Source organism: Crocodylus siamensis, chromosome 12, assembly GCF_052110815.1.
Source record: "Crocodylus siamensis isolate JL-2025a chromosome 12, ASM5211081v1, whole genome shotgun sequence".
Classification (NCBI taxonomy): Eukaryota; Metazoa; Chordata; order Crocodylia; family Crocodylidae; genus Crocodylus; species Crocodylus siamensis.
In genome coordinates, this window is record NC_143406.1 from 22,178,856 (window position 1) to 22,285,336 (window position 106,481).

The 106,481-nt window shown below is 47.8% G+C and overlaps 3 protein-coding genes across 6 annotated transcripts; all 3 read right to left on the bottom strand.

Annotated features, from left to right (window-relative positions):
• Positions 1-12,535: 12,535 nt before the first annotated feature.
• LOC149854772 (uncharacterized) lies at positions 12,536-55,171 on the bottom strand. Of its 4 annotated transcripts, none has more exons than XM_090024568.1 (3): positions 53,080-55,171; positions 27,504-27,617; positions 12,536-17,452 (listed from the first exon to the last, which is right to left on the bottom strand). In XM_090024568.1, exons 2-3 carry the CDS (start codon positions 27,592-27,594, stop codon positions 16,257-16,259), a joined length of 1,287 nt encoding a protein of 428 aa, XP_089880694.1. In that variant the 5' UTR covers positions 27,595-27,617; positions 53,080-55,171; the 3' UTR covers positions 12,536-16,256. The 4 variants fall into 4 exon arrangements, with proteins under 4 accessions (XP_089880694.1, XP_089880693.1, XP_089880692.1 ...); XM_090024567.1 differs by lacking the exon at positions 53,080-55,171 and adding an exon at positions 29,240-29,461; XM_090024566.1 differs by lacking the exon at positions 53,080-55,171 and adding an exon at positions 29,240-29,461 and having other exon boundaries at positions 27,504-27,620.
• LOC149854773 (uncharacterized) lies at positions 29,876-55,181 on the bottom strand. Its single transcript, XM_090024691.1, is given in 3 exon segments — positions 29,876-35,195; positions 52,751-52,993; positions 55,142-55,181. Coding segments are annotated over 3 exon segments (1,509 nt in total). The 3' UTR covers positions 29,876-33,969.
• Positions 55,182-55,296: 115 nt separating this feature from the next.
• Positions 55,297-97,847, bottom strand: SLX4 (SLX4 structure-specific endonuclease subunit). Its single transcript, XM_090024564.1, has 15 exons — positions 97,056-97,847; positions 83,111-83,855; positions 81,142-81,405; positions 80,177-80,354; positions 78,282-78,497; positions 77,465-77,679; positions 76,370-76,683; positions 75,005-75,272; positions 71,245-71,333; positions 69,061-69,207; positions 65,802-65,971; positions 61,845-64,339; positions 58,865-58,967; positions 58,077-58,574; positions 55,297-57,526 (listed from the first exon to the last, which is right to left on the bottom strand). The coding sequence occupies exons 2-15, from the start codon at positions 83,466-83,468 to the stop codon at positions 57,190-57,192; spliced, it is 5,652 nt and encodes a 1,883-aa protein (XP_089880690.1). The 5' UTR covers positions 83,469-83,855; positions 97,056-97,847; the 3' UTR covers positions 55,297-57,189.
• Positions 97,848-106,481: the final 8,634 nt, after the last annotated feature.

A 106,481-nucleotide genomic window follows, 5' to 3' on the forward strand; every position in this document is an offset into this window, starting at 1 on the left:
GGGCAGGAGCAGTGCCCCAGAAGAGCCTGAAAGAGCAGGATCTGCAGGCAGCACTGGGACACTCAGCAGTGTGGGGTGAAGCTGGCAGGAGAGGCTCCCCGCTGGGCTCCAGGATCCCCTGTGAGAGGCTGCAGCCAGCAGGAGAGGCTCTCCTGCTCCAGCAAGGATCTGAGCAGCCACCTGAGGGGTTCCCAGCTCTGCTTCCAGCTCCTCCAGTCAGAGGCCAAGCAGCTCGAAGTGAGGTTGGGCTACAGGAAGGTCAAGACCTCTAGCAGGCTGGAGCAGTGCCACCAGTGGCGGCTGTGGGGCAGCGTTCCTAGCTACTGCATAGGAGATCTAGGTTTAAGTTCTAGCTGAGGGGACTTGGGGTGAGTGAGATGACAAGAAGCAAATTTTCTTGCAGTGGAAAGGTGCCATTGTGTTTTCCCGCCTTCCTCTCCCTCCAGGTACCAAGGCCCTATATTTCCTTGTCATTTGACATTTTTGCATTTTGTGCCTTTTTATATTTCACCAACCAGTATTGTTTGTTCTGCTGTTTGTGTTTTATATTTTCTTAAACCTGTTTTTGTCAATTATTGTAAGTGTCTAAGCTTTGTTGAATCCTGCCCCCTTGAGGCATTGGAGTGTCCACTATACCCTCTGATTTATGCCTGTTATGTTCCCAGTATTAAAAGGTATATGGTTAAGTCCCCATTGGTTGTCTGGCTCTGCTCTGTAGGGGGAGGAGAGTCCCTACACCTCCCACAGCACTTGTGCACCTGCTTTGATCCCTTCAACTGAAGAGGAGCTACCTCCTGGAGTACTGCCCAGGTTACACTTTAAAATCTCAAAGTCTTTCAGGGGCATAGGTGAAGCTTAATGATCACCTTACCAAAGCGAAATGAGACGTGTTTGTTCTGATCCGTCTTTATTTCAACGCTGATTGTGTCAATGTGGTACTGACTAATGGAGACATAATGCGGGTTGTCATATGTGATGGTCACAAATTTGTTGGTGTTCCCACGGACAGGGATGCAGCGTAGCAAAGGAACCAAAACCTTTCTGACAAGCTGATGTTCCACAATGTCCGTGTAGATATGCAGCGAATTGAACCCACGAGTAATATCAGCTGGGAAGAGTGTTTTTTTTTAAGCGGACCCAGGTAGCATTCCCAAAATATAGGCTAGCTCACCATGTGTATACAAAGCATAAGAGTTATCTTTGCCTTTAAGCCTCACTTTTCTGATCACTTGGTCATAGTGCATAACTATTTTGGGTGGAGTGGGGTGGATGGTAATTGTATCATTCATAAGATCCAGTAACTCTGTGATGGTTGTATAATACCCCCATGGCAAGAGGTACTCCCATTTTTTAGCCCAGAAATGATTTTGAAAGGGGCGTCCTCACTGATGTTGTTCCAGCTGTGTGGGTATTCTGTTTCTGCTAACCCTATCTCCCAGTTCTCCAGCAGATCCAGAGGTTTAACCAGCTGTATGGCAAAGTTTGAGCTGGAGATCTGCGGAAAAATCCTGGTGCAAGCATTGCCGTGCAAAATGACGTAAAAGCTGCCATCACATGTCTTGGCTTTCTGACTGAGGTACCCCTATATGTAACAAACTTGGGAGGCTTCCACCTAGCTGTTAAATTTAGCCTGCCACCCCAACCATTTCACCAACAACTGCTTCTTTCTGCCCTTTCCTTTCATTGCTAGAACTTTTTCAACCCTGTAAACTCTGTCCTGTTTGGGGTTCACTTTTTGTAGTTCTTCAGGGTAAAAAGAATCCTCAATAGGTTCATCTTCTTAATCTTTTAGGCAGTATTCATGCACCTGCACATGTCTAAGGACTTCATCCACTATGAAAATCTCATCGGTGAATGTTTGTTCATAAACGTTTTCAAACCTTCCTTTGGTCCTAGACACCCTCATGTAGTCTCCTTTTCTAAACACAGGTGCTAATGGTTTTATTTTGAAATAGTCCCTGTACACGGTTTTCCACGCCTGTGGAGAGTTTGAGAAGTTCACATCGACAGGCCCGGTGTGGATAGTTCTGTGAAAACTGTGGTTGTAGCTCTTTATAAACTCTGGTAATACATCAATGTAGCGAAAGGTGTTGCAGGCTCAAAGCTGGGGTTAACGGTCGTTGTCTTTGGACAAAAACGTTGCACTAGTCTTTGGTCTAGAGTGGAGTTGCTGATGTCACACACCACGTGACTGGGGCGGGGGCGGGGTTGGTGATGTCACGCACCATGTGACTGGGGGCAGGGCTGGTGATGTCATGCATGATGTGTCTGAGGTCGGGGTGGAGCAAGTGATGTTGCACACCATATAAGGGAAAGGGGTGGGGCTAGGGGTGGGTCTTCTGGTCCTGCCCACCAGTAACATTTCCACTGTGGATACATCAGAGACATCCTTAAAGGCCATCCTGACTCAAGAAGACACTGGAACTGAAAGACCTGTTGTGTATGCATGTTGTAAGCTGCTCCCCGCAGAGACACAGTATGCTACAATTGTTTAGTGATCTGGTGGGCCATGGAGCATTTCCACTACTATCTGATGGGGAAGGAGTTCAAGCTTACAACAGATCACACCCCCCCCAATGGTTAAGCAGGGCCAAAACTGGTGTTCTGTCTTTGGTATCACACCTAAATAAGAAACCCCCATGGTGTTATTTTTCCCTGGGCGATGTATTGTTTGAAATTTGAAAGGCTGCAGGCCCTGGAACACCCTCGTGTGGCAGGATCCAAGACAGGGCCGAACTGTCCAGAAAGGAATGAGAAAAAGCCCTGAAGGCAGGCATAAATACCTTTTTTAGGAAAAACAGAGCTGGACGAGCCATGCCAAGATGAACCACCTGCACGATTCTTCAGCCACTTTTCTTGCCAGCTGGAAATGGTGCCAGCTGATGATGTCAGCAAAAATTGCCGCCTGGTTGATTTAAAAGCTGGTGGTAGGGAAATGGAAGGGGCAGCACCACCAGGACCAAGAGCAGAGGCTGCTATCTGGGCTGCACACAGGCCATGTTGGCAGCCCAGGAAGGAGACAAGGAGGGACCCGATGGAGGAGTCCCAGATCACTGAAGGAGGCAGCACGCTGGTCCGGCAGAGCAGCCGGGCAAGGAGGACGGTGTTGAGGGACTTTGGGAGCCACAGATGCCAGACCTGTGAGTAGGGGTGGGCCAAGACACCACACCCCAACTGTTCCTTTTTTCTCTTTCAAATTGTTTTAAGTTTTGCAGAGCCCCACAGCAGAAAGAGGGGTCAAGGGCAGCTTCTTCAGGCCAGGAGGAGCCTGAGAAGCACAACAGGCAGCAGTGTAGGGATGGAAGACATGGTGCTTCGACTAGGGTTGGTCCGATGTCCCAGGGGCATCTTGCTTGGGAAGAGCCCAGGTGATGAGCAAGGAGGAGAAGAGGCAGACAGAAACAGCTGAAGAGTGAGTTGACAATCCAAGGCCGGGTCGTCCTGAAGGTTGGCGCGTAGCCAGGGCATAGGGGAGAACATTAAGGGCAGTGCCTGACCTGCGAGGAGCGATGAGAAGGAACCCTGGCACTGAAGGAAAAGATCAAGTCATGGCAGGTGAGTACTGGAGCTTCCTTCAGGGTGAACGGGACCCAGCACCAAGGCCGCAAGAACACACCCTGTGGCCGGCACCAGATGCATGCTCCAGTGGCAAGACAGTACCTCTATGAGGCCAGATGGGTGCAGTAAAATAATATGAAAAAGTACAACACCTCTGCTCCTGAACAAGATTAAACTAGTGCCAGCAAAGAGAAAGACTTTAATGTATGAAAAAGGGAAGCCACTCTTCTTGGGCTCATTAAATACAGCAGTGACAAAGTGATGCAGTAACAACTACAGGCCAAAAAAATCTGACAATAATGAAAAATAAGGTTCATCCTGTGCTGGCAAAAGACAATGTTGTATTTGTAGGTATTTTTAGGCTTGTAAACAAATATATTTTCAGGTCCATTTACAATGAGCTGAGACCATAACTTCTGTAAATAACGAACATCTAAGCTTTTTCTTTCATGTCAGAAAAACAATTGAGGAATAATACTTTGAGACAGTAACAAAGAATTTCCCTATAGATCAGTGTTTCCCAGCTGGTGTGCTGTGGCACACTGGTGTATCATGAGGCATTTCCAGGTGTGCCATGCAATTTTGGTCTGGAGCCACACCCCCTGCATGCTGCCACCGTGGACACATGGGCAGATGGGAGGCATGGCTCTAGCTAGTGATTTGCATCTGTGTTCAGCCGTGCAACCCCCATCCTGCTCCGTGCTGGCCACTCAACCCCCCACCTCATTCGGGCAGTGTGCTGCAGGATGGGAGAGGCCCAGTAAGTGTGCTGCTGGAGCCAAGAGGGTGGGAAACGCTGCTATAGATATCTTTAATTGTAGTAAACCACACATTGCAAGACAAAGATAATACTGTAAAGTGTATGTGTAGCTATTCACTAAACAAATGCATAATTAAGTGGAAATGCTGGAGCAGGCCATCTCTGGGTAGCATAATCATACATCTCAGTGGAGATGCATAGTTTTCAAAACTGGACAATAACAAGACCTGTCACCTCTCGGAATTACAGCAAAACTGTAGCTACGTCACCAGGTGTTCTATTTGAATTGACCAGTGGAACTATTGAGAATCACTATTTGGACTATTTTTTGTGTAGAAGCATTGCAAAACATCAGGAAACAATGTGAACAGTGTGCTGAAATATAGTGCTGGCATCCTTGTCCTAGCAAAAAGATTTTCATAGATTTTTCATAGACATCAGGGCTGGAAGGGACCTCGGGAGATCATCGAGTCCAGCCCCCTGCCCAAAGGGCAGGAAGTCAGCTGCGGTCATAGGATCCCAGCAAGATAAGCATCCAATTTACTCTTGAAGGTGTTCAATGTAGGTGCTTGAACCACCTCCGATGGCAGGCTGTTCCAGACCTTGGGGGCTCGGACAGTAAAGAAATTCTTCCTTATGTCCAGCCTGAAACGGTCTTGCAGGAGTTTGTGACCGTTCAACTTAGTCATCCCTTGGGGCGCTCTGGTGAACAGACGTTCCCCCAGATCCTGGTGGTCACCCCGATAAACTTATAGGTGGCCATCAGATCACCCCTGAGCCTGCGCTTTTCCAGGCTAAAGAGTCCCATGTCTCTCAGCCTATCATCGTAAGATCTGTTTTCCTGACCTCTGATCATGCATGTGGCTCTCCTCTGGACTCTCTCAAGCTTCTCCACATCCTTTTGGAATTGTGGAGCCCAAAACTGGACACAGTACTCCAGCTGCGGCCTCACCAAGGCCGAGTACAAGGGGAGAATGACGTCCCGGGATTTGCTCGAGAAGCATCTATGGATGCACGCCAGCATTTTGGTCGCTTTACTAGCCGCAGCATCGCACTGCAGGCTCATGTTCATCTTGTGGTCAGGGATGACCCCCAAGTCTCTTTCTTCTGTAGTGCTATCCAACATAGCACTGCTGAGCTTATAAGGATGCTGCAAGTTTTTCCTCCCAAGGTGGAGAACCTTGCATTTTTCGGTGTTAAACACCATCAGGTTCTCGTCTGCCCATTTGCTGAGCTTGTCCAGGTCAGCCTGGATCACCCGCCTATCTTCTGGCGTGGATGCTTTGCCCCAAAGTTTGGTGTCATCGGCGAACTTGGCCAGTCCACTCCTGACTCCAATGTCCACATTGTTAATGAAGATGTTGAACAGTATGGGTCCCAGGACAGAGCCTTGAGGGACCCCACTGGTCACAGGGCACCATGATGAGTGACTGCCATCAATCACAACCCTCTGGGTCCGACCACGAAGCCAATTTCCCACCCAGCGGATCGTGGTGGAGCCAAGGCCACAACCGGCCAGTTTGGCCAAGAGGTGATCATGGGATACCAGATCAAAAGCTTTTTTGAAGTCAAGATATATGACATCAATCTCTTCTCCCTCGTCCAGGTGATAGGTCACCTGGTCGTAGAAGGAAACGAGATTGGTCAAACAAGGCCTACCGGCAACAAACCCGTGCTGGCTGTCCCTTAGGATGTTAGCCTGGGCCAGTCCCTCAAGGATGGCCTCCTTAATAAACTTTTCTAATATCTTCCCCAGGATAGAAGTCAGGCTAATGGGCCTGTAGTTAGCCGGATCCACTCTCCTCCCTTTCTTGAAGATCAGCACCACATTGGCCTTCTTCCAGTCTTCGGGCACTACACCAGAGCGCCAGGAGTTTTCAAAGATCCGTGCCAGGGGCTGGCCTATGACGCTCGCTAGCTCCTCGAGTACCCTGGGGTGCAGATTGTCAGGGCCAGCTGACTTGAAGGTATCCAGCTTCTCAAGATGTTCCTTCATGAGGTCAGCATTGATGGAGGGTAGGGGATCCCCATCACCCGGATCTCCCTGTCCCATAGCAGGCATGGGCGTCCCATGGGACTGATGAAAGACTGACGCAAAGTACCTGTTTAACAGGTTGGCTTTTTCCTGGGCGTCAGTTGTCAGTTGCCCCATCTGGTTTAGCAGGGGTCCAACGTTGCCCTTGCTTTTCCTCCAGCTTCCCACATATCTGAAAAAGGACTTTTTGTTGTCCTTGATGCTTGAAGCTATTTGGAGTTCAGTTGCAGTCTTGGCTTTCCTGGTTTGCTCCCTGCAGGACCGGACCAGTGAATAATAATCCTCCTTGGAGGTGAATCCTGTCCTCCATCCTTTGTAGGCTTTCCTTTTTGGCCGCAGGAGGTCCGCTAGGTCCCTGGAGAGCCAGGAGGGCTGCTGTGCCTTCTTGCTGCCTTTCCTCCGTGTTGGAATAGATTTAGCTTGTGCATTGAGGATCGCTTTCTTGAGAAGCAACCACTCTTCTTGAACTCCCCCCTCCCTGGGGTCATGGTCCCTGAGGGCCTGACCGACAAGCCTCTTGAGCTTGTCAAAGTCGGCTTTTCTGAAGTCAAGGACTTCTGTGTTGCTGACTGACTTGCCAGCTTTACGGTGGATGGTGAAGGTGATCAGCTCGTGGTTGCTGTCACCCAGCTTCCCATCGATCACTAGGTCGCCGATTAGGTCGTCCCCCGTAGCCAGTACCAGATCGAGCAGCCCTTTGCCTCTCGTTGGCTCATAGACTTCTTGAGTCAGGTAGAAGTCATCCACGCATGAGAGAAAGCTTTGCGACCGCTCGGATTTTGCTGAGTGATCTTCCCACGAGATGTCCGGGTAATTGAAGTCACCCATGACAACGAAGGTCCTGGAGCAAGCGGCCTCAGTCAGTTCCCGGGTGAACTCCTGGTCAAGCTCAGGACTTTGAGTGGGAGGTCTGTAGTAGACTCCCACCGTTGTGTCTCCTGTGCCGTATTCCCCACGAATTTTTACCCAGAGGTCCACGCTGGTGGCCAACATCAGCTTGCAGGGACATGTAGCTTTCCTTCACATAGAGAGCTACACCCCCTCCCCTTTTGTCAACACGATCCCTCCTGTACAGGGTATAGCCCTCTATACCCGTGGTCCAGTCATGGGTGGAGTCCCACCAGGTCTCCGTTATCCCAATGACATCATAATTCTTTGCACTGAGCAGGAGGCCAAGCTCCTCCTGCTTGTTGCCCAGGCTCCTGGCATTAGTGTACAGGCAGGCAAGTGTCTCCTTGGGTGCTCTTGCCTTGCCCACAGATTGTGCCAGGGCTGGGGCAGGGATGGGCTCCCTTAAGTGCCTTGGTCTGCTGGCTTTGCAAGGGTCGCTCAGTGGGCCAGCAGTGGCAGTAGTTCCCCCATCCCCCAGCGGGCTTAGTTTAAAGCCCAGTGGAGCAGGTCAGCCAGCCTGGCTGAGAAGAGCCTCCTCCCCAGCAGGGAGGCCATCCCAATAGCTCGCTGCCTCTCTCGCCAAAGAGCAGGCTGTGGTCATGGAAGCCAAAGCCTTCCCGATGACACCAGCTCCGCAGTCTTTGGTTCACTGCGTGGATCCTCCTCTCCCTCCTCAGCCCATAGCCCGAAACTGGGAGGATCGACGAAAACACCACCTGAGCTCCCAGATCCTTGTCAACCGGGGGCCCGATCCTGGCGGGGCCAAGCCGGGCGGGAGTTCCAGGAGCCCGGGCAAAATTCCGGCTTCGTCCTGGAATCACTCAGAAATGGCTCTTTGCATGCTTCTTTTTCTTCTGCTGATGTAAAGATTTGTACATTCTGGACAAATATTTGGGAAATGGAATAATCTAATAATATTGTTTTACAAGTTTGTAGTCTCCCTAGAAATTATATGCACAGTTGTGAAGGTCTGCACATAAAATGTGTATATTTATATAGGAAGACAAAGAATTATAATAAAATCATCTGATATATGTAATATGTATTGCATACAAAACCCCCTCTATGTTAAAACCTAGGTGTAAATTCAAGCACTCTACAGTTAGAAAATGGTTGATTCTTAATTTCTTAATTGTGTCTATTTGTGATTCAGTTTCATGCATTTAATGAACAGAAGTTTTGAGGAAAAAATAAGTAACCCTGTCATTAAAGTTTGTATTATAAAGCATAAACAGAGTAAGGTCAAATTAAGATTGCCCATGCTACTTTTATAGATGGCATTTTCTATTATTTGACTTTTGTGTGCCAATGAAAAATGTCTTTCCTCGTAGCCCTAGGAATAGGAACTCTTTCTCCTGATCTATGCAGCTGATCAGGCGAGTTTTGGGAACGGGAAATCTTGTTTAGGGGAGGAGAAATGGGCAAGATGAAGGCTTGTTACATGTTCACTGTTTATTTCTTACAAAGAGCTTTCCGTGTTTTAACACACCATCCTTTCCTTTGCTGAGGGAATATTTCACAGGAAGGAAATACCTCCAGAAGAGTCAGACACATACAAGGAAGTTTTGGAAAAAAACACGTTGGAGCTTTTGGGATCTCCACATACTGGAAGATTTTTGTGTAAGGACAATAATAAGCCAACTGGCCTCTTTCTAACATCACAGATGGATCATGGATTGTTAAATAATAGAATCAGCATGAGCTAGATAGGGTTCTAGTGATAGCAGAGCTGTATTAGCATGGCATGTCACTTGAGCTAATTTTAAGCTAGCACAGGTATTTCTACACAGCAGGACACTGATGCATGTAGCCATTCTCACAGTGATAGGATAAAATGCTTTTGTGAATAATTCCTAAAATAATTGAAAGAGAGGCTGTTCTTTGGGATTTCCATACATGATATAGTCAGTCTTTCTCAACCTTTTCAGACTAAAGGGACCCCTCATCAGACTCAAGTCAGAAAATGCCACCTCTTAGCTTTCCCTTGTTTTTTGACCACAGCAAAATAATTGAGCAATCTTTCTGCTGCAAAGAACTCCGAAAAACCACAGTGAGTCAGAATGTTTTTGACATCATGGATTCCTACTGTATTTACTTGAATTCAAGATGAGCCCCTCCCCACCCATTTAACATGCAGGGAAAAAAGTCCTTCACATTGGATTTGAGTACAAGGTGGATGGGGGACAGGTGACTGCTGCAGGTATGACTCTGGCCCCAATCAGGGGTTGGAGTTAAAGCCACAGCCACTCCCACCCCCCTGCTGCCTCTTCCCCTTTGCCTGCCACCTCCTGCAGCCTCTGACCCCCCCTCTTCTCACCACTGCTGCTTACCCTCTGGCTCCAGCTCCAGCAGGTCTCTGACATCACTCAGTCCATTTTTTTTTCCTGGCACAAAATCTGAAATTCTCCACAGGACTCACAAGACGGAAGAACATGAAAGTGGTTGGAGAGCTCAGCTGGGGAAAAAAAAAACAGGTAAAATTTGGCTCCAGACATCTTTGCTTTCCATAACGGGGTTTTCCTGCCCCATTCTACCCTCAGAGGTCAGATGGTTCAACCTGCTGGCTGTTTACTGTACAGGATTTGCTTCCTTTCCACCATAACCCCAACTTCCCTGGAGCAGGTCAGCCACTGTTCAAACTCTGGAGCTTGCAGGTGTTAGTCTGTATGTGAATACATCCAGCTCCCTGTGTTGTTGTAGAGTGTAATTGAGGGAACACCCCAAAAAAACACCCACAAGCAGCTCTCTCTGCTCAAGGCCAACTAAACAAGTATCTGATGGTCTGAAATTAGGAGCCAAAGAAAATCACAGAATCATAGAAAATTTGGGTTGGAAGGTACCTCAGGACGTCATCTAGTTCAATTCCTTGCTCAAAACAAGACCAGCCCCAACTAGATCATCCCAAACTTTGTTAAGCTGAGTCTTAAAAACCTCCAACAATGGAGATTCCACCACCTCTCTACGTAACCACCCTCATAGTGAGAAAGTTTTTCCTAATATCCAGCCTAAACCTCTGTCGCTGCAGCTTGAGCCCATTGCTCCTTGTTGTCATCTATCACTGCTGAGTACAATCTAGCTCCATCCTCTTTGGAACCGCCCTTCAGGTCGTTAAAGGCTGCTATCAAAGACCAGCTCAGTCACCTCTTCTGCAGACTAAATAAACCCAGTTCCCTCAGCTTCTCATAAGCCATGTGCCCCAGCCCCTGAGCCATATTCATTGCCCTGTGCTGGACTCCAACTTGTCCACATCCTTTCTGTAGTGGCGGGGTCCCAAAACTAAACACAGTACTCCAGATGTGGCCTTACCAGTGCAGAACAGAGCAGAATATCTTCATTGGCTGCCAACTAGATCCGTGGATCTCAATCTTTTTTGTACCAGGACCCATTTGTAAACATTATTGGCCAGTCCTGACCCAGTGCCCCATATTCCCGACCTGCTGCCCCCCAGGTCCCCAGTGTGTGGGGCAGGGGGTGGGTGTGCAGGACAGAGAAGGGTGTGTGGAACATGGAGGGCCCCAGGCAGCTCCTTGGAGGCTGGAACTCTGATAGTCTGCAAGGGTCATGTTTTCCCACAATTTTCTCCTTTAATGGAGAATCCATTTTTAAAGTATATTGATCCATTTTTAAAGTTTGTTTGCGACCCTTTTATATAGCCTTGTGACCCACTTTTGGGTCCTGACCCATGGGTTGAGAAACATTGAACTAGACATTAAGGCACTGATTACTACCCATTGAGCCTGATAATCCAGAGAGCTTTCTATCCACCTTACAGTCCATTCATCCAACCCATACCTCCTTAGCTAGCTTGCAAGAATTCTGTAGGAGATGGCATCAAAAACTTTGCTAAAGTTAAGGTACATCTCGTCCACTGCTTTCCTCACATCCACATCTGTGCCTCATCACAGAAGGCAATCAGGTTGCTCAGGCATGACTTGCCCTTGGTGAATCCATGCCAACTGTTCTTAACCACACTCTTCTCATCCACATGCTTTGAAGTGAATTCTTTGAGGACCTGCTGCATGATTTTTCCAGGGACTGAGGTGAGGCTGGCTGGTCTGTAGTTCTCTGGATCCTCCTTCTTCCCTTATGGGAAGGGATCAGGGAGAGAGAAGTGGAGAAGCTCCTCTTGTGAGTGTCCCTAACTTCTCAGGAAATTCTGTCCAGGCAATGAGGTACAGCATGGTAATCTGGTGGGAGATCAGGGTCATTTTGGTAAAGTTAGGGTGAAGCAGGTTTTAAAATCAGGCTTCAGCATCAATTATAGAATGACAATGCTGCCAGACTGTTGTTGCTTAGGAACACATACATACTTTATTAGCAGGGATCTGGGTTTTCTGTTCCCCATGGAAAACTGGAGTAAACCATGGATTTTTCCTTTTACCAGAAGCAAATGCGGATTCCTCATTTTACAAGAGAAGACTGTGGATTTTTCCATTTTGCAATGAACTCCCTGCAGGTTGCCAGAGTTCCAGCCTGCAGGGAGCTGTGGGGGAGCAGGAGGAAGGCGGAGATACAGGGGGTGCCACGTGCCTGGGCATGCATGTGGCCCCAGGCAGCCTGCAGAGCAGCTCCAGCAGGTAAGTGGGAGAGAGGGAGTTGGGCATGGCTGAGGCTGAGGCTGCTGCCCAGCTGGGTGGGGCATGGGGCCTGGGCCCATAATGCATGGCTGCAGGGCTCCAGTAGGAAGCAAGATTGAGCTGTGGGTGAGTCATCCGGGGGAGAGGGAGAGCTGGCTCCCTGCTGCTGCACACACTCCCAAGGGCAGGGGGGACCTGCACCCCCCAGATCTGTACCTGGGGCAGGTGCAGGCTGTGGGCTGTCACCCTGCTTCACTGCCCACTGCCCTCAGCCATGCCAGGTCATGTCCTCTGGCCTCTGGAGCCCAGAGTACATTGTAGCGGGCCAGTAGGGGGTGCTCCTGCATTGAGCCACCCACCTCACTGCACCCAACCACCGTCCAGGCTCCCAGTGCCTCCCTAGGGGCGCCTCGCATCTGGCTGAACCCCTTCCTGGAGCACACTCGCTAGCCTGAGAGTAACATAAGCTGCCACCACCCCGAGAAGGGACTCTCTCGGCCCCATGTCCTCATGGAAACACAGGCCTAATAATCCTATGGGTACTCAACCTAGTACAGGCGCTTGGGCCACTTCCCCAAATTGGGGCCAAAAAGGAAAGTCTCCCTTAGTCTGCAGACCTAAGGGGCCTCTTAGGCATAATTTAGACCCACCCCTCAATAAGTCTCCGACACCGGTCACAAAGGAGAACTTTATTGATTACAGGGGGTAGGGTAAACTAGGGTACAAGATAGAGCAAGATCATAGAAATCCCACAGAGCAAAACAGTCTGGCTGAGGTAGCCTTTTGATCACGCATCTGAGTTACTGCCAGCTAGATATCTAACCAGATCTCAAGCAGCTTACTCATAAGCATCATCCAGAGGCTGGTGGAGATTCCCTCTGAAGGCAGGCCATTCCTAGCTCATGAGTTATGGGGGAGAGAGCCAGTTTCAGGTGGTAAAACTCCTCTCTAAGTCCGAGTCCCCCCGCATGGCTGCTGCCCCCTCCTCCTGGGCAGTCTTAACTTATACAGCCCGTGACCTCGTTCACCTGGCCCAGTGGAGGCCAGCTCCGGTTGGCTGTCGGCAAACAATTTGAAATACATCACTAGTTGCTGGGCAGACCATAGCCCACCAGGTAGATGCCCCTCATCCAGGTAGCTGATACCAGTCACGTAGGCAGAGGGAGCAGGTTTCCCCCCTCCCTCAGGAATGCATTCAGCTCAGGTTACCTAAAGAGACAGGGTAAAGGTGTGTCTCCTCTGCTGGGCCCATCCTAATCAAATTGTCACAGCACAGAGATTTTGGGGAGAAACAAAGGTGGCTTCCTGCCACATACGTGACCTGGCGTGGCTGGGAACAGTGGGTCTGCATGGGGATCTCCTCACCACCACTCCTGCCTCCCCTCCTGCTGCCCTGGTGATGTACCTGCAGTGGTTTGAGGGGTGCAGCCCCATGCTGCTGCCCTCACTGCAGCCCTGCATGCAGGAGGTGTGTCACTGGAGTGGGGTGGGGGGCAGGGGGAGAACAGTGGTGAGGAGTTCCCTGCACGGCTCTGCTGCTGCCTGCCATACCAGGTTGTTCCCGCCAGGCTCCAGAGGCCCCAGGGGAGGGAAGCAGGGTGGCAGATAACAGCAGAGTTGTGCAGAGAAGCTGCTAGCCACTGTTCCCTGCTACCCTGCTGAAGCACTATAGTGGATTTGCTATACATACAGAAGCTGGTGCCTTCCACTTATCCTACAGATATAAACGTCCCTGGCCATAGTCCTAACAGTTTGGACTAGACCGAGTTCCTGGGAGTCCACAATATTGGCAGTACAGGCCCCAGAGGCCCCAGGAATCTGTAACGGTGCCTGATCCCTGAGCCCAGCTTTTGTCCCCCTCCTGGCTCCATCCCCACTCCAGGCCCTGAGATCTTAATATTAATCTTGCTCTAATGTACCTTAGGTATAATGTGCTGTTTTCTGGTTTGGGGATGGTATGTTAAATCTGAGTTCTACTGTATATTCATTCATGCATCCAGGACCTGAGATATCATAGAATCATAGAAAATTAGGGTTGGAAGGGACCTTGGGAGGTCACCTAGTCCAACCCCCTGCGTAAAATAGAACCGTCCCCAAGTAGATCATCCCAGCCAAGGCTTTGTCTAGCTGGGTCTTAAAAACGTCCAACCTCTCTGAGTAACCAGAGACAGGCTCCAGGACCAGTGAGAGACGTGCTGGTGAGAGCCCACTCTGCCCCTGCTCGCCCCACTGACCCCCAGCACAGCCAGAGGTAAGTGGGGTCTGTGGTGGGAGGGAGTTAACCCCAGGTAGCGGGAGGAGGCAGCTGAGTGGGCCGAGGATGGTCTCGCCCCGCCTTGGCCCTACTCAGCCCAGCCCCCAGGGAAAATGTAGTGAAGGGGAGAAGGTACTTACCAGTCCCTCGCTGGTGGGGCAGGGTCCCCTAAATCCTGGGTAGGGTCCTAACCTGGGAATAGCATAACCCCAATGGCAGGCCCACTTCGGATGTGTGCAGTTTAAAAGGGCACACCAAAGTAAAAAAAAACCAGACAGGCTCTGGGAGTGGCAAGAGATGCACGGGTGAAAGTTTCTTTTATTCCCTAAGCTTGTTATCCTTGCAGAAGGAAAAATTAGGTTAGCTTATCTGTAGTTGGCAAACCCACAGCATTTATCACCTTATTTCAACCTAGTCCTAGGCACTTACAATGCATTTATTAAATGCACCAGCTTTTTGTCAGGTCCAGCCACAGAAACATCTATGTTTATTTATTTGGCTTCTTCCTCCCTCTTTCCCCAAAATAAACAGCATTTTTGTACTTTCCAAATGGGATACCTCGCCGTTACTCAAAATGCTCAACGTAATGGCAAAAGGTTCTTGTGCTGCATCAACAGATTCTTCAATCCTTTGTCAAATGCAGAACGAGTGTATGTAGCCCTTAGAATCCAAAATCCTTCAAGCGAGAGGATTCCTGAGTTCTGTCCCAGCACTTATATTGACGTGTATGGCCATTTTGTTTTACTGGCTCAATTTTGTCATATGTTAATAGGGAATAACTCTTTCCTACCTCAGAGAGTGCTGGGAAGAGTAACTGTTAAGTATCTGGAGACTACTGGGGATGGGAGTCACTAGAGGAGGTATACAACTTCAGGTCCCATTATCACAAATATATGCAGTTCAGCTCAGTACACAAGAAAGGTCTGGAGCAACTGGCCCACTGTAATCAGCTTCCAGGCCAGTAATGGTTGAAGGAAGTGATACAGTGGGTGCGTCTTCTTGAGATGTTTACTGCAGAGCTGCCTAATTAGCTCCACAATAAAGTCTCAAGAGCTACAGACGCGGCCCTATGAGGCTACAGGAAACTAACTCCATCACAGATTAGTACTTGTAAATACAAGTGTTGTCATGCAGTAGTGTCTTTTGTATGCAGTAGCACATGTTGATACAGCTGGCAGGGGCATGAGGATGCTTCAGTGCATGACTGCTTGCCCTCTGCAGCTCTTGAGCTCACATGTACTCCTCATTTCTGATGTTCATAAGCTTTGGTGAATGGGGTGGATATGGAGAAGCAAGGTGATTTTTACTGTGTATTGCTAATCACTAGGGGAATCTAACAACATACTATTTGGCAATAAGGCATCTCTCAGATACATGGAGGAGACTGGATGTCTTAAGCATGCTTTGATCAAGAACTTTGAAAAATAATAAAGGTAGTGTTTTATGGAAGGGAATAAAACTCTGATTGAAAAATAAAAAAGAAACACAAGTGCACCCTGTGGAAAAAAGAGAAAAACCCACAAAACCTATAACATCAAGAAAAATCCTAGTTAATAACAACAAGAAGAAAAGCTAAATTCTGAGCAAGGGCTGCATAAACAGATTTGTGTAGAACACAATGTACAAAATTCTTGTGGTTTCTGTGCACTACCTTGACATATGAATTGAATACTCCCATCCTTCTGTAAACATGGTTCCCATTATTACTATTGCTGAACTTTACAGATAAGGGTACCAAGCCACTGAGTTGAAGGGAGCAGTCTGAGAATGAAATCTACTTTACTTAAGAGATGTTCCCATTAACTCCTATTACATACTGTCTGAAATCCAGAGTGTGGACAGAGGAATAGAACAATTTCAAATTTCCTCTTAAGTGTTTTTATTAATGCTGTCTTAAAATGTCTCCCCCCTTTTCACAGTATCTGTTCTTCCTCAATCTCCAATTTATCCATTCCCCCAGGAACTCCTGATTCTTGTCAGGCTTCCATCACATTTCTTTGCACACCCCAGATAGCTCAAATGACCATTTCTCTGCATCTGACTCAACCCTCTATGCTCTGTTCTCAACAAGACACTTTTCATTCTCCATGAATAGAGCAGATCTAGTGGGAGAAACACCCCTGTCTTGTAGCCCTGGGCAAATTCTATGGGAGGATATCAGACTGGCAGGGTTCCCTGTGCTCAGGATTTCCCTCCCTGATGGATTCTCTGGTGCCGAATGAGAGCAGAGCTCACAGTGAACCCTTTCCCACAGTCAGCACATGCGTAGGGTCTCTCCCCCGTGTGGACTCTGCGGTGCTGTATGAGGTGTGCACTTTGCCGGAAGCTCTCCCCACATTCGGTGCATGCATAGGGTCTCTCCCCCGTGTGGACCCTCTGGTGCCGGAGAAGAGCTGAGCGCCAGAGGAAGTTCTTCCCGCAGGCCATGCACCCATAGGGCCTCTCACCAGTGTGGAAGCGCCGATGCTGGATGAGGTGGGAACTCACAGTAAAGCTCTTCCCACATTCAGCACATCCATAGGGTCTCTCCCCTCTGTGGAAGCGTCGATGCTGGATGAGGGCGGAGCTCACGGTGAAGCTCTTCCCACACTGGGTGCACTCATAGGGCTTCTCACCCGTGTGCACTCTCTGGTGCTTCATGAGCTCTGAGCTCTGACTGAAGCTCTTCCCACAGTCTGAGCACTCATATGGTTTCTCTCCTGTGTGGATCCGCTGATGTCGAATGAGGGCTGAGCTCACACTGAAGCTCTTCCCACAGTTGTGACATTTGTAGGGTTTCTCTCCGGTGTGGATCCTCTGGTGCTGGATTAGCTGCGAGTTCCCTGTGAAGCTCTTCCCACAGTCACTGCATTTATAGGGCTTCTCACCTGTGTGGATGATCTGGTGCTGAATGAGCTTGGAGCTCATGCTGAACTTCTTCCCACAGTCAGTGCATGCAAATGGTCTCTCCCCCGTGTGGATTCTCTCGTGCTGGATGAGGTGCGAGCGCTGCCGGAAGCTCCCTCCGCACACAGCACACCCAAAAGGCTTTTCCCCTGTGTGGATTCTCTGGTGCTGTACAAGGTTGGAGCTCACCCTGAAGCTTTTCCCGCAGTCATTGCATATTGTCGGCCCTCCTGCTGTAAAACTTCTCTGTTGCACCATGTCTGGAAGTTTCCTAAACTGTCTTTCACATGCAATTCCTTTGCCTTGACTCTGTCCTGGAGGAGATCTCTGAAGCCTTTCTGACCGGCGCCTATGACCACAGCTTTGGCTCTTCTCAGGGCTCTGGTAACTACCATCTTGGGATGTGTCTGATACTGTGTCATACACTTCCATTGACTTGGGGTCATCCTGGTGGGGATTCTCCTCATTCTCACTAAGAATCCCACCACCTGCTGCAATAAAATGAGAATTCTGACATCAGTCACTGGAGGGAACTCAAAAAGGCATCATCTGACCATCATATTTCTGTATTACTATATACTACATTCTCTTTTGACAGGTAACCCCCAAGTGCTTGAGACTGAGGTTGCTCTTGAGTTTTTGCTCTCCAGAGTATTTTATAGTTGCCTCTAAAGGATGAGCCTAGAGTGGCCTCACCAGTACACTTTTAGCACTGGAGTGTGCCTGCAGGCTTGGGGGGTGGGATAGACTGCGGGATATGGCTGCTCTGGTGGAGATAACCCCTAAGGTGCCAGAAATGATAGCGTAACTCAGGCCCACCCTATAGAAGATTTTCAATAAACAAGGGACCAGAAATATTCAGGCAACAATATTTTTTATGAATTAAAAAAATCAGGGTATTCTGTTCAAGGGTGCTCTGCCAGAGGATTGTTTTATTTAAAGATATTCAATAAAAAACCAAAGGTGACCATATTTCTTCTGATCATAATTATTTAATTTGATTCGTCTTACAGCAACCACTAGAAGCTACAATGAAGAATCAGAGTCTATTCCTTGACACTTTTGGCTAAGGCAATAGCCATCAGGAAGGCAGACTCCTTCAGAGGGGGCTTCCTGACTGTGGGTTGTATGAGTAAATTTCTTGTTTTAGGAATCCATAAAAAAGTATGGTAGAAAAATACTGAATGAGACTAAGCAAGAAGGTGGGCATGCCAAGAAAATGGAGAATCCAGAAAGTCTTTACTGTAGGATATAGCAGGATTTGGAGGACAGGACCTTCCAAAGTGTTGAAGCTGGATTCCAAAGGGGGTTCTCTCTCCCACAGAGAATATTTTCCATTTTGGGTTGCAAGCTTCCTTTGCAGAACACTTACTTCTCTACCTGTGTGGAATAATCTCTACCACTAGATTATAGCTAGCCAACGTCCATATCATCAGATAGCACTTTCAGGTCTGGATGGAGTATTTGCATACTTTTCTAAGATATTCTCTCTCTTATATCTAGAAGTAATGTTGGTGGCTGAGCCAAAAGTTCGAGATAATCTCTGAACAGGAGCAGTTTATCATAGTTGCATCCTCTCTAATCTTATATACCACTCTGGTTAGCAGAGAAATCAAAGCAAATACATGAAAACTTAGATTCCAAGAGAAAAGGAATGTGACCTGCATAAACTCATGCCTATCCTATCACAGAAGAAAGGCCACTTTGGGCAGAACCCTATTTCACCTTGCATACCCAAATGGCACTTACCCAGCCACATAACTGCTGGCTCGGCACTTAGGTAGCTTGTAATCCTATTCCATGTGCAATGTGGATGCACAAGCATCCACACAACTGTTATGCATGCTCATTAGCAGGGATCCGGGTTTCCTCTGATAAAAAAAATCACAAATTCTCTGATAAAAACCTGCAAAATCTCTGATAAAACCCCCAAAAACTGCGACTAAAATGAAACGCCACTATATATACAGGTATCAATTGAACACAATGTTTAATTGATATATTTACAGTTTTAAAGCAATTTGAAGCCTACCATGCGCCCTAATCGCTATAATAAAATAAATTCTAAATACATATAAATTTTGACATTTGATTTTGGGTTTTTTATCATGGAAAATCAGAGCTATCCCTGCCCTTACCTCACCAGAATGCAGGTCCAGGCCCCCCACTTCCCACCCACAGGCCCCCAGCAGGGGTACCAGTGCCCCCATGATGTATGTGCAGGGGTGGGTGTGGGCTGCCAACTGAGAGCTTAGGCTCTCCGCCCTCCCCTGGGGCCTCCATGGCCCAGCGGCTGGGACCCAGCACAGCAGGACAGGGTGAGGCCAGGCAAGGAAGCTCCTTGTCACTGTGAGTCCTACACCACCCTGGCGATGTGCCCTCCATCTGCGCTGCTGCCCCTGCTGCTGCCAGGTGGTGCTTTGGCAGGGCAGCATGGGGCTCACAGCAGCGGCACCAAGCTTGGAACTGCCCTGGTCTGCTCTGCCATGCCAGGTCCCAGCCGCTGGGCCGCACAAGCCCCAGCGGAGGGCAGCAGGGTGGGGAGCCCAACGCTGCAGTGAGCAGTCCACACCCACCTCCACTCCCGCCCCGTGCAAAGATCCGGGGGGCACATGTCCCCCCTGGGAGTATGCATAGCGGCAGGGAGCCAGCCCCAACACCCCTGACCCCCAGATGAGTTGACCACGGCTCCATCTTACTCCCCACTGGGCCACTGTGGCACATATTCCAGGCCTGGGCCTCAAGCCCCATGTACAGTCCCAGCTGGTCAGCAGCCCCTGCCCCAGCCCTGCCCAACTCCCTCCCTTCCTTTGTATGGGGGCCTCAGTTCCCCCAGCCTACCTCACATCAGACTTAGCTGTGGGAGCTGCTCTCCAGGCTGCCTCGTGGCCATGTGCATATCCGTGCACATGGTGCCTCCTGCCTGACTACCCTCCTCCCGCTCCTCACAGGCTAAACTCTGCCAGCCTGCAGAGAGCTCTTTGCAGAAGCTCAAAATCCACATTTCTCTGTTAAAATAAAATATCCATGTTTTTCTTGGGTAAAAGGGGGAATCCCTATTTTGCTCTGTTTCCCCATGGGAAATGGAAAACCCAGATTCCTGTTCATTAGACTGTGACCTGGCCAGGCAGGTATGCAGCACTGTACATGCATCCCTGAAATCACAGGGGTAAAAAAACATGAATAGAAGATAGCAGAGAGAGAAGAACAACAAATGTCCCATGTTTTAGCCCATTAAGGAAATAAAGTTGATCAGGTATTCAGATAAGGCTGACCAATCTGCAATTCTCTGAGGCCTCCTTGTTCTTCTTTTTGAATATGAATGTGATATTCACTCATTTTTTTCAATATTCTGGGGTGTAACAGGTTCATGCTCCAGAGGTGGCTGCGACACCCTCGGTAGCCATGAAGTTCCTGTCCTGGCTCTAACTCTTCAGGTACCCTATTATCGCCTGGTCTCTCCTGCCGCACCTTTGATGTTAAACTTTATTAGGAGGGAAGCTGCCTGAGGGTCTTAGAGCACATTTGGTGTTGTTCCTGTTTTGGGCTTTGGCCTTCTCAGCTTTTGCCCTTTTCCTTTCACTGAGTGAACTGAACTTTAGGGTTCCCAGCTTTGTCTTCTCCCTTCTTAGGTGCTGGCAGCCTTCAGCCTCAGTCCCTGCCCTTTTAGGGCTTTGGGCCTTCCAGTTTGACTTCAGTCCTATCCATCCCAGGCTCTGGGCGCCCTGGTCCTTTGTTGAGTTCATAAAAACAAGGGGCCATTCTGCTTCTCTGTAACAGGGTAAGGCAGGGGTGGGCAATTATTCTGGCTGAAAGGCTGCTTAATGAGTTTTGTTGAGCTGTTGAGGCCTGCAGAGGTAGGTCGTCCCTTTCACAGGTGCCTGCACTCCGTTGATCATCATCTTGGGGCCAGAGGTCCTGCCCCTGACCTTTGCCACTGGAAATCCCTCCCCTTGTCCCCAGAAGTATTCCTTTTGGGAAGGGGGTTTGCCATCTTGGAACGAGAAAAAAAGAACCCCAATTATATACTAAAAATCAAATATCTACAATAACATATTTTAATTTTCTTTAAAAAATATTTTTGTCCTGATTTCTGTGTGTTTGCATCATGTATATAGAGGTGATTGCACAATAGCTCAAACTGAAGTCTTACTCTTGTACACTGTGGGGGAGGGGTGTGGGGGCTGAGGATGGGTTTGTGAAGGCTGTGGGTGTGTGAGCATGTGGGGTGTGGGGGTATATGTGGGGGTGGGTATGGGGGGTATCAGTGTTGTAGGCCCCCTCCTACAAGTATGCCCCTCACACTGTACACAGCCCCTGCAGCCAGCAGCAGGCAGAACCCCGCCAGTAGCACATGGTCCTGGCATGCCCCAGGACTGCGCATGGCCTGGCCACCAGCTCCATCATGCAGGGCTCACAAGCCCAAGCACTATTCTGCTGGTCGCAATGAAGCCAGCAGTGCAGATCATGGGCTCAACTGAGGTGGCGGGGACAGGGGCAGAGCCAGCCTGGCTCCATAGCACAGAGCTCAATGACCTGCACACCGGCTCTACCATGCAGGGCTCCCTCCAGAGGCACGCAGCTTGGGTGGAGAACCTTGGAACTACATGTGAGCCCTGTGCAATGGAGTCAGGTGGACCCTACTCCCGCTGACCTGCCCCGGCTCCCTGCTGGCCCCTTAGGGAAGCACCATGGGCCCCGTGCCCCACCCAGGTGCTGCTTTGCTTTCAACTGCCACCACTATCCCCTCACTGCCGCTGTCACTCCCCACCCACCACTTTCTCCACCCTCATCCGCCACCACCCTCCCTGTACTAACACTCCCCCCGGTCCTCCACCGCCACTTTCCCCTGTGCCGCCCATCGCTGCCACTGCCATCATTTCCCCTGCCAACCACTGATTCCCTACCTGTGGGGCCAGAGTCAGGGCTTTCTGGCCGGTAAGAGTGGGGGTGCAGTGTATTCTGCCTGCACGGGAGTGAGTAGGGCTCAGCCCCATGTGAGTACAGCAGGGGCAACCTGGGGCCAGGCCGCATACAGTGAATTGGTAGGCACCCACCTGCTGGCTGGATGAAATCTCCTGGTGGGCTGGATCTGGCCCATGGGCTGTATTTTGCCCATCCCTAGGGTAAGGGCTCCCTGTTACATGGGGCCTCACCTGATCTCCATGATCTCAGAGCTCACTCTGCAGTTATGTTAACCAATGTCTTCAGTACTCTAGAATGACTCTCCTGATGATTTGAAAATATCCACCTGGTAAAGGTAAAATTCAAATCTGTTTTTTTCCCTACCCTAAGCCAGTGATTCTTAAACTTGGGATTCCATGAGATCCTTTTAAATGTGCTGTAAGATTCTATGCAATATTAGCACTGTTAGGTGTACAAATACCTACTGTTGGCAAAGGCCTGGCACAATCATCACATGTGTGTGTTGGAAGCCAAAGCACAATAAGAGTTGCAGCTAACAAGGGATGTGAAAGGTAACAAGAATGGTGTCTTACAAGTATGTTGGTAGCAAGAGGAGGATCAGAGAAAGTGTGGGTCCCTTACTGAATGGAGGAGGCAACTTTGTGAGAGAGGATGCAAAAAGGGCTGAAGTGTTCAATGCCTTTTTTGCCTCAGTCCTCACAAGCAATATCAGCTCCTGGGCAGCATAATTTAGGGAGGAGGTGAGCAGCCAACAGTGGTGAAAGAACAAGTTAGGGACTATTTAGAAAAGCTGGACATACACAAGTCCATAGGGTGGTATGGGGTGCAACCAAGGGTGCTGAGGGTGTTGGCTGATGAGACTGCAGAGCTGTTGGCCATCATCTTTGAAAACTCATGGCGATCAGAAGAGGTCCGAGATAACTGGAAAAGGGTAAATATAGTGCCCATATTTAAGAAAAGGAAAAAGAAGGATCCAGGGAACTACAGACCAGTCAGCCTCATCTCAGTGCCTGGAAAAATCATGGAGGAGATCCTTATGGAATCCATTTCTAGGCACTTGGAGGAAAAGAAGGTGATGATTAGGAACAGTCAGCATGGATTCACCAAAGACAAGTCATGCCTGACCAACTAGATTGCCATCTATGATGAGGTGACTGGCTCTGTGGATGCAGGGAGACCAGTGGATGTGGTGTACCTTGATTTTAGCAAGGCTTCTGATATAGTCTCCCACAACATTCTTGCAGGCAAACTAAGGCAGTATGGGTTGGCTGGATGAATGGACTGTAAGGTAGACAGAAAATTAGCTGTATCATCAGGCTCAGAGGGTAGTAGTCAACGGTTTAATGTCTAGTTGGCAGCTGGTATCAAGTGGATTGCCCCAGGGGTTGGTCCTGTGGCCAGTTTTGTTCAACATTTTCATCAATGACCTGGAGGATTGATGAGAACCACTTCAACGTAGTGATCCCTGGTAACGTCTCGGATGTACAAGAGCTTCCAAACTGACAAAAACACCAAAGTGCACAAAGATAAACAGGCACTGTTTTTGTCATATGAAAGAAGGATCAATGACCTGGAAGATGGAATGAGTGCATCCTCAGCAAGTTTACAGATGACACCAAGCTGGGGGGAGCCGTAGATACACTGGAAGGTAGGGCTAAGATTCAGAGTGACCTTGAGAAACTGGAGGTTTGGAGCAAAAGAAATCTCATGAGGTCCAATAAGGATGAAGTGCAAAGTCCTGCACTTAGGACGGAACAATCCCATGTACCAGTACAGGCTGGGGGCTGGCTGGTTGGGCAGCAGCTCTGCGAAAAGGACCTGGGGGTTACAGTGGACAATAAGCTGAATATGAGCCAGCAGTATGCCCTTGCTGCCAAGAAGGCTAACAGCATACAGCACTAACAGTGGGCTGCTTTGGTAGAAGTGCTGCCAGCAGATCAAGGGAAGCGATTATTCCCCTCTGTTCAGCACTGATGGGGCCACATCTGGAGTACTGTGCCCAGTTTTGGGATGCCCACTACAGAAAGGATACGGACAAACTGGGTGTCTACACATCACCATATGGCAACACTGCTACGGTGCTGTACTTTAGTACTTCCTTTTGGAAGTACTAAAGCATGGTGCATGATTAGATTTTGCTGTTATATGGCTGTAGTGGTGTGTTATACCAGGGAATGTGCCACTATAGTACTATAGCTGCCAATCATATGTAGACCCACATGATTGCTGTTGCTGTAGTGTGCCATATGGCAACATATTGCATCACTACATCACTGTAGGGTGATATGTAGATGCACGCACTGGAGAGTCCAGCAGAGGGCAACACAAATGGTTAGGGGACTGGGGCACATGACTTATGAGGAGAGGTTGAGGGAAATGGGCTTATTTAGTCTAGAGAAGAGAAGACTGAGGGGGGATTTGATAGCACAGCAGCCTTCAACTACCTGAAGGGGGGTTCCAAAGAGCATGGAGCTGGACTGTTCTCAGTGGTAGCAGATGACAGAACAAGGAGCAATGGTCTCAAGTTGCAGCAAGAGAAGTTTAGGTAGGAAAAACTTTCTCACTAGCAGGGTAGTAAAACACTGGAACAGGTTACCCAGAGGGGTTGTGGAATCTCCATCCTTAGAGGTTTTTAAGACCCGGCTCGACAAACCCTTGGCTGGGATGATCTAGTTGGGGTTGGGCCTACTTTCATCAGGTGGCTGGACTAGATGACCTCCTGAGATCCCTTCCAACCCTAATTTTCTATGACTCTATGATAAGGTTTATTCATTTTTCTTTCCTTTTATGCCCTCGCTAGCAGTATCTCAGTTTGTGACTTGACCTCCTGATTTTTCCCCTACATGCTTGTACTATAGTCTTATTCTCATCCTTAGTAATGCATCTCAAACCATTGAAGAGATTATTGTTTAGCCAAGCCAGTGTCTTGCTGTGCTTCTTATGATTTTGGTATAAGATGTAGGTGAAATCTGGCTACAAACAACACATAGCTTCAGGATGATGTGATCTAGTAGTATGAAGCAGGCTAGTTTAGTTGATGGAATTTCTCTGAGATTGGAGATCACTGCCTTGATGAACTAGTTTCCAGAAGATAAGCTTTTGCTGATTTTCAGTCATGAGGGCTCCTGTGGACTACTATGCTGACTATGAGGGGTGATTAAGGACAGAAGCTGTATGATGTGGCAACTTCCTTTGATGAGTCAGTTGTTTAGATACAGGTACATGTGCATACTCTGAATCCTTAAGTGTGCAACTTTCACCACAGGCATATTGTGAAAACTCAAGAAAGCAGAGACCCACTCACAGAACCTTGTACTTACAATGACTGTGCCACGCTGAGTCATGGGTTTTCCTCTAGGATGGAGGAACAGCATTACAACCCAATGTTAAACTTATAAAGAACTTGTTCAAAAAGGGGGGTGATGGAGCCTAGTGATACCACGTGATGTTGTACATGTATATGTGCAATCTTCCCTTTTTGATTTGAGATCACTAAGACTAGAAACCTCTTTTCCTGAAAATATGAGACAAATCCTTTTTGGCTGCTCTGTGTAATAGGGATGACACTGCCTTTATTCACTTTATATTAAAAGGATCCTTGAAGGAGGAAAAAGGAAAGGGGAGGGACACAGACTAGAACGATATGCGGCACTCATAGGAGATGGCTTTAATTATGTATTTGTATGTAATTCTTCCATTCCAAGGCTGGCAGAACAGGGAAAGGTGACATCCAAACAGCATGGAAATTAGTTGCACCTTTCTATGTAGTAGCAAGAGGATTTTTAGTTCAGAGGGGAGGGTGATATCTTTTACTGGGACAACTTTATGGTTAAGAGAGATTCTGGACAAGCTTTTGGGCACAAAGAACTAACCTGAAGATATGCCCAGCAACTTGTCTGAAATCTCTCCAAACCATGCAGTTGTTCCAAAAAAAAAAAAAAAAAAAGATATCACTGCCGCTTGAATATTTTCCTGAACTATCCTAGCTAAAACATAACTCCTTCCTTTCCCTATGGCCTTCGAACAAGGTATTTAGCAGTATTCATGGGTTGCTTTGGAATCTGAACACTGCAAGTGGTTCTGCTACAGCCTTGAACTTGTGACTTCTAGACTATCAGCCAGGCGCCTGCATTACCCCATTCCCCAATATCACTCCAATGCTACCAGAAGAGGATCTTAATTAGACTTGAATTTTGGAGCAAAATGACTGAGTGCAAAAGTGCTTTATTTTTAGGAATCAAGGTTTCTTGCTGGGGATGTTGCTGAAGGGTTGTTGCTAGCTGCAATAAGAACTTCTCCATCAACCCTAGCTTTCATACTTAAAGAGATTCTGTCCTGATAATGTGGTATTAATATTTGGAATCCTTCAAGGAATGCAAGAAACACAGAAAGATGAATTGAAGGAACAGTCATTCCTGGAAGTGTTGGAAAAAGAGCCCTAATGTGCTCAAGGGTTACTATTAAAAATATGGCTGATTGGGCAAAGTAGAGAAAACGAAGTGCTTATTTTTAGAGGATTTGCACTAGTATTGGTACTGTTTAAATATCAGTGGTGATGCTATTCACTAGTGACCTTGGAGATGAGAACAGGTACCAGGCAGACAGCACTGCTTTGTTAGCTTCTGCTGCCTGAGAATGCCTATTAGCATTTGGCTACTAGGAGAATTCAGGTGTTTGGCTCTTCTGAGGCCTCTTAGATGTTTCCCTTTAGGGGTGTAGGTCTGTGCCAAGAGTCTTTACTGGTACTTGAAACTCACTAGCTATGCTATGGTGTGGAGGAAGCAGTATCAGTCTTTGACTAAGAAGCCCCCAGTGGTGCTGGGCTTGGTTTAACAAGCTTTGGATTGTCAATCAAGAAAGGCCAAGTCAGATATCTTGTCAATACTGGTGGTTAGGGTTGAGTCGGATTCATAAACACCACACCTCCCCACCACCTGATGTGATTTCAAGGGTACAAGCCTGTTTTTAGAGCCAGATGTATACTCTTCTGGGTCGAATGTGGCCTTCCTGGCTTTTTCAAGAGAAACAGCTTCAGACAAGTATTCCTCAACAGATTAGTTCCTGGTGAAGTCTGGCAGAATGAACATTCATCAGGTATTGTGCAAGCAACAACTCTGGCCACTGGTGAGTTTACAACACGATCAACATGGCTTAAAGCCTATGGATTTTGATCCACCTTTCAAGATGGATCAATGCTCTAGAAAAAATATGAAAAAAAGTCTTTTCTAATATTAAGAACATAATGGATAAGTCTTGGGTAAAAAAATTTTTTGACAAACTATACAGAGTTAAGAGATACAAAATAGTGCAGGGGAGAAGCCCAATATGTATATTTTTTTTTACAAGAAGGATAGTTGTGACCATTCTACCTCTTACACCATTAGGTGCAGGGGAAAAGAACATGCAGGATGCACATATGATCCCACAGGTCAATGCTAGTTAAAGATTCTGAACCCAGCTCCATGAGCTATGAACACACACACCTTGAGTGGGATACACATTTGCAAAAACTTGAAGAGGACATGCTAATTATAATAGTGTTTACATCCAAACAAGACAAAATGGTGACGGCTCACAATGAGGCTGCAGGAATTCTACATTTCATTCATTCCTCACCTGTTCTCATGCCATTCAGAATCTCTTTTTCCTCATAGCCCTGGACACGGAGAACCCATGGCTCTTTCTTTTGTTCCATGCGAGAGATCATGTCTGGTTTAGTAACGGGAAATCCTGCTTAGGACAGAAATGGACAAGATCAGGGTTGTCACATCTTGACTGACTGCTCACTACAAAGAGCTCTCCAAATTTTTAACATCCAGCCAGTGTCTCTACAGGAGAGGTCATGAAAGGGAAATAGCTCTTGATAAAGTCAGTTGAAAACTGGGACTTAAGAAGAACACAATAAGCAGCTCCTTGTACTATTTCTACTCAGCAAAGAGATTATGGCTCATTACAGAGCAAAAACAGGGAAGAAAACCATGATCCCATGTGTGCAAGTGAGCACAATTTTACGTTACACTTCTCTCCACACCAGAAACTCTGGATGGGGGAAGATTAACACCTGTGAGCAGGTTCTGAATTTCTTTCCCAAAGAAGGAGACAGTCTTTCCTATACAATTTCTTTAGAGCTATGGAAACCCCTGACTAGAGCACAGACCTGTTGGAGCAGAGCTGTAGCTGAAACAGGACTGTTCAGGGCTAATAGTCTGCTCCCACTCAACTGTCTTGCACAGTTGCCTATGCTTCATTAAAGAATTGCTAACCAAAGTGCTTGAATATCATTTGATGAAAAATCATAATTTAAAACTTAAATTTCTAATCTCTTTGTTTTCAGCTTTTAGAAGTTGTTTTTAATCTTTTTGCCACAAACTGTAAGAGCTAGAACACTGCTATTGTTCATACAAGCTAAGATTCTTCTATAATCACAGGGCCTCAGAAGCTGAAACTATAAGGAAATTACCAAATATTGCAAGAGGGATGGCCACACTGTTCTATTTTCTCTCTTTCCTCCCTGAATTTACTGCTTCCTTATCCTTTTCAGTAGTTCTCTCCATCAGGCCTTCTGCATTCATTTAATTTGCCTGACCTAGGGAGATCGGTGAGCTGCGGTGATATATGGATGTTGTTCTGAAGCTTGTCAGGATGCTAAGCTTAACTGGGTTTTTGGTGTATACGTGAAGGGTGACTGTGCCCGAAAGCTTGCTAAGAACTTTTTTCTAGCTATGCAGTTGGTCTAATGAAAGATATCACATCTACTCAAAGAAGCTTAACTGGGGAGATTCACGAGGAGTTGCAGCTCATTATAAAACCAATGGCTCTTTCTTTTGGTACAGAAATCCTAATGAAGTTGGAAACTACACTTTACTTAGACATAACACCTTCCGTGACAACTAAATGCATCAGGATGTCTCTAGAATCCTCACTCCACTCCAGGATCTGAGCAAATCTCTATGAAAGAAAAGAATTAACAGAAGCTAGTTTGGAGTAGGACAGGTTCCTGCCAACCTCCTTGAGAGCATCACTTCCCCACACAGTAACTAGGAAGATACAGGGCACTTTCTTCATCTCCCTTAGACTAATCTTCCCAGCAGCGATGCTGCTGCAGGTCTGTATAGCACTTATCTGGGAGCTTGTCTCTTTTAGCCTGTCTTTCCGTCACTGTCCCTCCCCCATCTCCTCTAGCTGGTAACTTGGTTATTGTTCCACTTCCGGGGGCATCAGCTCTCCCACAGTTGCATCAGCTCGTGTGTGTCAGAACAGCCAGCAGATCAGGGACTTGCAGACAACAAGGAGTAGAAACATGGGGGATTGGGGTCTTTTCATAGTTATGTTTCCCGAGTTCTCTCAATTACCTGGAGTCTCCGGCTCAGGAGTTAGCATGTGCAGAGTCCAGGGCTTCCCTAAGTTGCTAGTTACAGTCTGAGACAATCCCCAGCTTGGCTGGTAACAAAAGGATCTTTAAATAAGGTCCCTCCCTGGCAGATCCCTAGCAGAAGGGAGACAGAGGAGAGGAGGGGAACGAGCAGCTGTCCAGCCCTGGCTTCTGGGGAAAGCAGAGAGCAGCAGTAGCCCTGGTCATGTGACAGTGCTAACCAATCACAGAGACATTTTCTTGCAACAAGAACTGTCATGTGACTGGGGTAACAAATCACAGAGAGGGAGGCTTTCTCCTAGCCCTGAACAAGGACCTGTCACGTGATCTGGTGACCAGTCACAGGTGTCTTTTCTTCAGTGGAAACATATTTTTCAGGAAGGTCAGGATGTTCCTGTGGATTCTTGTTTGAAATCTCTGGGTTTATCTTGGGAAGGTGGAGGTGTATGTATATATAATTTCTCTTATATAAATATAAGAAAATGAGGTTTTTGTCCTAGGTTAGTAAAAGCAGACTTTGAAGATCGGGAAAAGGCAAGAATTACTATAGTCATTGACACAATTAAAACTTGACAGTAAATGAGGAAAATACAATGTCCATGTCTTGCAGTGTTAACATTTATAAATCAAAGAATAAGTTTTCCACTCAAAAAATGTAAGATGTTTTACAGTAGGGTTGTCCAACTCATTTGGTTTGGTAGGCGGGATTAGAAGCTTCTTGTGGGTCGCACAACTCAACTCTCGCAGCTGGGCAAGATGGAGCAGCATTAACCCCAATATACTGGCTGCACCTCCATCGCTTGCTCTGCCCCCAAAAGGCACCCCCAACCCTCGGCCCAGCCATTCTTTGACAGGGTGAACAGTGGTGGTGCTAAAAACCCTGCCCCCCTCCAGTGCTGTCCCTGCCAACACAGAGGCTCTGACAGCTGCATGATTTAACACTGCTACCACTTGCTCACTGCAGAATTTCCAGGCTCTGCAGGCTATCATTTAATCCAGTGGTTCTGAACCTTGGGTCTAAAAGAGGCACCCCACTTTAAACTCAACGCACCCCTCAGAAACTGACAGCTCTTAGTTTTCACTCATTTCTTGACTACAGAAAAATACTAGAACAATTCTTTTGTTGCAAATAACTCAGAAAGATCACAACCAGTCAGAATGTATTTAACACCAGGAATTCTTTGGGTTTATCTTGTGAATCAAACTTGCACACGCAGCAGTGCTAACACTGCACGGCACCCCTGAAAGGATCTACAGGCACCCCAGGGTACTGCAGCACCCTGGCTGAGTGTCACTGATTTAATTAATGGGCTGCATGTAGCCCACAAGCTGCCTGTTTTAGAGAGATCTTTCAGTTAACAGCAACTTAATCTTTTCCCCATTTCTCTCTATAAACTTCTATCAGCTCAGCCTAGAAAAGCCCAGCACTTGTGGGGGTCACTCCATACAGACATGTATCGAGATTCCTGTACTGTTGTAGACTGTAACCTAGAGCAAGTGTGTGCGTGCACATGCTGTATCATTGCCTTGGATACATTTTTTGAGAAGTTTCAAGTGGAAGAGGTTCTCATAATATTGGCTTCAGGGAGAGTGCTGCTTGTGTGCATCTCTGGGACAAGTTCATGGAGTACTGAAGAGACAGAAATTGTGAGGTTAGGGGCTCTCCAGATGTTTAACACAGGATTGGGTGCTGTTCCTGTTAGCACAGACTCAGAACTGTTCAGTCCTAGAGAGACAAGAGGAACATGCATAACAGGATGCACAGTTTTGAGATCAGGCATCAGATCCCAAACATGGCCTTTCAACTTCCCAGCATATGTGGAGCCCAGGATTGCAATGCTGGGTTCCACCTGTACCAGCAAGTTGAAAGCACATGGTTTGCAAGTGCCAGCAATGGGGATTTGATGTGGACAGCCCTGTATGCCCATTGATTCTTCTTATCAGCACCTGTAGAGCTCTGCACCAACTTTGAATATGCCTACGGTACTTATATATAAAGGTGTATTCCTCCTCCTTCCTGAGTCTCTCCACCAGTATAAGCAAGACTTTGCATTGTGTTGTTGCAGGTAGACAGACAGACATTGAGGTCCCTGGCAGATATTTGCATTTATGGCACAACTGATGTGTGAATTGTGCCATAAACTGCCACATGCTCAGCTAATTTATGGCACTATAAAACGACAAACCAGCCACAAAGATGTTTCACATATAAAGCAGAATATCCTTGTGGCTGGCTTGTAAAGCACCTTAAACTGAATATGTGGTGTGCCTCCATTTACATGCCAACAATCAGCTGACTGTCAGCAGGGAGGGGGCTGCCACCAGGTTTCAGGCTTGGAACTGGCCCTGTAGGCACATTCAAATCTGGTGCAGGGCTCTACAAGCGCACCTCTATAAGGTGAGGGGAGTCAAAGGATATGCAGGGCTTCCCCCACTGACCACCTCCCACCCCACCCAGCACTTGAAAACTGTGTGGGGCTTTCAGTTTGCCGGTGAAGGAAGAGCTCAGGACTGTGCTAGCAATTTGAAAGGGCACAACTAGGATCTGATACTTGATCCCAAAATTCACACATCCTGCTATGCAGGTGTGTCTCGTATTTCTAGGGCCAAACAGTTCTGAGTTTGTGGTAACAGGAAGCAGCACTAGTTTCTGTTTCATATCAGGAAAGCCTCTAACTTCACAATCTCTCTGCCTAATTACCCCATGAATCCTGCCTGACTGGCACTAATTCTTAGGCAGAACAGAAGCTGATCCTCCTGTGCATATGAGGGGTGATCAAAAAGTTCTAAGACTTAGCCTTTATTTTAAAGAATAGTATACAAGCAACATTTTTATGAGCTGTCCCCTTCAAAGTAATCTCCCCCAAATGATATGCACTTGTCCCAACGTTCCTTCCACTATCGGAAGCAATGCTGGAAGTCTTCAACTGTGAATTTTTTGAGTTCCGCTTTCACATTCTTATGGATGGTTGGCATGTCATCAAATCTCCTTCCTTTCAACTTCATTTTGATTTTCGGGAACAGAAAAAAAATCACATGGGGCAAGGCAGGTGAATACGGAGGGTGTGGTATCACAGGAATGTTTTTTTCAGCCAAAAATTCTTGCATGGATACAGCAGTGTGTGAAGGAGCGTTGTCATAGTGCAGAAACCATCGACCATTTTCACACAGCTCGCAGTAGTTTCTTCTAACTTTATCCCTCAATTGAATCAAAACATCTTTATAAAAGGCCTGACTGATTGTTTGACCACTCGGTACAAATTCCTGATGAACAGTACCCCAAACATTAAGTCTTAGAACTTTTTGATCAAACCATGTACACAAAGTTATGCTTCTTGGCAGCACTTGTGTGAATGCTGTGGAAGCAGTATAGATATATACTCTATGTCCAGAGTCACAAGGAGGAGCAACCCCAACTCTAAGGCCTTATCTGATGCATTCATGTTCTGGATTGAGCTGCTCCTATCAAAACCTCATTTTATGCTGTGGAACACGTGGACATTGGCAGGAGACACTAGTGTAACTACATTCTTCACACCAATGCAAAATTTCTTACAGTAGCCAGGGCCTGAGTAACATTTTGAGAGCATACATACTCCTGATCCTTGGATATGAAACCATGAATAAATATGGGAGAAATTCCCCATTCTGGGGATCTGTCTCTGATAGCTCAGGTGCTAAGAATATTTCCAGGAAACCAAACGAGGCCCAGTTTAAAAAAAAAATATTGAGGATTTAAAAAATAATAAAGACAATGATTTTTAAACTAAACGCCAATGCTCCTTGATATCTAAATATCCAGAGAGGGTCCATGGGTCTACAGAAAAAGGAAAATAAACTCTACGGATCCTGGGCAGAGGCCTCCTCATGCAACACCTAACTTAATGTGGCCCCAATTTTCACTGATGTTTCTAGGCTTCAGTTACAGTGAAATGAAATAAGTCTAATTTTTTTATAAAGTGGATATTTATGACCATCTTTGCTTTACAAACAGGAAAACTGAGGGTGTCTACACGTGTTCTGGGGGTGGTGGTGGTGGTGGTGGGCGCTTTAGAGTGGCTCTCAGCAGCTGCTCTATTTAAAGTGCCTGTAGTGTCTCGTGTATTCAGCGACCTGAACGTCAAGGGGCACTTTAAGTAAAGCTCATTTGACAAGCTTTAGCTAAAGAGCCCCTGCTGCAATTCTGAAGCATGGGGACACTGAAAACATGAGATACCAAGGCTGCTGGTGCATATTAATCAGCACACTCCAGCAAACTCGATTAATAGAGTCTACTTTGATACGCTGCAATTAGTGTGTCAGAGCAGGCATCTTGCACGTCTACAGTCACTCTGAGGCTCTGTCAGGTGAAGCAAGTCACCTGAGATCACAGAGACAAGACTAAGGAAGCTGACACTAGGCTCTCCACCCCCACCTCTGATCATTAACAGATCTTCTCATTCTACCCCATGCAATCCCAATAAAAACCCCATTAGACTGCAGAAGTTTCTTTGCAAATTATCTGAATCTACTCCAAAGGATTCACCACACTGCTTACATAAAATTCTCTCTCCTTCCCCTCCCCAAATGACCCAGGCCTCAAGCACCTCCTGGTACTGCTGCTGGATCCAGCCACAGGCTCCTCATATACCTAGCCTTTATATGGCTCCTTTTTCTACACTACCATTTTTATTCATGCTATGCAATGTGTTCTGTTTTTCCTAGAGCTTTTTATTCTTTACAATCAAGGCAGTCCCTACAGCTACCTGGGGAGAAACATGGCCAGCTTCTAGCTACAAGGATCCTCTGCAAGGAAAACTTTTCCCTGTGCTCAGCCCATTCTTAGTGTTTCCCTCCAATATGGATCCTCTGATGCTGAACAAGGTGTGAACTCTGACTGAAGCTCTTCCCACAGGCACCACAGGCATAGGGGCGCTCTCCTGTGTGGATCCTTCGATGCTTAATCAGGGCTGAGCTCCAGCTGAAGCTCCTCCCACACTGGGTGCACTCATAGGGTTTCTCGCCTGTGTGGACTCTTTGGTGCTTCATGAGGTCTGAGCTCTGACTGAAACTCTTCCCACAGTCTGAGCACTCATATGGCTTCTCCCCTGTGTGGATCCTCTGGTGCTGGATGAGATGAGAGCTCACACAGAATCTCTTCCCACACTGGGCACACTCATATGGCTTCTCGCCTGTGTGGACTCTCTGATGCTTCATGAGGTCCGAACTCTGACTAAAGCTCTTCCCACAGTCTAAACATTCATAAGGCTTCTCCCCTGTGTGGATCCTCTGGTGTCGTGTCAAAGCAGAGCTCACACTGAAGCTCTTCCCACAGTCGCAGCATTCATAGGGCTTCTCTCCGGTATGGATCCTCTGGTGTTGAATGAGCTGTGAATTCCCTATGAAGCTCTTCCCACAGTCACTGCATTTATAGGGCTTCTCCCCAGTGTGGATGATCTGGTGCCGAATGAGGTTCGAGCTCACAGTGAAGCTTTTCCCACAGTCGGCACATGCATAAGGCCTTTCCCCTGTGTGCTTGGTCTGATGCTGGATGAGGTGCGAGCGCTGCCGGAAGCTCCCCCCGCACTCATCACAGCCGAAGGGCTTCTCCCCTGTGTGGATTCGCTGGTGCTGTATGAGGTTGGAGCTCACCCTGAAGCTCTTCCCACAGTCACTGCATATTGTTGGTCTTTCCACTGTGGAGTTTCTGTGCTGGACAATATCTGGCAGCTGCCTAAAATCTCCCTTGCATGCACTTTCTTTACCTTGACTCTTCCCTGGAAGAGCTCTTGGAAGTCTTTCTGACCTGCAATGATGAACACCAGCTTTGCCCTGCTCAGGAATCTGAGATATATTCCCTTGGGATATGCTTGATAATGTGTCACTTGGTTCCACTGACTCAGGACTGTCCTGGTGCAGGATCGCATTCTCATGCTCATACAGAATCTCATCACCTGCTGCAATAAAATGAGAAAGCAGAGATGAGTCATTGGAAAGAAAGGAAACTTTAGGAAATGGGACTGGAAGAGAAAACCTGAAAATCATATTTTCTGTATGAATGTATTGTACCTACTACTGTTACAGGTTCACCTCCATTGTTACATATGCCCCTGAGTGCTGTTGCACTAAGGGCCACCCAAAACTATTGAGCCATCTGTAAAAGACTAAGGAATTGGGAGCTTCACTAAAGATCCCTTATCAGAGGCAAGTGGTTAAAAACAGACAGAGCAGAACAACACCGCTTGGTGTCTGAACAGGAGTGTAGCATCCTGCAAGGGGCATTTTCTCAGAGCTCTATAGCCCCTCTTCCCCAGCCATGTGCTACTGCTGCTCTGGTATCCCATATGTCTGTAACACTGCTGGGGGGGGTCTGTGCTGGCATGGGAGGGTAGGGCTGGCAGGAGTAAGGCTGGAAATGGGCTGGGGGGAGCAGCATGGCACAGGCTGCAGTTGCGGGCATCAGTGTGTGATGGTGAGTAGAGGACCCTTGGGGTAGGGACAGCATGGTATAAAAAACACTGCCTGCAGTAAAGCAGGATTGCCAACCCAATACTTTTTTATTTTTAATTTATACTCTGAAAAGTTTTTATTGACAACTAAATTTTTTTTTTTTTTACTATGGTTAGTGTTAAACCCTAAATTTGAACCTGGACCTTGCCCAGGGCCTGGCAGAAGGGTTACATTTATATTTTGTAAAATATATTTCAGTAAAAACATGTACCAGTGAAAAAGTTTGGTCATCAGTAAAAAGTTTTCAGATTGTCAGAAAAGAAAATTAAAATAAAAAAGTTCTTGGGTTGGCAATCCTGCCGCTGCTGTTGGAGCCAGAGCTGCAGCTTAGAAAGTGCAGAGTATGGCAGTATAGGTGGCACAGAGCAGTGCAGGGTAGAATACTGAACAGTTACACCTCTGCTGAACGCTAAAAACAATGGCCTGAACACAGCTTTATGACTCATGATAATCTACTTACTATTGCTGCTAGCCTTTCTGCATTGCACAGGTAATCATCATCCTTCTAGCTTTTGAATAGTATTCTTTTTTTACATCGGGGGTGGGGGTCAAACATATGGCCCATGCTGGATCCAATCTGTGGAGCTTCTCTATCTAGCCCACTGGGCCACCTGTGGACATTGGATATTGGGGGGATGTGGCCTGCCACAGAACCCAGGGCCTGTGGCCCCACTGGACATGTCTATTAGCAGTGAGCCCACCCCACTGCTGCTACCCCTGGACTCACTCCCTCAGGGCTACCACTGCCACTGGACCTCTTGCTGCCACCAAACTCCTCACCACCACTGGACACCTCACTGCCACCACCATCATGATGATAACTGTGGTAGCCCTTGTGCCCTGGGCTAGTTCTACCCTTATTCTATATAATTTACCCATTCAACTTCATTTCATTTCCTTTGTCTTTGGAGCTAATTTGATCACCATTCTTTGCTCCCCCTTCCTGGGTGTCCTCCATGCCTCAAGTGATTGTAATGAAGGAATTTCAGTGAGCTAAATTCTAGTCTGCAGTTCTTGCTGGGAATACTTTTGGTGGGGATTCAGTGTGAGCGTACGTTAGTTCCCAATGCAGGTCATCTATATTCACCTCAGGGCCAGATGGCAGTCTAGGCCTGACAGCAGGCCATGGAGAGTGCTCTCTGATAGGTTCCCCATGACAAAATGATCCATTGCACTGGGTGAGGTTGTCCCCAGGTTAAGACTATATTTCTGTATAGGTGTTTTGTTGAAGTGTAGCTGACAGATCTTGAGAAAAGGGAGACTGTGAGAGAGCTAGAGAGAGAAGTTCCCAGGATGGACACCAAGAAAAGGAACAGTTCCAGGGAGGAGAGAGTAAAGTCCACACGAGGACAGAGGAAATGAATGGAGCAGAGTTTGCTGTGCTGTTGCAGACAATCGGCACTCTGATACCCCTCTTTAAAAGAAAAAAAACCACTCCTTCTTGTCAGGAGCTGACCATAAAGAAGGAGCTCCCAGAACAGGAGATGCAAGGGATCACTGGGGAAGCCAGAGACTCAGAAGAGCTAGGGTCTCAAAGTCAGAGTCTTGCCCTTTGTGAAGCCATGCTAATGTGACTGCACAGTGTCCTCTCAGAAGGAGACTGAATAAGGTCACTTCTTGGGAAAGTCCCAAAGAACAGCTTTCCCCTTCCCCTCAAAAAGGAGAAGTTTGATCCTTTTCATGGCAGTGACCAAAAGCAAACTATTGCTTTTTTCCATTGTTCAACTCAGTCTGTGTCTGTTTCTTTTGCTGATCCAACACCTTTTCCATCTAAAAGATGGTCCAATAAAATATATCACAAAAAACCTCTTGTACGTTTCCTGGGCCATCATGGCTACAATAACATTCCAACTGTACTCAAATAAATAAGTCACTTGGGTTTCTTGAAATTATTACTGTACTTTGCATCTCGTCTAATGGCATTGCCTAGAAGGCATAATCAAGAATTACCCTACTGGGCAAGTGTGGTTCAAAAAAATTAATAAGATGACCATCCATGCTACTGAGCTCTCACAATCTTGGCTAATGCCGAGTTTGTCACCAGCAGAACTAAAATCATGAGCTAAATGCTGAATATTCTGCAAAACAAGGGACAAGGGGGCAATTTTCCCCGTGTCATATCTGAAATAACAGGCAAAGAATGAAGAAGGGCAAAGTTTTCTGCTTGAATTCAGTCAAGATGGTTGAGCAGTCCTGGCAGGTATCTACCATAAAATACAGATTAGATGATAACAAGTTAAGAAATACAGTCTAGACCTTTTGGCTCCATCAGCCAGATGATGATGTAGGGCAGTTGACTAGTTACCTCAGGTGCCTGTACACAAATGCATGGAGCCTGGGAAATGAGCAGGAAGAACTGGAAGTCCTCGCACAGTTACGGAACTATGACGTGACTGGAACAACAGAGACTTGGTGGGAACCCGCATGACTGGAGCACTGTCATGGATGAGTACAACTGTTCAGGAAGGACAGGCAGGGACGAAGAGGAGGAGGAGTTGCACTTTTTGTAAAAGAGCCATACGATGGCTCAGAGCGAGCTCCAATGTGAAACTGGAGATAGGCCTGTTGAGTGTCTGTGGGTTTGAGTCGGGGGGAGCGCAATAAGGGTGATGTCATGGTGGGGGGTCTGCTGTAGACCACCAGACCATGAGGAAGTGGTGGATGAGGCTTTCTTCAAACAGCTAGCAGAAGTTTCCCAGTCCTGGACCCTAGTTCTTATCAGGGACTTCAACACCCTGACATCGGCTGGGAGAGCAATACAACAGTGCGCAGGTAATCCAGGAAGTTTTTGGACAGTACAGGCAGTCCTTGGACTTACGATACAATTGGCTCCTGAAAAACACATCTTAAGTCGAAACGTTGTAACTTGGAACCAATTTTCTCATACGAAACAAGGTTATAAATAGGGGATTGGTTCCTGAACCAAGGCCCGATACTCTATTTTCATGAAAAATACCCCCAAATTTTGTACTCGATCAATTATAGATGAGTAATGTAGCTACATTAATGTATTTGTATTATAAATAGCAATCATATTGATTTGGAAGGACTTCTTTGAGGTAACTATGCTGGACTTCTTGAAAGGCTCTCGGTTGGACTTTTTAAAGGGTTCTTGGCTGAGTCTTCTCAGGAGTCTTGGCTGCAGGTTTCTCTGGAGTCTTGGCTGCTTTCTTAAAGAAAGCGTCCAAGGAAGTTTGGACAGATGTTCTTCAGGGAGATGAGTGATGCAGTGAATTTGTTTGCTGGCATGGCATCGCATTGGATCAAGCGCTGTAAAGTTGAAACTGATGTCATAAAGTTGAAACAGTGTCAATTTATAAAGGTTGTAAGTGTGAAACATTGTAAGTCAAAACTTTGTAAGTCAAGGACTGCCTGTACTGGGGACAATTTCCTGGTGCAAGTGCTGGAGCAGCCAACTAGGGGCCATGCTCTTCACAACAGGGAAGAATTGGTGGAGAATGTAGTAGTGAATGGCAACTTGGCCAGCAGTGACCACAAGAAGATTGAGTTCAGGATCCTGAGGAAAGGAAGAGAGTTCAGCAGAGTAAGGACCCTGGACTTCAGAAAAGCAGACTTCAACTCGCTCAGGGAACTCATGGACAGGATTCCTAGGATCCCTTGGGAAGCCAGTCTGATGGGGAGAGGAGTCCAGGAGAGCTGGCTGTACTTTATGTTTACATGCATTTTAGTATTATATTAAAGTCTAAAATCAATTTTTAAGGACATTAAAAATTGCAATAATTTTGTTGAGAATAAGTTTTATTGCTATAATTGTAAAAAAAAAAAAATCTTAGCAGAAATGTGATGATAATTTTGTCATTAGTGAGAAGCCTGTAGTTGCGTTTCATTGGCAAGCATGTCAGTTCTTGGGGTAACAGCTGAAATAGCGACTTGAAGAGCTGCTTCAAGTTGAAGATGGTTTCTTTCTTTCGTTTTTATAGTTGCAATGACAGAGAAGGCTTGCTCACAATGATATGTGGAAGAAAAGGGTAGTAGTTTCTTAATAGCTTTTCCCTAAATTGTTCATATTCTGTCTTCACTTTAAGCCAGAAAGTATCCAAAGGCAGATTCTTGAGTAATTCTTTCAAAGTTGGATTGTTTGCTAACTCAATGAGATTATTCTCCTCCGAGACTGAAAGTGACAGCTTGTTTCATTGCCAAAATGAATGAATGGATCCATTACCCAAAAAAAAAAAAAAGTAAGATTTTATACTTTTATAAGGAGAAGAAACTCCGTGCTAATGGGCTCTGACATCATCAAAACTTCACACTTTCCCCTGCAGAATCTCAAGCCTGCAGGCCCCCTACCTTTCTCAGGAATGCCATTTTTTTGGATAAGTCCCACCTACATGACCTTTGCATCCTACCAGTGGGGGGTTCAGAAACACTGCTTTAAAGAAGGCTTACTGAGACTGAAGGAACAAACCATCCTGATGCACAGGAAGACTAGTAAGTATGGCAGAAGTTCAGCTTGGTTTAGCAGGCAACTCTTCAGTAAATTAAATTACAAAAAGGAAGCTTTTAAGAAGTGGAAACTTGGCCAAATAACTAGGGAAGAATATAAGAGCATTGCTTGGGCCTGAAGGGATGAAATCAGGAAGGCCACAGCGCAACTGGAGTTGCAGCTAGCAAGGGATTTGAAGGGTAACAAGAAGGGTTTCTCCAAGTATGCTGCTAGCAAGAGGAGGGTCAGGGAAAGTGTGATCCCCTTACTGAATGGGAGAAGAAACCTAGTGACAGAGGCTGCAGAAAAAGCTGAAGTGCTCAATGACTTTTTTGCCTCAGTCTTCACAGGGAAGGTCATCTCCCAGACTACTGCACCTGGAAGCACTGTTTGTGGAGGAGGTGAGCAGTCCTCAGTAGTGAAAGAACAGCTTAGGGACTACTCAGAAAAGCTGCACTTGAGGGTGCTGAGGGAGTTGACTGATGTGCTTGTGGAGCCATTGTCCATCATCTTTGAAAACTAATGACGATCAGGAGAGGTCCTAGATGATTGGAAAAGAGCAAACATAGTGCCCATATTTAAGAAAAGGGAAAAAAGAGGATCCACGGAACTACAGAGCAGTTGGACTCACCTCAGTCCCTGGAAAAATCATGGAGGAGATCCTCAGGGAATCCATTTCTAAGCACTTGGAGGAGGTGATTAGGAACAGTCAGCTTGGATTCACGAATGGCAATGGCAAATCATGCCTGACCAACTTGATTGCCTTCTATGATGAGGTGACTGGCTCTGTGGATATGCAGAGACCGGTGAATGTGGTGTATCTTGATTTTAGCAAGGCTTTTTATATGGTCTCCTACAAGAGTCTCCCATGTAAGCAAAGGAAGTATGGGCTAAATGAATGAACTGTAAGGTGGATAGAAAACTGGCTGGTACATCAGGCTCAGACAGTAGTAATCAATGGTTTGACGTCTAGTTGTCAGCTGTTTATCAAGTGGAGTGTCCCAGGGGTTGGTCCTGGGGCAGGTTTTGTTCAGTATCTGCATCAATGACCTGGAAGAAGGCATACAGCGCGCCCACAGGCAAGTTTGCAGATGACACCAAACGGTGGAGAGTAGTAGATATGCTGGAAGGTCAGGCTAGGATTCAGTGACCTAGCTAAACTGGAGGATTGAGCCAAAAGAAATCTCATGAGGTACAACAAGGACAAGTGCAAAGTCCTGCACTTAGGACAGAAGAATCCCATGCACCAGTACAGGCTGGGGGCTGGCTCGCTGGGCAGCAGCTCTGCAGAAAAGGACCTGGGGGTTATAGTGGACAATAAGCTGAATATGAGCCAGCAGTGTGCCCTTGTTGCCAAGAAGGCTAGCAGCATACTGGGCTGCACTGGTAGATGTGTTGCCAGCAGATCAAGGGAAGTGATTATTCCCCTCTATTCAGAGCTGGTGAGGCCACATGTGGAGTACTGTGTTCAGTTTGGGGCCCCCCACTACAGAAAGGATGTGGACAAATTGGAGTGGGTCCAGCGGAGGACTACAAAAGTGGTTGGGGGGCTGGGGGACATGACTTATGAGGAAAGCTTGAGGGAACTGGGCTTATTTAGTCTAGAGAAGAGGAGGCTGAGAGGGGACTTAATAGCAGCCTTCAACTACCTGAAGGGGGGCTCAAAAGAGGATGGATCTGGACTATTTTCAGTGGTGGCAGATGACAGAACAAGGAGCAATAGTCTCAAGTTGCAGTGAAAGTTTAGATTAAATATTAGGAAGAATTTTCTCACTAGGAGGGTAGTAAAACACTCAAACAGGTTATCCAGAAAAGTGGTGAAAGCTCCATCCTTGGAGGTTTTCAAAACATGGCTAGACAAAGCTTTGACTGGGATGATCTAGATGGGGATGGTCCTACCTTGACTAGGTGATGTCCTAAGCAATCTTCCAACCCTAACTTTCTACAATTCTAAGACATGTCTGAAAGCCAGATCTGGCTCTGGGGCCTCGTACCACCCCTTTCCACCTCCCACGCACAATGATTGGGTCCCATGGGTCTGACACCACCCCTTCCTGCCCCCTGCTGCAGGGATGAAGTCCTGGAGGTCCATCACCGCCGAGTTCCACTGGGGCTAAGTCCCGATGATCTGACACTATCCCTCCCATCTACTCCTGCCAAAATGGGTCTTGGTGATGGTGGAACCACACCTCTCTCACCAGGATTGGGTGCCAGGGATCCATCACCGCCCCCCCCCGCCCGTCAGGATTGGGTCCCAGGGGTTCAGTACTGCCCCCTTCTGCCCCCACATACCAAAATTGGGTCCTGGGGCAACTGCACCGCCCACTTCCGCCTCCTTGTGTAGAGACTGGGACCTGGGAGCCCAGCACCACCCCCTCTTTGCCTCCTGCCCTGGGATTGGTCCTGGGGCCCAGTATACCCCCACTTGGCCCTTCCTGTTAGGATCAGGTGCTTGATCCAGCAGATGGGGTTTGGGGCTCCTCATGGGTCTGAGGAATTAGCAACATGGGGGTGGTGCCACTGCTCCCCCACTGTCAAATTTCTAGACTCATGGAGAGCCCCACAGAGGCTGGATCTGGCCCATGTGCTAGAGGTTGAGCACCCCTGGGCTAGATAATAAATAAAGGAAATTCAGACTAGATGAAACAACTCTAGGGTAAATACATACTTGGTTGGAGCATCATGTTCAATTAGTAGTCATCAATGGCTCAATGTCTAGTTGGGAGGAGGTATCAAGTAGAGCTCCCCAGTCCTGGGTCTGGTATTGTTCAACATCTTCATAAATTATTTGTAAAATGGGATCCAGTATATGCTTAATGAATTTGTGTCCAGTTTTGGGCCCCACACTTCAAGAAGGATGTGGACAGACTGTATAGAGTCCAGTGGAGAGCAACAAAATATTAAGAGGCCTGGGAAGCATAGTTTCTGAGGAAACACTCAAAGAGCTAGCGTTATTTAGTTTGAAGAAGAGAAGACTAAGGAGGGAACTGATAAGTCTTCAAATACCTGAAGGACAACAGAAAGGATAGAAATGGACTTTTCTCTGTAGCCACAGGGGAAAGGACTAGGACCAATGGCCTCAAGCTGCAGAACAGTAAATTTAGGTTGGAGATTAGGAGAAACTTTTTTACTATGAAGTTGGTTAAGCACTGCAACAAGCTACCTGAAGAGGTTGTGGAATCTCCATTCCTGAGAATACCGTACAGAAATCTTAGTACCGTAGGGTGCTGAACAACTGCACTCATTATGACCGATTCCTATGAAGTTATTAAAACGTGCTTCTGATCTAATAACTTATGTCTGTACTAAGCAATTGCCTGTCAAGAATGACGAAGGGGAGGGGGGCGGAGGGGGCTGGGATGGAGTGCCGCCACCTAATACCCCATGCTGCTGCTCTTCTGCCTCTTGCAGGGTGTGGGCTGGAGGAGCCAAGGCCAGAGCTGCTGGCTTCTGCTCCCCCACGCTCTGTCCAGTCCTTGGCACATCTTCAGAATCATGGCGGTGCTCCCCCACACTTGGAGCACTCTGGCTGTTTCCATCAGCCAATCAGAGTGTGAATAAAGCATGACAGCCAGCCAGCCAGACTTAGGCTTTTATAATATTAGAATTCCCCTCTAGCAGAACTAGTGCAACTATTAAGGCTCTTTCATTCTGGGTTAAATTTACTATTTAGTTAATTTGTTTCACTACAAGAGCATGCAAAGGTGAAAGTTGCAGATCAACAGCTGGTACATGCTTTGGAGTAGCAACTCCCCATCCCCTTTTGAAACAGATAAGTGACATCTGTTCATACCCTGGCATTACCCAGTGAATTCTGCATCTCTCCTTTGGAAGCTGGCCCCCTGAGCAGCCAGGGAACAAAGATATGTAGGACCAGGAGTAAAAGAACAAGTGAAAGGGTGTGTGGCTCACTGAGATGGCTGCTGCTTTGGAAGGGTGGGGGCCCAGGGACTTAGCATGCACCCTTGCTCCCAGTGGGCCAGAAACTTCCTGACAGCTCTCCATTCATTGAATACTGAACAAATGTGCAGTAGCTCAGTTTTAATAGGAGGGCTGAAGAGAAGCAATGCCTGACCCATAGCCCAGGGGTTAGAGCACTTTGCTGGGAAGTAGGAGATACAGCTTCAAATCCTAAAATTTGAGTCCCCCATTCCCTAGGCGGGTGACCTAACCACTAGACCAGGGTCAGCAATGTTTTCAGGCTGAGGGCCAGACTGACCCAAATTGGGTCAGAACTGGGCTGGCCCCTAGAAGGCAGGCACTAGGATCCAGCCACTGCTGCCACTTTTCCCAGTTGCTAAACAGGGAAAGTGTCCAAAACTGCTGCTTTTCCTGCGTGGCCTGGGGACAGTGTTTGCAGCCAGCACTTGTCCCCACAGTGGCTGGAGAAAGTAACTGCTGCTGAAACCCCCTGTTGCTTCAAAATCAAGCCTGCAAGTCATAGGTTGGTGACCCCTGCATTGCACTAAGGGCTAAAACTTGGGAGGGCCTTTTTTACCACTTTTTGCTGGGTTACATTTCTAGGCCTTACACTTGCTAGATCGAGGCAGGCAATTATTTTGGGCAGAGGGCCCCTTACCAAGTTTTGGCAAGCTGTCAAGGGCTGCATGTGTATCCCTGCCCCTTGACAGGTGTCCCGCCCCCTGGTCACCATCTTGGGCCCGGAAGTCCTTCCCCTTGCCCCTGGAAGTACTTCTTTTGGGAAGAGGGTTTGCCATCTTAGACTAGGGAAAAAAACAACAAATTATATACTACAAATCAAACACCCATAATGATATATTTTAATTTTAAAAAAATATTTTTGTCCTGATTTGTGTGTGCTTGTGCTGTATATAAAGAAGTGATTGCATAATAGCTCAAAAATGCAGTTTTACTCTTGTATAGTTTGTGGGGTATGCAGGGGTGTCAGGGGTGTGTGTGTATAGGGTATTTGTGGGGGGGAGGGTGTGGCTGTGGGGTTTGCAGGAAGGGTTTCAGGGTATGTGGGGTGTGCATGGGAGCTCCCCTGTACATGTCCCCCTGAGCCAGTTAGCACCCACCCCCGCCTTGCAACAGCCCAGAGCCTGAGTGCCCTATGTCACCTCTTTCCCACCACCAACAGCACACAGCCCCAGCACGCCCCATGCCTGCTCTGCACCACCTGGCCGTGGCATGTCCTGCTGCCCGGGCATGCGACAGTGGCAGTGGGGAGCAGCATATGCAGCTGCAACTGTGTACAACCTGCGCTGGCTCTGGGCTCACCCTTCCAGGCTGAGCAGCAGCAGCAGCAGCTGGGTAGAAACTGCTGCTTGGCACAGGGGAAAGCGGCTTCTCCCCCTCACTGCTGTTGGGCGGTTTTTGGTACAGCCACCTGGATCCCACACCTTGCTGGGCTGCCCTGTGCCTCCGTCACTGCCACCTGTGACCTGCTCCGTGGCTGCTCCAAACTGTCACCGCTGCCGTGCTGGGCAGCTCAGAGGTGGCAAGGTGATGGAGCCTCAGGGCACTGCTGCCACGGCTGAGCCTGGATGGGCGAGCCCTGAGCTGGCACTTGGTCCCAGGTTCAGCAGTGGTAGTGCAGAACAAAGTGCTGCTCAGGGTGGAGGGAAAGCAGCCCTTCCTTCTTGCCAGCGCTTCCTGGTGCAGCTGCTCGGAGCCCATGCCAGGCTGGCCCTGTGTCTGCTTTGTGCTGCCACTGCTGCCCTGCAGGGCAGCCCCGAGGTAGCAGTGATGTAGGATAGCCCCATGCAGGCTCTGGGCAGCTATACCAGAAAGCACCAGTGAGGGGGAGAGGGAGAGGCCACTTTCCCCCCACACTAAGCAGCACTTTGTTCCATGCTGCTGTTGCTCAGCTCAGACGGGTGAGAGCAGGGTCAGGGCTGTGCATGCTGGTCCCTGCTTGTACTGTGGGGTGGGGGGTGGGGCCTGGGAGTGAGTGGGTGCATGGACCGCAGTGACAGCCGGATGGGAGTGCAGGGCCTGCGCCAGTGTCCTGGGACCAGTGCCAGCAGGACCCAGAGCAGGGTGGCAGGGGTGCAGGGTCCCAGCTGGCAGGGGCTCTATGGAGCTGGGCCAGGTCCCCTCTCTCCCTGCTGGTGCACCCCAGCCCAGCTCCATGGCCCCCTGCCAGTGCACACCCCACACTTCTGCTACCCCAGCCTGTGCTCCACCAGTGCTGACCCCAGGATACCCGAGGGAGCCCCGCATACCTGCTCATTCCCAATCCCAAGCCCCCCGGCTGCTGCTTTCCCCACTTTCTTGCCCTCCCACCAACCACTCCTGCACCATGTGGCTCCTGGCTGTATGGCCACAACCACAGGACTCAGCAGGAGCTGGCCTGGCCCCAAGGACTGAGGCAATCATCCACAGTCCTCCCTGTGTTTTTACCCGAATTTCCCACTCCTGTGCAGGGAGGCACAAACAACTTCATGGTCCCAGGCCAGAAGCCCCTGCTAGGCAGGGGGAACGGGGACGGGGGCAAGGCCGCGTGGACCTTGCTGTTGCTGGGTCCTGCCATGTCTTCCCCTTGGGTCCTACTGCCCCTGTCTCCTGTCATCTTTGACAGCCAGCCAGAGGCAGATAAGTATTGATTTTCTAAATTTTTTTAGTGGCCCTGTGGGCTGGATAGAATGGCCTGGTGGGCCAGATGAGGCCCACAGGCTGTATTTTGCCCACCCCTGTGCTAGATAGATGCATACAGAGGCACATAACTGTCTGGGCAGAGTGCACCCTACTGAACATGTGCAGTAGCCACATGGACATTTGCACATCCAGATGGGAACATCTCTAAAAAGATCACTTAGACTTTTCTCCATCTCCCTTTCCAAGATCCTGGAAGTCTCATAATCTGCACAGTTCCATGTAAAGTTGTGCCCCGAATTCTAATGTGCATCATCACCAATACAGATTTGGGAAATCATTTCATAATACTGTGCCATCTTGTATTTATAACTTGTAGTTTTCACTCTAAAGAACAGCACTGTGCTTTGTTGTCCCTACGTCTCTTACCAAATTCTCTGTCCATTTTACTTTTTGCAATTAACAAATGGCAAGTCTTGATTCTCATATCTATGCTCTCACTAATAGGGAAAGATTAACTACAGAGATGCTTCAAACACTATTACAGATCACTGGCCCAAGAGTCTCAGCCCTGTGGACTTCACTGTCATACAAACATACCTTTCACTTGGGCAGTTTAGAGATCCAAGGCCCAGCCACATAAGCTTCACAGACAACACATAAATACCAAACAATTCAAACACACATTTCATCAACTCCCTTTACACAAAAGCACAGATTCCATAGTTATGTCTTTACATTGTGGTTCACTGGAGATGTGAGGAGCATACAGTTGCATTTGGACAAATACAGATTTTTCACTCCATTCACCATTAGTTTCCCAGACAGTTTAATTTATTCCCTACCTATGCATGTACCATTCACATCCATGCTTTGCTTAGAGTCCTGGAGACCAGGAATCCATAGGTCTTCCTCTTGTTCCATGCAAGAAATCATAACAGGTTTGGGAATAGAAAAGCCTGCTCAGTAAAAGAAAAGTAAGCAAGATCATGGTTTATTTTAATTGCTTCTCAGCCCAGTGAGCTAAGATACGACAGTCTCTATTCAAGTTTTAAGATATTAACTGTTTTCTATGAAGATCTTGCCAACATTTTATACCTAACATTTCTCTGCTGGACGGACATTACAGTCTGCCTGCACATACAAGAAATAGCTACTCATAAAGAGGTGGGCAGTGTGCTGTGTCCCCTGTAGGAGGTCCAGGGATCATTACACACCAGGAGACATAAGTTAATAAGCTATTTGCCATTTCTAACCTGTAAGAGAACAAAACCAGCCCAGTATTGTCTGAGTGATTGTACACAAGTTATGTTCATAGAACCTCTGTCCTCTAGAAACAGTAGGCAGAGGGAGATCCGCACAAGTGCAGTGTTCCTGAAGTTCCTTCCCAAAAGAGATGGACAGTGACCATCTCCCTCAGACAAGCTCCTGGACCTTTCAGACTAAATCATTATTAAAAGTGGCCCCCAGGAATTCATTGGGTGTAGTGACTGACTGGCCTGGATCTAGTTTTGCTGCATAACAGGAGCAGTGATTTACTCTTTGCTAACACTGCCTGCTCCTGCTCATCTTTTTAGCAGGGGAGTGTCAACTCCTACCTCAAAGGACCATGAGAATCACTGTTTCCCTTCCTCTTTAACATGGGGAAAGAGAGGCCAGCTCTTGTCTTCCCACTTTAACTCTTTTCTTCTCTGGGAATCAGAGAAAGCATTTTCAGCCACTCCAGATCTTCTACAATACAAGGACCACTGTGGCTAACCCCAAGTCCCTTTACCCAGGACTCTAAGACAGGGCTACTGAAATGGTGGGTTGTGACAGGAGTGGCTCTTTTGGGGCCTTAAGTGAGAGACCTTGTTAGCAGGTTCTGTTCATGATAGTAAAGGAATGGAGAGCGGGGGTGGAGAAACTGAAAAAAGGGGGAAAAAGAAGAGAGCACAATTCAAAGAAGGAAAGCAGGATGGATAGAAAGCAAAAGAGAGCAGAGACAGGAAAATAAATATTAAACATGATGTGGCAGAGGTTGCAGACATGGTCATCGACAGACAAGCTACACTGATAAGTAGAGACTATGGACCTCACACAAACTTAAGTCATGAATATGTCCTTAAGCTTGTATACAAGCAAATACAAGTAACTAGCAAGTTTAAATTTAAAGCTACATGCAATAGCCGGGGAAAAAAAAGAACAGAATCAATCAATCAGGGACATTAACATTAGGCTTGGCCAAGTCCAAATAACTGCTTTTTAGAAAGTGCTTAAAAATAATAATTGCTCTTTGGTAAGAACTAAATTGTATGTAATCAGTTATTATCCTACTGAAATAACAGTATCTCTCTAAACTGAATATGCAAAGTGGAAATGTAGGTCCTGTATAGAAAATAAATAAAATGGGGACTTAAAGGGGTTCTGGAGGTGTGACTCCAGGAGCACTGGGAAAAAGGAGGAGTCTAGCACCAAAACCACCTGTTGTCTGCCTTGGCCATTTTCATGGGGCTTGTACTAAACTGCAGATGAGTGGCTAAAGCAGAAGGCCCTAAAGACCGTTTCAGAATGAATCTTTGCAGATGTTACTAGTCAGGTCAGCAAAGTCTGGGAAGTAGCACTCCCAGGCAGTGGGGGAAAGAGATAGGAAATTCCCCCTTCCGGAACTGTAATTTTCACAAGGACAAAAATCTCAACTAGTAGGCTTCTTCCAAATCCATAGAAAAAAGAGTTTGGTCCAATTTCCAAAGTCTCCATGACACAAGGCAATTAGAATAAAACCAGTAAAAACATAAGAACTGCTATTTACTGGGTCTGACCATAGGTCCATCTGGCCCTGTCACCTTGACTCTCTGCCCCACATACGAGTCCTGTGTTCCCACTCTCCCACCCCTGTTGGTGTTCAGGCTGAGCAAGCCAGCAGTGAGCCTCCCCTCCCCTCATGTGCCCCCACCCAGGCCCCAGTCCACCCAGCCCCAGTCATGCACTGGGGCACCTGTGCCAGGGGTGCTCCCTAGACCAATTGTGGGGGGTACTGCAGGCCCCCACCAGAGAAGGGTGCCTCACTACTAGTACCCCCTAGCACCCTAGCTGCAGCACCCAGCCCCCCCGCAAGCTCAGGGTACCCCGCACCTCAGTCACTGACAGGTCCCAGGGTGAGGGAGGAGAAGGCAGAAGAGGGGAAGGAACAGAGTGCTCCCCACCCCTGACTCTGCACCTTCTGCTAGTACCCCACATCCCACGCTGCCCCCTCTCCCTGGAGCTGATCCACTTGCAGACTGCCCCGTGGCTGAGTGGGTGCTGCTCCTCTTTGGGCAGTATACCACCACCAAACCGAAATGGAAGCAGCTCAGGCCCTCCAGCATGGAAAAGGTCTCCCTCCAGCCTACTAAAAACTGGAACACATCCCTATTACCACTCCCCTCTTCCCAAGCTGCACCAGACACCCCATCCCCCAGGAAAATAAAAAGAGTTGATTCTGTAGAGGAAGATCCAAGACAGCCAGGCCATCCCACAGAGGAGTCCATGAAAGAGACCCCCCCAACTTGCCGACCAAGACCTGTCCCTCAGCATCGCAAGTGCCAAGGCACAGGCCTCGGCCATCCCTGGGGTAGGTCTGGCAGCAGAACCCTCGCCCTGTGACCATCTGGGGGAGGTGGGAGCCCTCATGCCGGTGAACCCCAAATGAGAAGAACCACTTTGCCAGGGCTCTGGGGAGGGTACCGACACCATCAGGGTGCCTGATGAGTCTCTTCCTGTGCCTCTACGAACCACCTCAGAGACCATTCCAAACCCACCCTGTGGCCCTGACACAGAAGAGGTCATAACAGGGTCCCCCAACAAGGAGAACAACCCTGAGGGGGACCCTGCACAGACTCCCTCTGCATTCTGTCCTGCCACCCTTGAGCCATCCCACTGCCACCCCAAGGGGCTCCACCAGTGTTGGGTTCAGCTGGTGTTCCTCCAGTCCTCTACCCCCGCACTGGCTGGAGGGGTGGGAGGCCATGGTCGAGGGGGCCAGGCCACCCCTCTCCTGGTGCCTGCCAGGCAGGGCTTGTCCTCTAAGGGGCCTGAAGGGAGCAAGAAGCTGCTTTCCACCCCGGGCTGGGCATGTAATCTTGAAAATTTAAATCGATATACATTGATTAAAAAAAACTGATAAAATCTGAAAGAAATGCTTAAAAATAAAAATTAAATTTTAGCCATGGACATCATTAAAATAAATAAATAAATAAATCAAATTCTGCCAAACCTATTTATAACATCAAGAAATTTGATCTTTGCATCCTGGCCTGATGTTAATTGACCCAAGTCTATTTGTGGATAGTTGAAGTCCACCATTATTATTATGTTTGCTGCTGTCACAGCCTCTCTCAACTCCCTTACCACTTCTAGCTCACTGCTGCCATCCTGGTCTGGGGGTCAATATCTCCCTAGATACATTGATACTTTTTTCTTATTGAAACATGGGATTTCTATCCACAAATATTCTACAGTACCTCTCTTTATTAGTTGAATATTTATTGAAATAAGCCATTATCTAAATAGTGGGTGTAGACCAGGGGAGGGACATGGATTTTAACAACCTCAGCAAATTTAAGACCACATGCAGCAAATCTATGTGCCATTTTCCTCTTCCTTCCTGAATCTTCCCAGCCCACAAAAGTGAAAATCTGTATAATGTTGTTGTGGATAGCTAGACAAGTGTTGAGTCTTGTGCTTTGAGGTATAAACAATAAAAGACTAAGCTACTAACCTGTTGCTTGCTTTTTTATTAGTAATCTGACTCAAGTGGTATTAGCACCCTACCTGGTAAGAGGGAATGGAGGATCACTGGGAATTGTGACTGTAGCTTAATTTGGTGTGTAAAAAAGGTTAATGATTAAGGGAACTGTAACTGTCCCTTAATTCTATGGCTAAGCTTGCAAAAGAGGTCCTGATCACAGCTGGACCAGAGTCCTTCCTGTCTCTCCAAAGACTGATCAGTGCCAAGTTTGTGGGATGAGAGAAAGAAGATAAGGAATAAAAAGGAAAAATGGATTTCTCCTCCAAGTAATTGGCCATGTGCAAATTCTGTTATGGATGTACCTACAACTTGTGCTTGATTTCAGAGGCTTTTTTGGCTAGTAACAAAAGCTTGACATGCACTTACCCTACTCATTCTGGATCATCGAAGATAGAACTGGAAAGGACCATAGGGGGGTCATCTAATCTAGTTCCTGCTCCGAGGTAGGATCAACTGTGCTAATTTTATTTTTTTATGATAGACCTAGTCATGAGAGTTCATTTCAAGCATGCCAGTCCACAAGCAGTTGAGGCTTCCCCATGGGCGAGATTCATAACAAGGACACAACTATTTCACCTAAGAGCATGCTAGATGCTTTATTACTGGAGCTACTGAACAAAGTCTATTGGTTCAAAAGCAGCACCAGCCTCATAAACCTCTGAGCCATGCACTGCCTCTGTCCCAAAGGAGCCACATTTAGGCCTTGGCTGGGAAGAGAGGTTCAGCCAAAACACTCCTCTTGAGCACTGGGTTGTTACTGCTGCTACTACTACAGCTGGTCATGCTCCTTCACCAGAAACAATTCCCAATAACTTCTGGCTGTCATAGAGAAATGCTAAATCCTAGTCACTGGACATTATATATAAAGGTTTGTTCCTATTTGGCTGCTCTCGATTTCGGTTCTCAGCCCCCATATTCTGTCTGGATCTAAACATCAGTCCCTATTTTGAACCTACCCTGGGATCATTTCTCTACTCTTCCCCTCCCATCTCCCTGCTCCGTCCCTTGCGGCAGAGGCTCCCTGAGCTGGTCTCCCACCGCTGCTTCTTGGCCCTGCTCCCAGGTCTGTGAAGTGATCTAGAGTGAGCAGGACATTGTTCTGGAGCCTGTCAGGCTGACAAGGGCAAGCGGGGAGATATCACAAGAAGCTTCAGTCTATTTTATTGCTAAACTCTCCCCCAGGCCTATTGCTAGCTTCACGTGTTACTGGCGTTGCTGGAAATCACCGGTACCTTTCTGACCCGGCAGCGCTGGCACCTCCCACCAGGAACAGTGCCCCAGGACACGTGCACGACACTCCCACTGCGTGTCCGAGCCGGGCAGGGCACAAGACACCGGGAGGGCAGCGGCGCGGTCCGCGAGCAGACAGGGCACGAGCTCCTCCCTCCGGGACCGCAGCTGCCGGCGAGGTCTGGGCGGCAGGAACTCGCTGCCGCCCGCTGCTTCCTGTCCCACCGCCCGGCCCGGCCCGGCCCCTGCTCACGCTGCTCCCGAGCGCACCCGCTCTGCCCGGCGGAGCAGCGCGGCGAGGAGACGGCCTTCCGCACGGGCACCCGGTTACCTGCGGGGTCCGGCTCGGGAGCCAGCGCGCGCGCCCCAAGGGCAGCCGGCCGCCAAAGAGCTCGAGCTCTTCCGGCACTGAACGAGCTCTCACGTGACAGGGGCGGCCAATCACAGCAGCGGCTGCTGTCGCCCAGTGCTGAACAAGGAACTTTCTAACTGGCTGTCGCAGAGGAGCCGCCGCGCGCGGGAGCCGGGCCTAGAGCGGAAGCTCTGGGTCCCGTCGGCCCGTCTGAGGCGGTCGGGTAAAGCTGAGCTGCTGTCGAGTTAGAACAAGGGGTCAAGCTACTCGCAGGGACCCGCACAAACGTTATTCCTGGAGATAAGTCAGTCCGGCTCAGAAACATTTCCTGAAGCTAATTCTCACCCACATCGCTGGTGCTTACAAACCAGACTCAAGGCTAGTCTGGGATCCTGGCACAGAGGAGCTTCCTCACTTCACAAGGATGCCAGGAAGCCCCAGGCAGGGCGAGGAGCCCTTGACCAGCACCACGAAGTGTCTTGACAGGTGCTTAGTTCCACAACTTGGACTTCACCCTGTGCTGCCTGTGTTTCAATAGTATGTGCTTAGATGAATCGTTCTGGTCACCTCAGACCTTATTTTCATGTCATTTAGCCAGTACCAAGAACTGTGGTGAGACCACAGTTATTTCTTTGCTTTTGGGTTCATTATAGAGTGTGCAGGTTATATTGTCTGAGAAGACAAGACTCACAGAACAGGATGTGGAGAGTTGTCTTACGGCAGGAAGTCATAAGAGCAGACTGAGGTTACTCTACAAATCTGCTTGGGAGACAATCCCTGTGGGGGTTTGTTTTGGGAATGTTTAGAAATCCTTTCCTTTCATGGAGCTGTTAGTCTGACATCCCCATCAGCAACAATGTAGGCTCAAGCATCTATTTGCCTGATCCTGACAAATCTTAGCAGAAGGGTAGGCAGGCCAGACATGTGGCCTTTCCTCTGTCCTCATGAAAGCAGCAGCTGAGCAGTCAGGGAGGGGCATATGAGACAGAAAACTCCCAGGAATTAAGTAACAGTGACTACAGTGAAGAGATTGGAGGGCAAGGGTAGCAAGTCAGCTGAACTGGGAGTTGTCTTAATGAATTGGAAGGGCATATCTTAATGGCTAACCTAAGTCACCATGGTTTTTGTCCATCCTCTTCCTTTTCCCTCTCATCATCACCCTGTGTGCAGTTTTGAAGGGGTAAATAGGACAGGAATATGGAGGGAGAAATGAGGTGCATGTGAAGGGTGAAAGAGGTGTGTTAACAGCCCCGGAGTATGAAGCTACTCACAACCACCAACACCTAACTTGTTCTATACCAGATGCTCCACAACTGTTCATTCTCACACATGGTGTATGGGACTCAAGAGCACCTGGCAGCTGAAGACGTCATCCTCCAATTTATATGTGCTGGCCACCATTTGTCTACCCACTTTTAAGATCCAGCAGATTGGAATCCCCACCCAATACTTTTTAGCATTTTCCCTTCTCGCAAAGGGGCTCATCCCACAGCCCTGCCCCTGGGGGTCTCTAGTTTTAGGCTGTTTGTATCAGCTGGACTTGCCTTCAGATATCCCGTCCAGCATTCTTCAGAGGTGTAAGACAAAACTGTTCAACTTTTGAATGCCCTGGTGCTGCAGGCCTCTGGCCACACACTTAATGGGCCTCACACACTCCCAGGCCACATGCTATGCCACACACTGTGCCATGTGCTTCTCTCCCCACCATGCTGCACCACACAGGGTCCCCCTGAATCTCCCAGCCAGTCTCCCTCAGCCTATACACTGGCTTAGCTCCATGGGCATGGTCAGGCAATGGAAGCAAAAGGGAGCAGGAGCCTGGAGACTACAGTGGCAGCAGAAGAAGAACAGTGGAGGAGAACACCCAGACCAGGAGGTGGATGTTAAACCTTGGGGGTGGATGTGGAGTCCACCAGTTGAGCAGTCCTGGTCTAAGACATCACCAATGGTCCCCCTCACCATTTGCTGCTGCAACAGCTTTCCCCAGCTTCTCACCTAGCTCAGGGCCCAGAGTGTTCCCAGGGCTCCCTCCCCTCCTTACTACACTCCCTGCCCAGGTCTTTGGCCAGCATGATGGACATGCTGGGATGCTGCTGAGAAGTCCCTGTAACTTCAGGTTGGATCCAAGATTTCAAAATACAACTGAGCATGCACTTTCGACTGGATGTTCCCTGTGAGGAAAGCTTACACTTGAAATTTCTTACAAATAATTTTTATTGCACATTAAGACAGACATCTGATGAAACCCAGATGATATGGTATCAAAAATAAATGACATTTATATATTACAAAAGTCCACATCAAGTTTTTTTGAAGAGTCTGGCTTCTTTTTACCATTGTACCTGTGTTACTAAATGAGGCCCTTGTATTTGCATCATTTCAAAACCTGGAAAGTCAGCAGATCTCAAAAGATTAAATAAAAAAAGATGAACTTCAAGGGTCTATGACTTCCCCAAGAATCACAGATATAGCCAAGACCTGGTTGTGGGCCAATGTGGAAACTCATTTAAGATGAGTAATGAGGTACAGAAGGTTTCTAGTGCTCATTACATCTGTCTCCTTAAAACAAGTAAGATCTTGCTGTCACGGACATAATATTGGCCTGAGTCATGCTGGCAACTTGAGAGAAATCCACATAACATTTGCAGCTCTCTCTCTCTCTCTATCACAGGGTGTGGCCTGGAGATCCCAACATGCATGTTAAAACACACCACTGAATCTTGAGACCTGAAATCTCTGAGGTCCTTACCAATATATTGAATACAAGAAGGCAGTTAGATTCCTGGTAACCATTGCCAAGAGTAAGAAGTCCTTTAGACCATATAGGAGCACAGTCTCTGTTTGTACTTTCCACAACACAGCTCTTTAACATGCCACATTTCTATCTACAACAGCTTTCATCTAAGCAGCTAAAATCCTTTAGAAGAGAGAGCAACTCTTATTTCTCTTTTTCACAGGGGAAGCAGGGAAGTTATGACAAACTTTCAAAGGAGCCCTGCGTTCCCAGGGATTGATTTCAGAGGTACAAAGCACCAAAATACTAGTAGAAGCCAGCATGATTTGCAAGAGCTTAGTACTTGCTGGGGATAAAACCCTAGATACCTAAACAGAGACAGCCAACAATCTGGGAATCCAAAATCTGCAGCCACTTGGGAATCTGTGTCTAATTTACTAAAGACCCCATAATGAACCAGCATAGCACTTAGGTCCCCTAACTAACCTAATAAATAATACTGCCTCTACACTGCCCTTTAACTTCCACTCCTCAATCATTACAGCAAAATCTCATACTGAGAGAAACTAAGCAACAACTGAAAACATCATGGTTTTTTTCTAAAACACATCTGGCTATTCTCAATGCTTTACATGTCAGAGCAACAGAAACTTTCCTTCTAGTATGGTAGGATATCTACCATGGGACAATGGAGCTTAAAGGAATTTGGTCTGCTTTTCCTGAAGACCTAAAGACTTCCTGTCATGTAGACAGGATCTCATTTTAATACTTGTGCACTCAGTGAGACCTTTGGGAAGTAGTATTCAGACCATAGAGGCACAGATTAGAAACATGGCTAAAATACAACCTTTTAGAGAAGAGGGAGGACAAGAGAAGAGTGACAGAACTGAAAGGAAAAGGCTAGTGAGGATGGAAAAAAAGAAGTGGAATGGAAGAGGAAAGAAAGAAGAGCCTAAAGAAAGAAGAGGTAAATCAGGCAGAACACCTATGCTAACTCTGTGCTAAGGAGTGAAATGGATGACACAGCAGGCATGGGGTGGAACGAGCAGCTCTGCAAGTCAATGGGAATGGTTGCTTCTCAAGAGTTCCAGTCCAACCTCCAATCTCCGCTATTTGAGCAACTCATCACAAGGGGGAGTAATGCACTAACTGGTTTGTACAAACAGCTCAAATTCAGTGTGTTCGGAAAATTCTAAGGGGGCAGAGTGAGGTTTCTGGTTTATTCCAAAAGTTCCACCTGTAGACCCGAGTCTTGAAAGAGTTCTCTGGACATTAGGGACAATGAGAAGAGTCTTAGACCCTGCAGAAGGGAAATGCATGTGTGCAGAAATAGCTGGACAGAGAAGAGGCTTAATTTAATATCGTTTGCCTCTCTTTTTCTTACCCCTATGTTGCTGCTTCTCTTTCCGTGCCCCAGCTGTAGTAAAGGTAATGCAGTGAGCATCTAAAAAATCCAGAAGCTTTCCCATCCCAATCTTGATGCCATTCTGCTTCAACTCAGCTTGCAGTTCAGCCAGCTCCAAGGGCTCATAAAAGAGTATCCTCCGATAGAGAGCTGGGTTTGAATGGATGTAGCGTCTCACTCCCTCCTGTTTCTCTGCATCCTGAGTGGCAGTCTGAGATGCTGGGACCCCCTCATTATAATCTTCTTCCAATGCAAGGGCACAGGTCTCAAATTCATTGGCAGACGAACTGAAAGTAAGAGCAAGCAAGTGAGAGAGCAAGGAAGAGTCAGGGAATAAGGCATTAATGGATGTGAACGTAAATGTCAAACAGAACAGGCTTAACAAGGGCCCACATTCTGCAAGCTTCCCCTTCTCAGCTGTGCCAGTGCCTCCTATATTCCAGTCCTGTGGTCCCCAGCTGCTGCTTCTCCCTGCTGACCTGCACCATCTACTGTCATTCTACTTTTGTGCACAGCTTTGTCATGAAAGTCTGTTGTGGCTCTGCTATTGCAGTCTTGGGCCCACATACAACTCTACCAGTGCCCCTGAAGTAAAGAGACCCTTTACCAAGCAACAGAATATCAGCCACAGCAAATGATATCAAACTTACTTTTCTGATCTGACAAAAGTTCATTTGGAATTAGAATGAAGACACTCATGTTGGTCACCAAAGCCTCAAATGATAAAGGACAAATGATAAGGATAAAAGCATTTTTGTAGTTTGCAGGGGTCCACATTCTGTCCCACACCAATGACTACAATTCTGTTGCTATTTCAGTAATTTATTTTAGTCTTACCTCTGTGAACCAAAGGAGTGGTCCGTTCCATCCCCTGAAGACGTTGCAGATTCCTGTGATGCTGAGAGCATTTGCTCATCAGTGCTGATTGCCAGAGAACCTTTAACTGGAGATCCAGCAAGAGACAGAGTTACTTTGTTTTGCCTGCTGGCATCTCCTGCATGGCTTTTGGTTTCAGCAGACATCTTAGCTGCTGCACAACTTGTTGTAGAGGGGCCCATTAAGTTGTCATCACTGCTCCCCAGAACAGGTAAGGAAGGGACCAAAATACTCATCTTCTGCTTGCTTGCTCCACTTGAGGCTTTGGAACTCTTTGTTCTCACTGCTTTCCCATCTGCCTTGGATGGACTGCAGTGCTTCGCAGTTGCTTTCCACAAGGGGGGCTGGGAGGATGAGAATTCATCCTCTGAATCGGACTCCATGACTTGGTGAGTGTACTGGAATATCTCCTTCAGCTTTAACACCATCCGATGTTTTGGGAGAGGACGGACTCCAAATCTAAAATATAAAGGTAGAATTTTAATTAAGCAATACAGTATTCTTAGGCTAACATGGTGATGTCCAGACTACTGGCACTGCAGTATGGCTTAGGGAAGGGAATGGGATTACACTATGGAGGCTGCAGTCCAGGCATTAGCACTATTAACTAGATCTCAAATAACATTTCCTGGAGCCCCATCAAATTGTTGGCTCTTATCTCTTGCTGTACAAGGGTTTCTCTGTCAAGGCACTTCCCTCAGGTACCTGCAAATTAAGAAACTGTTTGCATTTGTAGAAGTAACACTAACCTGTTCAATTCTTTCTTAAGCTCTGGCGTCTCCATAATGGAGTATTCTGGCATTGGTGTTATGGGAACCTTGGGAGGCAGGTTCTTCTTTGGGCAGATAGGGTCTGTAGCAAGATGAAATTATTACAGTTAGAATAAATCTGTACAGTTTTTGGACTAGTTGCTACATTCTGGTCTAAGTGACAAGTATTACAAGGTCACAAAGAAGTAATTTTTATAGCACCATTTTCCTGCAATGGTTTCCAAAGCACTTGACCAGTTACGTCTTGTTTGTAAAAGAGAGGTGCTTCAATTCTAGATTTTATCTATGGACTCACCTTTTTCATGGAGTGTTTTACTTTAAAGCAGTGGTTCCAAAACTTTGACAGATTGCACACCACCAATTTAAAATGATACAAGTACCACCAGCAGATTTTTCAGTTCAACTTTAAGTACCACCAGCAAATTTTTGTCATATAAAGTAATTATAATAAATCAAGTTAACACGTATCACTGGTGGTATCCATATTGAAGATCAGAAACCACTGCTTTAAAGCATGAAACAATCTGACTTAAAATAAATGAAAAGTTTTGGTCATAAAGATCCTCAGTTGTAAGAACTTTTGAAAGCTGACAAAGTCTATGTTAATTGAACTCTATAGCAGCCTCTGCTGCCCTGAGCCATTTCTGTAACATATTAATGTTACAGCAATGGCTCAGGACATACATAAAGGCTGGGGTGGTAGTTATAGAGAATGGGCATGTCTACATGCGATGTTATGCCATTGTAGCAACGTGCTACGGGAGATACAGTGTTCGCAGGCAAAAACCGTAACGCTGCTGCCGTATTGCCACACCAATACGCTCCCTTGGTATAGCGTGTTGCTATGGTGACCTAGTGGCTAAAAATAACCATAAACAACCAGCATGGTGCAGCACAGGCTGTTACTGCATCGTCACTTAGTACCTCCAAAAAGTACTATATGATGGTGCAGTAAAAACACTGTAGGGGCACATGTAGATGCTCTAGTGAGTCTTAAACTTCTGGAGACCAAAGTTACAATGCAGACTGAAGTCAAAGGGAAGTGGTGTGACATCCACCTCCTAATGCCCTATCACGTGTGCTTTACTGCAGAGCTGATGAATTAGCTCCACAGTAAAGCATCACCATCTACACTTGTGCCAGTATTAGGGTGCACTAAACTAATTAACTCTGGTGTAGGATAGTACTGTCCAGGACAAGTAGTTTTTTTTCCAAGATCTTTCCAGGGACCAGTTTGACCTTAATCCCTTGAAAGATCTTGGAAAAAATTATCAAAGAAATCATTCTTGACAGGCTATCAAAAGGAAACATTCTGAGGAATAGCCAGCACAGGTTTGTTGTGGGTAAGTCTTCCCTGACCAATCTCATTTCCTTCTGTGACCAGGTGATCTTTCACCTGGACAAAAGGAAAGAGGTTGATATCATATATCTGGACTTTAAACAAGCCTTTGACCTGGTGTCCCATGATGTCCTCATGGAAAAGTTGGGAAACTGCAGCCTCGACTACACTACAGTCCGATGACTGGGGAACTGGCTCTGAGTTCGGACCCAGAGAGTGGCAGCTGATGGAACTGAATCAACATGGCACTCGGTGACCAGTGGTGTCCTCCAAGGCTCCATTCTTGGACCTGTACTCTTTAATGTCTTTATAAACTATCTGGACTCTGGTGTCAGAAGTGGACTGGCCAAGTTCACTGACAACACCAAACTTTGGGGAAGAATATCCACACTTAAGGATAGTCTGGTGATCCAGGCCAACCTCGACAGGCTTCCAAGGTGGGTGGATGAAAACCTGACGGCATTCAATATGGAGAAATGCAAGGTGCTCCACCTCAGGAAAAAAGCCCACATCACACATATAGGCTCAGGATTGCTACACTCACTAGCACCACAACCGAAACAGACTTGGGGGTCACAATTGACCATAAGTTGAACATAAGCCAGCAAAGTGATAATATTGCAGCCGGCAAAGTGAACAAAACTCTGGCTTGCATCTACTGATGCATCTCAAGCAAGACCCAGGATGTCATCCTTCCACTGTACTGGGCCTTGGTGAGGCCACAGCTGGAGTATGCATCCAATTCTGGGCTTCCCAATTCAGGAAGGATGTGGAGAAACTTGAAAGAGTCCAGAGGAGAAAAGCACGCATGATCAGAGGGCGAGAGAACAGGCCTTATGAAGAGAGGCTGAGAACCCCTGGACTCTTCAGCCTGGAGAAGCATAGGCTCAGGGGTGATTTGGTAGCAGCTTATAAGTACATAAGGGGGGTGCATCAGGATCTGCGAAAACACCTGTTCACCAAAAGCACCCTACGGGATTGACAAGGTCCAATGGTCACAAACTCCTGCAAGACCGTTTTAATCTGGACATAAGGAAAAACTTCTTTACTGTCCGAGCCCCCAAGGCCTGGAATAGACTCCCTCCAGAAGTGGTGCAAGCACCTACTCTGGACACTTTTAAGACACATCTGGATACTTATCTTGCTGGGATCCTTTGACACTAGCCGACTTCCTGCCCTTCAGCAGGGGGCTGGACCCGATGATCTTATGAGGTCACTTCCAGCCCTAATATCTATGAATCTATCCTACAATGGAGTAGTTACATGCACCAAAACGCATGTGTAGACAGTGACCAGGGCTACCTGGGGCATGAGGGTGCTACAGTGCAGGGACTGAATCCTCCAGACCCCCAGCCAGCTGGAGCTGCTTTGCCCTGGTTCAGTGTGCTGCAGTCTCATGCACATGTGTAAACACTGAGCCTGGGAGCAATAAACTCCAGCACAAACTGCACTGGAGTTTATTGCTACGTGCTAATTGCACATGTAGATGCACCCACCATGTCCTAAGTAATATTCTTAGATCTTGGATGAAAAAGCAATGCAAGTGTACAGAAACATAAAGTTATTAACCAAATAAGAAACAGCCTACAGAGGTACTAAGGGATTAATGCAAGCACTTACGAGGAGTCTTTAGTAGCTCTGTGTTCTGGGCAACATCTGCAGCTGACAGCCTCTGTGTAAGAGGAATTACCTCTGGGAGATCATCTTCATCTCCATTCCAACTGTCCCAGACTTTGGAATCCAAAAAGCTTAACCTATTACCCATTGAAGGCAGTGTCTCAACAGGACTCTTTTTGTCACAGGACAAATGTCTTTGGGTGTGCAAAGGACTCCCTCTAAGAGGGGTACTACCTCTGACTTCCAGGGGTCTTGTTGGGGTTTTCCACTGTTCCTCTTTAGGGTCACTTTTACTGTTGGTTGTGCTGTTATTTGCACAATCAGACTTCTCAGGCTCTTTGCTGGTCTCTCTGATTGGTGACAGATATTCAATGTCCCAGAAGGCATCATCAACTGGGACTGGGGGATCATCACCCAGCAAGACGTTGCTACTTGGTGAAAATGGAGTTGCATCTTTTTCTTCCTCACTGTCCTGTACCTCAACCACACTAATGTCTGTTTTATTTGCCAAAGACTGCTTATAGCATGGAGGCACTTGTCTGGCTGAAGAAGGGCTTTCTGAAGACTTTTCTTTTACACTAGCACAATTAGGGGAGAGTGGACTTGTAGGCACAGGAGAAATGGGCAGAAAGTCTTTTGAACATTGACCCAACTGGCTGCCAAAAGAGTTCCTTTTGCTGACTGAGTTGTCCAGATGGAAAGGTTTTTGTGACAAAATCACTGGCAACCCACCTGAAGTTGGTTCAGGACTGTTTATGATGGTCCTTGAAGGCTTATGGCTATTATTACCTACCACTAAAACTTCAGTCTTGTGCATGGATCCCTGACAATTCAAATTTCTCATGCTTGAAACTTGGGTCTGTGTTGAGCAGTTTCTGCTTTTGCTTAAAAAAGGCGTGCCTGGCACCAGCCATGATGCATCCACGCTAGAACTCTCCTCACAACTGTACTCTTTCCCACAACTCAGATTCAGATTCAGTTTGCTGTCAACACAGGTACCTGTCCAGCTGTTAACATGCATCTCTGGCAACACCTCTGCAGCAGCATTACTATGCACCTCATTCTGAATTCCAAGTGAGACTTGAGACAGCCTCTGATGTACTTCCTTGTCAACAACTGATACAGGTTCAGATTTTGGCACCTTGGGATCTTGCTCTACTTTTTTACAGATATAATCCAATTTCCTAGAAATTTCTATTTCCCTCAAGGAAGATCCAGAATCTGATTCCTCCTTTGCTTTTTTTAATTCAATTTCTTCATCGGAATCTGACAAAACAATAATATCAGGTTCTTTGTTCGTGTGAGATGTGGCATCCCGAGTTTTGAGAATCTGTGATGAGGATGGTGAGAGAGATTTTTTCTTGTTTAAGTGAATGCAGGGAGATCTGTCTGGAAAAACTCTTCTCTTTATGTTCTCATGTCTTGAAACAAAACCCTGGTCACTGGCTTTGTAGAAGGGCACATCATAAAGTGAGAGATCTCTTATTGGTGTTGATATAGGATGAATGCCTGTATATACTCTGGATAATGTCTGATTTAATTTTGCAGACAAAGGAAAAAGAGGTGTGCATAGCTTAGTAAGAGGACTGTGACAGAAATTGCTCTTGCCTGATTCAAGGCTTTTCTGTGACTGATGGCAAACTGGCGAGTTATTAATTTCAACACATTTCTCACTGTTGGTCTCTCCAGGGTCTTTGATATTTTCATTCAATGAGGCAGGATCACAATAGTCACTCTGGGTTGCAGAAAACATGTGCTCATAACTTACATCAAGAGCTACAACATTGTGTTGATGACTAGGGAATAGCTTTTCCCAGGGATCTTCCTCCTCTTCATCTTGTGAAGCCTGATATGATCTGGAAACTCTGGGTGTTCTAGTGGTCTGTCTTTCACCAGAGAATGCACTGCAGGACATGGCATTATCACTGCACTTATAAGACTCATCCTGGCAGTGCACTGTAGTGATCTGTGTAACATTTATGCCCTCACACCTATCTGGGCCTTGGATTTTCTTTTCTTGTGTACGTAAATCACATCTAGATCTTCCCAGATTAATATTTCCCTTCCATTCTTTAATCTTGCTACATGCTGAGGGAGATTCAAATACCTTCCTCTTTTTGTCATCCACCTGTTGATTCATGTCTTGGGCCTTCTCTGATTCACTGTAAATGCTCTTCTCTGTGTATTCTTCCTCCTGTGGCTTGTCTTGAGCCATTTTTCGCTGTGTAGCAGCAAACTCATAGATTTCCTCAAGTTCCTGTTCATCCACTTTCTCATGGTCTTCCTCCTCTTCGCCTTCTGGTTTCAGCAAAGCTATTTCTTCCTCATCTTCATCTCTCCACATTGACTTCAAGAGCTCCTGGAAGTTCTCAGCTCTATTCTCACAATCCTCATCATCCCCCACAGAGAAAAGCTCTTCTCCTGAATCCACCTCGGATGGTTCTTGGTTCTCTCCAGGGCTGCTTCTGCATACAGCAATCAGCTCACTCACACCAAACCTGTAATGACACAATGAAAAGATTATTGTTTTCTCTCCTTTGATGTTGCTTCACTCTTTGGATGCAATATGAGTGCCTCATGCAGATTTCCTCGTAAGAGTCATGTGCATGCCTTTCATGACAGGCATCTGTTCAAATCTAATCTGTCAGTCAGATTTCCCCTCTTCTAGTAGGATGCACATATGAAAGCACCATCCCAACAACTCAGCTCTCACACTGACTCTAAAGACCTTTACCTGACTAGAATTAAAATTCCCCAAAACAGACCAGGAGGCAAATAATGGCCCTTCGAAGAGGCAGGATCCTATTTATGCTTTTCCTGACTCAGCCTCTACCTTAGACTACTTCAGCTGAGAAGGTACTGGTGTCTACAGCAGAAGCCAGCAGACTCAGCACAGACAATCCCATAGCAGAGAATGTCTAATGCTATTAAGGGTATGAATTTACCACACTGTTATAAAAGGGGACTTGGATCACAGTAAAGATAAGGCCTCAATTTAGACACTGGATTAGAAACAATGCTTAAGGAATCACATTTAGAAGACAAACACCTTTCTCTACATCCCGTTCTTGACGTTATTTTACAATTATATATTAGTTTTTGAAAAAAGATTCTTTCCCAGTGCAATGAACAAACCATAAATTATAATGGGAAACTTGCTGACTAGTTAACAATGCAGAGGAAAGTATTGTGAAATGCACAGAACATAAAGAGTATGTTTTTCTCTCATCTCCTTGAGTGTCAGTCACATTAAGGTTCATCTATAACACTAGCAGGTTAAAACTTTTGGAGAGAAGTGAGATTTTTAATTTGACAGATTCTGCTTCATTTGTCCTTATTTTTAAAGGTTTGCAGCTGGAGAGTCACAAAATGATGGTAAGACTAATACTGTAAGTCAGTATTATACACACGATTTTCTTTCCCACAGCAAATCTTGCTAGAATGGGACTACTTAGTGAAGTGCTTTGAGCACTCAGATGAAAAACATACTACTTTCCAGTATTATATTATCATGATCAGCCATTGTGGGAGGTCCCAGGACCAAATGCTACTACAAACACTATAAGCAGAACAGAATGGCTTGTTTCCCCTACAGGTGCAATGACTTGTGCCAACAGTGGTAAAACTTGAGCCTAGCAGCAGGTAATACTAAGCAGCTATGTCTTGGCAGAGACATACACAGTGAGAAGATGGGAGTTGTGATGCATCTGTTACATTCATAAGAAAAACATGCAGAGTAAGAAGTTCACTGAATCCATTCAAACCAGAAAAAGAAGATTCAAGTGTCCTCAGAATAACAACAAAGCACTAATACCCATTGAACATTTAAATCAAAAAGATTTCACTTAAACAAATGCAACCTGAGGAAGGTCATAATTGCAGAAACCTGCTGCAAATACAAGAATTTGGACTCCAAATAAATCTAACGTGGGATCAGTGATTAGAACACAATATACAAACCTGGCTGCAAGAATCCTCACATCAGAGAGCACATGGGGACGGATATTAGAATCAGCAGAATAGAGGTACCGTAGAAATGCATACGTTGCCTCTGCTGTCACTTCACTCAGTAGCACTCGGCGGATCTGCAAATTTCCATCTTCTTCCACTAAAAAACCTTCATTGTGAGCCTGATAATGGAAGGATATGAAACATAAAGCAAGGTCATCTGTTGGCAGGAGATGGGCACAGGAGACTCGGAACCAGATTTTCCTGATCAAATCAGACCTGTCATCCACTGAAGTGGCCAGTACTAGATGCTTCACAAGGATAGCAAGATGATCATAATGCCTTAAAGCAAGGTGGCAGGAGTGTTCTTCCTGTCCTCTGCAGTCACCTGCTTACACCCTGTAGCACAGCCACACAACGTTTGATTATGTCCTCCATATAACTACCACACATTGCTAAGACTTATAAGCATTTTCCAATTCCTTTTTTAAACCAGTTGCCTCTTGGAACAGTGATTTCACAAGGTGACTGAAAGAAGAACACCATGTGAAGAAGAGTGCCTTTGAGTTGTTTTTAGTTTACCTGTTCTTGGTTGCACTGACTGACCACTCATACTCCTTTTATGGGACAACAGAAAGGAGGATCTGTTCAACTACTTCTATATCTTTGGTAACCTGAATAATACGTGTGAGGATCCACCTGCCTTTGTCAAGATGTTTCTTCAATTACAACACTCTCCCATGCTCTTTGCACCCATTGCACCTACTGCATTCCCTGAGATGCTCTTAGGGAAGTGCATGTCACACAAATGAAAAACACAGGGGCTCAGTTCTTCCCATTAACTCCCAAGGGCTCAAGGTCTCTGACAAAGGGAGACTTGGTCCTAACAACATCCTCTTAGCCAATAAATAGATTATACGGAAAACAACGCCCTGCAGAATAGAACCTAAGGGAAAATAACCACATGGAGGGAATTAAACATATAACATGGGGACCTAATCCAGCAACTCCTACTATATATACAAGCAGTTCTTACCCATGCAAACAGCTGGTGGGACTACCCAAGTAAGAAAGAGTTGCAGAACTGGGGTACAGGTAAGTAATAAAAGGAAGTTCACCTAGTTCAGAATGCAGAGGGTTAACCCTTGTCTCTAGTTTCATAAAAGTGTCATGTCACAGGATGCATCTACACCACATCCCTCGTTCTGCCAGGGGTCCTCCCTCTGAAGCATGCCCAACTATCTACTCATACATACCAAACTGGAAAATGCCACTCTGGGAACAACCCCCTTATACAAGAGTGGGCAATTATTTGGGTCCACAGGCTACATAGGGAGTTTTGGTGAGCTCTCGCAAGGTTGGTCAGCACCCCCCACCTCCAACCTGGGACAGCACCCCTGTCCCCGCAACAGCTCACCAAAACTCTTAAGTGACTCTGCTTTGTGCTTGACCAGGCAGCTTAGATGGAGTCACTTGTAGGGACGGTGCAGCATCCGGGACCAGGAGGGGCAGAAAGAGGCAGGGCTGGGATTGCAGGGCACTGAGCACAGGGCTGGGGCCTGTGGCAGAGCCGGGATCCACTGCCTACATGCCCCTGCAATGGGCACCAGTTCTGTGGGCAGGAGCATGCAGGGAGTAGACTGCAACTCTTCCCCAGTCCCGACCCCAAGCTGTCACAGCCTAGCAGTACTGAGGTCTGGAGACTGGCCAGCATCTGTGCAGCCATGTAGAGCGTGCAGCCAGGTGGATAGAATGGGGCTACAGGTAGGCAGGGAGCTGAGTCTGGGTTCGGGTTCTTGTGGCAGTGACAGTGCAGGGTTAGGACCCGGGGCAGAGGTGCGATTTGCTATCCACATGCCCCTGCCTGTGGAACCCATGCCCATTGCAGGGCTGTGTGGGCAGCAGATCATGGCTCTGCCCCAGCCCCGGCCCCACGCTGTCACTGCCCCATGATCCCTCCCAGTCTCGCCTGCCCATCCCATTTCTGAACACAGCTCTCCACCCACTTGCAGCCCTATCCCATCCACCCAGCCATTCGCCCTGCCCATGTGGGTCCCACCCCCAGTTGTAGGTTCAGAGTGGATGAGCTGGGGATCCTGGGCAGTGGAGCAGGGTCTGGCAGCAGCAGCCGGAAGGAGCTCCTGCCGCTGGGGCTGCTAGGAAGTGAGTCTGGATGCCATGTCACCCCAACCCTGCTGTGTGCCCAGGGGTAGCAGGACTGGCCACATGTGCCAGAGCCTAAGCTGTTCCCTGCGCCTGGGCTGGGAGGGACCAAGGGACTCGCCGTAGGCCAGATAACATACCTTGGAGGCTAAATCTGGTCTGTGGGCCATATTTTGCTCCTGGGTCATATTTTTCCCATCTCAAGTACATCAAAGGGAGAGAGCTCAAGAGCAACCCAGAGTAGTTTCAACACCACATTTCTGCGTCTGGCATGTGTGAACAGGGGCAGCTGGGTAGGACACACCAAAGTTGTGCAGACACATGTACACAGGCCTTCTTGAGATAACAGTATTCAAGTAAACCAAGCCATGTTGAAAAGCTGCTCTAAGGGCTGCCAAGTAGCACCAAGTATAGGTTAGGATCAGTACCCATTGTCATGTTAGTGGGAGTGCTACTGGGATCATGCTGAGAATTGTCTGACACCAAACCCTACTGGGGAGCATGTGGAGCACTGCAGCTGCCTTGGCAAGCTCAGCCTTGCTATCTCAACAGTAAATGAAGGCATGGGAGGCATTATATTGGTTTGACCCTACTCATGAAGTTTATGCAAGAATGTAGCTAAGAACTTTCAACTGCTTGGTCCCTGGACTTTAAGTTCCCTCACTGTAGGAGAAAGACAAGGTGGGCTCACCTGACTGACAATAGTCTGTGTTGGGTGACTATGAAAAACCAGAGACCAAACAGGTAGTTAGAACTTCCCGTGTTAACTGCTGGCAGGCTTCATTCTCCCCCTTCCACCTCCCACATATTGCCACACTCAAAAAGACACCAGCATTCTTGCCTCCTGGACTCATCTAGCAAGGAGATCAAAAGTCATGGCTGGGCCACAGATGTCTGTCAGAGGGCCCTTTATCAACCTCTGCTGATTCTGGAGCGGCGCTGACTGCTGAGACTGGAGCTGGTTTGGCTATTTATCTCATCCTAGCTATGCGGAAAGCTTCTGGTCAAAAGTCCAGAGGAGGCAACCCTGTCAGAAGGCAGAGAAAGGTAGCACTGCAAACAAGCATCACATTTAACTACAAAAGCATACACATTCAGCTACACTTACCATTTCCACTGCCTGTGGGCACCGTGCATATAGCACAAACATATGGGCATAAAGAACTTCCCCAGAGTCGACCTGGAACTGGATGTCACTTAGATGGGGGTTATTGACCATTCCACTGAAATCAAAAGCCAGTGACTGGAGCAAGGGCTAGAACAAAGAAGGAAAGGAGAGAATACTGGTGACACTGTAGGTCATTTCTCTGACAAGTGCAGAGGGAATAACCCAATTTGTCAGTGTTCCTGTCTTCTGGACCATAGTTTGAAGGGAGTTAGCTTGTCCCCTGAAGCAAATCTTACTCTGGGTTAAATTTCACTTTCAAGCCAGCAATGATGAATTTGAGAGGCAACTAGCAACAAGCTTCTGCACTTCAGAGTTACTACGGTGCAGCTGGAGTCACACTTGTCTATCTGTTACTTCAACTGCTCTGGCACTGGGTGGACACGAGACAGAAAGACAAATAGCTGTTTTTAGAGAGCCTTCAGTCTACATAGCTTCACCATTGTCAGGGCAGATGAGTACAGTCCGACTGCAATGTGGGCAAACCTAACAGCAATGGTTGGTGACTCCCTTCTGTGTCAACAGAAGTATCAATTTGTTGTTTGGATTTGGGGTCCCAGGAGGTGTACAATCTATCTGGATCCTGTATTCAGGATGTCACAGAAAAACTGCAAAAGCTCATCCATGCCTCAGATCCTATGCTTCCCTGCTTGTCCATGTAGGCAACAATAATACCACCAGAATGATACTGAGCAGATCAGAGAAGATTACAAGGAGGACTAAAAAGTTTTGAGTACAAGTAGTATTTTCATTAACCCTCACAGAAGAAGGTGGTCCAGGCAAGGACCATCACATCATGGAAATAAATGTATGGCTGAAAATGCATTGTCAACATGAAGGCTTTAGGATTCTTTGACAATGGGCAGATGTTCTAGGGAGGAGTACTGCTATCAAGAGACAGGACCCATCTGATCAGAACTGTGAAGAGCATCTTTGGTCACTATCTGGCCAGCTTAGTAAGGAAAGCTTTAAACTTAGCTTCTTGGGGGATGGTGAACGAACCTTCCAGCAACAGAGGGAAAAAATCCAAAGGAAAGAGGAGTGGAAGAAGCAGCTAAAATCAGGGAAGGCAAGAGAGCCACAGGACAGCAAGAGGGAAATGAGTATGTCAAAATGCAAAATACAGGTGATCTATGTACACAAATGTGAGAAGTATTAGGAACAAACAAGATGAGTTGTTACTGCGTGGTCATTTAATACTTGCTTAAGCTGTTGTTACTGCGCAGTCCCATCATCACACGATTATTTTTAGTTGCGCAGCAGAATTGCTGTTACGGTTCATGCCCACCAATGAATACTATGTTGTTGTAGCAACAAGCTAGGGCATAGTAGCTTGTTGTTATGGTAATGTAGCTTCTTGTATAGGTGCACCCAGTTATTCATAAGAAAAAACCCTTACTATGAGCTGTAATGGGACCCTTTGTTGGCAGTCTTAGCTGGAGGAAACTAGAAGATCAGCTGCGTTCACATGGCCAATGGGTAGGCTGCCAGGTCAGAACTGTGGAAAACTGATAGGGCAACAAGAGGGAAACTTACTTTGCTGCCTGCAATGAGGGGTGCACCGATATATCGGTTAGCTATCAGACTGCCACAAATAAAAGGAGAAATTATGTTATCACCCTGTGGGAGTGCAGGGGAGAGTAGGCAGCAGGTCTCAAAGGACATTCTGACCCTTCCAGCTATCTTCTTTGTGTTGGGTTTCCCAGAAGGCTGAGGATGCTGTGGAATGACTATGCTGGGCCCTCACAAAATGATACTCTCCCATAAATCTCCCAACATTTCATCTCATCTGTAAGCTTCTGTACCAGATAGCATGTGTTTGGTGTAAATCAGTCTGTCCAGGCAGAAATCCATTTACTTATCATTTGTCTAGCTTGGCCCAGTACATACAAGAAAGAACACACCATTTCTGCCCTGAAATACTTGGAGCCCAAGTGCACTGTGTACATGAACTGGTTCTCTTTCCACAGATCGTCTCTGTCTGCCTACTGTTATTTTAAATCTTTTCCTATACAGCACCACTATCCTTTTACCAACATGGAAGGAAAGCATTTGGTGTCAGACTTACATATTTCTGCCAACCATAAATATATATATATGGAGAACTAAACAAGGATTTGTCCTTACTCTGTCATAGCTGATTCTCTGGCACCTCTTTCCTGTGTATGGAGGGACAAAGCCACTGAGTGGAATATCTGTGGGTGCTGATTCTTTCCCTTATGGAAGAAAACACAAATCACAAATCAAACACAACTCCTGTGTGAGACAGACTACAAAGTCAACATTCCCACTAGTACCTCTGCAGTACAGATAACCCAACCAGTGTTTTCTAGCAGTTCTAGGCAGGCTAGAACTAGCCCTGGCACTTCAGCCTTCCTCTCCATTCTTAACAAGGAATTTCTGTGTTAGGCTGTGACATATTGCTGATTTTTGCCTGGAATTTACCAAGATCAAGATTTCAAACAGACCAAGTTCTCTAGTAGTTCAGAGTGCACAGAAAATAATGGGCAGAAGAAATCTTAGTCTACATAAACTGGTACACAGTTGGATTTGCAGCTGGAATATAGCTTTCCTCACACAGGGTCCATGCACACAATTACATCAGTCACTAGAGAAGCTGAGTCCCCTCTGAAAATCTAGCAGTAGTATAACATGCTCAACAATACCAAGCAGCAGTTTGGATGAGAAAATGAAAAGTACTACCCATACATAAATCACAGATACAACACAATTTCTGCCTGAGTAGAAAATTCTTTAGGAAGCTGTTTAAGGAATACTAAAAATACCATACTTACATAAATCCAAGACAACTTGGGATTTAATATGACCCCCCAATAATTAGATTTCACACATGGAAAATTATAAATTTGTTAGTTTTCCATGTATAAAATCAAATTATTGGAGGGTCATCTTAAATTTTGCCCCACCTATGGGGGAGGAGAGGGGAGAAGGGAGAGCAAGCAGCCTGACCTTTGCACCTTGCTCCCCTGCAAGTATGCCCTGCTGTGCCTGTCCCCCCTGCCACTAGTCCTCTTTGCCTCCACCTCTGCTGTCTGCCTCCCCATCCAACCTGTGCTGCTGCCCAATGAGAAGTGCAGGTCAAGGGATGGGGCAGCACATACTGCTCACTGGCCAAGGCATTGGGAAATAGTGCAGGTCAGAGAAAGGGGTAGCAGTGTGTAGTGCCACCCCATCTCAACACATGCTGCTGCCAAATCCCAGCTGCGCACTCCTACCGGATCAGCAGGGATCCAGGTTTTCTGTTTCCCATGGAAAAATGTGGATTTTCCCCTTTAAAGGAGAAAAACACAGGAAATCGTGGGTTTCCCCTTGCAGGCCAGCAACCTTCCAGCCTGCAAAAGGGGTTGCTTGGGGCTGGGGGTGTAACTGGAGGCAGGGGGCACCATATCCATGCGTGGCTGGCATACAACCAGGCAGGGTGGTGACAGCAGCCCCAGCAGCTGGACACAGGTAATTCTGTTGGGGAGTGGGGTTGGAGGGCCAGGGATTGAGGACCATCTGGGGGGCTATGGGCATGTGTGTGCGAGTGTAGCAGAGGTGTGTTGAGCAGATGTGTGTGGAGGGGTTGTGGGGTGGATGTTTGCTGGTGCTTGGGGAAAGTGTCTGGGCACAGGGGCTGCAGCAGGGCAGGGGAGGTCTGAGGCAGTGTTCAGTACCACCAATGAGCCCAGCTCCACACTACTGCCAGCAGGGCTTGCCCAGAGGCACCTCTCCCTTCACTGGGGGAAGGGGGTGGGAGGGGTCCATTAGGGGTGGTGGTGAGTTGCATGGCCATGCTGATGGGGTGGGGAAAGTACCCATACTCTCAGGTGCAGGGGGGCTAGATGCTGCTTGGGGGAGGGAGTGTCGGGGCAGGGAGCGGGGCAGCCAGGTGCCACAGGCGTCCCCTCCTCCTTCCTCCAGCCAATACTGGGGCTGGACAAGCTCCGTCACTGCCCCCAGAAGCCACAGTCACCTCTCTGGCCCAGGAAGGACAGAGACTGCCCGGAACCCCTCACCCTCATTCTGCTGCCTGCAGCATGGCCTGAGCCAGAGCTGTGTTCCACTTCATGCTGCTGCTATGAAGTGTGGTATGTGATGCCTCAGCTGCTGCTTGTGCTTCTGCATGAGATGCGCTGCATGCACCTCATGCTGGAGGCCTCCCCCACCATGTCACCACAGATCACCATCCTGTAAGTCCGCACAGGGCCAAGCAGAGCAGGACGGGGAGCAGCCTCCAGCAGCGCTGGGGGAGGGCAGGGGTCTGCAGGTCAGGAGTGAAGGGCCCCCTCTGGTAGTGCTAGGAGGGTGGGCGGCTGTGTGTTTGGGAGTGAGGGGCACTGGCAGGGATGGGGGACTGCAGGTAGGGAGTGAGCAGCACTGACAAGGGCAGAGGGGGCAGGGGAATGTGGGTTGGGAGTAAGTGGCACTGGCAGAGCCAGGGGACAGTGGGTCAGGAGCATGGCTGGAGGGGGCACCAGAATATGGCTTGGGAGTGAGGGGCATCAGCAGAGCCAAGGGGCTGAGGGTTGGGAGTGAAGAGCATTGGTGGCAACGGGGGACTGTGGGTTGGATGCAAGGGGCAATATCATCGGCAGGAATAGGGCACCAGCATATCAGGGTTGTTCAGTGCCACAAAGTGGTGGGTGGGACAGCCACAGCTAGATTTTCATGTTGGTGAGTGAAGAGGCCACGGGATCTCTGATTTTCCATGATAAAAAAATCAAAATCAAATGCCAAAATATATAGGTATTTAGGATTTATTTTATTATAATGATCGAGGCACTGGTAAACTGCTTTTAAATTGTAAATATAGGAACAAAACATGGTGTTCAACTGATACCTATATATAGTGGTGTTTCATGTTAATCACGGAAAAACACAGATTTTGGGATTTTCAATTGGAGAATTTTGGATTTTTAAACAAAGAAAACCAGGGTGGAGGCACCAGCATGAGTCAGGGGATCAGGAAGTAGGGCAGGTCAGAGGATGGGTAACAGCGTGTCCTGCTGTCCCATTCCCCAATGCTGCTACCCCATCCCCTGAACTGCACTGCTCCCTGATCCCCCACCCAATCAGTGGTGCATTCTGCTGTCCGATTCCCATGCATGCTGCTGCCCCATCCCCAGCCTGATTCTCAACCCACCTTGCTGCCCATCCCCTACCCGATCCCCAACCTGCGCTGCTGCCTAACCCTCCCCAATCCCTGACCCACACTGGTGCCCATCCCCCCGACAATACCTGACCACTACTGCTGCCCATGCCCCCCATCCCTGACCTTCACTGCTGCCCTTCCCCCATCTGATCCCAAACTCACGTTAGCACCCAATCTTAGACCCTAGCCCTGGCTCCTGACCAATACTCACTGCACTGCTGCTGACTCTGAACAGTAGCAGCAGCAGCCCCAGGAGCTCCAGACCTAAGCCTAGATAAATGTGTCAAAAACTGGCAGGTGATGGAGAACGAGGACCAGGGCCTCAGGAACCAGTGGGAACAACAATAGCCAGCAGTACTCTCTGCAGATGCTGGCCTAGCCTCTCTTGTGCCCATAGGCAACTGGTGCCACCTTAGTCAGGGGGGCATGTGCCCCCCCAGCAGCCAGTCAAAGACTGGGGGGGGGAAGAATCCCTCCGTGACCAACTGCGAAGCCCACTCCCTGGCTGGCACTCACACGGCGTGGTGGGGCCCACCAACGCTCCTGCCTGCCCCCCCCCCCCCCCCGCCAATTGCTTAAGTGGCAAACGCGGCCTGTCAGGAGGTGCACTGGAGCAATCAGGGGGTGCACGTTCCATTGCTTGTGCCAGACTCAAGCAGGCACAGTTCTACTTGGCTAATGTGATTCAATACGATCAGTGTAGAAGTACAGACCAAAACTGCCAACACTTACTTGATTGCTCCTCTGTATGGGAGGGGTGAACATCGTGGTTCCACTGGGTGAGAGTGAGTCCTTCCCCAGCCAGCTCAATCAAGTCCTCCAGAATCTGAACATCCTTGCGGCTGGGGCTGGGGCTGTCCTCACAGCGGCCAGTTTGAGGTTCATCAGAAAGCTTGTTCCCAAGTTCTGCAGGAGCAGAATGGCTGATGACAGGCTGTTGTTGGATTAGCTGTGGTTGGTCACATTCCATCAATGAAAAAACAGTCTCTGACTTCTGATTCTGAAGTGGGAAACAATAAACTGGTTCTTGTCTTAATTGTTCACATAGCTCAGGAATGGCTCAGTGGTTGGATTAAACTCAAGGTGATGCACAAGTGAAAGGAAGAAAAGTGAAATTATCCCTCTTGGGGGATAAGTATGAAATATGAGAGAGCTCTGAAGGAGTTCTCTCCAGTTCTGTGCATCATTTAACTAAATAATGTGCAACAAAATAGACAGGGGACCTGTGACAAAATTACTATGAGATTTAATTATTGTATTCTAACATATACTGGGCCAAGGGCAGAGTGAAGGTCATGGGAGCAACCTTAGATTTGGCAAAGCTGACATTTGAGTGCTGTACTTTATAACCACAAAGCATGTTTGCCATATTTTTACTGAAATATATATTTATTCACAAAACAAAGCTGTAACCTAATTCCAGGCTGGATGATTAAACAGAATCATAGAATCATAGAAAATTAGGGTTGGAAAGGACCTCAGGAGGTCATCTAGTCCAACCCCCTGCTCAAAGCAGGACCATCCGCAACCACATCATTCCAGCCAGGGCTCTGTCAAGCCAGGCCTCAAAAACCTCAAAGGATGGAAACTCCACCACCTCTCTAGGTAATCTGTTCCACTGCTTCACCATCCTCTTAGTGAGAAAGTTTTTTCCTAATATTCAACCTAAACCTCCCTTGCTGCAACCTGAGATCACTTCTCCCTGTTCTGTCATCTGTCACAACTGAGAACAGTCTAGCTCCATATGCTCTGGAACCATTATTCAGGTAGACAGAAAATTTAGCAAGAGAAAAATCAATCAAGTGAACCTCAGCTAGGTTCACTGCAAATAGGTTAGAAACCCTCAACTCACAACCCTTCATTCTTACATAGCTTCACTTTCTGAAATGTAAAAGAAAAAACAATCTACACTGAGCTTCAGGTGCCTTGTCTTTAGTTCCAAAAGGAGATTTCCAAATTGAAAGTTCGAGAACACAAGGTCTGGCTATGCAAAGACAGGGGTGAATGTGGCAATGCCCAAGGTGGAGGGGAACACCTAGATGTGAGTGAACACCTGGATGTGAGTGAATAGTAGAGAAACGGAATAGGACTCCTCACCTGCACAGGTTTACAAGGCAAAATTGGAGGGGTTAATCCTGCTGCGTAGAAGGTTTCAGGGTCACAGGGTCCAGTCAAAGCACTAAACTCCCACAAAATGCAGCGCTTATCTTTGGGCAATGGCAGAAGCCACTCTGTTTTCTCTGGCTCATCCTCCAGAATCCTGCTGAAGGGGAGTGGAGGGGTACAGGAGAATTCCACGTCCTCAGTGAGCAGCATGGCCACCCGGTCTTGAATCTGTTTACAGGATGTTTCTGGATCTTGAAGTAACAATGGTGGAGGTGCAAGGGAGAGCTTCTTACGACTTTTTTTCTCTTAAAAAAAAAAGAGACACAAAATCTGAGATAACCTACAGAACCGTGTACAGGGGCATGGCACAGCAGTTCCTCCTAGAGCTGCAGGTGCAAGAAGCCAAAATGCAGTCTATAGGCAGAGCTCTACAAGACCACATAAGGACAATAGCATCTTAATTACAGAGAAACAGCAGCCAGGGACTAGAGCTGCTAGTGTGCAGTGTTTTGCCACATACTGGGTATTTCTCTAAGCCCTAACTTGCTATGCAATCTGCTCTATTTTATAGATGTTACAACCATCTCCCAGTTGTACATCAAACTGCCATTGCAACGATCAGCTGGGGACCCTGGCTGCTGAAAAAAATTACGGCCACAGGCAGGAGATTTCACTGTTTACCTCTCTGGGTATCTCCATATAGCACAATGCAAAACCATAGACATACCTGAGTTAGCTTGGGTACCAGAAACAGCCAAGCCATGTTGTTCAGCCATTCACCTAAGTTAATATACTCTACTTCTCAGCAGGGCTAATTATCCCAGGCAGAGCATGGCACTAACAAAGTTAACCAAGCTTCTAGTACCCAAGCTGATTCCAAAGTGCAAGTCACAGCAGCTCTGTTCAACTCCTCACACTTTCCAGCGCCATTCAAAGGATCATGGGTGAGAATCAGTGGCTTAAGCACTGATAGGGTAAACAATTTAAAGGTAGGGTGGCTATCCACATGCATGTTAGTACATTTTTGGCCCAGGGCAGACTGTTTGGTCCTCTAATTGCTGGCTACTCAGTCACATCAGCACCTACTTGATCCTGGCTTCCACTTGATTGGCAGAGCACTCTCCAGTTTACCACCTGTTACAGATTCTGCTTGTTTCTGCTTTTCATGCTCCTGCAGAGATCGGGACATTGCCATGGCAACCAGCACGTCCTCATCTGCATTTGCTGCCTTGGACATCTTTGGCTTTTTTTTTGCCTGCTCTTTGGAGCCGCCTTTTCGCTTTGACCTGCTGACTTGAGTGCTGAAATACAATAGGCAACATTTTTTAATTGACTGGACTAGAGACAAGGCATGCTATACCCTCCAGCTATTCTACTTAGAGAAATTCCTGGTTCCAGGATTAGGAAACCCTTATGTCCCTAATTCTTACATATATTCCCTACTTTTGTCAATGTACAGGGTGTGCATTCCCTGACATAGCCATGAGCAAAATAACTGAAGCTTTGGAAGGCAGGATGCTGAGAACTAGCATAAAGCATAAGCTCCAGTAAGTCTAATAAACTCAAATAGACCATTCAGCTTTTGTTACCACCTCAGCTAGTGTATCTTTGACCTCCAACATATTAGTGCAAGACTATTTAATCCCTGTTTCATCTTTATTGGTTCATTAGTGAACTGCTCCATCATATTCATCACCATGATTGCCTTCAATGTGGTCTCTTCAATTCAAACACCTCCAAATAAGTGGCTGGGTTTTGGGCCTGCCTGCTTTCCTCTGGATTCCCAGCCCAGGCACTGTGTGCACTCTCCTTGGATCTGTACAGAGTTCACATATGTGTGGGTGGGGTTAATATCTCTCAAACTAAAGGAAGCAACTAATATCTCTTATTTGCTTCATCTCACCTGGGTGCTGGAGGAAGCCTCTCACTGAGGGATGAAGCTTGCAACTTCACTGCCTGGAGAAGCAGCTGGGGAGGGACCTGCATCTTGACAGCACAGTGTTTCAAGTGACTGGCTCGACTTTTGGGTATCTGGAATTGCTTCCCACAGATGGGACACTCAGGGACACATGAGATATTGGAGGAGGACACCTGTGATTTCTCCGTTTCATCTAGACACCTGTGGAAGGCAGCAGGGGCTGTTCTTATTAGTATGTTATAATCCACCTACATGAATGCCTTTAAACCACATTGAAGAAGAGCTGGTACAATTAGATCTTATACCTGAAAAAAAAACAGTTTAACACACCTGCAAATCCCTCCCCCCCTCTAGGAGCTATGAGCTAAAAATGCCAGAAAACATGTATGCAGAGGTTATAATGTCATGGGGCATGTTAAAAATATACTTAATGTATGCCTGCATCTGCTTTTGACTAGATCATTGTCTCATCACATAATCTTTTTCTCAAGGAAAGTTCTAACAGCCCAAAAGCCTGATCAATTTCTGAAGCCACCACTCAACAAAAATCAGCCTCTGAAAGAGGTAATCTCTTCTCCTGTCCTCAAAATACTGCTGCTTCAGGTAAGTGCCTGTCTTGGTACTAGGGGTGCACCAATAGAGATTTTTGGGGCCAATATCGATAGCCAATTTTTAAGGAGGCATAACGGCCAATACCTATCTTGTTTCCAATATGCAGGCTGGCAGCTCCAAAAGCAGTGTCCAGCTGGTAAGTCTGTTGTGGTGGAAGGGGATGGGGTAGGGCAGGGAACGTGCGTGTGTGTGGGGGGCAGATCAAAGCCGCTGCGGTGTGAAAGGGAGTGGGGCTGGGGTAGTTGCTGCCTAGCTGGGGCGGGGCAGGGCATGGGACAGAGCCGCGGCTTGTCCAGGGGACATGTGGACAGCTCCTGCCACTGTGCACACCCCAGGAGGACATAGGGGGCGTATGCCCCCCAATTTGCGTGCAGGATGTGGTGGGACAGGGTGGGTTGCTGCTGTGGGCTGGGGCCAGGGCAGCATTGGGCTCTTTCCAGCAAGGGGCTGGGCCAGGCTGGGCTCAGGGTGCATGGCAATGGCGCTGGGAGGGGAGTTATGCGGGGGGGATGCAGCCACCTCAGAATTTGCCATAAGCCCCCCAACCCTCCTTCCCAGCGCTGATGCCTGCCCCAAGCCCAGCCCAGTGCAGCCCTGGCCCCAGCCTGCAGCAGCAGCCCACCCTTGCCCTTCACAGATCTGGGGGGCACACCTCCCCATGCCCTCCTGGGGTGCATGCAGCAGCAGAAACTGCCACCCCCCTTCTTGCATCCCCTGGACAAGCCGCAACTCAGTCCCATTCCCTGCCCTGCCCTGCTCCAGCTGGGCAGCACCTGCTTCAGCCCCAGCCCCACTCCCTCCCCCTCACTGTGGGGGCCTTGATCTGCCCCTCCCCTGCGCCCCTTCCCTTCCACCACAACAGACTAACCAGCCGGATACAGCTCTGCATGCTGTTGGGCTGTGCTCCTCGCTGCCTACATGCTGTACTGTGGCTGTGCACATGCACAGATCATTTATCAGCCACATGGTTGGCTACATCAGGCAAAAAAAGCCAATTTCTGATACAGTCAATTTTCTTTATATCAGTGCCAATCTGATATCGGACCAATGTATCGGTGCACCTTCACCTGGTGCAGTTTGAACTTTGTTAGATACAGCAAATGCACCAGGGAGAATCACAGCAAAAGGAAGTCAGTTCTTTTTGTGTCCCTGCAGGAGCTTCTGTTTCTTTACATTTGAAAGGTTAATCACAGCCTCAGCTTTTACCCTTTCTATAACAGCTAAGCTAGGGGTGTCTAGCATAGGAGGCAAGAGAGGGTGCCTTTTACCTGTTAACATGTTGCTCCCGTCGTGTTGAGTTCATGGCTGAGAGGTCCTTCTGACAGATTTGACAAAAAAATAATCCTGACTCTTCCAGACTTCTAGGAACTTCCTGTTTGAACTCCTGCTGGACAGTCAATGCCAGAGCAACGTCTTGTTCCATTGCTGGGAGATCTGGGTTGACTCCTAGGATGAAACAGAGATCGTTTCAAACAGATCACTAAGCTCTTGTTATAAAAGACCAGGATTTGTTATATGAAAAAATTACTATTTTATTAAAATAGTACTTAAAAGTTAAGTTTGAACTTTCTCTGGTACCTCCAATTCTAAAGCATCTCATAATATTTTGCAAAGTAATCCTCACAGCACTACTGAAATACAGTCACCTCTGGAGCAGAGGGTAGCAAGTAGCTAATGAATTACAGCAGAGGAGACAGTGAACTTTCACTATGGCTGCTGGGACAAACCAGGGCTCTTATGTAAAACCCAAGGATACTTTAATTTCCACAGAGAGCCCAGATAAACTTGGTTTGGAATGGTCCCACACAAAAAAATTGCACAGGACTGACTAGTTCACTTTAAATACTTTGAGATCTATTGATCAAAATTACTACATAAGGCTTATGCACTATTAGTGTTTAGTGCTATTGCTACCTGGGAAAGATAAGAGGGGAACTGACTCTGAAGGGAATTTTTGCTTCCCAGAAGCCTTGAAATTTCCAGCTGGATACTTAAATTAGTACCATCCCCTCATGGATCTAATGCTATGGCAAATACAGTAACTACACATTATAACAATCCTGTGAGGAAAGTACAGGCAGCCAAAGAGGGAAAGCAAGGCTAAGTGAACTAACCAAGGTCATGCAGCAAGTCATTGGCAGAGCTAGGACTAAGGCCCAGGAATTATGAGCTATCTATTAGTATGCCACTCTACCCACTAGATCACACTCCTTTTCTGGATAATAGGACATACCATTCCCCAGCTCATTCTTCCCCTGGTTTGCATCAGGAACCTTCTCATTAGCTATAGGCTCTAGCAAGCTCTTCTCAGAAGTGTGTTTCAGTTGTTCTGGTGCTACTCGCTTAAACTGCTGCATCCTTTCCAACACCAACTCTGTTACCCGGACCCTGGATCCTGAAACCAGCAATGTCTTTGAAGGGGATGAGATTGAGGCTTCTGGTTCTCCTGCAGCAGGAAAGGATGATGTTGTTTGGGAGCTGCCATTCAGGACACAGTCTGGTGAGAAAATAAAAACAGTCCTAATGATTAGTGCCCTCTAGGTTTTGCACATCTGCCTTAGCAATGCAGCTTTGCCCCCATCAGCAGCAGTCTGAGCAATGTTTGATTTCACACCATGCTGATTCTGTAGAAAAGAGGTGCACAATTTCAGTGCACACATAGTCATCATCATAACCCTAGCTCTTACTTAGCACTTTCAATCAGAGGTGCTTTGCTAAGGTTAATGACACTGACCTCCTTATCTTACACGTGGAGAAAAACACAAAGAGGGTAAGTGACTTGCCTGAGGTCAACAGAGCAAGAAACAGAAACCCAGTCATATGAATCCCAGTCCAGAGGATCATCTTGCCTCCTGCAAATTCCACCATGTCAGAATCTGACTCTCAAACTCTACCAGTCATGGAGCCCAGGGACACTGAGCAGCAGGAATGAAGGGTTTTTGGATGAGAAATAGGATGCAACAGGCAGAGGAAGCTGCCAGGCCAACACGTCAGTAAAACACTGCCAGTCATCACCTGGGGGAATCATCCTGTCTCTACACTTCACCTGACTGAGGAGGCCTGTCCCACCACAGAATGGAGCTACCAAGCACTCTCAGAAGCTTCAGCCCAATTACCAAAGTACAGGGAATCATACCTATAGAGTTAGCAAATGCACAAACAGAGCTTCCTCGACTGCCCCATACACTGCTCCATTTGAACTTCAAAAGACCTCTGTTGACCTACGATGACAGGCTGAAAACTATGGGACTCTTTAGCCTGGAAAAGCACAGGCTCAGGGGCGATCTGATGGCCACCTATAAGTTTATCAGGGGTGTTCACCAGGATCTGGGGGAACGATTGTTCACCAGAGCACCCCAAGGGATGACAAGGTCAAACGGTTATAAACTCCTGCAAGAACGTTTCAGGCTAGACATAAGGAAGAATTTCTTCACTGTCCGAGCCCCCAAGATCTGGAATAGCCTGCCACCAGAGGTGGTTCAAGCACCTACATTGAATGTCTTCAAGAGACATTTGGATGCTTATCTTGCTGGGATCCTATGACCCCAGCTGACTTCCTGCCCCTTGGGCAGGGGGCTGGACTCAATGATCTTCCGAGGTCCCTTGCAGTCTATGAAATCTATGAATACTACAGTCTTTCCAGTACCATGTACTTTACTTGTGTGTATACTGGCTAAGTGCATAATTTGCTTAACTACAAAGCCAGTCCCAGCTGTCTGTCTCTTGGTTACATTAGAACAAACATTGATTACGTGCATGTCAGTTATGTGTAGAAACCCCTTAGGTGCCTAAGCATCTTTCAGCCCCACTGTCTACTTGGTCATGTAATTTTACTGTGTTCAACTGCAAAATTGGTGCTAGAAACAGTAAAGGGATAGCAGCTCTCAGAGGCATGTTACTAGAAGCCTTGAAAACAACGAGAGATAGCAGCTGTGACACTATCTCCAGTCATCTCTCCTCATTTCAAGGTTTCTAATAGCAGCCATGAAACTGGCTATGAGAAGCCTTGAAAAGGACAGTGCTCTATCCTTCATGAGCAGTGTTTACATTCAATAAGTTCTGGTAAGTGCATTCTCTGGGTAAGTGCATAGCCTATCTTCCTGCTCAAAGGCTATGTGCTTAAAAGAAATACACTGCTCCAGGCTATTCTCTACTAGATACATTTCAGAACGAGGAAAGGAGATGAAGCTCAGAAATGTTACCTGCCAGGCTGTTCTGGTTACAGTTAGCTGCTGTAGTATTCAACGGAATGGTGGAGAGATGGCCTCCACATCCATCTTCTAAAGCAGTCCCTTCACTTCCACAGATCAGAGGTCCACCTTCCTTTTTGGGTGTTAGTGCCTGCCTATGGGGGTCCAAGCATTCTGGCCAGGTTATCATCATTCCTGGTTGGCTTTGGCTCTTAGCTGCTGGCTTGGTCTTTTTTAACTTACTACTTGTTGCCGTGTTCCTTGTCCTGTTTGGAACCTTCCTCTCTCCCTCAGCATCTCCTCTCTTTTTGTTTACCCTACTCAACAGGTTGGCACAAAGTTCCTTAAAATCATCATCTAGTTCATCCATCAGCTCACAGCGCTCAGCCTGGATTTAGTGTGACTGAGTGTGTGGGAAGAGTGGTGAAGCAGCAGACACAACTTGAGTTTGCCCCCTTTTCTGAGTGAGAGCCCTCAAGGAGTCCTTTCCACCATCCATAACAGCTGCATGTTCCAGGCTCCAACAAGCCCAAGGATAAGCACTTTCCTGGTTGCTCCAATAATTAATTTTCCTCTGCATTTACAGCTTAGCTGAGTAGTTGAGTATGATCTTCAAGCAGTCCAGTTGTTACCATGCATATTTAGGTGCCACCTTTGCTCTGGTGAACTCTGTTGTAGAAGATGCAAGCACTCTCCAGACAGGTCCTAGTTCCTTCATGGTATATAAGTAATCTTCACAGGAGAGAATTCACAGCATCTAACAAAGGAAAAAAATATATATAAAAAGGTATGGGGTGGTCTATGCAGCCCAATGTGGAAATGCTTATGGCAGAGTTTTAAGGAATCCATGCAGAACCCTGAAGTGAGATAAAATCCATATTTGACACCAAATGCTAAGAGTTACTTAATTACAGAAAAAAACATCCGGACTGAAAAGGGTTGAGACAAAAGCACCGCAAAGTAAATTACTGATATCAGGCAGAACTAGTCCAGACACAAAAGCATGATTCCCACTTTATAAACTAGCTGGAGCTCAGAATTAGAGGCTGTTTTTTAAAAACAAACAAAAAAAATGGACTGGAAAGCAAATGACAGGGTATGAACGAAAACCAAATTTCAGATGAAAATGTACTTTTCTCCTCAGATGAAAGCAGTATTTTGACAGAACATCCTTCAACAGTATAGCCTGACATTTAAAAAAAAATCCCTAAATTTAAAGAAATGCATAAGGCTTCCTCTGCTCAGGACATATGCTTGGAAGGGTCTTTGGAAGAGCCCAAAGCCAGCCGTATCAAATAGACTCATCCTTTCTCCTCCCTCTGTTTCTTTAAGCAAAAACCTCCTGCTTTCAGCTCACTCAGCTAGAGCTCAGCTGGTATCACACCTGCCAAATATCTCTCTTGAGACTTGAGGGACAGCACTCAGCAAAGCAGTACATTGACAATCAGTGTTCCCTCTAAGCAGTGCGCATGCATGGCCGTGCACAATTAAAAACCTTGCTGCACACGAACTTTTTAATGGTGCACACCCACCCAGAGAGGAGCTGGGCGCAGAGTGCAGCAGAGGCACCAGGGCCGGTGTCGGACACTTACCAAAGGTAAGCTCCTCACTCCTCATGCAGGGCAACCAGCGGCTCCTCCATGAGAAGAGGCGGGGACGGGGACAGGGGCTAGGGCTGGCGTGGGCTCTGCCCGCTCCAGGGAACTGCTCTGCGGGCTCCCCCAGCTCTAGGGAATTGCTACACACCCTTGCATCGCTTTGGGGAGTGAGGAGGCACATGGCATCAGGGCTGGGGAGTGCAGCAGTTCCCCAGCCAGCGCAGGGCATGGGATGGAGCCACGAGTAGCTCATTGGCAGGGCACAGGGACGGGGGAAAGGTGGCTCCTGCCACCACAGGCTCCGCCAGCACTGGGACCAAAGCGGCGGTGTGCTCACAGACCAAAGTGGTGCGCTCACAGACCACTACTCCTTAGAGGGAACACTGTTGACAACTACTACAAAGTACCATCAAGCACATAAAGTGCACAAACTTAACGCTGAGACAGATGTTTTAAAACACCTTTCAAGTTCCTGTCACTTACAGTAAAAATAACAGCATGACTCAGGGATTATTCAGAAGAACAATCCATACAACATGTCCAGATGGAGATGTGATCAAGCCTGAAGCAGTAGTAAAACTAGGTCTCTGTTTTTAGGCATTTTTGATTGCCTTCTTCCTAGCTCACTAATTTGCTATTAGTAGGGTAAGAAAAAAAGGGTAAACGTGTTGCCCTGTAGGCAACTCATTGCCACAAGCGGCAATACCATGGTTCAGGTAGAGGTGATCTACTTGTGTCAGAAAAGTCATGTTGCCAATTTGGCAAATAGTGAGGGTAGCTGCCATATCTAAGATGGCCACTGTGAATTCATGTTTTGGTTAATATTTCAGCCCCCAGTAGGGTTAGAAAATATTCCAATGACAAAACCAACACTGCATGAACCAAGATCAACTATAACATTCTGTCATGGTAGCCATATTTGACTCCAACATGGCTGCCATAAATTTAGTTTTGTTCACTATTAACAAGGATCCGGATTTTGTTTCGTGTGGAAACCTTCCCCCAAGATTTTTCCCTTTAAAGGAGAAGACCCCCCAACAGATTTCCCCTTGCAGGCTAGAAGAGTTCCAACCTGCAAGCAGCTGCTTGGGACTGGGAGCAGCGGGGGGGAGGGTGATCGGAGGCTGTGGGGCAGGGGTACTAAGTGCATGTGTGCATGCACACACTCCCAGCCAACAATATAGACAGGGAGGATGTTGGGAGCAGCTCCATGGAGGTAAGTCCACTGACAACATGCAGGGGAGATGTGGGGAGGGGTACATGCCCCTTCAAATTTCTGCACCAACAGTGGGGTGCAGGGCAAGGGGCTACAGCCTCGCCAGAGCCAGGGCATGGCTGCCCATCCCTCTCCCTGACACCCACAGGCAGGGGGATGATGTGGGCTGCCCTCTGCAGGGCTTGGGACTCCCCACCCTGCTGCACTCCTGCTGGGGGCCAAGTGGGGAGGCTGCTAGAGAGTTCCTGGGGGGCTGTTACAGTGGCCAGAAGGCTCTTAGGAGGTTCAATGGGTGGCTCATGAGGTTGGGTGGGGAGGGCTGCTAGGAGGCTGCAGCCCAGCCAGAGCCAGCACCTGGCAGCAGTGGGGCAGGAGCAGCACAGAGTTGTGCCTCCCCCCACATCTCCCTTGCACCTGATTTAAATCATAGCACAGCTCACGGCGCAGTAGCTCCTTTAATTTTGGAGTTCTCCCCATGTGCATGATTGGCAGACTAACCCTTTGGCCTTGACACATGCCACTCCAGACGGCTGGGAGGCAAAAACCACTGTTTTAAATAGACCATGGTTTTTGTGTCCTGCCATTTGCTGCTGAGCAGTCAGGCGGCAAAAACCACAGCCTATTTAAAACTGCATTCTGTTTAACTGATACCTAGATATTAGTAACATTTAATGTTAATCATGGAAAAACACAAATTTTTGGATTTTAATCAGAGAATTCTGGGGTTTTTAAATAGGAAGATGCAATAGTCTAATCCAATGGTAATACAACAGTATATATAATATTAATGCAATGGATAACTGCAGTTTTTTAGAGCTCTTCATCACTTGAATCTGTTTCTGAATCCGTTTCGAATCCCCATGGTTAAATATGGATTGCAACATGTTGTCTCATAGCAGTCGCAGCCAGGAGTGCAGGGCGCATTAACTGGCTTGCCCAAGTACACTGGTCCCTGGCATTTCGTCTTGTACTTGCAGCTCATTATCTGAAGGTGTTCTGATAGTAATGGTTCAAGTGTTTTTATGATAGGCATGTAACCATCATTTGCAACTTGCCAACCATGCTGGTCAGGTGATGGCAATGGTGGATTAGGTTCAAGTGCACTTTGCCAACTAAGACTTTGATAATTGCCTGTATACATGGTGCACAAGGGAATTGTATGTAGGTGAAAGTTTATTCAGAGCTTTTCCTTAATGGAATAATTTCACCCTACATCCAGAAGGGTTGTCAAAGATGTTGACAACTTGTACAGCAACACAAAAACTTTTTTTCTGCGCAACTGTACAACTCCTTATTAACATCAGGCCTACTTCCTAGACCTGCCAATAGATGTGGATGTTGAATGAACATTTTCCAAGCAGTTTTCTTAGTGTGACCAGCTAAAAGAGCTGGCAGTGTCACAACCAGTGACGCTGTGGACACCAATTAGAGATGCAAGGACTGGCTTAGGCAATTCTGACACAATATCATGAATTGGAATGGATCCTACTGGGTTGCTTCTCTTCATCCAAAACTTGGATGAAAGTTTATGCCATAAAAGAAGGACCGATATGGCTGTGTCATCGCAGGGGAATACTAGAGAAGAGCATCCCTGACTGGCTGCATGTTCACCATGCGAGAGCATCCTTGTTTCTTCCTCTTCTTGATATGAATACACTTGGGAAATGTCAGATGAGCCAGAGTGCTCTGTTTTTCCATCAGCAAAACTACCAACAATGAGCATTCATTCATTTTGGAAACATTGGCATGATGGCTTAACAAGGTCTTCACTTAGAAAATTAACTAGGTTTTCTTTGTTTGCTGGTAAGGATATGAAACTATCCCATGATGCCGGTACTGGAAGAGATCTGCTAGTAGTTTGAGCCCTTAATATTTTTGTGCCTGTGTTAATGGAGGGTGGTTTGTAGCAATTGAAGACAAAGTCAGCTCAATCGCACGTGTTGGCATAATTGGCAAACACTTGCTGCACAAAGGAATTGGTCAAATCTCCAAATGTTCATGCAGTTTCCAGCTTTCCTAGTCCCTGTACAAGAGCCATGCCAGTAATAATAGCAGCTGATTTCTCAGATGTAGCTTCTGGCAGACCAGTTACTGCTTTATCTCCAATCAAGATCCATGACAAGGCTGTTTTGTTGATCATGTTGAGTGATTTATCAGGTTTAAAAAGTGACAGAGGGTATCCCGTTTCTGCTGTAGGAGGGAGTGAGCATCAAACCTTCTACCTGCTGCAACCATTGCAAGTAGCCTTTGCTGGATCTCCTTCGCATTCTGTCCGTTTCATTTTGCTGCACTGTCCTATAGTTGATTTGACATCGTTAAAGGTTTTCAGTTATGCTTTGGATATACTTGCATAGCAGCTCTCAGTAGTATCTGCAGTAAGACATTTCTGGATAATGGTGTTCACGATTTCTCTTCCTTTGTCTCATGCATTCAGAAAGCTTAATGCAGTATCTTTCAGCACAACATCTCCTGCAGAAACGCATAATAGCTCATTGTTGGAAACCTTAAACAAGCGGAGCCTTTCAAACTGCCCTTGTAACAACCTGACATCACTGTAATCTCATTTCAGTTGTGTTCTTTGTCTTTTGTTCCGATGGAAATATATTGTTTTATTGATCCCAAACATTTGATTTACTGTCTCAGTTAGGTGACCTCCTTAATTGCAGTTCAGCTCCTATCATTCTCTAGCTGATTTATTGTGTTTACTATGCCACCGGCATTTTGCAAACCTTGTTAACATACACTATTGCCTGGTCAGTTGAAATGTTTACAAATAGGAGATGTCTTGACCCTGAATCTCCTTCCACAAACTCAGAATACACCATAAGAACAAAATTTTCTAAATCCTTCATACACGCAAGATATACTGGACCCCATTTTGTGTAACTGGCATGATTATGCACAGCTATCAGCAGAAGCATTTCTTCAAAGACACATAAATGCTCATGCCAGGTTCCTTCACATTCAGCCCTGATGAAGCACAAGAGAGTAATGATTACTTCCAAATAGTTTATTCAGTACTTGGATGTACCTTAATGGGAGTGTTCGTCCACACATTCTGGAAGCAGAGTGACAGTCATTAGAAGATGCACTAACAGTTCTTTCATCACATTCCTTCCCTCTTTGCAGTCATCGTTTCTGAATGCAACAGCTATGCTACTGGTCAACAACATCATCATCTAATCCTTTGCTTGAACTGGACAACCACAGAATGAACTCGTTTATCAAAATATGCCATATTGCTTTGAATGTTATTTTGTGTACTCTGCTAGCACGGTTGTACAAGTTTCCTTTCATTATGTTCATAGCAGTGTTTTCTGAAAATAATCTGCTTTCTGTACAACAGTCTTCAAGTTCTGAAGCAGGGAGATGCAACCAATTCCTGTTAGGTAAACCATGATGATATGGCAGCCTCCCAGTCAAATGATTACTCCTTTTGTCTCTTCTGGCTAAGCCCACACAAGTTCACTTGCCTTGTAATACAATGCCTGATTGAACATTAGGACTGTGCGTTATTATACCAGGTGTTCTGCAATTCTGCCTCCAGGGACCTGGCAGCTGCTGTGGCCAAGAGCAAAACGTGGAGCCATCTTAGAATCCAATAGGGCTACCATGATGGAAAATATTACAGTTTATCTCCTTGGAGTATACAATGTTGGTTTCCTCAAGGGAATTAGCTGAGGTCATTGCCTGGCACGGCTTTACGAGCACTTGTGGTGCTCTGGTGTGGTACCAGAGGACTGGAAGAGGGCCAACGTGGTTCCTATCTTCAAAAAAGGGAGGAAGGAGGACCCGGGGGAACTATAGGCCAGTTAGTCTTACCTCGATCCTGGGGAAGCTTTTTGAGAGAATTATCCTGGCGCATGTCCACAAGGGGCCAGCAGGGGAGGTTATACTATGTAACCAGCACAGGTTCATTAGAGGCAGGTCCTGTCAGACCAACTTGGTGGCCTTCTACAACCGGGTCACCAAATCCTTAGATGCAGGGGTAGCAATGAACATAGTCTTTCTGGACTTTAGGAAGGCCTTTAAACACTGTCTCTCACCCCATTCTCATTAAAAAACTGGGGGACTGTGGTGTCAACACCTACACAGTCAAAAGGGTTGCCAACTGGCTGGAGGGCCGCACCCAGAGAGTGGTAGCGGATAGGTCATTTTCGACCTGGAAGGATGTGGGCAGGGGGGTTCCGCAGGGCTTGGTCCGTGGGCCCGCACTGGTCAACATCTTCATCAGCGACTTGGACGGGGGGTGTAAAAAGTACCCTGTTCAAATTTGCTAAGATGTGGGGGGATGTGGGCATGCTAGACAGGAGGAATAGGCTGCAATCAGACCTAGACAGGTTATAGGGGTGGGCGGATGAGAACAGGATGGATTTCAACACTGACAAGTGCAAAATGATGCACCTGGGGAGGAAGAACCGGCAGCATACCTACAGGCTCAGGAACTCCCTTCTCATCAGTACAGAGGCAGAAAAGGATCTTGGAGTCATCACTGATGCCAAGATGAACACGGGCCAGCAGTGTGGGGATGCAGTCAGGAAGGCCAACCATACCTTGTCATGCATCCACAGATGCATCTCAAGCAGGTCCAAGGAGGTGATCCTCCCCCTCTATGCAGCACTGGTCAGGCCGCAGCTGGAGTACTGCGTCCAGTTCTGGGCGCCACACTTCAAGAGGGATGTGGACAATGTGGAGAGGGTCCAGAGGAGGGCCACTCGCATGATCAGGGGGCAGCCCCTATGAGGAGAGGCTATGGGACCTGAACCTGTTCAGCCTCCATAAGAGAAGGCTGAGGGGGGATCTAGTGGCCTGTTACAAACTAGTCAGAGGGGACCAGCAGGCACTGGGGGAGTCCTTGTTCCCCCAAGCACCACCAGGAGTGACTAGAAATAACGGTCACAAGCTGGCAGATGGTAGATTCAGACTAGACATCAGGAGGCGCTATGTCACAGTCAGGGCGGCTAGGATCTGGAACCAACTTCCAAGTGAAGTGGTGCTGGCTCCTACCTTTGGGTCTTTAAGGCAAGGCTAGACAATCACCTTGCTGGGGTCATTTGACCCCAGTACATTTTCCTGCCATGGCAGGGGGTCGGACTTGATGATCTGCTCAGGTCCCTTCCGACCCTACAAACTATGAATTAACTTTCTAACCCGACCGGGGGCTTAAATATTGACCAAAATGTAAATTCATGGCAGCCATCTTGAATTCCAATATAGCAGCTACACATGCTACTTGTCAGAAAACCCATGTTGCCAATCTAGCATGGGTAGACCACCTCTACCTGAAACTCACTGTTACTGCTGTGACAATGAATTGCCTATGATAACAAGATCTAGAGACCTTACTGGTCAATTTACACCCTACTATATGGGCCTGACCATTTTACAGAAGGTTTTATACTGCCCCAAAATTCTATTTCTGTCAATCCTCAAACTGTTTCCTTTGGAATGGCAGCAGCCGTGGCTTAATTTCTCCAGTAAAGTTCTGAGCAGCAAAAGACTCAAAATGCAGGAAAAACACAAGCTGGATTGTTTTCTCAAATGGCTTGGCTTCATACATACAAGGCAAAGGAATGCTGGTTGCACACTTTCATGGCTCAGTCTTTCCTATAAACAGTTACGGATGTTAATGGATTTATGTATTTTAAAGCAGTCTCTCAAACCTGCAGAGACTTTACTGAGAATCTTACAGTCATTTTCTGCTAGGGAGAAAATGAATTTTTTTGTGACCAGTTCATAAACTTATTTTCCTGGACAGAACGTTGAGACAGGCAGTTATCACTATAAATTGCTCATTTTCTTCTAAGACAATGACAGCATGGAGAAAAACACTAAATCTTTGAAGCCTTTGAGGCTTCAAAGAGAGCTCACATATAGTCTTGCTATTACATTATTTAATGGTGACTTCCAAATACCAAACAAATCCAGCACCTTTTCTTTTATGTTATACAAGGGTGCTTCAGCAAGTAACAGCGATTAGAAAATAAAATAATTGTGTGTGCAATGAGTGGAAAACTACACAGCAATAGGGAACACTATCAAATGCACACATTATGACTATGTATAGAGGAGTAATGTGGGCCAGTACATGATAATTGCACACAAAATGGTTTTGTTTAGAAATTACCATTACTTTCTGAAACACCTTGTTATGTTCAATGCTTCACGCACACTGGGTGAAATGCACAAAGAACATAAACCTGACATAGATCTCTTTTATTATATTCCTCACTCAGTTTTGAGTCTTGATTTGCAGGCTTTTGTCCTATGTGGCATCCTAACGTGAATTATGCTGAGGCTATCACATGCATCTTAGAACCCCTGCGGCATGGCCTGAAAAAAGTGTTGCCTTCACCTCATGGCATAGGTTTTGCAAAATGATCCTTTTAAGTATTATAGTTTGTTCTCTTTTGGAATCCTAAATTATTCCCAAACCAGGCAAACTAGCAACATAAAATAAAAACAGCAGCACTTACATTCCAGCCCTAATATAACTGATCTCAAATGATCAGAAAAGCACATGCTGGGATGTCATACAAGAAAAATATTTCTACCAGGGTAGAAAGAGGAGAAAGGTAAAACTTAATCAGTTATATGCTAACTACTCCTTCTTGTCATAACTATTTGCAAGATGGGGAACACAGCTCTAAGGATGCCAGATTTTGCAATTGGAGACTTTGCATATTCCATTAACGTAATATACTTAACATGGGGCTATGAGATTACCAAGGATCCAGGTTTTCCATTTCCCAGAGAAAAATGGAGTAAGCTGTGGATGTTACCTTTTACCGGAGGCAAATGCGGATTTCTCATTTTACCAGAGAAACCCAAGAATGTTGCAGTTTCGTGATGACCCCTCTGCAGGCTGGAGGAAGCGGGAAGAGGGCAGTCAGGCAGGGGGCACAGGAAGCTGTCTGCTGCCACAAGCTCTGCACTGCCTGCATCTCCTGTATACAACCCCATGCTCCTGTCCCTGCTGCAGCTGTGCAGGCAGGGGACACTTTGCCAGGCAGCTTCCTGTGCTGCTCCTCTGTTCCCTGCAGTGCTGGGTCGCACACGCTGGGCTGTGGAGGCCCTAGGGAGGGCAGTAGGATGGGAGGCTGCAGCAGGTAGCGCACAGACCCCACACACAGATGTGGGGAGCACAGGTCCCCCTGGTCCCTGGCAGTGCGTGCTGCAGTGGGGAGCAGACCCCCCCTCCCACCTGAGCCTGCAGTGGGCAGGCAGCAATGGGGGGGAGCTGGGTTCCACTTCACAGCAGCAGCTGCCTCCTGCCAGAGATGGGGGGGCTGCAGACCCAGGTCCCTGGCCTCACAGCCCTGCCAGCTAGGAGCCTCCTCCAGCAGGGCTGGGGGGTTGTTGTGGGGGAGTGAGGGGCATCACTAGGGCCAGGGGGGGTGTGGGAGGGGGGAGAGTGAGGGGCAGGAGCAGGGCTAGGGGGCTGTGGGAGGGGGGAAGTGAGGAGCACCAGCAGAGCTAGGAGGCTGAAGGGAGGGAGTGATGGGCACCAACAGGGCTGTGGGGGCTTTCATTTTAATCATGGATTTTGGGGTTTTTTATCAGAGAATTTGTGATTTTTTTTTATCAGGGAAACCGGGATCCCTAGAGATCACATACAAGGTCAGAGTCGTGTCATATAGAAGAAAGCACCCTTTCATCCCTCCTAAATTTGCACTTCCTAACTTCACTGTTTGTTATTCTGCTATGAGACAGTAAAAACTAAATTTGCTCCTGGGTCCATTTTTTCTAAATCATTTGTTATTTGTCATGTCCCCTTCATTATTTACCTATTCCCATCTGTTTACTCTCTCATCCTAAGAAAGTTTCCTGAGGCCCCTAATCATTTACTTTACTATTCTTTTCATGGAAGAAATTGAACTCAGTTCATATTGTGGGTGCCAGCCACAGACAGAGTTGCTAGAGGGGAAGTACACCTCACCTCAGTCAACAGCAAGGTCAATAGAGAAGTCTCACAGATGCTCCTATCAGGCACAGCAGGCCCCGCCCCCTCAGCCAGAAGCCCCTGCTTAGCAGAGACTTCTGGCTGGGACCATGGGGCTGCTCATGCCTGCACTGGAGCAGGAAATTCAGGTAAGAGTAGAGGGCACGGCAGGGGAGGATCACAGCCGATTGCTTCAGTCCTTGAGGCTGGGACAGCTCCTGGTGAGTCCTACAGTCCGGTCATGCAGCCAGGAGCAAGCAGGTGCATGGGAGCCAGCAACAGCCGAGATCCTTTCGCCCAGACAGGTGAGCATGGGGTGCGCGGGGTCAGGGCTGTGCACGCTGGTCCCCGCCTGTACCATAGGGCTGGGAGCAAGTGTGCAGCAGCCAGCACCAGCGTTCCGGGGCCAGCTCCGGTGGGGCCCAGCACAGGGTGGCTCCCCTTTCTTCCTGCTGGCACAGCCCAGCCTGACTCCATAGTGCCCTGTCAGCCATGCCCTGCGCTCTTGCCACCCTGCATTGGGCCTTGCTAGTGCTGGCCCCAGGGCACCACCCAGCTGTTAGTGGCTCCTGTATGCTCACTTGCTCCCAGTGCCATGCCCACCCCCCCCACCACAGTACAGGCAGGGACCAGCACATGTACCCCTGGCCCCATGTGCCCTGCAGCAGTGGGAGGCCCAAATATAAGACAAACCGTCAATAATTAGATTCTATACATGGAAAATTATAACAAAATTATCATTATCATAGAATCTAATGTTTGAGAAATCATCTTAAACTCAAAGTCACTGTGGATTCAGGTAAATAATGCCAATTAACAAGGTTTTATGGAAACCTTATTAAACTAACTTGATATCTTTTTATGAAATTACATGTTGTGGATAAAAGGTAACAGTGTTGGTAATCCACTTCTATTTTTGTAGGCGTGTGACTTGGTGCTGTTAAATAGTTTGATTAATCAACCAGAAGGATAAAAAAACAGCATGGCACACAATAAATGGATTAAAAAACTAACTCACTGATAAGTCTCATATATTGATAACTGGGGAATCATTATCAAGCAAGTGAGATTCTGGTGGCGTCCCATCAGGATCCATTTTTGTCCCTACTGCTGTTCAGTATTTTTACTGCTGTCCTGCAGGAAAACACAAAATCACTGTAAAGATGAAGGTGACAAAGACTGTGGTACTGGCAAATATTTAAGAAGATATATCATTGATAGGTAGCGATCTGAATCATTTGGAAAGCTGGGACAAGTCCCTTCTAGCCCTGATGTCTATAAAATTAACGTATATTTCGATACACTAAGTAAAAGTTACACATCTAGGAATAAAGAATACAAGCCATGCCTATATGATGTTAGAACCTATCCTGGGAAGCAGACACTGAAAAAGATGTGTGGTTCATTACAGGAAACCAGGTGACTGCGAGCTGCCTGTACAACACAACGATATACAGAGGGAACATACTTCTTGGAAGTATAACAGGGAACAGTGAGCGGGGTTAGAGAAGTGTTATTACCACTGTATTTACTGGTGGTAAAATTGCTACTCTAAATGTGCATCTAGCACTCAACATGTATGCTGAAAAATTAAAGAGGGATACTGAGAAAAACTACTGAAATAATTACAGGAACAGAAAATGGGAGACCTAAGGGCTAAGTACAGTCAGTCAAAAAGCCAGAGGCTGAATCAATTCACTCTTCACTGGTTAGTCTAAATTGCGCAGATAGAACCAATAAGCAAGTGAACAGACATTCACTTTTGATTCTGGAAATGCAGCCACATGCCTGCAGTGGCCAAGGCCAGAAGCCAGGGGGCACTACAGCATGCCTCCCTGCTCAGTAGGAGTAGACAGCTTGGGCCAAAGTTAGCCCACCCACCCTGCAAGGGGGGCTTGAGGGGAAGATGCAATGTATCCTGGGATGCTGGGGGTGAACTTGAATCTGGAAGGGGATCTGGGACAGGAGTTCAATAAACCAATTTAACCTGAATACGTTAAGTCTGATACTACATCCATCCAGGTTAATTTTAAATTGGTTTCAGTCATTTTGAAAGTGATTTATGTGCACTGAACTTCTGTTGGGTTACAGATCTGAACCAGGTTCCTATCACATACCAGTTCATGTGTAATTTGTGCCCCTAGCCAAGGAGCTCAATCTATTTCGCTAATCGTAGGGAATGTTAAGGGATGATGTTATTACATCATAAAACATCAGTTTTCAACCTTTTACTCCTAAGGCTCAATCTATTAAATGGAGAGTAAATTATTCACACTATTTGGGATTAAAACATGCTCATAAGAATCAAAATGTTTGGTTAATGAAACACATACTAAATGAACATTTATAAGCAGAATACCTGCAATACATATGCAATTTTTGTTTATTTAAATTTTTTCCTCAGTCGTAAGTTGTCTCTCTTTTCCCTGGCACTACATAGGTAAGCAGCATATCCTGTGTTTGAATACTTGGTGTTAGGATAATTTACACTCTACTGTATTTTTATGATATCCCATGATAAAGGGGCACAATCCTTTCAACCTCTCTTCATCTGAGAGTGCTTCCAGGCCTCTAATTTTCTTTCTTAACCTCCTTGCATCCCTAAACTGCAGTACCCTTCTGAGATGGGGTGTTGAATAATACACACAGTTTGCGTATGTGGCTACATCATCAAATTTTATACTGACATAATAATATACAAAGGCATCAGCAGTTCAAGCTGCCCCATCAATATATATACTGAATTCTTAGTTTTTTGTACATACTAATGCTTTCCCTGCAGTATTACTGCTGTGGTTCAAACTGGGACCTAACCATCTTAACAGTCAACCTAAATGAGGTTAATCTTGATACACATTGGCATGAAAAATGCAGGGGTAACTGAAAACAATCCTGTGCCCTTCAAAGCTACTGCTGGGTTCACAACGGTCTACCCCACCGAGACCGCAATGATGCCACACTGACATCACTCTCATCCACTGACGGCATTATGAGCTGGCAGCGAGTGACGTCACCGACATGAGGTGTTCGGGAGCGACGATAACATCACCGTCCAGTGCCGTCCCGTGGGAACTCGTCACGGTACCAATCAGGACGGGAGGGCACCCAACCTTCGTAGCTCGCGAGCAGGGTCGGGCGGGGCAAGGCAAGGCACCCCCCACGCGACCCCTGCGCTCCCCGCGCCCCGATCGCGGCTCTGACCTCCTCGGCGGGCCGGATCCGTCCACTCCTCGCTCCCTCAGGTCTAACCACAGGGTAGGGACACTTTCAAACTGGTGCACATGCGCAGCTCCACGCCGTGCCCTGTGCGCATGCGCAGAGCCAGGACTGTCTCCCACAACCCTCAGCTAGGCCCGTTTCCATCCTTGGGTCTCGCGCCCCGTACGGCGGCGTGCGCATGCGCACGTCTCCTGCGGGCGGCAGCAGTCATGCTGGCCGCGGAGCGGTCCGCTGGTACCGCAGTTGCCATGGTGACGGCTGCTCGCGGCAGGGCCACGGGCCGCGCGAAGCCCACGGGCTCGTGTGGGGTCGGGCCGGCCCTGCCAGCGCGGGGAGCAAGTCGTAGAGCAGCTCTTCCCGTACTTCCTCCGCACGCCCCGTTTCCTCAGCTCGGCCCCAACCACCACCGCACCTGCTGCGGTTGCCACCCCGTTCGGGAGCCGCTGTCCTCAAGCCCGTCCCCACTGCCACCACAAGCAGAAGCAGCTGGAGCGAGGTCTGCGCTCGTGAGGGGGGAGCGAGGGAGGTGCGAGGTAGGGACTCGCGAGACAGCGAGCAGCCTGTACTTCCTTCATTGTCCGAGGAGAAACTCCCCAGAGTGACTAAATCCTGGTTGTTGTCTCCCGGAGCCGCCTTTTTAAGTTGTAGAAACAAGCCTGAACTCAGAAGGCTTCTGTTTTCCCCGGGGAGAGCAGCGATTCTCCCAGGAACCAATGTCTCAGGGACATCCCTCCTACCACCTGCTTTCTTTCCAACCTGGACCTACTCTTTTGTTCACTGCCCCAGGAAGACAGAGCTGTGGTGTTAAACTGAGGGAAGTGTAGCTCCTGGTTTATGGCTTGTGCTAATCACCTGTGACCAATAAAAAAAATGCTAGGAGACATCTTATGAATAACAGATGTTCTTTCATCTTTGAATGAGCAGTAGATGTGACCCAGAGGGTGGAGTGGACTGTTTTAGGACAGCACCCGCAACCTGCAAGTGAATATCCAAATCTAAGCAGAAATGAAAATGCTACAGCCCAGCAACACATTCAACTTAAAGCTAGAAAGAAACCAGCTGTTACACACTTTCAAGCACTAACTTTGTAGCTGGTTGGTTCTTTTTATAGCTGGATATATGTTTTTATGGTGTTATTACTTTGAATGCATGGCCAGTCTAAATTCATATGTGTAACAATATACGTAACACATGTTAGGAGCCACATGTGTTACATATATTAATTACCTAATATTAATAAGGCACGTGACTGAATTTGGCCTGTCTGGCTCTTTTTTTTGAGGCTCTCAGCCACTGGAAGCTAACTACTTTTCAAGGCTTCAGCCTGCTGCAGTAGCTTCAGAGTTTCCTCAGTGCTCTGAATGTAAATTGGACATTTTTGTAAGACTGGCCAGCAAGGGAAATCACTTTGGACAACTGGGTTTCATTGCAACACGTCAACTGAAGAAGTACACAGGAACAAAAAATCAGCAAAAAAGGTAAACAAAGAAACACCTCTAAACAAAGAAACACTAATTAACTTTTAAAAGAATCTCTATTTCTTTGGATTTACCATTTGTAGTAGCAACATTCTAAATGGCTTTCATTTATGTAGATATCCAGCGACTGCCAGTACAGTGACTGCACCATATGTTTAAAATGTAAGAGAGTTCACAAACTGCTATACTGCAGTCAGAGCAGTTGGATTAAGAGGAATATTCTGATAAACACACAAAAATACTGGAGGAGATACTGAAGTTCCAAGGTGAAACTTCAGTTGTGTAATTGTCTTGCATTATACATACTGAAAAAACTACACCAGCCCAAACAAAACTTTCTAAATATTACACAAGCATCTTGGATTTTTCACTTGTTCTGTCTTCTTCAGGTTAAATAGAAAAAATAGCTGCTAGCCGTGTTACCATGTTTAGTTCATAGTCTCATAGTTTCTAGGGTCGGAAGGGACCTGAGTAAATCATCTAGTCCGATGCCCTGCCATGGCAGGAAAGAGTACTGGGGTCAAATGACCCCAGCAAGGTGTTCATCTAACCTCCTCTTAAAGACCTCCAGGGTAGGAGCCAGCACCACTTCTCTTGGAAGTTGGTTCCAGATCCTAGCCACCCTGACCGTGAAGTAGCGCCTCATGATATCTAGCCTAAATCTTCCCTCTACCAGCTTGTGACCGTTATTCCTGGTCACTCCTGGGAGTGCTCGGGGGAACAGGAACTTCCCCAGTGCCTGCTGATCCCCCCTGACTAGTCTGTAACAGGCCACTAGATCCCCCTTCAGCCTTCTCTTGTGGAGGCTGAACAGGTTCAGGTCCTGTAGCCTCTCCTCATAGGGCCTGCCCTGCTGCCCCGATCATGCGAGTGGCCCCCCTGTGAACCCTCTCCAGGGTCCCTCTTCAGACATCCTTCTGCAGTGAGACAAAAGATGCCTCTCTGTTAAAGTAAGAGCATTAGCAATTTTGTTAAAATCCAGTCATTACGGCACGCAAGATAGGTATAAAATTTAGTTTTACCTGCCACTAGCTTAGACTTTTATTTTTCACTGCATTTTTTCATAATCATTATACATTGGAACTGCATTTTGAATCCTGGTTTGTGTGTTCAGTGTTAAATGGAAAGCTTAGGACTTTTGCAAAAGTTTAATGTGGATAAAGTAGGAGTCCAAACTAGTGACAAGTAAAGCTAAATTTTATACCTATCTTGAGTGCTGCAGTGACTGGATTTCAGCAAAATGACTGATGCTCTTACTGTAACAAAGGCATTTTTATTAATTGGCTTTTAAATACCCTGTTACTGTTTCTAATTGTAATTTGGGTACAAAAATGGCTTCTTTACAAAGGAGATTGTAACATCTTTTGGAAGGGTTGAAAGACCTTTGAGGAGGCAGGAAGCAAACAAACAAAGCTGGAATACTGTTTAGGGCAAGGGTGCTCAACCCCCAGCCCAGGAAGCCATGACATCCAACCGTCAGATATTCCCACTGATCAGGAAATTTGGCAGTGGGGGAACCTACTGAAGCTCCATGTGGGCAGATCCAGCCCCACCTGGGCCACTGCAGCAAAGCAGGATCAGGGCAGAGTTGCTCCCTGTCACTGTTCTCCCCCACCACAAATCTGGATCAGGGCTGGACTGGTCCCTATCCTTATAGGCCCGGATTGGGGCTGCTCCACTCTATCCCCACCCCTTGTATCTAGGCTGGGCTGCTTCCTGCCCCTCGTACACCCAGACTGGGGCTATGCTGCCCCCATTGCCCTCAATCCTTCAGGATCAGGGCTGGGATGCTCCCCCTTCCCTGCCCCTGCACCTGGATCAGGGCTGTGCCATCCCCCCATGCATTCAGACTGGGGCCGAGCCACCTCCTAGCCCTGTGGGCGGCTGGGCTGGGATCAGGCTGCACTCCCCACCACGGCTGGACTAGGTCTCTGCTGTGCCAGTCCCATATGCTGGATTTAGCCCAATGGCCAGATCATGGATGGACCTGGCACTGCCCACCCTGGTTTAAAGGATTTGTTTTATGTTGATATTCTAGTTACCTTCTAAGTTGTTTTCTCTTGTTTACCCTCTGATTTTATAAGTTACTCTCATGTTGTAATCCACCCTGAGCCTTCATTGGAAAGGGTATCACAGAAATCAAATGAATAGCAACATCCACAAGAAACAAAGTTACAACATTCTTGTGCTTGGTGCTGTACAAATATCGAGAATGTAAACTCTTCAGGGCAGAGACAATCTAAACCAGTGGATTGCAATTTACCAGTCAATTGGCCTAGTCCCCCCAGACTGAGATCCACTATCAGGGGTTCTACAATCAGGAGCGGCAGGACACATGACAGGGCCGGCTGGGTTAGTGGGATGATCCCCCCCTCCAGGTGAGTGGGGCCCGGGCTGGGTAAGGGTTGGAACCTGGGCAGCTTGTCCAGGCATGCAGGGGGGCTCCCACTGCTGCACACACCCTGGCGGAGGCCGTGGGGGACACATGTCCCCTGATCTGTGTGCAGGGTCAGGCAGTTGTTGCTGCAGGCTGGACTTTGTGCCTGGAGCCCTGCTGCAGCTGGCCCGGGAGTGGCCTGACACCACACGCATCCTGCTGCTGGGTGGGCAGGGGATGAGGTTCAGCCTAGCAGCAGGAGGCACATGGCATCGAGCTGCTCCCAGGCTGGCTGCAGCGGGGATCAGGGCAAAGCCCAGTCCACAACTGCAGCCACCTCTGCTGTGCACAGACACAGATTGAGGGGCACGTGCCCTCCCCAAATGCCAGGGAGCATGGGCAGCTATAGCAGTGGTGAGAGGGAGTGTGGCTGGAGCAGGGGCAGACCCTGCACAGGTGGGGCATACAGCCCTGGAGGGCACGGGGGGCGCATGCCCAGACATCTGCACGCTAGCTGGGCTGGGGGCTGCTGCAGCACCAGTCTCTTCCCTGTTTGTGCCACGGGCCCTGACTGTGCTGTACACTGGACAAAAGACACCACTGCTGAGCACTGCCACTGTTCCACAGCTGCTTTATTGCTCTGAGCTGCTGGTCCCGAGCTGGGGGTGGCCTGTCAGCCATCTGGCACCACAGACAGAGGCAGGACTAGAGCAGAGCAGCCGCACAGGAGTGCTGCCCCTGCCCGGACTAAACTACCGCCCTCAGACAGCTGTCCTGCTCCAGTCTTGCCTCCATGCCTGGCGCCATGTAGCTGACACAGGCTGCCCCCAGCTTGGGATCAGCAGCTCAGAGCAATAAAGCAGTGGTAGTGCTTTGCAATGGTGTCTTTTGTCTGCTGTGCAGTGCAGCTGGGGCCTGCAGCACAAACAGGCCCCAGCTTGTAGAGTAGCTTGGTCAAGCCCCTAAGGAAGAACCTGCCCTGGTCCCAGTCCACTCTGCCCTGCCCCACCCTGTGTGCAGATCCAGAGGCACATGCCCCTGTGCCCTCCCAAACTGCTTGTCCCCCACTCCGCAAGTGCCTTGGACCAACCACTTGCAGCTCTGTCCTGCGCCCCACCCATACAGGGTCAGCTCTTGCTCCAGCCGTGCTCCCCGTCTCACTACCGTGGGGTGGGGGCAAATCGAGGCCCCTGTGGTGAGGTAGGGAGCAGGGCACAGGTAGGAGCAGGAGCTGGGGGGAGTGGGGTACAAGCAGAGCTCTGGGGGGCATGTGCCTCCTGGGCCTCTGTGTGTCCTACCACCCGGCCTGGCCAGGGTCCCATTCACTGCAGCCCTTGCTCCTGCCTATACCCTACTCCTTCTCTCACAGCTGGGGCCTCAATCTACACCCCCACCATGGCCATTTCCCCTCCCTCCGCTCCACCCACAGACTTACCTGCTGGGGGGGAGGCACACCTCCCCAGTGATTTTTTTTCTCCCTTTGCCACAATCTGTCCCCTTCCCAGAGACTGACCTGTGGACCAGAGCCAGGGAGGAGTGGCAGTGCACAGTAGATCTTGGGTTGCTTAATTCAAAAAGTGATCTCTGACTTAAAAAGGTTGGAGACCACTAATCTAAACCAAAAAAGCAAGACAGAGCATAGGAATAGAGCAATACAGACAGAAGAAACAACTTGCCCAACTTCACACAGCTAGTTTAAAGATAAAAGGGTTTATTCCTTTAATCCAGTGTCCTATTTGTTATGCTCTTTCTTACTACTGCTACAGGTTTCTCTCACTTTATGCGGGTTCTGTATGTGCAAATTCATTTTTATGCGATGACCCTTTTTATACCAAAAATTAATTATATGCAAGGTAAATTCACTCATATGCAATCGGTGTGATGAAAGCCCGCAGTCAGCTCCTTTGTGTGGTGCATTGCGAGTGACGCGCACCAAAATATAGTCTCCTGTGTGGATCTGTGCTCCTCTCTCATTGTCCGTGATACGTTTCTGTAGTTGCAGTCACTCAGGTAGGCTCTGGAGCGGTGAGAGATGCGCGGGTGAAGCCCGCTGCGCCCCCACTCCCCCGAAGCCCCCCAGACACTCCCTCAGCAGCCGCCGAGCCCCCTGTCGACCCCCAGCACAGCCGGAGGTAAGCGGGCTTGTGGTGGGAAGGGGTTAACTCCTTGCTTGCTGGGAGGAGGCCGCTGCCTGGTGCGGGCTGGGTCAAGCCCCCGCCCAGGCCCCTACTTGCCCCAGCCCCCAGGGAGAGAGGAGTGAAGGAGGGGGTACTCACCAGTCCCCCTCCTGTAGGGCAGGGCCCCCCAAATCCCGGGCAGGGCCCCCCTGGCCTGAGAAGCCAGCGTTCCCTGACGGCAGGCCCACTGCGCATGCGCGTAGTTTAAAAGGGCCCGCCAGCCAGGGGAAAAAAAACCCAAAAAAACCCAAAAAAAAACAACACACACTCAGGTAGGCTCTGGAGCGGTGAGAGACATGCGGGTGAAGCCCGCTGCGCCCCCACCCCCCGAAGCCCCCCAGACACCCCTTCAGCAGCCGCCGAGCCCCCTGCCGACCCCTAGCACAGCCGGAGGTAAGCGGGCTCGTGGTGGGAAGGGGTTAACTCCTCGCTCCCTGGGAGGAGGCCGCTGCCTGGTGCCGGCCCGGTCGAGCCCCCCCCCCCCCACTTGGCCCAGCCCCCAGGGAGCCCCGCGAACAGGCTGCGTAAACAGGCGCTTGAGTTAGCGAGGAGTTCACACAGGGGAGGGCGTGGGAGGGCACGAGACCCTGCCTGCGACCCCCCCCAGCCGTAGCCAGCCTACCAGAGGCATGACACGGATGGGCACGCGCCGCACCCCGAGGGTCCCCTCGGGCTCTGCGGTCCCTCCACTGGGCACCTCAGAGACGGCCACCCAGACGGAGCCCATGGTTCCGGGCTCCACGCAGACGGAGCCCCTGGCTCTTGGCTGCGGGGGCTGCCTGTCCCTTTTTCAGGCTCTGGGGCCCGGGAGCATGGCCCCCTCCCCTTGCGGGGTCTGCTCCCTACTGGGGTCTCTGGCGCGCCAGCTGGAGGAGCTCCAGGCCACAGTCCAGAGACTGTGTGCCATCAGGGACTGCGAGCAGGAGATAGACTCCTACTGCCAGGCCCTTCTCCCCGGGGAGCTGCAGGGGAGAGCTCCGTCTCCCTCCACGACTAAGGAGGACTCTGGGACCTCCCGCTCTGCCCAGTCAGGGGCATGGACCAAGGTGGTCAAGGGCCCCAAGGCCCGCCGCACCAAGGCCCCTGCCCCGCCGGAGCTTAGCAACAGGTTCGCACCTCTTGCAGCCCCAGCACAGCCCACGCAGTTGCCGGCTCCCGCAGGCAACCCAGGCTCGACCGCAGCTACTGGCCCCGCTCTCCCCAAGACAAAGCGTAAGGTGTTTGTTGTGGGAGACTCCATCCTGCGGAGCACTGAGGGGGCAATCTGCCGCCCCGACCCCTTAGCCCGGGAAGTCTGCTGCTTCCCGGGGGCCCGCATCCGAGACATTGCGGAGAGGATCCCGCAGCTCCTCCGGCCCACAGACCACTACCCCATGCTCCTTATTCATGTGGGCACCAATGACACGGCTCGGAGCACCCCCAGCCAGGTCATGAGGCACTACGGGGAGTTGGGAGCAGGGCTTAGGGGTCTGGGAGCTCAGGTGGTGTTTTCCTCGATCCTCCCAGTCTCGGGCTATGGGCTGAGGAGGGAGAGGAGGATCCACGCGGTGAACCAAAGACTGCGGCGCTGGTGTTATCAGGAAGGCTTTGGCTTCCATGACCACAGCCCGCTCTTTGGAGAGAGAGGCAGCGAGCTGCTGGGAAGAGATGGCCTCCACCTCTCTCCCCTGGGGAGGAGGCTCTTCTCAGCCAGGATGGCTGACCTGCTCCACCGGGCTTTAAACTAAGCCCGCTGGGGGATGGGGGGACTACTGCCCCTGCTGGCCCGCTGAACGGCCCTTGCAAAGCCAGCGGACCAAGGCACTTAAGGGGGCACTTAAGGGAGCTCACCCCTGCCCCAGCCCTGGCACAATCTGTGGGCAAGGCAAGAGCCCCCAAGGGCACACTTGCCTGCCTGTACACTAATGCCAGGAGCCTGGGCAACAAGCAGGACGAGCTCGTCCTCCTGCTCAGTGAAAAGAAATATGATGTCATTGGGATAACGGAGACCTGGTGGGACTCCACCCATGACTGGACCACGGGGATAGAGGGCTATACCCTGTACAGGAGGGATCGTGTTGACAAAAGGGGCGGGGGTGTAGCTCTCTATGTGAAGGAAAGCTACATGTCCCTGCAAGCTGATGTTGGCGACCGGCATGGACAGCTAGAGACCCTCTGGGTAAAAATTCGTGGGGAATTCGGCACAGGGGACACAACGGTGGGAGTCTACTACAGACCTCCCACTCAAAGTCCCGAGCTTGACCAGGAGTTTGCCCGGGAACTGACTGAGGCCGCTTGCTCCAGGACCTTGGTTGTCATGGGTGACTTCAATTACCCGGACATCTCGTGGGAAGATCACTCAGCTAAATCCGAGCGGGCGCAAAGCTTTCTCTCATGCGTGGATGACCTCTACCTGACCCAAGAGGTCTATGGGCCAACGAGAGGCAAAGCGCTGCTTGACCTGGTACTGGCTACGGGGGATGACCTAATCAGCGACCTAGTGATCGATGGGAAGTTGGGTGACAGCGACCACGAGCTGATCACCTTCACCATCCGCCGTAAAGCTGGCAAGTCAGTCAGCAACACAGAAGTCCTTGACTTCAGAAAAGCCGACTTTGACAAGCTCAAGAGGCTAGTCGGTCAGGCCCTCAGGGACCATGACCCCAGGGAGATGGGAGTTCAAAAAGAGTGGTTGCTTCAAGGAAGCGATCCTCAGTGCGCAAGCTAAATCTATTCCAACACGGAGGAAAGGCAGCAAGAAGGCACAGCAGCCCCCCTGGCTCTCCAGAGACCTAGTGGACCTACTGTGGCTAAAAAGGAAAGCCTACAAAGGATGGAGGATGGGATTCACCTCCAAGGAGGATTACTCCGCGCTGGTCTGGTCCTGCAGGGAGCAAACCAGGAAAGCCAAGGCTGCAACTGAACTCCAACTAGCTTCAGGCATCAAGGACAACAAAAAGTCCTTTTTCAGGTATGTGGGGAGCCAGAGGAAAAGCAAGGGCAGTGTTGGACCCCTGCTAAACCAGATGGGGCAACTGACAACTGACGCCCAGGAAAAAGCCAACCTATTAAATAGGTACTTTGCGTCAGTCTTTCATCAGTCACACGGGATGCCCATGCCTGCTATGGGACAGGGAAATCTGGGTGAGGGGGATCCCCTACCCTCCATCAATGCTGACCTCGTGAAGGAACACCTTGAGAAGCTGGATACCTTCAAGTCAGCTGGCCCTGACAACCTGCACCCCAGGGTACTCAAGGAGCTGGCGAGCGTCATAGCCCAGCCCCTGGCACGGGTCTTTGAAAACTCCTGGCGCTCTGGTGTAGTGCCCGAAGACTGGAAGAAGGCCAATGTGGTGCCGATCTTCAAGAAAGGGAGGAGAGTGGATCCGGCTAACTA

Coding starts and splice junctions, on each gene's coding strand:
- LOC149854772 (XM_090024566.1), bottom strand. CDS start 29,267: ATGCTAACTCCTGAGCCGGAGACTCCAG. Junction 27,621..29,239: donor TCCTGAGCCGGAGACTCCAG/GTAATTGAGAGA, acceptor TTCTGTCCTAAG/CAGGATTTCCCGTTACTAAA. Junction 17,453..27,503: donor TCTGAATGGCATGAGAACAG/GTGAGGAATGAA, acceptor ATTTTATTGCAG/CAGGTGGTGGGATTCTTAGT.
- SLX4 (XM_090024564.1), bottom strand. CDS start 83,468: ATGGATGAACTAGATGATGATTTTAAGGAACTTTGTGCCAACCTGTTG. Junction 76,684..77,464: donor CAAGTGGAAGCCAGGATCAA/GTAGGTGCTGAT, acceptor TTTTTTTTTAAG/AGAAAAAAAGTCGTAAGAAG. Junction 65,972..69,060: donor GCCCACAGGCAGTGGAAATG/GTAAGTGTAGCT, acceptor TTCCATTATCAG/GCTCACAATGAAGGTTTTTT.